At 38.5% G+C, this 143,440-nt stretch overlaps 9 protein-coding genes and 4 long non-coding RNA genes across 26 annotated transcripts; 10 read left to right on the top strand and 3 right to left on the bottom strand.

Annotated features, from left to right (window-relative positions):
• The first annotated feature begins 16,547 nt into the window (after positions 1-16,547).
• LOC104107492 (uncharacterized) lies at positions 16,548-17,792 on the top strand. The gene is made up of 2 exons (XM_070196658.1): positions 16,548-16,991; positions 17,130-17,792. The coding sequence occupies exons 1-2, from the start codon at positions 16,548-16,550 to the stop codon at positions 17,790-17,792; spliced, it is 1,107 nt and encodes a 368-aa protein (XP_070052759.1).
• Positions 17,793-27,977: 10,185 nt separating this feature from the next.
• LOC104091062 (probable LRR receptor-like serine/threonine-protein kinase At2g16250) lies at positions 27,978-35,229 on the top strand. Its single transcript, XM_009596318.4, has 4 exons — positions 27,978-30,146; positions 32,561-32,689; positions 33,727-33,749; positions 34,182-35,229. The coding sequence occupies exons 1-4, from the start codon at positions 28,414-28,416 to the stop codon at positions 34,793-34,795; spliced, it is 2,499 nt and encodes an 832-aa protein (XP_009594613.1). The 5' UTR covers positions 27,978-28,413; the 3' UTR covers positions 34,796-35,229.
• A 565-nt stretch (positions 35,230-35,794) lies between these two features.
• Positions 35,795-36,111, top strand: LOC138909442 (uncharacterized). The gene is made up of 2 exons (XR_011415711.1): positions 35,795-35,956; positions 35,991-36,111. It is a non-coding gene; the product is annotated as an uncharacterized lncRNA (long non-coding RNA).
• Positions 36,112-37,362: 1,251 nt separating this feature from the next.
• On the bottom strand, positions 37,363-44,369 carry LOC104091061 (AP-3 complex subunit sigma-like). Of its 10 annotated transcripts, none has more exons than XR_004505656.2 (11): positions 44,207-44,369; positions 44,038-44,080; positions 43,700-43,761; positions 43,467-43,563; positions 42,636-42,706; positions 41,922-42,013; positions 41,744-41,823; positions 40,007-40,098; positions 39,812-39,907; positions 39,493-39,586; positions 37,363-37,808 (listed from the first exon to the last, which is right to left on the bottom strand). XR_004505656.2 is itself a non-coding variant. In XM_009596317.4 (8 exons), the coding sequence occupies exons 1-7, from the start codon at positions 44,273-44,275 to the stop codon at positions 41,760-41,762; spliced, it is 498 nt and encodes a 165-aa protein (XP_009594612.1). In that variant the 5' UTR covers positions 44,276-44,369; the 3' UTR covers positions 37,363-37,808; positions 41,744-41,759. The 10 variants fall into 10 exon arrangements, 4 of the variants coding, with proteins under 4 accessions (XP_009594612.1, XP_009594610.1, XP_009594611.1 ...); XR_004505657.2 differs by lacking the exon at positions 37,363-37,808 and adding an exon at positions 39,192-39,271; XR_685055.4 differs by lacking the exon at positions 37,363-37,808 and having other exon boundaries at positions 39,192-39,586.
• A 1,117-nt stretch (positions 44,370-45,486) lies between these two features.
• On the top strand, positions 45,487-49,006 carry LOC104091060 (transcription termination factor MTERF2, chloroplastic). The gene is made up of 6 exons (XM_009596313.4): positions 45,487-46,315; positions 46,728-47,136; positions 47,329-47,544; positions 47,794-47,901; positions 48,163-48,437; positions 48,536-49,006. The coding sequence occupies exons 1-6, from the start codon at positions 45,582-45,584 to the stop codon at positions 48,849-48,851; spliced, it is 2,058 nt and encodes a 685-aa protein (XP_009594608.1). The 5' UTR covers positions 45,487-45,581; the 3' UTR covers positions 48,852-49,006.
• Positions 49,007-49,342: 336 nt separating this feature from the next.
• On the bottom strand, positions 49,343-57,681 carry LOC104091058 (phenylalanine--tRNA ligase alpha subunit, cytoplasmic-like). Its single transcript, XM_009596312.4, has 18 exons — positions 57,452-57,681; positions 57,102-57,224; positions 56,749-56,841; positions 55,493-55,549; positions 55,269-55,324; positions 55,046-55,138; positions 54,312-54,402; positions 54,156-54,193; positions 53,982-54,020; positions 53,257-53,333; positions 53,099-53,183; positions 52,904-53,000; positions 52,717-52,813; positions 51,126-51,197; positions 50,875-50,941; positions 50,673-50,798; positions 49,721-49,775; positions 49,343-49,638 (listed from the first exon to the last, which is right to left on the bottom strand). The coding sequence occupies exons 1-18, from the start codon at positions 57,596-57,598 to the stop codon at positions 49,588-49,590; spliced, it is 1,464 nt and encodes a 487-aa protein (XP_009594607.1). The 5' UTR covers positions 57,599-57,681; the 3' UTR covers positions 49,343-49,587.
• A 1,316-nt stretch (positions 57,682-58,997) lies between these two features.
• On the top strand, positions 58,998-59,901 carry LOC108944236 (uncharacterized). The gene is made up of 2 exons (XR_011415710.1): positions 58,998-59,327; positions 59,443-59,901. It is a non-coding gene; the product is annotated as an uncharacterized lncRNA (long non-coding RNA).
• A 3,422-nt stretch (positions 59,902-63,323) lies between these two features.
• Positions 63,324-80,737, top strand: LOC104100446 (NADH dehydrogenase [ubiquinone] iron-sulfur protein 8, mitochondrial). Its single transcript, XM_070185627.1, has 8 exons — positions 63,324-63,571; positions 64,592-64,691; positions 78,290-78,343; positions 78,454-78,545; positions 78,670-78,783; positions 79,785-79,852; positions 79,933-80,044; positions 80,128-80,737. The coding sequence occupies exons 1-8, from the start codon at positions 63,518-63,520 to the stop codon at positions 80,221-80,223; spliced, it is 690 nt and encodes a 229-aa protein (XP_070041728.1). The 5' UTR covers positions 63,324-63,517; the 3' UTR covers positions 80,224-80,737.
• LOC108943561 (uncharacterized) lies at positions 67,811-71,661 on the top strand. The gene is made up of 2 exons (XR_001967496.3): positions 67,811-71,340; positions 71,515-71,661. It is a non-coding gene; the product is annotated as an uncharacterized lncRNA (long non-coding RNA).
• On the top strand, positions 71,832-72,324 carry LOC138899398 (uncharacterized). Its single transcript, XR_011410910.1, has 2 exons — positions 71,832-71,948; positions 72,173-72,324. It is a non-coding gene; the product is annotated as an uncharacterized lncRNA (long non-coding RNA).
• On the top strand, positions 80,530-81,951 carry LOC138906954 (uncharacterized). Its single transcript, XM_070196653.1, has 3 exons — positions 80,530-80,588; positions 80,642-80,692; positions 81,387-81,951. Exons 1-3 carry the CDS (start codon positions 80,530-80,532, stop codon positions 81,949-81,951), a joined length of 675 nt encoding a protein of 224 aa, XP_070052754.1.
• An 8,976-nt stretch (positions 81,952-90,927) lies between these two features.
• Positions 90,928-94,952, top strand: LOC104100443 (uncharacterized protein At1g01500-like). Of its 5 annotated transcripts, none has more exons than XM_009607671.4 (4): positions 90,928-91,062; positions 91,163-91,215; positions 91,976-92,788; positions 94,297-94,952. In XM_009607671.4, the coding sequence occupies exons 3-4, from the start codon at positions 92,084-92,086 to the stop codon at positions 94,522-94,524; spliced, it is 933 nt and encodes a 310-aa protein (XP_009605966.1). In that variant the 5' UTR covers positions 90,928-91,062; positions 91,163-91,215; positions 91,976-92,083; the 3' UTR covers positions 94,525-94,952. The 5 variants fall into 5 exon arrangements, with proteins under 5 accessions (XP_009605966.1, XP_009605967.1, XP_009605965.1 ...); XM_009607672.4 differs by having other exon boundaries at positions 91,163-91,234; XM_009607670.4 differs by having other exon boundaries at positions 91,163-91,528.
• A 657-nt stretch (positions 94,953-95,609) lies between these two features.
• On the bottom strand, positions 95,610-98,320 carry LOC104100442 (BTB/POZ domain-containing protein At3g05675-like). Its single transcript, XM_009607668.4, has 2 exons — positions 96,910-98,320; positions 95,610-96,164 (listed from the first exon to the last, which is right to left on the bottom strand). The coding sequence occupies exons 1-2, from the start codon at positions 98,164-98,166 to the stop codon at positions 95,883-95,885; spliced, it is 1,539 nt and encodes a 512-aa protein (XP_009605963.1). The 5' UTR covers positions 98,167-98,320; the 3' UTR covers positions 95,610-95,882.
• Positions 98,321-143,440: the final 45,120 nt, after the last annotated feature.

Genomic DNA, 143,440 nt, shown 5'->3' with positions numbered 1-143,440 from the left:
ATTACAGGTGATAGTCTAAAGCTAATTGAAGACACAAAAACAACACTACAACAAACCTTTAAGATGAAGGATTTAGGTAAGCTAAAATACTTCCTAGGTACTGAGTTTGCAAGATCCAAATAAGGGATCTTAATGCATCAAAGAAAGTACACCAGTATTTTAAAAGACGTTTTCGGGGCGAGGCGTACCAAAAATACCCTGAAGCGATGGTGTGGGGCGAAAGTCTCAAGATACGTACGCCTAGCAATTCGAGGCGTACGCCGGAGCGTTTGAGACGCATTTTTGTAGTGAGGCGTAAGCCCCAGAGACTTTTTCAAATTAAAACAAAATTTGTTGAATAAGTCTTTTATATAATACCCAAATTCTCAAAAGTCAGCTTGTAATTACTCAAAAAATTTAAAAGGAATTGAAATGTATTAAAGTCAAGATATTTTTTAATGATTGAACCCTAATTTATGGTCTTTCCCAATTCTTTATCTTGTCCGCTAATCTTCTAATATATCCCAAAAGCAACGAATATTTAATACCTTTTTTACAAATACAAAGAGAACTACATTCTCCTTCATAGCAGCAAGTTGAAAGTTCAAATTGCAAGTTAGTCATCCTTTTTGTTCCTGCATGTAGAAAATTTTATTCTTTTCAACTCAAGCTACTTGTACATATAAGTAGCGTATAATAGATTACTTTGACTAGTCTTTTATAAAATATTAAAAATTAAATACTCATGGGGCTTACGCGGGCGTGCCTCAGGGCATACGCCTCGTTGAGGCATATGTAAAATGCCTAACCTTACACCCACGCCTTTTAAAATACTGGTACACACTAGAACTTAGTTCTGAAACTGGCCTAAGTGCTGCAAGACCAGCTATAACACCAATGGACAACAATGTCAAGTTAACTATTGTTTACCCGAAAAATCGGATAACGTTAAATTTAGATATGGTTCTAAGGGTATGCAAATTCCTTTGATACAAAATGACAATACAAGTATTTTTGCTATAAAATGGGAATGATGTACGAGAAGACTGAAATGAGTTAGAAAAACAAGCACAATGAAATCTTAATGTATCTTGGAGGACCTGCGTCTATGGCAGTCTATCCCCCTTTTTATAGTAGAGGGTCACTGCTTTATCTATAACAACATAATAAAATAATACATATAGTGGAGGACCCATGATGGTTTGTCTCTTCCTTGATTCTCGCCAAGATTCTCTCCCTCGGTGCGGTTGTAACGGCTCTTGTCTGCGAGCTTGGCACTGGCTCGAGCTCGGTGTTAGATCGAACCCCCAGTCTTGGTTCGATCTCGGTTCTGCCTTGGGGAATCGATATTCGGGGCCTGTGTCGATCAGTGTTGCCCCGTAGTCTGATTCGGACACGGGCTCGATAATGATATCGAGTTTTGCCGTTGATTGATCTTATAGCTCGAAGCTCGACGTCCCTACTTCAGAATTCGTCCGAGCTTGTCATGTGGATATCCTTCGATTGAAACGTCATTGTCTCAACCGGTCTTTATGACTGAGAATCGGTTTTGACCGTACACAGATAGTCCCCTCGTTTCTCGGAAAGGATGTGGCAAGAAACGATATGATTTTCCTACGGCTCGATCAAATTTATGCTAACGTTTCTATCGAACCCGATCTTGACGTATGTGATAGCTGTCCCATCGGCTCGAATTTACCGAAGCATTTAATGTGTGTCAGACGGTGGTCGGCCACCGCTGATACCGAACCGTCATGCCTTAGTCTATAAATAGTCTTTCCATACAACCTTTACCACTTTTGCGCCTTCTCTTCTTCTAAACTTTCTTATTTATCCTCTCTATTTTGCTGCTACGGGGCCGCCCATACCAGAATTTTGGTGCTGTCTATTTCTTCACCTTCCTTTGCACTCTTTCCTTTCATATTAATGGCAAAAACTTCCAAACCGTACCTCAGAAGGAGAAAGCTTCTTCCTCACGGCCGTCTGATGATAAGGCGCCGGTGGAGCCGTCAGTTCATGACTATGTTCCTGGCCCGTGCACTTTGAAGACCGATTTTAAGATGGAGAATCCTTCTTCCGTTCCGGGTCGATGTGAACGCGTATCGATGTATACATGCTCTATAACGAGGATCACCTCGAGGCCGTCAGAAAAGACTGCAACTGGGGTTCCGAGGTCGTGTTGCAAATTCCATCTTCCGTTGAGAGTGTTACCACTTACGTGGAGGGGTTTTTAAGTGTTTATACTTATCCCTACACTGGGACCCGTCGACCCGGTGATTATTGATTTCTGCAAAAGGTATTAAGTCACCCTTGGCCAAATTTATCCCTCTTTATGGCGTATAGTGATCTTATTGCGCTTCTTCTCTATCAAAGCCGAGGGGTTGGATTTTTCTCTGAACCATCTCATACGACTGTATCGGCCTCAGATCTTTCGAGGACTAATCAGACTTCATCGTCGGGCATCGAAGGCTTTGATGTCGAGCATCGATGAAGACAAGGATCGGGGTTGGATAGGTCGTTATATTCGAGTGAGGACCCGTGATCTCATTCCGGAGGAGAAGATGTCGTTCCCTGAAGAATGGAATTTTGACCGTAAGTGATTTTTGTTCACTTTTCATGTCCTTTTCCAAATTTTTTTATGTCCTTCCCTGATGTTCAGCTGCCCCTTGGATGCCACAAGCGGTGCCTGACCTCGAGGACTGGGTTAGAAAGTTAGCCTCGACCTTCTCTTACGCCGAGCGCGCTTGGCGTGATTTGGAAAAAGACAGATGGGAGGCCAAGAACCATGGTGAGATTTGCTTCTTGTTTCCTTCGAAGTACTCTTTGCGTTCTATTCGTTACCGATTTCCTTTTGTGCAGGCGTAACCAGGGATGTCGCTTTGAGGCTTTCGAGCGGTGAAGAAGGAAACAAGTCCCTAGTCCCTAAACAGGGGGAAGATAAGAAATGAAGAGCTTCCTCTCGGTCAGAGGACCCCAAGCCCAAAACTCGAAGGGTGAGGAGAAAAGCAATTGCCCTTTCGATTGACTCGGTCCAACAACTGAGAGAAGAAGAAGAAGAAAATAGCTCCTCGGCTTTGGTAGTTAGATCTACGGAGGCCATCGAGGTTGCCAGAGCTCCCGAGCCGATGGCGGTTGTGCCTGTCGGAGTTGTTTCCGAAGACCTGAGTCTCGACCGGAGTAATCCGAGTGATTTTCTCGAGGCTATGACAATGGTTCATTCGCCTTCTCTTCCATCTTTTTTTGAGGAGGCATTGAAGGAAGCTCGAGAGTTGAAGATGACGATGGTTCCGATATCGGTGACGCTTCTCTTTTATTAGAGGAGGCTCAACGTTTCATTACTCGGGTAATGATTCTTCCATACTTGGTCTCTTTGTTCTTTTCCATACTTGACTCGTGTTTCTTACTGTGCAGGCCATTAGTAGGTTTCAAGTCGATCTTAGCCAGTGTGAGGCCGAGCTCCGGAAGGTCTCAGGTGAGAGAGATTCCCTGTGGCTTCTTTGCAGCCAAAAGGACGAGGCTATAAAGGACTTCCAAGCAGATTTGGCTAAGGTCCGTGAAGAAGGGGTCGGGCTCGATAAGCAGGTGAGCCTCATTCTGTTAAAGTATGGGTCTGACTCAACCGTGGAAGTTAACCCTTCGTTGTCTCAGTTGCAGCAAAAGATCGAAAAGATCGAGTTACTTCGAGAAGAAGTCGATCAAATCCGAGCTGAATGCAATCGGTGGAAGGAGACCCTCGATCGCCTGGCAGTGGAAAAAGAAACCATCTTAACAAAATTATTATCGGCCGACGTTCAACTTCGAAGTGTCAAGCAAAAGGGGTCGGTTCAAGCTAAGAAGATTGAGGAGCTTGAAACACGACTTGCTGAGACTAAGGTGGAGGTTGAGTCGTCGAAAGTCTTGGCGGATAAGTCCATTGCTGTATATCGGGCTGATGCTGAGGCTGCTCAGACGGAGGCCCGAGAAGCGACAAAGACCGCCGATACTCGAGCTCATTGGGTTGCCAAACTTGCTAAGTATAGGTCTCGGAGGGAGACCCTCGAGGAGATACACGCTCGAGGTTTCGACCTTACCGAAGAGGTAAAAAAGGCAAAAGAGCTCGAAGCGGAAGCTGAAGCCTTGGCTTCTGATGATGATGATGATGATGATGGTAGCAAAAACGGATCCGAGGACGGGAAAGAGCTCGACTAGGAAGCTTAGTTTCTAATTCTTCATGTTTGTAAATTAATCACGTAGGAAATTTGGGTATATATATGTATAACGAGGTCGACTTATTTTTGTTTTGTGAAGACTTTTAATCGAATGTTGACCTTGTAGTCTCTCAGATCGATCAGATTTGTAGCCCCTGGGTTTGCTTGTTGAGTCGATGATTCAAACTTTGACGGAACATAATCCGTAGGTGTAATGTAATGGTTGAGTTAATGTAAACTCAGAGTAAAAGTAGCTTATTAGCCGTCGAGTGAATGTTTTGAACTTGAAATATTGTAGCTCGTAGGCGTAATGGTCGAGTGAGTGTTCGCTCGAACTCGGAATAACAATAGCCCGTAGGCTTAATAGTCGAGTGAATATTTCGAACTCGAGATAATGTGGCCCGTAGGCTTAATAGTCGAGTGAATGTTTCGAACTCGAGATAATATGGCCCGTAGGTGCAATGGTCAAGTGAGTGTTTCGAACTCGAGATAATGGTAGCACGTAGGCTTAATAGTCGAATGATTGTTCCAAACTTGAAATATCATAGCTCGTAGGCGTAATAGCCGAGTGAGTGCTTACTCGAACTCGGAATAACAGTAGCTCTAAGGCTTAATAGTCGAGTGAATGTTTCGAACTAGAGATAATGTGGCCCGTAGGCTTAATAGTCGAGTGAAGAACTCGAGATAATGTGGCCCGTAGGCGCAATGGTCGAGTGAGTGTTTCGAACTTGAAATAATAGTAGCCCGTAGGCTTAATATTCGAGTGATTATTTCGAACTCGGAATGTAAGTAGCCCATAGGCTTAATGGTCGAGTGAGTGCTTGCTCGAACTCGGAATAACAGTAGCCCGTAGGCTTAATATTCGAGTGATCATTTCGAACTAATGAAAGTAGCCCGTAGGCTTAATAGTTGAGTGAATCTTAATTCTGATTGCACAATAAATCTCAAGTCATTGCACATGTGTTTATGTTTGGGCCAATCTATATGAGCATGGTTCATTTTGACCATTTGGCTCTTACAATTTTTCCTGTTGGAACCCTATTGTTGTGAGATGACTTTCTTGCATCTGAACTCGATGTATTTGAGGGACCTGATGCCTCCCCCCCTCCGGTATTCGAGGTCGGTTGGAAAGAGGCCTCAGATATTGTTAAAAGTGCAGCACGATCGATGGTTGCCTCATTAAAAACCTTGCCGAAAAACCCATTTGGGAGAAAACCGGTCTAAGGGAAAAAGAGTGTAACGCATGTTTTTAAGCGAATGATCTTCTTCAGCTCTTGTTCAGACTTATGCATGGGTCAGTTAGATGAATATGGAAAGGTCGTACCTTAGCAGTAGTACCGTTTTAGATGTGATACATTCCAACTGCTTGATAGCTGTTTGCCATTTATGATGCCGAGCTGTATGATCCTTTTCCAACGTTCTCGAGCACCTGATATGGTCCTTCCCAATTTGGTCCTAATTTTCCTTCGTTTGGATTCCAAGTATTGATGGTGACTTTTTTTACACTAAATACCCGGGCTTGAAATGGCGAAGTTTAGTTCTTCGATTATAATACCTTTCGATTCGTTGCTTTTGGGCGGCCAATCGGATGAGGGCAGCTTCTCGTCCTTCGTCCGATAATTCAAGGCTGGTGTTCATAGCCTCGTTATTTGATTCTTCCGTCATGAATCAAAATCTGGGACTAGGTTCACCGACTTTGACTGGTATCAATGCTTTGAAACCATATACTAAGGAGAATGGGGTCGCCCCCGTACTGGATTTTGACGTTGTTCGGTATGCCCAAAGGACTTCGGGCAGGATTTCTCTCCATTTTCCCTTCGTGTCGTTCAATCTCTTCTTCGGGCTTTGAAGAATAGTCTTGTTCGTTGATTCGGCCTGACCGTTCCCACTGGGGTGGTATGGTGTTGATAATATCCTTCTTATTTTGTGATCTTCGAAGAATTTTGTGATTTTGCTGCCAACGAATTGCTTCCCATTGTCGCATACTATTTTGGCAGGTATCCCGAATCGGCATATGATATGATCCCAAATAAAGTCTATAACTTCTTTCTCTCTTATTTTCTCGAACGCCTGCGCTTCAACCCATGTAGAAAAATAGTCAGTCATAAATAAAATAAATTTGGCTTTACCTGGGGTCGATGGCAGAGGGCCGACGATGTCCATTCCCCATTTCATGAATGGCCATGGGGATAGGACCGAGTGAAGTTGCTCTCCGGGTTGATGGATCATTGGCGCAAACCTTTGACATTTATCACATTTATGAACAAATTCTTTCGCATCTTTGCCCATATCGATCCAATAATACCCCGCTCTGGTCACTTTTCGAACTAATGTATCGGCACTGGAGTGATTGCCACAAGTGCCCTCGTGTACTTCCCGAAGGATGTAATTGGTATCTCCCAGACCTACGCATACCGCGATCGGTCCATCGAATGTTCTTCGATATAGTGTTTCGTCCGCAATCAACGTAAATCGAGCAGCTTTAGTCCGTAGGCCCCTGGAATCTTTAGGGTCTGAAGGGAGCTTTTCGCTTTTTAAGTATTCAATATACTTGTTTCTCCAATCCCAGGTTAAGCTAGTAGAATTTATTTCGGCGTGCCCATCTTCGATTACCGATCTTGAAAGTTGAACGACAGTCCCCGAGCTCAACTCATCTACCTCGACCGACGATCCCAAATTTGCAAGAGCATCGGCCTTATTATTCCGTTCTCGTGGAACATGTCGTAGGGTCCATTGTTTGAAATGGTGTAAAGTGATAAGTAGTTTGTCCAAATACCTTTGCATCCTACCTTCTCGGACTTCGAAGGTTTTGTTTACTTGACTCACCACCAGCAAAGAGTCACAATGCAGCTCAATGACTTATGCTCCTAAGTTTCTAGCTAGTTCGAGACCTGCAATCATGGCTTCATACTCGGCCTCGTTGTTAGTTAACCTGATAGTTTTAATAGCTTGCCTAATAATGTTACCCGTGGTGGGTCTCAAAACTATGCCTAACTCGAACCCCTTTATATTCGAAGCACCGTCCGTAAAAAAGATCCATACCCCGGACGATATACCTGATTTCAAAAGGAGTTCCTTTTCGACTTCGGGTATGAGGGTTGGCGTGAAGTCAGCCACGAAGTCTGCTAAAATTTGAGACTTGTGGCCGTACGGGGTTGATATTCGATATCGTACCCACTGAGTTCAATGGACCATTTGGCCAATCGGCCTGATAGTTCGGGCCTATGTAAAATATTACGGAGTGGGCAGGTGGTTAATACGCTTATGAGGTGACATTGAAAGTACGGCCTTAACTTTCTAGATGCACTTACCAGCACAAGTGCCAATTTTTCTAAGTGTGGATACCTAGTTTCCGCTTCTCCTAAGGTCTGACTTACGTAATAAACGGAAAATTGCATACCTTGCTCTTCTCGAACTAGGACACTGCTTACGGCGACTTCCAATACCGCCAAGTACAAGTATAGTTTTTCGTCAGTTTTTGGAGTGTGAAGCAGTGGTGGGCTCGATAGATATCGTTTCAATTCCTGTAACGCTTGTTGACATTCCGGTGTCCAGGCGAAGTCGTTCTTCTTTTTGAGTAGGGAAAAAAATTTGTGACTTCGATCTGATGATCTTGAAATGAACCGGCCTAAGGCTGCAATTCTTCCCGTTAACCTTTGTACAGCTTTCACGCTGTCCACGATAGTGATGTCTTCGATGGCCTTGATTTTGTCGGGGTTGATCTCAATTCCCTAATTTGACACCATGAAGCCGAGGAACTTGCCCGAACCGACCCCGAAAGTATATTTTTCGGGGTTGAGCTTCATGTTGTATTTCCTCAGAATCTCGAACGTTTCCTGCAAATGGGCCAAATGGTCCTCTGCGCGCAGAGACTTAACTAGCATGTCATCAATATAGACTTCAATTGTTTTACCTATTTGTTCTTCGAACATTCTGTTTACTAGGCGTTGATAAGTAGCTCCTGCATTTTTTAGTCCGAAGGGCATTACATTATAACAATATGTTCCATATCGGGTAACAAATGAAGTCTTTTCCCGGTCGTCCGGGTTCATCTGAATTTAATTATACCCAGAATAGGCATCGAGAAAGGTGAGGATCTCGTGGCCGGCCGTGGCATCGATCATGCGATCGACATTAGGCAATGGAAAGGAATCTTTGGGGCATACTTTGTTCAAATCCTTATAGTCCACACACATTCTAAGTTTGTTCCCTTTTTTAGGTACTACAACCACATTGGCTAACCATTCGGGGTATTTTACCTCCCGAATGGACCCTATCTTGAGAAGTTTGGTTACCTCGTCCTTTATGAATGCGTGCTTTTCCTCGGACTGGTGCCTTCTTTTTTGCTTCACCGGTCTGAACCTAGGATTCAAGCTTAGCTGGTGCGCCATTATGTACGGCGGGATCCCTGTTATATCTAGATGGGACCAGGCAAAACAATCGATGTTATTGATAAGAAATTGAATGAGTTTCTTCCTGAGTTCGGGGCTCAAACCCTTTCCCAGGTATACCTTTTGTTCGGGCTAGTGTTCTATCAGTATGATTTGCTCCAGTTCCTCAATTGTTGATTTGGTGGCATCGAAATCATCGGGGGTTACGAAGGATCGAGGGATCCATCGATCATCATCATCTTCTTCAATGTTCTGCTTACCTAGCTGGGTCGAAGCCGATGTCTGTGATTGCTATTTGGCGCTCTGCTCTCCAATTGTGTCTCCTTCTGAACCTGATCCTTTTATCGGCGAAGACGAGGATATTGATTTTGCTTCTTCGACGGAGAACATTTCCTTTGCGGCCGGTTGTTCTCCGTACACTATTTTGACACCTCCCGATGTTGGGAATTTGAGGACCTGGTGTAGGGTCGAGGGTACGGCTCTTATGCTGTGGATCCACGGCCTTCCGAAAAGGGCGTTATATCTCATATCACCTTCGATCACGTGAAACTTTATTTCCTGGATGGTTCCGGCCACGTTTATCGGTAGGGTAATCTCGCCTTTGGTGGTTTCATATGCCATATTGATTCTGTTTAGAACCAGAGTTGCGGGTACGACCTGATCTTGCAGGCCGAGCTGTTCTATGACCCTCGATCTGATGATATTGGCCGAGCTACCTGGATCAATTAACACACGCTTAATCTTAGTTTTATTCATGAATACGGATATTACTAGTGCATCGTTATAGGGTTGGATGATTCCCTCTGTATCTTCATCACTGAAGGACAAAGTCCCTATGGGTGTATAATCTTGAGTTTGAGATCGCTTTTCCCTCACAATCGATGTTTTAGTGCGTTTAAGCATCGGTCCCTGAGGGGCATCGACACCGCTGATGATCATATGAATGACGTGTTGCGGTACTTCTGGCTCGTTTTGCTTGCCGAATTCCTTGTTCCTAAAATGGTTCTTCGCCCTATCACTCAAAAATTCTCGAAGGTGTCCTTTGTTAAATAAGTGGGCCACTTCCTGTCTTAGTTGCCTACAATCTTCCGTTCTGTGGCCATAGGTGCCATGATATTCGCACATTTTATTGGTATTCCTTTGGGCAGGATCGGTCTGCATAGGTTGAGGCCATCTGGTGTCTTTGATACGTGCGATGGCCGATACAATGACGGATGTATCAATGTTGAAGTTATACTCCGATAATCGAGGGACTTCTATAGGATCGGCATATTTATCAAAGCAGCTCTTGCTCATAAGTCCCCGAGAATTTTGCCCCCGATCAGTTCTTCGGTTGTTCTGAACCGTATCACGTGCTGAACCGTTGTTCATCTGATCTGTGTCGTATGGTTGGTATCAGTCTCTGTTCGACCTTTGTTCTCTGTTGATTTCCCTCTGATTTTTAGTGGTTGTGTGGTTCTCACGTACGGGCCCATACGGAGCTCCCAATTGATCATCTTCGACCCTGATTTTTGATTGGTACCAGTTGTGTACATCTGCCCAAGTTATTGCTGGGTACTCGATCAAATTTTGTTTCAGCCGACGTGATATTGTCGAACTTATCCCGTTCAGTCCTTGGGTGAAAGCTTGTATGGCCCAATCGTCTGTGACCGGTGGCAAGTTTATACGTTCCATTTGAAATCGGGATATGAATTCCCTCAGCATTTCGTTACCCCTTTGTTTTACTTTGAAGAGGTCTGATTTTCTTGTTGCAACCTTTATGGCACCAACATGTGCTTTTACGAATGAATCTGCTAACATGGCAAAAGAATCAATGGAATTTGGTGGTAAGTTGTGATACCAGATCATTGCTCCCTTTGCGAGGGTCTCTCCGAACTTTTTTAACAACACGGATTCGATCTCATCATCCTCCAAATCGTTGCCTTTGATGGCACATGTGTAGGAGGTGACGTGTTCTTTAGGATCGATCGTACCGTTATATTTGGGAATTTCGGGCATACAGAATTTTTTGGGGATTGGTTTTGGGGCCGCGCTCGAGGGAAAAGGCTTTTGTATGAATTTTTTTCGAATCGATCCCTTTTATCATTGGCGGAGCCCCCGGGATTTGATCGACCCTAGTGTTATACGTTTCTATTTTTTGTCGTTGGCTTCGACTCATTTTATGAGTTCCTCGAGCAATTTAGCATTTTCAGGAGCGGTCCCCGATTCCTGCTCGTTTGATTTCACTATGGCGGGCTCCGTTTTGGGGGTGACTTCTCGAAGAAGCGGATTAGAGTTCGGCCCGCTTTGCATATGAGTTAGGCTCTGCAACTGAGCTATCGCTGCTTGTTGGGCTTGTAATATTTCGAAAATCATACGCAAGCTGACCCCGATTTCCCCCGTGCTATAGGTGTCTCGGGCTATGGGTCGAGCACCGCCCTGAACGCTTCTTTCTGGTTCAGAACACTGATTCGCTTCTAGAGCTATTTGTGAATTGATATCCAATGGTACTTCGGCTCGAATTTTAGGTTCTTCGATTCGAGCCTCGTTGCCGTCGTCAGGTAGCCTTCCGGCCCCGGGCGCCAAGTTGTTGGTTTCATCTTGAAGGCCGGCTTCGAGGTCGATAGGTAGAGCCATTGCTGATTTGAAGTTGTAAGCTGGAGTATACTGTAGATTTATATCAAACAATCACTGTTACCCTTAGCCCCACGGTGGGCGCCAAACTGTTTACCCAAAAAATCGGATAAGGTTAAATTTAGATATGGTTCTAAGGGTATGCAAATTCCTTTGATACAAAATGACAATATAGGTATTTTTTACTATAAAATGGGAATGATGGACGGGAAGACTGAAATGAGTTAGAAAAACAAGCACAATGAAATCTTAATGTATCTTGGAGGACCTGCATCTATTGCAGTCTATCCCCCTTTTTATAGTAGAAAGTCACTGCTTTATCTATAACAACATAATAAAATAATACATATAGTGGAAGACCCATGATGGTTTGTCTCTTCCTTGATTCTCGCCAAGATTCTCTCCCTCGGTACGGTTGTAACGGCTCTTGTCTGCGAGCTTGGCACTAGATCGAGCTCGGTGTTAGATCGAACCCCCAGTCTTGGTTCGAGCTCAATTCTGCCTTACGGCATCGATATTTGGGGCCTGTGTCGATCGGTATTGCCCCGTAGTCCGATTCGGACACGGGCTCGATAATGATATCGAGTTTTGCCGTTGATTGGTCTTATAGCTCGAAGCTCGACGTCCCTATTTCGGAATTCGTCCGAGCTTGTCATGTGGATACCCTTCGATTGAAACGTCATTGTCTCGGCCGGTCTTTATGACTGAGAATCGGTTTTGACCGTACACAACTACAAAAGAGCATGATGAATGTGTTAAAAGAACAAGCAAGTCAAAAGATGATTTACTTCCTGATCCAAGCATTTATCAAAGGTAATTGGGAAACTTATGTATCTAACTATGACAAGACCAGATGTATCATTCAATGTACAAGACTTAAGTCAATTCCTACAGCATCCTAAAAAGTCTTATATGGAAACAACACTCAGAATTGTGAAATATTTAAATAATCAACATGGGCAAGGAATTCTTCTGTTCAGCAACTACAACAATATTATTTCTGCATATTGTGATGCAGATTGGACTTCATGCCTACAGTCCAGAAAGTCTATAACATGCTACTTAATTAAACTTGGAGAGTCCCTAATTTGTTGGAAATCAAAGAAACAAACAAATGTCTCAAGAAGCTCAGCAGAAGCTGAGTACAGAAGTATTGCTGCTACAGTTGCAGAACTAATTAGGTTATTGGGAATTCTCAAGGTATTGAAGTGAAGACACCAGTTGATATTTTCAGTGACAGTAAAGTTGTAGTGCAAATAGCTGCAAATCATGTTTATCATGAAAGACTAAACACATTGAAATCGATTGTCACTTTATAAGAAAAAAAATAGTCCAAGGAATAGTTGCAACAAAGTACATTTCTACAAGATCAACCAGCTGTCATCTTAACCAAAGGCCTCAATAAAGTTCAACATGAGTACCTCTGTTCCAAGCTAGGAGTTCTTAACATTTTTTCATTACCTAGTTTGAGGGGGAGTGTTGAGAGAATTAAGTGATATCCTATGGAAGGGTACATTAGTCATTTCCGTATACTCTAAGCTAAATTAGTTAGAGAGTAGATATTTTAGATATATACGTGTAAATGTATAATATAGATTAATAGAAAATAACAGATGCACTCTCTCTTCCTTCTCTCTTTTATTCTTCTTCTATCTTCTTCATTTGATTAGGGTCCATTCCCAATCCACAATCTATTGAATTATCTCATATAAATATTTTATATTAAGAATCTTAAAAATTGAATAATTCATAAAATTTAAATCAAAGACGTATCCAATAACATAACCGTCAAATTCATGTAATTATAAAGAAAGTTGATTTGGGAGATGTAGTCTCTGTTTTATTTGATGTGGACAGACCACCTTTATATTAAGCTTCTAAGTCTAATAACGAATAATTGTTTGTCCGTCACCTACCACTCTCCTTCTAAGTAGTAGTCCTTAAACCTTGGGTGCTTAGGTGTACCACTTGCTGCCTCCCTTTTTACTAGTAATAACTACTACTGAATAATACCACACACATATAATGTCATATATAGTTGTCATGTTACTATATCCATAATTTACAAGCTGTATGTTTTGGTGGCATAATATACATATATATTAATAACTTAACAAGTGCTTTCAGTATCCATGTTTGAGACCTAACTCAGAAATATTATTCTTCTCCCTCCAATCAAGTCTTCACCTAAGTAACTATACTATATATATATATATATAATGAGTTAAAAGTTATATACACCAATTTAAAGAATTTTTACAGCATCACGTTATCTTTACCTATTTAATTAGCAGATAATTTATGTTATTTTTAAAATTATAAATTTCACATTTTAAGAAGATTTACCTATGAATATCTTTTCAGAGACCTAATAGTTTAAGTTTTTTTTACATTAATTGTATACTTAGCTTAAACTCATTTAAAATTGCTGTAAATTTACAACATCATAATAGCACCATTTACGGGTATGAAGGGATTAGAACGACTATTATTAAGTTTTAACTCGCAATAATCGCGTGATAATCAATTAGTACGGCATAAAATGCTTCGCAATAATAATGTAATTTCTATATAAATGATGCAATGTTTCATTTCTGCTTAAACTCTGCATGGCTAATGCGACATGATTATTGGTATCTAATAATTAATTAAACTTTGCATTACTAATGTCCGTATAATTTACCTACTAATTAATTATTTTAGGTGCGATAGAGCGTGAAATAAGAGTATGTGCATTGACAATATCTTGATATAAATATCTAAAGGCAAAAGTATTTACTCTTAAAATAGTATACGCATAACATTTCTTGTACTATTCACCATATAATAACCCTTAAGTAAAACATCATTACCGTCATATTAAAAGTTTGAACATCCCTAGCTTGCTAAGTTCTGAAAAAATGCAAGATTAGGAAATACTAACAATTTATTCATTTAAGGTTGGTATGATATATAGAAAACCTCTTCTAGGAAAATATTATTTGAAATGAAGTCATTTATGAAATTTCAATGTTTGGTTATGAGTCAAAAATAATTTTGAAAAAAAGCAGTTAAGATGATAATAATATTAAGAAGTAAAATAGTGTTGACTGTTGTAATAAAGTTTATGCGAATTAAATACTTATAACGGTACCCAAAAATGACTTATTTTTCAGAAAATATTTTCTGATATACCAAACACACTTAAATTCAATCGTTTACTTTGATTTACTAAACGCGTTTTCGTACGTTGGTAGTACTCAAAGTTTGAGTTTATAGAAAAGGTAGAAGACAACTTCCCTATAAGAAGTGTTTGATTGTTTGGAACAAAAACGTTCATTTTTTTGGGGACAAAATGTAGGTTTCTTCTATATATTTTGAGGGAGTGGTCCACCAAGTAAATTAATTTTATCACTTTTATTTCCTTTGCTTGTTTAAACCCTAACATGAACATGACACAAAGTAGCCTGAAATATGAGTTTGTACAAATACTTTTGCCTTTTTGTGTGAAAAGAGCCAAGGGAAATTTAAGGAAGTATATATTGCTGTCTTTTACTGGTTGTTGTTGACATCTGAGGTTGGATAAGAAGATGGCCACACTGCAATCAAATCCAAGAAAAAAACAAAAAAGGAAAAAAAAAGAAAGAAGGAAAAATAGAGTTGACCATGACTTCATCATTGCTTCAATTTTGCTCCATGCCCCCATAATATATTGCACACACTACAACAAAGGCTCCACCATTGTCTTTGCAACATTTGTTCTAAACCTTTAATCAATGTTCAACTACCTCAACTTTTTCAGATTTTGAGTAGAAATGATTTTTAGAAAGTGTTGAGCTTGTTAGGGTATTGGTAAAAATAAATATTACACGTAGAGTTAATTATGTGATTGATATGACAAGACACGTGGATCACTAGAAAAGCGACATCTGGAGAGGAGCACTAAAAGAGATACGAGTCGCAGCAGATACGAACAAATCACCCACGAGGTGAAAAAAAATGGTTGCTCGATTCTCTTTAAGTTATATGAAGAGGCACCGGTGGAATAAACCAAGACAATAAAAAGAGCAAATTCATGGATCTTCAATTAATGAGCGTGGATGATTACAAACGTTACAGAATCTTCACGAACAGTTACGATTACCAATTATAACGTTTCATTAATGTCATTAATGCTCATAATGACTCGGTCTTAAAAGGGAAAAGACGTTGTACTTGAAGACCTCTATATAAGGGAAAGAAATATCATTTGTACAGACACGTTCTGATTATTAATGGAATATAATTACTTTCTTGTGCTTTCTATTGATTACTTTATCATTTTTTATTCTAATTTCCTTTCTTATTTTTGAGAGAATATTGAATTTCTTGATTATCAGTAACCCGAGTACTTCTAAAAATAGGCTTTGACTGAGAATCTAATTCTTTGGTTAAACAATTTGGTTCCGTTGCCGAAAATCTGATAATCTTCTCTTACTTTCCAAATCACTCTCTCTCTCAACTGAATCATGTCGAATGTCAATGACAACAACCAGCAGGTGGAAGAAACTCCAGTTCCGTCACCTCAAGGAACCCCACGCAATTCAAGAGAAACATCACCAGAAAGATCCACTACTCATAACAATGAACAACATGGAAATGAACAAACTGTCGAGCAGGATGCTGTGAAGCAGTTAATTGCTGAGTACGTGAATGATGCTCTCCAGACTTTCGTGAGGGGACTACCAACTGTGCCACCCACACCTCCACCAAATAATATTGCAACTGTGGAAATTCCACGATCAGGGTTGGCTAATTCTGGAAGCGGAGGAACTCCTAATGAGTCACGTGATGGGAGACCTGGTACGCCTAATAATTCTGATTTACAAACTTTAATACTAACCTTGCACAAACCTGGAAAGAACAAAACGACCGTATTGAGCAAATACCCGGCGTACCACCTGTGATCAAAGGAGTTGATTTCGACAAATATTCACAATAACCATGGAAACCAAGCGCAGCTCCATTACCAATTCCCAAAAAGTTCAAAATGCCTGACATCCCGAAATACGATGGAATGACCGATCCATGTGACCATGTTACTGCATTCACCACGGGAGTAAAAGGCAATGATTTAACCAAGCAGGAGATTGAATCTGTGCTGGTCAAAAAGTTTAGGGAAACACTTACTAAAGGAGAGTTAACATGGTACTCTCTTTTACCTGAAAAATCTATTGACTCTTTTGCTGAGCTTGCAGATCTATTTATAAAAGCACACTCGGTTGCACGAAAAGTTGAAAAGAGAATGGAGGATATATTCAAAGTAAAGCAAGGAGATACATAATTGCTTCGAGAATTTGTAGACAGATTCCAACGTGAAAGAATGTTGCTACCAATAGTACCTGACAATTGGGCAGCCATGGCATTTGCAAGCAATTTAAACGAGAAAAGTTCAGAAGCTACGAGGAGGCTTAATGAGAGCCTAAGAGAATTCCCTATCACGACATGGAATGATGTCTATAATAGGTACAGTTCCAAGTTATGGATAGAAGAAGATATCGTAGCTCAGTCAAGGGTTGAAGAAAAAACAGGTTCGAGGCGGTCAGAATCTAAGAAGAGGTCCGGTAAGAATAGGTACGAGCCTTATATGGGACCTTCGGGGCGAGAAGCTCGTTCCAAATTCAAAAATGTGTGGGCTGATCACAGGTTCACAAATAGAGATTCAGGTTCGTCATCGTCGAGATTCAGAAAAGATCGAGGTAAACTTAACATAGATGTTAATACAAACGCAAGGATTGGGGACTACAATTTTAACGTGAATACCTCCGAGTTGGTCGCTATTTTAAGAAGCATGGGGGATAAGGTACGGTGGCCTAAAGAGATGAGATCAAATCCAAATAGAAGAAACCCAGACTTTTGATGCGAATTCCATAATAATCACGGCCATAGAACATCAGACTGCAAATTATTACAAGGTGAGGTGAAACATTTATTGAAGCAGGGCTATCTGACAGAATTGTTCAGCAAGAAAGGCAAACAAGCTTACATGAAAAATAGGCAAGAGCCCCCAAAACCTCCGTCTCCAAAGAGAACGGTAAATGTGATAAACGACGGAGAAGAAGTCAACGGCGTAACCTATACAGCCGCGAGAAAAACAACAAAGTTCATAATAACTCACGGGAAGCGAACTCGCCAAACTCTGGAAGACGGCAACATAACCTTTGATGATGCAGATGCCGATGGATTAATGATTCCTCACAACGATGCACTGGTAATATCTTTACTTATACATGATACTAATGTAAAACGAGTTTTGATTGACCTAGGTAGCTTTGTGAATATCATTCTATTACGAGTGGTGAACGAAATGCTGATGGGCGATCGTGTAGTTCCAAAAGCACATTCCTTATCTGGGTTTGATAACTCAACCGTTATTACAAAGGGCGAGATTGAACTAAGCACATACGCAGAAGGGGTCATCAAAGAAACAAAATTTCAAGTGATAGACATGGATATGGCCTATAATGTGATTCTTGGGAGGCCGTGGATTCATGTTATGGATGTTGTGCCATCCACATTACATCAGGTTATCAATTCCCTTCAAAATGGGGAATTCAACAGATTCGAGGAGATCAACAAACTTCAAGGAGCATCAATTCGGTGATACAACCAAGTTAAAAAGATACGAATGCAAGTCAAAAAAATACGAGAGCAAGTGAGAAAGATGCGGTAAATTAAATTTCAACAGAAATTGTATCAAAACAAACAGACGTGGACTCCAGACCAGATGTAATTCAAGAGCCAGAGGAGAACGAAAACATTTAAACAACTATTGAGGAGCTTGAAGCTGTTCCACTATTCGAATAATGGCCAGATCGAAAAATTCATATCGGAGCAAGGTTAAACCTATATAAGAGAGGTAAGTTAATTGAATATTTAAAAGCTAATGCGGATTGATTTGCATGGTCCCATTCAGATATGATACGTATACCTCCAGAGGTGATGACTCATAAATTAAATGAAGATCCACCATTCATACATGTGAAACAAAAGAAGAGGAAGCAAGGATCATTCAAAAATCAAGTGATCGATGAAGAGGTACAGAAACTCTTAAAGATCGATTCAATACGCGAAGTAAAATATCCTAATTGGTTATCTAATATTATGGTAGTTCCGTAAAAGAACGGTAAATGGAGAGTTTGTGTGGATTACACTAACTTAAATAAAGTATGTTCGAAGGATTCATTCCCTTTACCGCATATAGATCAATTGATTAATGCTACCGCATGCCACAAATTATTAAGATTTCTAGATGCGTATTCTGGTTATAATCAAATAAAAATGGACCCCTTAGACGAAGAAAAAACATCATTTACTACAAACATGGGGACTTATTGTTATAAAGTCATGTCTTTTGGCTTGAAAAATGCTGGAGCCACGTATAAGAGGTTGGTGACCAAGATGTTATAAGAACACCTGGGGAAGACGATGGAAGTGTACATTGATGATATGTTGGTTAAATCTACACAAGCGGAAGATCATTTTCAACATCTTTCAACTACCTTCGAGATCCTCCGCATATATAATATGAAACTAAACCCAGAAAAGTGTGCTTTTGGTGTAGCTTCAGGTAAGTTTCTAGGCTTTCTCATATCTAATAGAGGAAATGAAGTAAATCCTACACAGATTAAATCTATTGAATAAATACCTGATATACTCACAAGCAAAAAGGGGGTACAAAGATTGACAAGTAGGATTGCAACTTTGGGAAGATTCATTTCAAGATCTTCAGAGAAAAGCGTTAAATTCTTTTCAGTATTGAAGAAGCAAAATCAGTTTGAATGGATTGAGGAATGCCGACAAGCCCTCAAAGATTTGAAGGCATACTTAACAAATCCTCCCCTACTGTCTAAACCAAGGGATGGAGAAAGACTATTTGTATATCTTGCAGTTGCAGAAGTAGTTGTAAGTGCAGTTTTAGTAAGGGAGGACAAAGGTAAACAATCTCCTATTTATTATGTTAGTAAATCTTTATTAGATGCTGAAACTAGATATCCTCATCTAGAGAAACTAGCTTTAGCACTAGTCATGGCAGCTAGGAAATTGAGACCATATTTTCAATGCCATCCTATCTCTGTAGTAACTGCATATCCATTAAGGAATATTTATCATAAACAAGAATTGTCAGGCAGACTAGCCAAGTGAGCAATAGAATTAAGTGAACATGATATTATTTATCAACCTAGAACAGCAATAAAGTCTCAAGTTTTAGCAGATTTCGTCACAGATTTTAATACAAAAATAATTCCTGAAGTAGAAAAGGAATTACAAATTTTTACTGGAGCTAATCCAGGTACGTGGACTTTATTTACTGATGGCTCTTCAAATGTCAAAGGAGCCGGTTTAGGTATTGTCTTAATCCCACCCTCAGGTGAAAGTATAAGACAAGAAATTAAATGTTACCCTATTACTAACAATTAAGCAGAGTATGAAGCTGTAATTGCAGGTTTGGAACTAGCACGAGAACTCTCCATAGAGCAAATCATGATTAAAAGTGACTCTCAACTGGTAGTCAATCAGATGCAGGGGACTTACACTGCTAGAGAGGCACGAATACAACAATACTTGGAAAAGGTACGAGAACTGGTCAGGCAATTCCAATCATGGAAGATAGTGCAAATACCCAGGGAAGAAAACGCAGAAGCAGGCACGTTGGCTAACCTTGCTTGAGTTGCAGAAGTAACGAGGGAAGAAAACGCTATTGTAATACATTTATTTCATTCAGCACTTGACCAGGATAAACATGAGGTAAGCTTTAATAATTTAACCTAGGATTGGAGAAACAAGATTATTAATTTTTTGCAGTACGGGATCGTACCTGAAGGCAAGAAAGAATCTCAAGTGCTTCGATGAAAAGCTGCTCGTTACTGCCTAATTCGAGATAATTTATATCGAAAACTGTTTGGCGGTCCTTTAGCAAGGTGCCTTGGACCTAATCAAACGGAGTACGTGATGAGGGAAGTATATGAAGGACATTGCGGAAATAACGCAAGTAGAAGATATTTAGTTAAAACACTAATCAGGGCAGGATACTACTGGTCTAAAATGGAAAAAGATGCGGAAAATTTTGTAACAAATGTGATAAGTGTCAACGATATACCAACAATATGCATCGACCTGCAGAGTTATTACATACAGTTATTTCCCCATGGCCATTTATGAAATGGGAAATGGATATAGTAGGGCCTTTACCACAAGCTAAAGGAAAGGTACGGTTCTTATTAGTGTTAACAGATTACTTTTCAAAATGGGTAGAGGCAGGAGATTTCAAACATGTACGAGAAAAGGAGGTGAAAGACTTCATTTGGCGAAACATTATATGCCGGTTTGGAGTTCCAAAAGAAATCGTATGTGATAATGGCCCACAATTTATAGGCTCCAAAATCACGGAGTTCTTTTAAAGTTGGCAAATCAAACGAATAACCTATTCACCTTACCATCCCGTGGAAAATGGACAAGCTGAGTCAACAAATAAGATTATCATCAATAATTTGAAGAAGAGACTAGAAAAATCAAAAGGGAAATGGCCTGAAGAATAACCAGGAGTGTTATGGGCTTATAGAACCACAACAAAAACAACCACGGGAGAAACTCCATTTTTGCTTGTGCACGGTTCAGAAGCTTTAATCCCAGTTAAAATAGGAGAACCAAGCACGAGATTCACATTGGCAACGGAAGAGTCGAACGACGAGGAATTAAGAACAAACTTGGACTTACTCAAACAAAGAAGAGAAACAGCTTTAATACGGATGGCAGCACAAAAGCAAATCATAGAACGATACTACAACAGAAAGGCTCACCTCAGGTACTTCAAAATTAGGGACTTCGTTCTTAAAAAGGTTTTCCAATCAATGAAAACAACCGGAGCAGGGAAGTTAAATCCAAATTGGGAAGGACCCTATAAAGTTCGAGGTATCACTGAAAAGGGTGTCTACGAGTTAGAAACCATGGATAGCAAGGTTTTACCCTCGAGTTGGAATGTTGTTCATTTAAAGAAATACTATTTCTGAGCAAAAGAAATACCCACGGTCAGGTATCGTTCAATTACGATTTTTGTTTTGTACAGTTAAAATTATACTAACAATTTTAGATGATAGGCAAAAAACTAGCCCACACCAAATGATGATATTAACCTGAAAGACACGCGGAAGAAACATATTCCCGGTCTTGGGTTACAACCTTTCTGATGGAAATATAAAGGGTTAAGCAGTCATCATCTAAATTATATATACTTCCGAGTCCCGTATGTTTTTCCTTTTGAGGAAATGGACCACATGGAAGGAATAATCAAGTGCTCGAGATTTCATACTTCAAAGCTCAAACACTTGGGGGGGGTTTTATATATATATATATATATATATATATAAGGAAGGCAAAGAAGATTGAAAAAGTCAGAATTTAAGTCAAGCCTATGGTCTACCTAACAAATCGAAAGTTAAGAGCAAAGTCAAGAGCCAAAAATGCAAGCCTGATTCAAAAACCTATGAAGAATATACTCGTGGATGTAAATTTCAAAATCTTACGAATGACAATATTTAGTCATGGGTTGCAAGATATAATTTAGTTATGGGTTGCAAGATATACCCTTGAACTTTGTAAAATCTGTTGTAAAGAAAACAGTTACAAAAGAGTTATAGATGATACTTGAATCCATGTAAAGTATTATATAATTTGAAAGTTCGAAAGATACAAAACTCCCTCAAAGTTATTCAAAGAAACATGTGTGTTTCTATTTCTTCTTTCGTATGTTTACACCATTATGAAGTTGAGACGTCTTTATCATTAAGTGTCGTTTATAAAAGGGCCCTCTTTTATAAATCGTACTTGTTTCAAAAAGTCACGAAGTATTGAAGCATTTTTAATGCATAAAAAAATAGTAGTACAAAAACTCAGAATAAAATATCATAGAAGTTGAACAAAAACTTAGAAGATGATATTATAATAACTTGGTTAAAACTAAGTATGAACTTAGTTCCAACCTAATTGTCTTATACAAAAAACCCCAAAACGGACTCGGGGTAAGATTTTCCAAAATATTACCCCCAAATGGGACCAGGGGTAAATCTCCAAATGTTCCACCAATAAAAAAAAAAAGAAAAACAAAGAAACATTTCAAACTTTTTAACTTTCACTGTGGGGCAGAATCTGAACCGGTAGGATGAAGAGTGGCATCATCACCAGAAGGAAGAGCAACTTGAGCAGGAGAAGATTGAACAACAGCCTCACCAGGAGCGATTTCATCACCCTCGGGAATGCCAACCTCAGGTGAAGAAAAACTTTGACTCTGCTGGGTCTTTTCAATCGTCTCTCTAGTCTTTGCAATCTCAGCATCTAAGTCAAAGCCTTCCCGGCTTACTTCCATTAACGTTTCGAGGCGAGTGTTCAAAAAAGCCCAGCTAACATCAACAACAGCTTTATCTTCAAGGGCCTCATAATCTTTTTTCCACTGCTCAACCTCAGCTCTTAATTTATCCTTCTCATTCAAGGCAGCATCGTAAGAAGCCTGTAGGGGGCAAGAGATCTCTCTAAAAACCGAACCTTGGCTGAGGATACACGAAGATCTTCTTGAGTTTGCGTGAGCATTTGAACAAGCTCCCCAGAGTAAGCTTCTGTTTGGTTTAGCAAATCCTTTAAGCTCCTAATTTCTTTAGAAGCTTGGAAAGTTGCTCAGCAAATGAAGACTTGAGAAGATTCTTGTCTTTGCCCTCCTGATTGGATGGGGCTTTCTCAACCGCTAGTTCCGTTGCCACAACCTTTACTTGCTGCTCTAAGGTGCACTTTTCTTTCTCTAAAACCTCCATCTCAAGTTGAAGCCCCTCGAACTGTTCTTTCCAGTTATCTGCCTCAGTGTGATAATCATTCATCAACTACTCTGTGTGGACGATCCTTTTCATCATCTCCGTTCCGATGAGATTGATCTACGCAATGAAAAGAGGAATGTGATACCAGTAAAAGAGAAATCACGTAAAATAAAAAGATAAGGTTTATACTTTTAAAGACGAATGCACAATATCATTCATCCACGTTAGAAAGCTGTGACTTTCAAGTTTTGACTTCTCAACTGGGCCAATTAGTGGTTTCAGCCATACATCATCTTGGCCAGATTTCTTTAAAAGATTACCATCTTCAGGAATCTCGATGGTAACTTGTTTCATCGCCCTACTATTACTGGAGGAACCAACTTTAACATGGGAAGTTGTAACAGTAGGGGCAGTCGAGGAAGTCAAAATAGCCACGGGCGGAACAGTGGCAGCAACAGCAGGAACGAGTAACTGAGGTTCAATCGGAGCAGAGGCATGAAAAGTGGCAAGAGGCATTTCCTCAGATATAAAGCCAAAGCTTTCTTCATCAAAACCACTAGAAAAGAGCTGTTCAGTAGAGTCTCTCTTCATCAGAATTCACTAAGGTAGCATTTCCAGGCTTGGACATGGGAACATAACTAGGAGGGGGAGTAGCTTCGTCATCTGAAATGACCCGTCTCCTAGCCCGTGGCTTACGAACCAACGAGCTTTCGTCCCGTTCTTCTTCATCCTCAGAGTTATGTGGTTTATCGACTTTTCTTTTTGACGAAGAACTCAAGATTATCTCTTGAGCCTTTGATAGAGAGAGCCTCGAAGCAGTGATTGAAGCAGCACTCACACCTCGAATGGGAAACCCTAATAAAGAAAGGGGTTAATAAGTTCCAAAATAAACATGGAAGTAAGGAAGAAAGTGAAAGAAAAAGTTACCGTGAGTCTTAACTTTCCATCTAAATCTGTTTGAAAGGTATTTCCAGGACCTTTCTTCCATAAGAGCAACGGTTAACAATTTCTCTACCCCAACCACGGAGATCAGGAATCTCCTCAACAGTTCCCATGGTTGCTGAAAAAGAAAAGTAAAACAATTACGAGATTACAAGTTCTTCACAAAAAAATAAGAGAAAAAAAAGATTGAAAGAAAGACTTACGTGCAAAGTTCCACTTCTCGGGGAAGGGTATTTTCTCTTCACCTACTAATACACTTGTAGGAGCAGCAACAAATCGGGCATACCAGCCATGATCTTTGTCATCTTCAAGGCTAACTAAAACCCTCTTACTCCTCGCCACGAGAGTAAAAATCCCATGACGAAATAATTTGGGAGAGTAAAGATGAATTAGATGGTAAAAGGTGAAGGGTAAAGAAGCCAAATTTGACAGGTATCTAAGGCATGCCTCAACCCTCCATACAATAGGACTAATCTGTCCTAAACACACATCGAAGAAACGACAAAACTCAATGATAACTGGATCAATATGTGGCCTAAAACCTAATGTGAAGGGATACGTATACACAAAAGAAAAACCAGCTTTAAAGGAAGTGATCCTTTGATTTTCATGGGGGACCAGAATCGGGAAGTTAAATTTCCAATAGCAATCTCTTCGCACAATAGAAACTAAACCCTCAGTAATCTGGGAAGGGTACACATCAACACGATCGTGAGAAGTCATGGAAGTGACCTGATTTTTAATTAATTCTCTATCAGTGACAAAGGAAAGCTCAACGGGAATAATCTCGTCGACAGTAGGTTCACGAAGTGGTTCACTAGAATCCCTACTTCTAGCGGAAGATTTATGTGAAGAAGAAGCCCTAGTTCTAGAAGATGATGGAGTAGTAGTACTGGGTTGAGAAGGAGAACCACGTACAGGCATTGACCCTAAACTACGTAACCTACCACCTCTCCTACTCCTGATAGGAGAGGAAGAAGGGGGAAGTTCATCTACTATGACGACTTTTCGAGGATCAGGATTTGATGAAGACATAGTTGTATAGGGAAGTAGTATGTAATGAAGAACAAGAGTAAGTTGTGAATAAAGAACACTGAAGAAAGTTTTTTGTAAAAGCAAAGGCAAATGATGGATTTATATGCAAAAGAAACTGTCATGTAAAGAGGGTAATGATGGAAACGTCATTATGAAAATAGTCACTTCGTGACTGATGCAGCCGCAAAAAAGTCATAAAACCCGCTGAAGAGTTGCAGAACCAATCGATGACTGCCACGTGTCACATGCATTAAATGGAAGTGACATATGACGCATTGGTTCAGAGGAAGATGCAATGGTACGTGAGAAACGGCGGCAAAAATTCCCGCCATAAATATGATCCACTTCCCAAATATTCAATTGCTGAATAATTAGTAAGTGGGGGGACTATCTGTATTGGTAAAAATAAATGTTACACGTGGAGTTAATTACGTGATTGACATGGCAAGGCACGTGGATCACTAGAAAAGCGACAGCTGGAGAGGATCACTAAAAGAGACACGAGTCGCAGCAGATACGAACAAATCACCCACGAGGTGAAAAGAAATGGTTGCTCGAGTCTCTTTAAGTTATATGAAGAGGCACCGGTGGAATGAACCAAGACAGTAAAAAGGGCAGATTCATGGATCTTCAATTAATGAGCGTGGATGATTACAAACGTTACAGAATCTTCACGAACTGTTACGATTACCAATTATAACGTTTCATTAATGTCATTAATGCTCATAATGACTCGGTCTTAAAAGGGAAAAGACGTTGTACTTGAAGACCTCTATATAAGGGAAAGAAATGTCATTTGTACAGACACGTTCTGATTATTATTGGAATATAATTACTTTTTTGTGCTTTCTATTAATTACTTTATCATTTTTATTCTAATTTCCTTTCTTATTTTTGAGAGAATATTGAATTTTTTGATTATCAGTAACCCGAGTACTTCTAAAAATAGGCTTTGACTGAGAATCTAATTTTTTGGTTAAACAGTTAGAAATATAAATTAGTACAATAAAATAGATTTAGAATTTAAACTTGCCCGGTTCAATTTTTATGTTCTTATCACTAAATCGGTTGCACTATGAGTTTAAAATTAATATTTATTAAAATTGTGATAATTTTTATTCATATACTTAAATTTCGTGTCAAAATTATTGAGTTCAGCTGAATCTATAAAGGACATATCGCATTCTCGCGCATAAGAAAAGTACGTAGGAAAAAAAAAGGTTACAATATATATATATATATATATATATATATATATATATCTCAACGTCTAAATTTCATCACTTTAGCTTGGCTTAGTTCTAAAGCTCTAGATTCCAATTAAGTGACTTGCTTGGAACGATAATTATTACTTAAAATTTAATTAAGCTGCAAATTATTTACTGTATTAATGACTTTGCTTAGTTTTAGTTTAAAAAGATTTGCTTTATGACAAGTGTGTGCGTGGTATGGATGTGGTACAAAGGGATTTTATTTTTTCAAAGTAGAGTTCTTCCTCTAGCTAGCTAGTTTACCTTAAATAAAAACCAACAACTAAATTCTTCACTATGACGTTTGATTATTTTAGTCTACTTTTAATGAATAAAATATTATCTATTATTTATTTGAATCAACACAATAAAATATCATAATGAATTTTAAAAAGGTTATAAATGAAGATGAATTCCTTTCAAAATATGAAGATACGGTAGAAGGATAAAGGATTAGATGAATTAATTTTGTGAAATCTTTTATGGCAATATCTCTTCTTTAATGATTATCTGCATACAAAGTGAATTAACATGTTAGAATCGTTAGATATATGAGAAATATTTTGCTTTGACCAATAAATACCATTTCATTAGTGAATATATATATATATATATATATATATATATATATATATATATATATATATATATAGTCTTTTAATGATTCATATCCATAGAAAAGATAGCATCTTAAGAAGTTAATTATAAGTAATTATAATGTTAGAAGTTTTACATGCAAGAACTTACAAAGTCGCAATAATTATGTTAACAAATAATTACTTTTTAGTTACTTATCTACCCTTTTCTACTTGCGTGATATATTAAATAAGCCAAATTAATATTTTAAATATTATGCTCTATCAAATATTGATGTATATTGTATAAAAGGAAACGAAAAAAATAATATAGATCATGATTTAATAATATGCTAAAGTACTTTTGGAGATAAATCCAAGCACGTCCAAAGATGTTTCATTTGTTTATTTGAAAAAACTAATAACAAAATGTCTCACACATGCTTCCTATTATCCAACTCTTTTTTCCACCCCAAAAGCAGCCAACTCTTCGTCAGCGCTATTAAAAAATTCGTAAATGCTAACTCTGCTGTAAATAAAAAATTACCTAAAGATCTTCAAATTTGTTATCCACTTTTCAAGTGCAAAAATCACATAAAAGAAAAGTAATTAAAAAAAATCCCATAAAAGCTGCCGAATCATAACACTACCAGATGATACTCACTACTGATCTACCAAAACAGGTGGGAAAAAGTAATAATTACAGAAATTATTAGAAGAGAGATTCTAGTGAGAGACAAACCAAATTAAGTTATTAATTAAAGTAGTAGTTTTTAGCTTAGCTGTTTTTTGCATCTTTTCCGTAGTCAACTAAACCCTCAACCCCCACCCACCCAACACCCCTCTCCCCAACCCCAATTCCGAACCCAACCCATGAGCCATGACTGAGCCCATGGTTCGAGCAATAGATAGAAACACACATTTTCAGACCACGTCCCGCGGCTTCTTTTGTTTTTTACTTGATGCTGATAATTTTTTCATTTTTTGGGGTTTAATTAATCTGAATTCACCAAAAAAAAAAAAATTTATTATTATAGTTCGAACTCAAGACTCTAATTAAGACCGAAATGAACTTGTTTTTTGGGAACTTTTTGTCAGAATTATTGCCAAAAGGGGTAAAAAATTTACCCATAAAAAAGTAGTAGTAGTCTATTTTTGTTGATTTGTGAGAGGGGATTACAGTAACAAGAGTATAGCAGTGTTCCAATTAATCACAGAGAGTTCTTGACTCAGACCAGCCTTTCACTTTCTCTCTCTACATCTACTTCTCTCTCTTTGCTTCATTCACACCACTTTCTCTCTGAAAAAAAAAACCCAAAACTTTTGACCATTTTTTAATCATCTCTCTTACCCATCAACCGAAGAAACTGAAAGAAAGAGTTGGTAGAGAGAGAGAGAAAGAAACAGTACTAACACAGCACTCTTCTTTTTTCAAGAATCAAAAACAAAAGAAAAGCTTTTTTGTTGTGATTCATTCAAAAAGGTAAGCCCTTCAATTTTTCTGACACGGAATGTATATTCCCTTTTATATCAAGAATCGTATATATATATGTATGTGTGATTGTAGAGTAGAAAAAAGATGAGAATTTTCAATTTCGAAGTTAAATGAAGGTTCAGCTGAAATGTTGCACTTAAAGGGCAGAGTGGTTTTGTTTTGTTTTGTGTTTTTCTTGCTGTTTGACTCAACATTTGAGCAGGGTGTTGTCAGTTCTTTAGCTGAGAAGTTTGCGTTGCTTCAACTGAGATCTTCATTAGGGTTAAGAGCCAAAGAATGGCCTATAAAGGGTAACCCTTGTTTAAACTGGACAAATATTGTTTGCAAGAATGGTAGAGTTACTGAGATCAACATATCTGGTTTTAAGAGAACCAGAGTTGGGAGTCAAAACCCTCAATTCTCAGTTGATGCCCTCCAAAATTTGACTTTTTTGGAATCTTTTAATGCCTCCAATTTTGCACTTCCTGGCTCTATTCCTCAATGGTTTGGTCCTAGGCTTGCATCTCTTAGAATTCTTGATCTTAAGTCATGTTCCATTATTGGTCCTATTCCTTCCACCTTTGGCAATTTGACTAGCCTCTCGATTCTTGATCTTTCGAATAATAAGCTTGTGGGGTTCGTTCCTGCTGAATTTGGTTCTCTTCAGAACCTTACTTTGCTTGATATGTCCTCAAATTTCTTGAATGGAACTATTCCTCAAGAAATTGGGAGTTTGCTTCAGCTGAAGTTCTTGAATCTGTCTGGTAACATTTTATCTTCTTCGATTCCCGCCCAACTCGGTAACCTTTCTAATCTGGTTGACCTTGACCTCAGCTCCAATAGTTTAACTGGACAGTTGCCTGATGCTTTGTGGTCAATGCCTGGGTTGCAATTTCTAGATGCCTCTGCGAATAACTTCACCGGCGTTCTGCCAAATGTTAGTTCTATTGTAAATGCCACCAGCGTGGTGTTTAATCTTTCTCAGAATATGTTTTATGGAAATTTGCCATCTTTAGGCAGAAGCTTCAGTTTTCTAGATCTATCAGGAAACTATTTTCAAGGCAAAGCCCCTGATTATGGACAAAGCAATGTGTCAGTTAATAGAAATTGCCTCCAAAATGTAACAAGTCAAAGGAGTAGGAGTGAGTGTGCATCTTTCTACAGCGAGCGGGGCTTGTCTTTTGATGATTTTGGACAGCCAAATGCCACAAAGCCGCCTCTTCCAACTCCCGAATCCAATAAAAAGAGTCACAAAAATGTAATCATATTGGCAGCCGTTCTGGGGGGTGTTGGATTAATTGCACTCGTCCTTATCTGTCTAGTTCTGCTGTTTGCTTGCACCCGCAAAAGGGGTGCCACAACTCAAAGAGCCACTGAGGTTGGGCCAGGTCCGGCCAGTTCAAGTCCACCACCACCTCCCGGAGTATCATTGAATTTTTCAAGTTTAGGAGATGCATTTACCTACCAGCAGATTCTTCAAGCCACAGGTGAGTTCAGTGATTCAAATCTTATGAAGCACGGCCATTCTGGTGATCTCTTCCGTGGTACCCTAGAAGGCGGGACACTTATAGTCGTAAAACGAATTGATGTGCGCTCTGCAAAAAAGGAAGCATATTTGTCAGAATTGGACTTCTTCAGCAAAGTATCTCACTCAAGATTAGTTCCTTTTATGGGACATTGTTTGGAGAATGAGAATGAGAAGTTTCTGGTCTACAAGTATATGCCAAATGGAGATCTATCCAGTTCTTTATTTAGAAAAAACAATTCGGATGATGATAGTTTGCAGTCATTGGATTGGATAACAAGACTGAAAATTGCTATTGGAGCTGCTGAGGGCTTGTCTTATCTACATCATGAATGTAACCCGCCTCTAGTGCACAGGTATCAAGGCCTTGTCATATTGCATTTCTCTTACTTCCACGTGCCGCCACTTTTATGGTTAATATTAGAAATTTTTAATAGTTATGCTAGACTTACTTCTGTGATTTACTAGTGGATTTCCATGTTTGCAAGTGCATTTATGTCTCACTCTCATAACTACAAGTCTTCGTTTAAACATTGTAATCATAATCTTGGAAGAGTTGCAGCTACTCTTTCTATATGTATTCCTTGGTTGTACATAATTAGCGATTTTTTTGTAGACTCAAAAGGTTATAAAGGATATGCCTGTTAATTTAATAGTCTGGAAGATAATCCAGGACTGTGATGGTTTAAGCAAAAGTTTTCCTTACTAAAGTTCTATACCGTTGGTGTCACTATAACGTCTTGTCTCTGTGTGATATTTCCCCTAGGATGAGTGCATGATTGCTTTGCTGTTTTGTGAGTCACTATGGCTTACTCTAAGCAGTTAGGCCAAAATCATTATTCATTACTATTGGCGACCAAAGATGTAATTCAACTGCATCTGTTGCATTCTAATCCAACCAGGAAACTTCAAATTTTCAATTCGGAAGATTGTACCAAAGCTAGACCAATAAATGGAAAAGAAAAAGTTGGAATTAGTTGGTCAGTCGTATAAGTGGCCGTTCAGTTTTTTCATTTTTAGCAGCAAAGATTTGTTTATGTTTAGGAAAAAAAAACTATGTCTCAGTCTAGAGGCGGATCCATCATTTAAAGTTTACGGGTTCCTACATCAATCTCAAGTTAATAATTGGGTTCACAGTCATATTTATAGATATTTAATAAAAAATTTCATACATATACAAGATTTGGGAAAAAGCTACTGGGTTCCCGGGAACCCGCATCTTAGCCTCTAGATCCGCCACTGCCTTAGTCTCAAACAAGTTGGGGTCGGCTAAAAACTTGTTTCTGTTCTGATTGAGTAATATTGCCATTAACATCCAATCATCTTATTGAGCCCAACAAAGTTTCCCTTAGTTATATGTGGAAAAAAGTGGTGCACCATCACAATAGCGAATGGCTGTTTGAGAGCGCCCCTTTTTGGCTAATGCACATTGAAGATACTAGGACAATACTCTGAATGATAGCTATCGAAAATTGTAGTGTATTTCGTGTCTCTGAAGTCTGAACTACGTAGGACGAGATCTCCATAGAAGGCTCTCCTAAATTTTTTAACCGAAGATAGTTGGACCAGTAAATTCAGTGCAGTACAGGCTCTATGCACGTTAAGGTTCTTTGCAACTTTATGGATGTGTGCCATATTTGGCTGATTGAAATTAATCTAAAACCTAATTACAAATGACAATATTAGATATCCGCTCTCAGCTATTAGCTTCTTGGGATTAAGGAGACGGGAATGAACATTAATTCATGGTTGATGGTTTCTGATTTGTTATCAGTTGGAGATTTACTATGTTTATTGCCTCATTACACTATTATTATAGAGGGTTTATCATGTAAGGGCTAGCCTCCACAATATCTTGGAGGTGGAGCTTGAATCTATCAACTAGAGGGCTTCTCTTTATGTTTTTATGAGCTACATCTGCATGCAATAAATTTAAGATTTGCTTAGTAAACCTAAAACTTGGCTTTCAGGGGTTATGTTGCTATATATCGTCAAGAGCCATGCACTTATAAAAAATTTTAAAGCTCTGCTTTTATAGTTGCATGCATGGCTGTGATATCTCCAATCTATCCAGTTTCTATATGTTTTAGATTCGGTACGAGGGATGTGGCCTTAGATTTTGATGACATTAAAATTTCTACTGTGATGGGATATTGTGAATACACAAATAGAAATTTTTCTAACTATACAAATAGAAATTTACTTCTGAAACTAAGAACGGTTTAGTTTTTTATTCTATAAATTTTTTTTATTACCAATGAACCTTCTTCTAAACATCAAAGTCGTCATATAATACTCCTTATTTTTTGTACCTTTTATCTCCATGGTGCCCTTTTTAATGTCAGCTTGGATATTTATAAAAATAATATATTGTTGTATGCTTTATCGGCTTATTCTCCTCCTTTCTACCGAACGTATTCTGTTTATTGAGCCAGTCAGTGTTCAATACTCACTTCTCTCACACTGTTCATCTGCATGTTTTCGGTTCAAGAAATATTCTTTCATAGGGCATTTAATAGACTTCCCTTCTTTTTTTTTTTGAGAAAGAAATTATCGATAGACTTTTTCCTAAACCAAATATCCGTTCCAGAAGGAATTATCAAAAAGAGATGCTTCCCTAAATGTCTACATAGTTTTTCTGCTGTAATTCACCATGAAATCCTCAAGGTTTTAATTGCATGAGTTAGTTTATTGGATTCAACTCCCCCCCACCCCCCAAAAAAAACCTTTTACAACTCTCCTTTTTCCTTTGCCCTACCTATTCTTGCAGAGATGTCCAAGCAAGCAGCGTACTTCTTGATGATAAGTTTGAAGTGCGGTTAGGGAGTCTAAATGAGGTCTGTGCACAAGAAGGAGACACCCATCAGAACAGAATTTCCAGGCTGCTCAGGCTGCCACAGTAAGTACTTTATGATCCTATTTGTTTCTGGTAATGATAAATGTAACTTTTCTAACCATCCTTTCTTTTAGACGACAAAACTAGTTTACTACTAGATTGTTATGACTGTGGTCAATAATTTTGTTTCTGTTTTTTTTTTAAATAATGGATGTTAACATCAGGCGTTTTTATTGTTAACATGCTTTTCTTAACCTATCAGACAAGTGAGAAGGCCTGCATCTCCGATTTGATGTTATAGAAACTACTTGTTTCATCTGGTGTATTTTTAACTTTTATTAGCTATGCTATAAATGAGAATTGTAATGTTCATGCAGCAACCTTACTCTTAACCTCATCATCCTGCTATCTGTTGGCTCTAGCTTTGTTTTAAATTATGAGAACTTGTAATATAGGCCCTGGCTAGTGTAGTTCGAAACTTCGAATGATAGTGATCATGCAGTTTTATATAATCTTTAGTTCTTCTCAGTATTCAAGTTACAAGGAGCATTGTAAGTAACAGCGAGTCTAGTCTGAAAGACCATCACACACTTGTTACTTGTTCTATCCCTCCGTAAATTATTTCTTTTCTATGTAATATGAATATTTTTGCCTTGATTACCTGTGCCGTGCTGAAGAATTGGTTCGGAGTCCTATGTTAGATGCCAAAAGTTTTAGGTCTTCTAGATTTAATCTTCATGGCTTCTGTAGAAACTTTTCAGATTCTATTAATTTAGAAATCAAGTTTACGCCATTGATCATAATTACAGTCAATCACTATCCAGATTGATTTAAAAGTGTGAATATTGTTAATAATTATAGATGTTGGGTTTATTAAAACTTACTTTAATGATTAATATAGATAAGTGTCTTTCTTTTAGTGCAAATTACACAAAAGGAAACTTTTATTGTGCCAGATGTAGATGCATCAGGGACAAAACCCTCTGAACACCATGTCACAAGTGATAGGTTCTGTTGCGTTTTAATACTTAGACTTTCAACCTGTACTGCTTTATAGTTTTTACTGCTATTTGACATAGTTTTCTCTTCCATATTTGCAGGACATCAGAACAAGGTGCATCAGGTATGTGCAATTTTGTTTAGTTCTACTTCTCGTAAATAGACTTTACGCAAAATATTCTTAACATACACTCTATCAACTTAGTGTTGGTAACAACTCAAAATTGTAGGTAACATTTTCCATCTTGTTATTGGTGAGTAAGATCTCAAATTGGTGTAGGTAACAAAATAAAAATAGTACGCATTCATTGGAAGCCATGAATAACTAAAATTCTTAGGTGGAGTTTTCCGATTGAACTGAACCCGAAAGAAAGTAAAGGCCTGGACAATCGACAACATTTTTATCTTGAATGTAGGCAAAAAGAGCTAAGTATTAGGTGGCAATGTTTTGCTTAACCTTGCCGAATTACTCCTTGTTGCTCAAACTATCACTAAGCATTACTCCAAAGTCTACTTTTCTCTTCCTAAGCTAATATTCTTTTTCCGGAATGGACAGGTACAGCTAGTGCCACTTGTGCGTATGATGTCTACTGTTTCGGAAAGGTTTTGTTAGAGTTAGTGACTGGCAAGCTGGGAATCAGTGCATCCAACGACGCCAGCATGAAGGAGTGGTTGGATGGTACACTAAAATACATTAGTATATATGATAAAGAACTTGTCACAAACATAGTGGATCCTTCCCTAATCATAGATGAAGATTTATTAGAGGAAGTATGGGCGATGGCTATTGTTGCGAGATCGTGCCTCAACCCCAAGCCTTCGAGGAGACCGTTAATGAGATATATCCTTAAAGCTTTGGAAAATCCTTTGAAGGTAGTTAGGGAAGAACACACCAGCTCAGCAAGACTTAGAGCAACTTCATCGAGAAGTTCGTGGAACGCTGCGCTGTTTGGCAGCTGGCGTAGCTCCTCAGATGTAGCGGCGGTACCTGCAATCCCAGCAAATAAGTTAGAAGGAACAAGTAGTTTGAAGCAATCGGGAACGACAGGTTCTCAAGGAAGTGGTCATAATGGGGATAATGGTCATTCTTCATCAACTAGACGACAGTCGAAAGAGATTTTCCCTGAGCCGTTGGAGGAGCAGGATGTAGAGAGACCACATGAGGAGTAGAAGAGAGGTGATTGTGATTTATTCTTTGTTAATAATGCAGCGCGGTGGTCTGCATTCGGGTGCCTTGCCCTGTACATTCTCCGTTTTCTGAAGCCATTGTTTTTGTTACATTGGGTAATGGAAGTTGGCAAGAGAGCCTTTGTTCAAAGCAAACTTTGAAAATGGAGATATTGGGTTGTTTACCTGGGACATCAACATCAAATTGTTTATTGGGGTTTTGGGATTTTAAAGTTTTTTGCATTTTCTGGGGATAGAGTTGGGACAACAGGATTTAGTAGTGGTGGTTCTTTTTCTTGATTGTTTTGGGGGCTTATGTTTCGTTCCAATTCTTTTCTTATAATTCTTACTCTTTTACTATTCTCTCCATGGAATGTAAATTATACAGAATCTTTCATTTTCCAAATGGAGGAGAGGAAAAAAGCATTTCATTGGTCTTTTCTTTTTGTTGCTGAATTGCTTTGCTTCTTAGAGTTTAAGTCAAAGGCTTGCCCTTCTTCTGTATTTCAACTTATTTTGTAATATTGCTCTTATGCCAACTTTGTTCTAACATTCCAACACAACGGTTCTGGTCTACCATTGTTTTAGTATTAGTTTGGCAGGTGGTTTTGCACCCAAGTGTATAGTCTAGCCGTCGATAAAGCGAGTAAAATTGATGGGAGATCTGTACTCAAATAACAATAACAAACCCAGTGTAATCTCACGTAGTGGAGTCTGAGGAGGGTAGTGTGTACGCAGTAAGCCTGTTTAACGGGCCGGGTTGACCCGTTTTTGGCCCGGCCCGGTAGATAGGGGGCGGGCGGGTTGGGTTAGGGGATCGGCCCGTGTAAAAAAAAAAAACCGGTTAACCGGACCGGTCAAACCCGGTCAAGGAAAATCATTGTTGAACCGGTTAACCGGTTGACCGGCCCGGACCGGTTCAACAATGATTTTCTGATTTTTTTTTTTCTTTTTTTTTTTAAAAAAAAAAAATTCATTTGATCGTTGGTAACGCCCCCCTCTTCTTCATTTCTTCACTCATCTCTTATTTCTCAAACTCAAATTCTCAATTCAAGTTAAATAATGCCCCGTGATTCTAGAGTGCGCTCATATGTTTGGGAACACTTTGAGGTGGTAGAAGAAAATGAAGAAATTCACAAAGTAAAGTGCAAGAACTGTGGTCGAGTCTTAAATCTTTGTCGAAAGTGGGAGGGCACAGGCTGTTTAAGGAGGCATATGAAGAGTTGTCTTGAGCGTCCTCCAGAAATTCGTATTTAAGATTTTAAGTTGATTTGAGACAATTTGTGTTATTTTAAAATTATTAGACGTATTATGCTTAATGTTTTAGTTTGTTAGATTATTATGCAATGAAAATTTGAAATGAAACTATGAAAGCCTTTGAATTTAACACTCCAGAAGATGGCCAAGAAGGTCATATTGATTATGAAAACTTACTAAGGCAATGCAAAACCTTTGAAGTTCTAGATTTATATTTAATAATTAAACTTTGAATTTACTCTTTTTTAATTAATTTAGTTGTTAAATGTAAAATATAATTTGCAAGTTTGAACTTGCAAATTATAAGTGCAATTTTTTTTCATCTTCATTGTATTCTATTATCTTAAATTCTTAATGAAATATTCAAATATAAGAATTTTAAAGTCTTTGCATCCTTTATTCAAACACTCTTTTTATAAAATTATTTTTTTGTTTTATATTTTAACTTTAGTTATACAAAATTAAAATTAAAATAAAAAATACACTAACCCGGCCCGGCCCGGCCCCTTAGGTCCGGAACCGTTCCGGTTCAATTTTTGACCGGATGGGGCTGGACCCATTAAGCCCGGTTCATAAAATCCGGAATCCGGCCCTGAACGGTGACCGGCCGGTCACTTTTTTTCTTGACCTGGACCGGCCCAGCTCACCCGTTTGTCACCTTTAGTACGTAGACCTTACCCCTATCTCGTGGAGATAAAGAGATTGTTTCCCATAGACGTAATCTGTACTCAAATCCAAACAAGAAAAATAGACGTTAGGTAACCTTTTTTTCATCTACCTAAGCGTTGGTAAATAAAGTAACGGATAATGTGTTAGTGTAAAGTAATAGGTACTAGGTAAAATAGTCGATTTATATGCAAGTTGGTTCGAATACCGTAATTATTTTTTCTAAAAAAGGTTTGCCCGGTGGTTTTCCATGTACTCGACCTCCCAATTGGTTTGTCTTTGCTTTGAATCAGTTCCCATAAAAAACAAATGTATGGACTTCGAAACATTGTCTCATTTATTTTTTATTTTTGTTCGTTGCGAGATTGGGAGTAAGGCTGCTTATCGGACGGATTGGGCGGTTATTTACTCTTAACGGTTTGGCTTATCGGTTATCGATTTTTAAATGTATTAATCCGCTAGCCACCCGATAAGATATCGGGCGGATTGGTATCGGTTTAGCTATTATCGGGCGGTTATCAATTTAGTTTTAGTTAATTGAAACTTAACATACTTCAACACAATGTTGGGGAGTACATCCCCGAGACAACAATATAATAAATATTTCTCATACATATATATCAACTAAATTACACCATGAGGCCATATTACTAGAATCAAATACTGGATATCAAATACTTCTGTTATCTTCTCATATTACATGTGGATGGTAAGGGATTGAGAAGTGCACAGCAGAATATATCAACAGTATCATTTGAACAAATTTCTTACTATTTAAGAAGATGACAAATTGTTAAAAAATAAAAACACAACTTGGTTAACCAATTCGATAATCCAGCTGCGAAGTCCGCTACCATGTCCTCTATCAAGATGATATACTGGCGGGCTTCCATCGAGGCACACTGTTTGATGTCTTATAAACAAATAAATACTTAGTACTCATAGAAGTATGCATGTGATTCTCTTTACTCTATGTTGCTTAATGTATTGTGCAGTGGCACTATAAACTATGGTGATGTTGACAATCAGTTCTTTTTTATCCATAATAGTAGTCAACATTGCTAGCAATGCTAACAAGAAGTTGGTTGCCATCCTGCAAAACATTCAAATTATTAGCAGTTGTTCGTTCGTGCTTATATTGCTTTTTTATTTATTCATGTATTACTATTATTTATTATGAAACCTCCCACGCTGGTAATAAATAATTGAATCTTTCTTCTAAAGTTTAGAGAGCAACAGTAAACGAGTTCAATAATATGGATAAAAATAAAGTTTATATATATATATATATATATATATATATATATATATATATATATATATATATATATATCTTAACGAGTTAACGGATTATCCGTTAAGAAAATTGAATAATCCGCCCCCAAACCGATAAGCCGTTAATAAAAAAAATTTAATTTGTTCCCCGTCCGTTAAACCGATACCAATAAGCCATTAAGTTTCGATTTCAATTCGGTTTTGAACACCCCTAGTCGGGAGAGAAAAGTCGTATACATTTACCAATTTGGTTTGTTTTTTCTTACTATTATTAAATTTTTCTTCAGACTCGTCAAAGAAGATTAAGGGTTGGAAAAAACAAGATATCACAGACAAACACAAAAAGGTCCCACCCAGATTTGAACTCGGGTTACTGGATTCAGAGTCCAATGTCCTGACCACTAGACCACCTTATGTTAGCTGCTTCGGTAAGAATATTTGGACTAATATCTCCTAAAAGTTCATCTGCAAAACACTCTGATCATTTTACAAGTTAAAAAGAACCTCGTGCATTTCGGGTATTTGCCTTCGTGACTTTTTATAGGAGATATTACTCCAAATATTCTTACCTGAAGCAGCTAACACAAGGTACTCCAAATATGCTTTTTTAATTTCAACATTATAAAAAGTCATGAAGGCAAATACCCGAAATGCACGGGGTTCTTTTTAACTTGTAAAATGTTCGAGCGTTTTGCAGAAGAACTTTTAGGAGATATTACTCCAAATATTCTTACCTGAAGCAGCTAACACAAGGTGGCCCCTTGAAATTAAAAAAACATCTTTTTTAGATTTTTTGTGTGTAAAAGATAGATCTTTTATGTGTCCTTTTGTAAAAAAAAAGAAAAAAAAAAAAAAAGGTCATAAAACTAAAAACAAATTTGTAACGAGCCACAAAACCATTTGACTCGTCCATTTCTGAAGTCCTATTATATCATTGACTTGCAATCAAGTTGTTACTCGAGCTTCAAGATTTTAACGTCCGAATGCTTTTCCATTTTCTCGATCAGTTTTAGTTTAGAAAGAAAAAGTCAAAGGTTAACATGCATTTGTTGCGAGTTTATTATATTATACGTTTAAACAGTGATTAACCACATACCCTAGTGTGACTGGAATTACCAATCCACAGGTTGGAGTTAGAGGTGAAGAAACCAAGTAAGTGTTAAATTGAAAACTGTATAGAATAGCCTAGCTACTCTGGTGATAGCCATAAATAGCGTCAATACTAAATACTGTTGCTGAATCATACTCTCCAATTCACTATTGACCCAGCACTCCCTGCAACTTTAATGCATTAAAAAGAAAAATGAATGGTATTGAAGGTTTTGGGCAGAGTGTTACTGCTATTTTAGACTTTAGCCAAAAACCATCTGTAGATGACAGAAATTGATGTTGCCTATGCTTAAGGTTTGTTAAAAAATTTCCAGACAGTTGGACCATAAGCCATAAATTGCCCCTTTTAATTTTGGCTATTGTCTTTATTTTTGAGCTGAGTATTGGAGTACCTCATAGACAGCTAATTGAATGCAAGTCTTATAACATCATGGTTTGTAGAGATATGCAGAGATTTCCGGACCAGCAGACAGGGAAAAAGAAATTCTGCAGTCATAAATTTAGAGTTGGGCTGAATTTAGCTATTGTCAGATCAAGGAGATGAACAATATAAACACATTACAGATCGTACCCAAAAACAAGATTTCATTCTAACTTCTTTTTAATAAGAGTGATATTTGGGTCAGCTTATGCGCATCTAGACTATTTCAAGGTTCAGGTAGGGGTAACTCTGCTAACCAAAGTTTAAACAAATAGGAAGAAATCACTTACCGGTCTTTGTGTCTTTCAAGATTTGAACCCTGTTCTCTCATGGTTTTCACTTGTTTCAATGAATGCTAAGCCACATCCCCTCCTAAGTAATCGTTCCTAGATAAATTTTTTATCTTTAATTCAAAGCTTGGCAACAGATATAAGTTCAATGCTTAAGAACAGGAACCTAATGACACTTTTGTCCAAGGAGCAAACCTGGAACCTGTATCTGTTTAACATTTACCAGCAGTTCTTTGGGAATATGATATAAACAAGTTTTGCCAATGACCAGCCTGGAGCTATGTGATCTACACACAGGTGCAACACTTCAGTGGTCAAAATTGAAGTGTCATTAGCTTGACTAGCATTCACTCAAAGAAATGAGAAAGGGGTTGAGAGAACAATATTCTCAATTCATCAGAAACAATTCTTTCCACTTAGCTCACCAGAATCACTAACAATATCAATAAAATTCATAAATTTCTTCCTCCAATTTTCTATCTGAAGATTTTCATTAAATGCAAGCTTACCCTCTTTCTCTCAAAACTTGAAGGTAGCAGCACAAACTTTACACAAGCTAAAGTAACACCGTCTTAGGGAACACTGTTAAGGAATCATAAATTTAGCGATAATATACTTGCTATTCTTTTCGTCCAAAATGGCTGCATGTGCTCGTTTTAAATAACTCATCAGTCTGCAGCACGAGCACTGTCAGTACCAGATGCTAATTGAGCTTACAATGTGCATCTTAGAAAAGCTATATGGTGTTTTGGCATCTTCAGGAGATTGAAACCACATTCATAGGCTGAATGTTTTTCAGATAAGTCAAACAACTAGAAGAAATGGAAAAGGAAGACCGACTCTAATTTAAGAAACTAGTGGACTCATCGCTAATTGACATGATATGCTAATTAAAACGCACAGAATTGAATAAAAAAGGCAGCCCGGTGCACGAAGCATCCCGCATTCACGCAGGGTCCGGGGAAGGGCCGCACCCTAAGGGGTGTGATGTAGGCAGCCTACCCTAATACAAGCATCAGTGGCTGATTCCACGGCTCGAACCCGTGACCTGTAGGTCACATGGAGACAACTTTACTGTTGCGCTCCCCTTCAAAAGGCACAGAATTGAATGCTCTAAAAAGTTTAATCAAATGTTCTAAAAAGTTTAATTTCCTGAAACTATTTATTGTAAGAAAAAGAATAAAGAAAAAAAAGTTTAGTTTGTTGAAACTAGGGTAAAGGAAGAAGGATGCGTGCAGGCAAAGCATCGAAAAGTATGCTAAGTCCTATAAAAGTTGTTTCTTTTAGGCAATGAGTCATTTAGCAATTGGCTTCATATTGTTTATACGCAGATACCCAGAGACCAAAACCATGTTGTATTCAAATGGCTCGCCATCATGATTTAAAGGCCAAATGCCAGAAATTCCAAATCAAACCATAAGAAGAAGAATAATCTTGTGGTAACATCTACAAGGTCTCGGGACAGATTTCCCTTCCCCAAAATAAGCAAAAAGGAAATCAAAGAGGCACTTCAAACTTATTAATCAACAAAAAATCATCCGTCCATAATGATTTGACATAGTGCACATGCCCCGGGGAGTCTCATTTTCATGTACATGTCAATTTGGTGATGCATGCCACAATGTAACAGATACAACTAGTTAAAAGAAATATCCTTATAGGCACCAAAACACTTTCTTATATTCACTTCAAGTTACTACCATTTTTCCTTTTTCCTCCAAATGGGATAGAACTTCAAACGTCACAACTCACAACTCAACTCCATCGAGAAACGATGAACAGTTCAACTTGAAACCACTGTAACTCTCTGAAAACTCTCGTGTTTCAAGGACCAAAAAGTAATAGTTCAACAACTTGGTTGACAAATACTGCCCAGCTCATGTTCAGCCACTACTGGCTGACTGATTATATGAATTTTCCTACAGTACGTACCACAGTCAAACGTGTGCTATCGACCTTGCCAGCCAGTTATTGATGAAACTCCCATGATTGAATTTGCAGCCCTTTCCATCCTGAACAAGAAAAAACTGTTAGCATCTTGACCTATTTCTGGTGAATAATAAACAAAAGAAAGGAAGAACAAAAGAAAGATAATGGGTGTAGAAAGTACTTAGAGATTTCTTCAACTGCCTTCACCACTTCTGAAGAATTTGTCTCAAGAACTTGACCTCCCAAAATAATCTCATCTAATACAGCATGCACCTACAAAGCCTCAATACATCAGCAAACTCTCAAACATGAAAATTGAAGTTACTGAAGTTAGGATGTCAATGCTAATAAGAACTTATCGACAGGCCAATCTCTTCTTTGTTCTTGGATAACTTACAACCTATTCCTAAGAAGAGTAGTAGTAGTACTCAAATTCATAAAGTAAAACCTATCAACTGACCTCAAAAGAAGTAAACTCCATGTCTATGATTCACCACCCATCATTTCTTATATCTCAAATCCTTGGTGCATCATAAAATTAACTTGCTCTAAATCTAATAAACTTAAGCATCCCTTCGTTTCTAGAAGGGCCCACTTACTACTAATCATTTAGCCATGCTTCTTAATCAATGTTATTTTAGGGACAGTTGACTTAGTCCAGTTGAGATTTTTGGCAATTAAGACAGCTCCTGAGGTCTTAAATATTAAGGACACCCGAAGTTTTAGTGCAAGTAACAAACTAAATCACAAGTTTCTCATCCTTGATTATGTCAAATGCAAATAAGACAGTTGTCCTCTGATATAAAACCCAAAGGAATCAGATCTCAGAACAACTGCATGCCTTTAAATGATACATGCTTCGTGATACTAAAACAAAGAGAGATGACCGACTGACCTTGTTAAAATTGAATACTATATCAAGTTCACGTACATTGCTGAAACATTTGTCCATTGCCTCGACAAAAACTGAAATTGTCAACAACATATCAAGGTAGTAAATCTTGGAGGCCGACCATATGTGCATTAAAGTAAAAATCCAATGCTTGGAATATGTTCCGGACTTCTAAACCAGGTTGTTAAATCGTGTTCAGGTATTCCATCATAAGACAATGCAAATGCACACACTTATTATATGAACAAAAACATAGAAAAGATTAGCAGTAACCAATTAATTCCTGCCTTTCCAATGAGACCTATAGACATAGTTCAACTCCCAAAACATTAATGCAGCACTCCGTCCAAATTTTAGATCTTGTTAAAAATTGGTACTGCATAAGCACTTACACAGACATGGATCTCAGACCGCCATAATATATAAAATGCTCTAAGTACATATTTCTTCTCATATACCATATCTGTACTATTTTAGTAAGGGGAGACATGTTTGCTAAAGTTTCTTTACAGCAAGTAGCACTTTTTATTCGGTTTTAGTATTTTGCAGCCAGCCGAAACAAGCAAGAAATCATTTTAAAGCCTCAGGACGAGTTTGTTTCCTCTCAAGAGTTTTGTGCCTGAACTTATCAATACAAAGGAAGAAAAGCAAAAATAGTTCAAAAATCTATCAAAGAAGAGAGATTTAGCTCTTTGAATAACTTAAATATAATTCCTCCTTGGATAATGAATACTCTAACTTCCGCGGTTCTTCCATTAAACAATCTATTTTACTAAATGATAACTTCAAAGTTAAAGGTATCTGAATCGGCATGACCAGAGCCTGAGTATATACCTTGCATGAGATCAAGCATTGCAAGCTCATTTTCGGAGCTGTCAAATATGAATACAATATGTAGTGTGGCATAAGTCTTGTATACAAGCCGAGTATCCTGCATGTGCGGAGGCACAATATGTGAATCTTTCTAGGTTTTTCTTATGTTTTACATGTATTTTGAGGGATAATAAATACAATAAAGAAACCAAACTCAGAGAGATACAGAGAGAGTAGACAGGAAAAACACATACTGATCCAAAGAGGGAATCAACCTTGACGAAGTTGCTTACATTCTCTGCTCTACTGCTTAAAACTGCACTTCAACACAAAATTGTCACCAAAAAAATGATTCAAAAGATATCAACAGTATACAAATCACCACATAGAAAGAAAAAAAATATGAAACTGGCAGTGCCATAGAATCATTTTCTAAAACCTGCCACAGTAAAAATGAAATGGGTTATTATGGAATACAGTTACAACCCAATCAATATGTATAAAGATTCAAAAATTCAATCTTTATTCTTTATTTTTTTTTAAAAAGACATACTAAAATAAAACGAAGAAAAAAATTAAATGTAAGTAGAACCTCCGAAAATTCTTCGAATAAGCTCTTGTTGTTTCTCTGCAGGCTAACCTTACATTTCAAGTAACAATTGATTTAAGAAAGAAGTAAATTCACAAAAATATAAATAAAAAACGAGCTTTAATATATTGTTCTTCCTTTTTTAAAAGTAAAAGGGTTAAGGGAGACTGACATGATAATCGTAGAATTTGACAAGACGAGGCTTGCCCTTATCATTCATTACGATTACTCCCTTTATCATCCTTTGATTGATTCCAATTTTCAACTGATCGTCTCCTCTGTGACTGCTTCTAAATCTTGGCGATTCTAATATTGCGTATTGCTTTGTGTTTGGTACTCTTTTATGTTTTGATTATTACAGTTACACACCCTAAATGTGGTGAAATGCATATTCGAGCACCAGTAATTTTTTTTTGTGTGTGTAATTATCGTTATTATTCTATGCTTAGGGTGACAAATTCTAAATTCAATAGCGTTGCCCAAATTGAATTTTGTTTTCTTATTAATTATGTAACACAAATATTTCCTATACCTTTCTTGAACATTTCTACCCTGATTTTCGGGTCAATTGGTTTTTTGGCCTTTTACAAACTTGTTTTTAGTTTTATGACCCAACCTCTTTTTTTTACACATAGGAGATTTACTTTTACACGTAGGAAATCTTTCTTTTACACGTAAGAGATCTAAAAAAGATATTTTCTTAAATTCAACATTGAAAAAAGGTCTTGTAGGCCTAAAACCTCCTGATTTTCTAGGTTTGATCCTAGTATTTGGAGTTGTCATGTTTTCGTAGTTAGAAGCCTTTTTTTGTATTTTAATTATCACATAGTATTAACTATGAAGTGAATATATAATAATACACCCAAACAAAAAGTATTTAAGTTGTCAAAAACTTAATACTCACTTTAGTTTAATTATCAATAATTTCACCAATTACTACTTAAAACATATATGATTTCCTAATCTAATTCAAAAAATATTGAAATATAATGCAAACAAAAAATTTACAATGCAACGTGCTCTTTATATTTCAATCGTTAGTTTTAGCTCTTAATCGTACTGTTTTATTTTATACACCACTTTTTAAAAAACGCACATTTCTGTGTCGAATAATTCGTAATTTTAAACTCTCATTTTAATTTTAATGGCATGATCTTATAGCCATAAAAATTGCATAACATATTGAATATCTTAAGTTCTAATGATACCTTTGTACTAAATTTTTTAACATTCTCAATCAAATATCGACATATATAAGATAAATGGTGAAGGTAATTTATTTCAAATGCGCGAGTGAAATTATAACTACATGTTTATGAAATGGTAAATACTCACTTCTTCATAGTAAAATAATATTAAATAGCATAATTATCAAGGCGATAATTTGAAAAGCCTTACGATCCCAGGTGCAAATTATATTGTTTTCTCGTACTCAAAGTATAGTTTCGACTAATCAAAACCCCTTCTTCTTTTCACTATTAGCTTTAGCTTAACTATAACGAGATATTTACAGAGCTTTATCCAAATTCGAATTTCCTCCATTGAAGATGCTCTGTGAGCTTCATCACCATCATTTCTCTTTCACTCCACAATCCATAAACCAACATCAAACTACTCTACACACCATTATACACTTCTCTCCAAAAAAACATCGTCTTTTTCCCATTTTTTCCACCCACCACCCCAACCAGCAACCCCGCCACCTTAAAAACCAAGAATCTGATACCAACACCACCACTACCTTAAATAGTGAAAAGGGTATCACTCGAAAACACAATTCAAAATCCTCAGCTGTACTCCTCCGTTACCTCTCATCAAATGATAATAAACCGGAAGCATACCAAGAACCAGTTGCCGGTTCAGCTGAACCGGAGAAGCAAGAATGTGCTGTACTAGAAGAAGATAAAGAGAAGGTTCTAGAAATGTCATTAATAAGGAAAAGAACCCCTCAGTTTCCAGGTTCTATTTATGTTCAATCAAATATTTCCTCTTTGTTTGATTCCAAAAGAGGGAGTGGCTTTAATGATGATGATGATGTGATGTTAATTAAGGCACTTGAGATAAGGAGGAAAGTGACAGTTGAGATTTTTAAAGAAGCAATGAGAAAAGGCAGATTTGGGATTACATATTCGACGAATTTGGTTTCATATTTGGATGATTTTATAGATTTTGTGATGATTCAAGCTGCTTCAATGAAACAAATGCCTGAGTTCTTGGATTCGTCATTCAATGTTCGTGCTAGAGCCTTTATAGATGAGTCCGGTGTCGTGCCAATTGTGAGGTACAACAGATTATGCACATTGAATTTTGACTTCACACATTTTGCTCACTGAGCTCGATAATAAAATCTTATCCTTGCATTATTTTCATTGTAAATAAGACGTTTGGTTTCTGGTATAAACCTCTGCATTAAAAATAGAACTTTTGTTTTACATTACAAGAATCTATATATAAATAATATTTGCATAATTTACGCGTGAGTCTAGGGATAGAATGTAGAATAAGAATATATATCATGAGAATATTAGGAAAGGTTAGTTTCTTGACTTAAGTATCACAATCTCTGTACGACAATTCATGTACTATTATTCATCAAATAGCAATTTCATGCATTATTTACCGTGTAAGGATCCATGAATTACAAACGTTGCATAACTAGTGTGTGAATCAAACTACTCCTACATATCTTGCAGGTGGTTGAAACACAATGCATTGTCATATCCGCAAATTGCAAACCTCATTTGCAAGTCCGGAGGAAATCTTGAATCCATAAGACGTTTGGCTGAGTGGTTGAAGTCGATTCATGTGAAGGGAAGATTTATTGGGCTTGTAATGATTAGATCTAAGGAGAATGTATTAGGTCGGAGCTTGGAAGAATTGGATGAGATCGTTGAGTACTTGGAGAACAAAGGAGTGAAGAGAGATTGGATAGGGTATATTGTAGGCCGATGTCCTGAAATATTGTCCTTCAGCACGGAAGAACTAGAGTCCCGTACAAAGTTCTATTTTGATATGGGAATGGATGAGAAGGATTTTGGAACAATGGTTTTTGACTATCCTAAGGTGATTGGCTACTTCTCTATGGAAGAGATGAACCAAAAGGTGTCTGCTTTAACTCATTTCCTCCCAATATTCATTGATATATATGCTTTCTTGTGTTTTCCCTTTGTGGTGTAAAATGAACTGAAGAATCATCTAATTAATGTTTACGGCATGTCACTTGGGTGATTTAAATTTTAGACTGCAAGCTTATATTCCCAATTTTTTCTTGGTGAAACATGACTCTTCATTCAGGTTGCATATCTTAAGGAGTTTGGCCTCAGCAATGAAGATGTTGGAAGATTATTAGCTTTTAAACCGCATTTGATGGGTTGTGGTATTGAAGAAAAGTTCAAGCCTCTTGTCAAGTACTTTTATTACCTAGGGATTTCGAAAGACGGTATGAGAAGAATTCTAGTTACCAGGCCGGTGCTATTCTGTGTTGATTTCGAGAACACCATTGTGTCTAAGGTATGTTTTGGCTTGTGTGAAGCTACATTAGGTGTCGGGGCATCAACATACAAGTACGTAAACCTCGATCTATGAGGCAACTCAGTCTTTTCGCAATAATTTGAAGTTTTTGTTGGCAACCCAAACTTCTGTAGTGCATTTTATCCCTTCAAACCAGAACGATATAACTAGAATTTCTTTTTTGCTTTAAGATATCTCCTTTCCCTTTTCGTTTTCCTTGCTAATGACTTGCCTTCTCAATTACTGAAGGTTCAATTCTTACGAGACATAGGTGTCCAACAAGATGCTATTGGCAATGTGCTAGTCAGGTTTCCCAGGTTACTCACTTTCAGCCTCTACAAGAAGATACGTCCAGTGGTCCGTTCATTTCCCTTTTCTGACTCTGTATATTTCATCCGAATTGTTTAAACAATGTTGGCCCTCTGTCGTTCTAGTAAATATTTGGTGATAGTGCCATGCCTATAATGGATCACATGAAGAAACTAAGTCGTGTTTTAGGAATCAGAGCAACTATACAGCTCTATCTCGTTAATGCTGTGTTGTTGGTTACATCTGTTTACGGACTGCTTACTACTTAAGAGTCGGAGCACAACTGATATTGGATTGGCTATCTTATAGGTCATATTCCTTTTGACAAAAGCTGGTGTCTCCCAGAAGAATATTGGAAAGGTGATAGCTCTAGGACCAGAGCTTCTAGGATGCAGCATTGCCAATAAATTGGATCACAATGTGAAGTATTTTCTTTCCCTGGGTATAACTCTCAGACAATTAGGTGAAATGGTTGCTGATTTTCCAATGCTACTAACATACAATATAGACATCCTTCGCCCCAAGTATCGTTATTTGCGACGGATGATGGTTCGGCCTTTGCAGGATCTTATTGAATTTCCAAGGTATTTCGCATATGTCCTTCCAATTTTATTTTATTTTTTAACGATAAAGTGCAGTATGCTATACCGTTATTCTGCTGAAAGTGACATCTATTTTGCAGGTTTTTCAGCTATTCACTCGACGAAAGAATAGTTCCTAGACACAAGATTATGGTGGAGAATCGTATAAACTTCAAGCTTCGGTATATGTTGGCAAGCACAGATGATGAATTTAAACAGAGGGTTCATGCTGCTGTTGAAAGACGCTTAAGATTTGAATCCGGTGTCATAGATGATAAGGAGGCAGATACTCAAATCGATTGCTCCATCGAAAAGTTGCCTTTTGATTTTCAAACAGCTGAGATACTAGAAGAAAACGCAGATCTCTCATCTGATTACAAAGATTTACCTACTGCACATATTCAGAATTCTGCATAACATACAAAAATTGCATATAGAATTGTGATATAATTTGTTACGTACTTTTTTTCTTTCTTATTTGGTAGTTTAATAGGGATAATATTACTCAGCACATGCCCTTGAAAGATTTTGGATCTGAGATCACTAGATAACAGATTAACTACTTCTGTCAATCTAAGCCTGATATTTAAGATGGAATATTAGAAACTTAGAAAGTTTTCACTGCATCTTAGGTAGCAGGTAATTCGAGTGCGCCACTCACCAAGAGAATTGCATTAATGCAAACCTTTTAGTTGTCACTGTTAAATTGTACCAGTTATGCCTTTACTCTTATAGTTTGACGAACAAATAAAATTAACTATATGTTTGCTGCATAAAAGAGTTTGCAAGAAGTAGATCTGCGAGCTATGATATGTTCACCCGCAATCTAAGCAACCCCGGATTGCACAAAGTTTGCTAATCTGGTTCAAATTCATGATTATACAAGCAAGTATTATGAGGGGATTAAATGAGTCAAAATCCAAACTTGAATACAGCTTCCATCCATTTAAAATATATTCTTCACATTTGTATCAACAATCTCAACTGTATGTAGAAAATTGTCCATCTACAATAAATTCCGGTGAAAGTTGTCCCACTGTAAAACAAAAAATGACCTCAACTAGCTGGCCCTGCAGAAAAAATCTATCTCAAAACAATCAAGCATGTCGACGCGTGATAGAATGGACCCACAAGTCGAGAATGGTATGAGTTACTAAAGTCCAAGCCGGCATATTGGATTCTTTTTGAGTTCAGCTAGATCCACCTGCAAAAACCAACAGGAAGGTCAAACATTGGCATTGCTGAGAAATCCTACCAAAATATAGTTGATTATGTGCCAATTATACCTTGGGACCAAAAAGATCTCTGATGTTGTCATATCCATAGAGAATCATGGTAGGCCTGGTGCACGAATACAAGCAAAATAAGCTTCCATGAAGCATGTGTTCATAAATTTATTTACATGGAATGAGCAATATAAACAGAGCATGTAATTAGCATAAGTCATAACTACAAGTAGATCTTACACCACCGGTCAGGTTTTTCAAATTATAGATACATCCTTGTCAACTGATCAACCCACATGCAAGCAGAGAATTTTCATCCAAACCAACAAAGAGACCATCTACCCTCCCTCATGATTACTCAACTACGACCAGCTAATCAGGGTACTATAAAACTACCAACCCGTAGTTGTTCCTTTTCTCTCTCCCCCTCCTTCCCCTGCACCACTCTTCTCTTTCCACCTCAAGACATTACCAAGAGCTGCAAACAACTGCAGCAACTACACCAAAGCCAGAGGACTTACATTCAGAAACTATCGCACGCATTGCATGAGAGCACCTTAGTCATTGAGGCTTTGAAGTGTTCAGCAGTAAACAATTTGAGTACCATTAAAACCAAACTGACACCTTCTTTTACTCTTGCGACCCATTTCTGTTATGCCACAAATCTCTCCAACTTGCTATTAAACATGTAAATGATCCAAGGTTTTGAGACTAGAACTTTTCTATTTGATTTGAATAGTCACATGTTCGCACAAATAAGATGAATCATAGATACAAATTAACTTTGTGATCTTTCTTGCTACAGTCAGTGCTTTCAGGTAATATGGCTAATGAAAACAACGAATGCAAGTGTTCTTTTACTATGGTTATCAGTTTTCCTGACCGGTTAATTATTATTAAGTTCAAACATGAAAACAACTCACAACTCCATCAACATCACCAGCAATATAAGTACACAGCTAATTATTAAAATTTATAAATAAGAACATGATGCTGCTAACAGTTTGTGTACCTCTCAAGCGAAAGACCCCAGGCAATAACCCGAACATCTTCTGGAAGCCCCATGGGAAGCAGCATTTCAGGCCTAAACATACCAGAATTTCCAACTTCTATCCACTTCTGTAAACCTTCATGGTAGCTGACAAAACAAAAGAAAATGAAATTAATGCTGAGTTGAAAATTTGTGCATTCGCGTCACATATACTACTACAAACCTGAAAATTTCCATGCTGGGCTCAGTATAAGGATTATAAGCAGGTTTGAACCGAAGCTTGGACATTCCTGTAATTAGAAAAAGAAAAGAAATGTTAAATTAGCCCTCTCAAAGTTAGAAAGTCATGTAATTGAGTTGGACATGATGTTGCTGCAAGCTCTATCTTTTGTGTGAAACCCAAAACTTGATGCAGACATTTCTGTACCAAAAATAGAACACAAGCAAGAATACAGCATAGTGTTGATTGGTTACCTAGACGAGAAAAGAAGTCATGAAGAACACCAATCAGGTCACCAAGAGTAAGTCCACGATCACATATTAAGCCTGGAATGAGAAACAATGACAAAGAGTTCATGCAACTGTTAACAGGAACAGAACGCAGATGAAGAACAAGACATACTTGAACAATTACCAAACACAACATAGTTTCACACAGTATCATGTTTGAATATGAAAAGATAGCTATAGATGACCTATTTACACTACAGAATTTACACAGATGCAGAAACATGTTTCAGAAGTATGTGGACTAAAGGCTGCTTTTTGTAATTTTCTGTACCATCTTGGTAGCTTATTAATAAAATTTTACCTTATCAAGAAAAAAATATGTAGAATAAATCTAACTCAGGCTTCTGCTAATGCCAGTGTTAAACTCAACTTGGTAAGAGATCAATATGCTTTCAGTCTGATAGCATGTCAAGAAAGGTTAGCAGACCAACTGTACAGTCACTCAGTAAGTCATATAACATTCAAACATGAAATCTAAAAATAAAAACAAAGGTGAAATGACTTGCTAATTGAAAAAAGAAAGATCTTTTAGCTGGTAGACAGAATAGTTTCAGACTTTCAGTAACTTCCCAACCTTAGACGGAAGCTCCAACCCCACCCCCCAAATAAATCCTCTTCTTGGGAGCAGAAGATGTCAAAAACTCAGTAAGTTCACAAATCACAACTAAGAAAAAAATATCGAGCCCTAAATTCTATTCCCGCAATGTAGTACCTATCACCTGTCAGCTATGAAGCAAATACACCAAGTATAAAGCCAAATTTTGGCATCGTACTAATATATAGTACAACGAAAATAGTATCAAAAAGTCTTTGAATTATTGGAGATTGTGTACTTTTGGTTTACGACATAAAATTCTGCATTGCTAATTTAAGCTTTGCATAACTAACACACCTAGTTTTCGGCATAAAACTATTGATAACAAATGCAGTGTTTGGTATGTCTTAACCATGCATTACTAACACAACTTATGCGAGAATTTATGTATTATTTTATGCTTGAAAAAATAGAATAAGAAATACATGTATAAGCATATCTAAAGACAAAAGCCCTTTAAGTAGACAATCTCTACATAATTTATTTATTTTTTTAATCAGGAATCTCTAGATAACAATTGACGTAACAATCATTGTATTATTATTCACCATATAGCAATTCCTACATTATTATTCACCTAAATATCCTTGTAATATAATATTTTTATAACTAGTCCGTGAACCAAACTGATCCCTAGTTGTGATACGTGAAGGTAATTGCTCTTTGATAATGGGGTGTCAGTCTGTCAGGGTAAGTGATAGAAATACTTGGACCTACCTTGCCAACTTAAAACAGAAAGAAACCAAGCAATGCATCATACAGTATCTAAAGGAAGGCTCATCATAATTCTACCATGAGGAACACAGCCAATTGACAAATCAGTTTTGCAGGCACTTCAAGGACCAGTCTCTATTCTAAGCTTAAGGTGTGGTACCATAGAAGCAGCAAGAGCAGAAAAAATATATATCAAGGAACCCGTAAAATATGGATGCGACACAAAATTGAATAATTATAAGTAACCTTCTATCTGGTGAAATTCAGCAAGATGTGTCTTATCAACTGCTTCATTTCTGAAAACACGATCAATAGAATAGTATTTCTTGGGGGTGAACGGCTCCTGCAATAAGATGTCATACGGATAATTAAAAACCTCACTATGTAGAATATACATGAAATATTGATTCTGGATATGGCGAGCGATTCGGACCTGAGCTAATGCACACAACATTCTTGACGAAACAGCAGTAGTATGTGTCCGCAAAAGATTCTTGTTTGCTTCCTCTCTTTTCCAATCACACCCATATCTAAGCAAGAAGCATCATTAAATACTGTACGTGGGTGTCAAAACCTTGACACAAATGTGGGTGACACTGAATTCAGGATCAGCAGTATTATACCATACCCCCTAGATTGGTAACCACCAGATTCATGAACTTGTTTTACGCGCTCAACATAATCTTCTGGAAGCATCTTTGTAGTGGAAGGTACTACAAAAGTCAAACAAATAGTTCATTAGAAGAGTATCGGATGAAGTGGATAAAATGTAAAAGTCAAACTAACCTTTCAAAAAGAATGTATCATGGGAATCACGGGCAGGGTGCTGTTGTGGCTGGAAAAGTGCATCAAAGTTCCAAAAACTGCAAGTATGATCAGCCACATTGATGTAACTTCTTTCAGGACTAAGACAAAAAGTAATTCTTGAAATTTTTTACAGGGAAGAAAATGACAGTGCACAAAATCACCACTAAGTATATATCAGAGAAGAATCACATGTAAATGGTATACCGTGTATGATGGCAAGTGAACTTTAAGGTTTAGTATCAATTTAAGTTTGAAAGGTCTTTTTCTTAAAGGAGTTTGAGCTTGAAAGCTCATGAGTGTTCAGTAGCTATAGTTTACCATCTATGTTCAACAAATTTGATTGTTCACCAACAGAAGCTCATGAATGTTAAACATGAAAAAATAGTACCAGTATTTGGCAAATGCTTTACAGCAGAAAGAGATAAGGTACTTTGAGACTGCCTTATGTACTAGGAACTTTAGCAAGTAAAATGACAATAGCCAAAACATGCAGTTCTAATTGAGAACAAAGTAGGATTTTTATTCAAATATTTACATATCAACCTCTTCACTAGATCCATGCGAAGGAAATGTCAGTCGGCTCCATTTATTTGGACAAAAGGAAAATAACCTAACAACCCTTTTCTTTGGGAATTCTATCTATTCCCTCGATTATAACAGGCTCACTTGTATTAGGAAAAAACTAACAGAGGATAATAGCTTACCTGCTTTCAACATAATTATTTGTTGGCATCTCCTCAAACCTGCAATCATAGTCCACAACAAAGAACTCCCAAATAAATAACTGAATATATACATCGACACATTCATCCACACACATATTCATGCATATATACAGCATCCACATATAGACACGGGAAAAGGTCATTTAGCCCTACCCCATATTAAGAAAAACCATTTGTATCTGCCGCCTAACCTGCAACAAGATGGTATCATTTTATCAACACATGAGGGAAGGCATTCTGGCCTCAGTTGGTTAACAGAACAAAATTAATTTAAACAACCAATAATGAGAAATGGAACCAAAAACATGCCTTGAGCAATGGATGAAGATAGCCACCTTCAACTGGCTGACCTTTAGCACTGAAGTTGTACTCTTTAAATTCCAATTCCTTCCAGTCACCCCTTCAAAGGAACAAGCAATTAGAACTAAACCAATTTTTATTTTCTCAAGTGGACCCTTGCACTCTTTAAGTAAACTAAAACCAATTTTTATTTTCTCTAGTGGACCCTTGCACTCTTTAAGTAAACTATGATATGTTACATTAGCATTGGGGTTTATATAGGTCATGGTACAATTAGCCTATGCCTAGACCTACATACAAACATAAAATGTCTCTTTTTCCGGCCGGGTACTGGGTTATTATATAAGGCACATAGGGGCCAGCGCAAGACCCATCACCCACCCAGCCTTGGAAATTGATACAAATTCCCTATTCAGGCATATTCAGAAGCTTTAGGTTTGCAAACTGTCACATTCCAAAATACTAGTTTTTCCAATAATTTAACTAGAGTTGAACGCATAACTGAAGAGACCTAGTTATCTTTTTATGAGGCAAATCCTCACCTATTGACACATGTACTGAAATAAATAAGAAATGGAAATAAATTTCAGTCCAAGTTCCAAGGCACACATTTTTTAACTCGAGCAGCAACCAAAAATCAACTGTGAGAAAAACAACTCCATCAGTTAATTTATTAAACATTTACTAAAAGCAACTTCCAAATAATATCTATTCTTCCCAGAGAAAACGAGTCAGAAAGTTACCTCTGTAAGTTTTCCCGAGTGAGATCAGTAGCTGCTCTTTTCCTTTTAGGAGCATAATTAGGACCTTTTCTTACTGAGTTTCCTTTCCAAACCCTAATTGTAAACATCAACTGCATAGTTAGGACCTTTTAGTGCATATTTAAGAACCAGCATTTTACCACGTATTAGGAAAATTGTAAAAAATCAAGTGCTGGCGAAAGGAATTTGAAGGGTAGATAATTACTGCTGAGTTATTAGTTTTCTTCGCTTTAGAGCATCGATATCCTCCTGATTGACAGCCTGCAATGCATTGCTTGTTAAAGACAAATTGATTAACTATGACATAGTCAACTAGCGACAAAACCATAACTGGCTTGCTGGGTGGGAGGAGAGACAATAGTAAAGATGAAGGGCGAGTAAAAAGTGAAGGTTGGGGATAAGATGATCACTGAATACAGATTTATATACCTCGCCATTTTGTATCCGCAAGAGCAAATTTTTAACTTTGTCATCAGCATGTTGGACCTACATGAAGTTAACAAATAGACTAAAGAGTGGATCCCTGTAAAAAGTATAAAAAGAAGCACATGTAGAAGTCAACTTCACTTGCTGCTTCTGCATTAAAGTTCACAGAGACCTTATTCAACAGATAAGAAAAGAAACAGTAAAACAAAAGAGCAACGTGCTATAGATAGCTAGATGGCAAACAATAAAGAGGAATAAACATAGAAGGAGAAAAAGAAAATTTCAGGAACCACCACAAGGGAAGTTGAGGGACAGCTACTGAGCTACAGTTTAATAGTGCTGAATGTATGCTAGCAATGGTGCTTTATTATCGCAAAAGAACTGGTATTAAGCAAGTAATAAGGGATTTTTCAGGCCTTCATAATCATTGTGAGGCATGAGGGGTAATATTCCTGTTTATTTGGCTATCCTTAGCAAGCGCCACAGGGGACCAAGGAATAGATAAACTGTTATTCATCAGTTTAACAAGATAACAGGATGAAACAAGTCCATTTATCTTCCCTCTACTTCTTCTTCCTTTTTTTTTTTTTTTTTTGGAGGGGGAGGAATAGTCCATTTACAGAGAAAGATGTTTTCTAGTGGAAGGGTCAGCACTCAGCAATAGACTTCCAACCATTTAGCTCTTGAAAGTAATGGCGCCACTTGGGTCCTAATCTTCAGGAAGATTGTAGAGATACATTTTTGCACTTACAGGCTCAAGGAGAAGAACTCTAGTAGATTATAATGGTGTTAAAGGTGTTCAAAACTTTAAGTAGAGGTGAGTTTGAAATTCATCTTTTTTGTATAAAGTAAGGTAATTTATTAATGTTTAGTACCAAGAAGCTATTGCAGAGGTGGAAAAGATCAATATATGATAACAGGTGAGGTTGAAAATAAAATTAAAGTTGCAAGAGAGCAACGCTACTACTACCTATCAAAATGAAGAGTGTGGACGAGTTTACCGGTTGAGAAGCAGAGACAACAACTCAACTCTGAATGAGAGACGAGCAAGCAACAAAGAAGGAAAGCTCAAACAAGGGAATAAACTTTTGCTACCAAGAGGGAGAAACTTTTTGTTTTGGGGGAAGGGTTGGAACCAAGGTACAGGTTTTTTATCAAGAACAAAGGTACAGTTTTTAATCCAACTAAACAAAATGCAGATGATAGAAATATAGCGGAGGACAAGGGAAAGTAAACTCTTGTGTGTTTGCCTACTGTACCTTCCTTGAAACGTGGGTCTTCGCCATCTCCACCCACTTATTCTTTATAGCTTGCTGACAACCAATTTTATAAACTGCAGGAACAAACTTTTTCTGCATCCAGATAATCGCATTTAGTCAAGAGAGAGTTCCACTAAACAATGAACACATATAACAAAAAACTGCTAGTTTGATGAATCTTTCTTTAAATTATTACAACTTTCCTTTCTTTTCTTTTTTTGGAATTTTCATATTTTGCCCGTTATAATTCTGTTCTGTTTGATATTTAAAATGGATCATGAAAATCACTTAGTAAAATAACTTAATTCTTTCTTTGATGTAAAATGAACAAGAAATTAAAAACCAAGAATAACCTGCAAGTCCTCGCGTGCAATTCCCTCCGGTGGCACTACTGAGAAAAGCTGGAATTCCGGAGAACCTACGGCAGCATAGGTTTTCCCCTCTTCAGTAAGCACCCATCTCTCTCTCCTAATATCCTGCACAAGTCAATAAATTCAAACATCGTCTCACATTCGTGAAAGCTATTTCCCGATGTTTCGTACAGATGTTATATACATAAAGAGACAATTTACAAAACAGCCTCATTCATTCTATTCAAAGTGTAGGATGAAAAATAAGATAAGAATTTTCCTCAACTTGTCCGTGGTCCAGGACATGTTAGCTTTCTAATAACTTTAAAACAATTAAATCAATAACTAAGCACCTGAGCATCAACAAGCCTAAATCCATTAAGGCTGCGAATGACATTGACGATCTCATCGTGGGCGAAACAATGTTCATCGGCGAATTTTCCACTATCAGAAATCTCATCATTCTTCTCAAGAAAAGCTAGAATGGCGTCTTCAGCCATATTCTTTGTAGGGTTTTGCTGTTTTGCTATCCTTGTCCCAGCAGCGGTTATATTCCTTTTTCCAATTTGGTCCCGCAAACTAACGGAAGTTAAAATTTGACAAAATCAAACTAGTGTGTTTTGAATGTGGTGTTTCTTATTTTGTTCCCTAGTCCTTTCTTGTGTTAAAAATTTTAAATAAGTAATATTTATGATATAAATGTTTTGAGTTTATATATTGTTTTTTTCGCTTGTAGCTATATGTTTTTTTTAATACTTTTTTTTTTTAATGTAGCTATATGTTGAATGACATCCAATGCCTCAAAAATTTAAGGGTTATTCAGCAACAACCGTCAATTAATAGTTAGAGCCTAAAATCAGTTTCAAAGATGAAGTCGAATGGACAATAGGTGAAAATTCATATACTATAGAGGAGGTTAAGTTATCTGAAAGATCCTTATTGGTTCAAGAACGTAAGGTTAATGTGAAAAAATTTAGTGACTTTATTGTTATATCAGGTAAAATTCAATTAATTTAACATAACAACATGATGTGAGGATCTATTTGGTTTAAATTTTAGAAAATATAATCTCCACATATAAATCGGTATTGGTTTATACAATTTTGTGGTTGGAATTTGAGGAGATATAATCTCCACATAAAATTTACATTAATTAATACAACATTTGATTTCTCTTTTTTATTTTTCTCATAAATGATAGATCCATAATTATGCAAAATTTAAATATTATTTTATGAGAAATAGAATTAGACAAAAGAAGATTTAGGAAACACTTAGAAACAAAATATAAATGCATATGCTATCGCCTTTAACAAATATCAATGATTTATTTAAAAATCTTGTATTGTGAAATAAGAATGCGGATTAGTAGTATATAAATCAATCATAATAGTAAGAAATTATTTATTTTGCTTAAAAAATAAACAAGTATTTTAGATTATACAATATACTAATATGTAATATATCAAACTAAAAATCTAAACAAGAAATAATGCATACAATAAACGAATCCTACATTACAATACCTATTACTAATATTTATATTATTAATTTTTGCACAATTTGTCTAAAAAAAATGGCCCCTAAGTTAATAAGCATGTCGGGTAGTGTAGGGTAATAAGCATGCCCCTAAGTTAATAAGCATACCGGGTAATGCAGGGTAATACGCATGCCCCTAAGTTAATTACCCGGCATGCTTATATTATCTAGCTTTCAAATGATTGTATAAAAAAATCTCTGTTTCAATATCTAGCATCTAGGGTCCTTACTGTCATACTTCCCGGCATAAATATCCATGTTTTAAATGGCGAGCCACATGTCGCCTCATGAATGAATGTCTCCACTCAAACAAAATAAATTCACATATCACAAGAACCACCCCGCTACCGACCCAATACCCCTAATTAATTAGACCCAAATATAAAATATTTCCCTGTTTCCACCTAAACACCCCGTCTGAACCCCTCTTCTCTCACCCTCTTCTCTCTAGGGTTCCTTCAACATGTCCTCTTCTTAATTCTTTCACTTCGATTCATTGAATCCCAGGGTTATTTTCACCTAATTTCTTCTAAGTTTCATATTTATCTAACCATTAGGAATTGTATAATGTCAAAAAAAATTGTGCATCGAAGAGGACATGTTATTGCAGTGAAATTGCCAACTTCTTCACTTCCAAAAATATTGATAATCCTGGAAGGAGATTTTACAAGTGTCTGAAACCTAAAGTAAGTTTTATTTTTTGAATATTCTTAAATTTGTTGTTTTCTAATTTTCAGCTTTTACTCTTTATATTTCAGTTGGGGATCTTAGGTTTACCCATTATTGGTTTTGGTTTTACAACAAGATTCTCGTGGTTACTTGTAGTGGCACGGTGATGTGCTATCAGATAGAGCATCGGTGGTAATTAGTAATTTAAAGACTAAATTGGAGGCAGCAATATTTAAAATTCAGACTTTGAATACTTCATTGGATGCGGATAAGATATAAAGAGATAATTGAAAGCAAGAAAATTGATACTTTGGAAGGTATGTGCAACTATCAAGTCAACAAATCAAGGGAATTAAAAGAGAAGAGAAAGTGGTGAAGATGAAGATGTTGATTATGATGTCATGTGCTCTGTTAGTTAGATTTGTTGTATCACAATTGATGAAGTGATGTATTATATTAGTGTTGTTGTAATTTTTTTATGTTATATTGTAATTGACTTGGTAAAACGGGTGTAGTCAATTTTCCCATTAATATGATGTATTCTGTTGTTCATCCTAAACCCTATGTGAATGATGCTCATGTTTTTTTAGTCTTATTTTGCAACACTTTCCATCAGACTCGCAGCATCAATGACATCTCTAATGTCTTCCATAGCAGTGATAAAAAATACAGGATTGATCCCTGCCAATTGATCCCTAATGTCTTCCATAACAGACATTAATTTGTCATATTAATATGGAGACATCCCTGCATTTTTAACGTCCCTCTACAACACACAAACACATTACCAAATCAGCACACACACAACACAAAACCAATACAAAATAACTGGAGAAATTTACACGCGCTTGCAACTATTGAATCATCACACACAAATACAAAAAGATACATAGAAGCAGCTAATCAACACACACAAACACAAAAGATACACAAAAGTAACTAGATATTCATACAACTTCAATCTGAATACCAGTTACAATTAAAATAGATAATTGGATGCCACACTATAACATCACGAAAAACTTACACAACCTGAATCATAATGTGACATCCAAATCTTTTAGCGTACTGTCAATAAGCAGTAATTATATCTGTATATTACCAAATTATCAAAATACGAGTACTGTCATAAGTAGTAATTACATCATTAAAAACTAATACTTTACATCCAAATACTACCGATATTGTCAATTCCTTGGCTTCAACTTGCTTCTCTTTTTTTTACATTCCATTTCCAACTGATTTATAGTCATTACAGCCTTTTCTTTTCCAAGTTAAGTTGTTTGATGAGTAACGAAGTTTTGTTTCCTCTGAAGCTGATTTCCCTTGTAGAAGTTGGTATTGTTTGTTGCTGCCTTTTTTGAAGTCTAGTGAGGGTTTCTGAGATAACCTTAGGCCTTAGAATATGGTCTTCTTCCTGTTCAAAATATGAAATTGGTGTAGACATAAATACACCATTGCTGGTTTGACTATTTTGTGTCTTTTGAGGGGCTGACAAATTAATGTCTTATTCGGTTGGATTCCCTACATCTTCATCAATTAAACCTCTTCTAACATGCTTCGCTTTTGCCTTGGGGACCATTTTTTCTTGCCTTGGCTGCCATATAAAAGAATCAGTTAGATGAAGAAATGGTAATATATAACTAACAAAGTTTAGTATAATAAGTAGTTACTTTGTCACAACTCCTAATGTTATGATTTGGCCGTCCACAATTGCCATATGTCATCACTCTACCCTTCATTATGACATGCTTCACCTTAGGCCTGCCAGCAAGTTTGACCATTTATGGTTCCGTTGCTTCAGAAGGGTCTATTTTTCACAATGTTTCTCCCTTCACACGTTACAACTTATACTTGTATCTTAGCAGAAATGCCTCCTTGCTATGATACCAACGCTTTTCATTTAAAGGATCAATTTTCTTGTATTGCAATGCCTTAATTGTATGTGGGCATAGGATCCCAGTAAGGTCCCGTGACTTACAAGTGCACCTCTTCATCACTAGATTGACAATATGCTTGTCAATTGCCTCTGATATCTCATGTCCTTAGTCTCCATTGATCTGAACCTTATAACTGATGTGTACTATCTTCAAGTACTCATTATACAACTTCATTGATTAAGGATTGAATTCACCAGTCCATTTCACAACTGATTCCTTATGTTCTCTTAACATATTCATTACTTTGACCCTAATAGTCTCCAACATCCCAATGATGGGCTTGAACTTTGCTTCTAGTATCCAAGAATTTAAAGATTCAATTAGATTATTGTCAACAACATGATTCTTGCATACTGTACCAATGTAGGCTCTGCACCACATATAGGGTGGACAATTCAACAGATCCTTGGCAGCAACTACATCTAAATCCCCCAAGTTCTTCAGTTGGTCGTTGAACTCCTCTTCATATGTTGACCATGCATACCACTACAACAACTTCTTCAATTCACCTTTAATCTAACTTCTGCACCAATTTGACTCAATGTGCCTTACACAGAACGTATGAACTCTTTAAAGTCATTCAAACCTTCAGAAAATTCTTTCTTCTGTTGTGCAGTAGTTGACTCTAATTCTTTAGAGCCATACTCTTCAGAATCATGCACATATTCAGATTCACTCTCACTCTCACTACAATCTATTCCAGCTTCATTAATTATAGATAAAAAAGATTCAATATTTTAGAAAATATTTGAAACATCTACAACTGCATCACATTCATCCACAACAAATATATCAATTGTACAGTATTCACCATACAAGAGACATTGACTTTCTAATACCATCATCCCCTACTATTTCATAATAAGTTTCGGAAAGACCAGTTACTATCAATTGTTGAACACCCATAAAACATAACTCATAAATAAACTCATCAACTAAGTCTTTAAAGGACAGTAAATCAGGATCATACCCTTTCCAAAAATAAACTAGTTTCTTGCTACAAAGGAGATGTGGTTCCTTGATCCACTCACCATCATGATTGAACCTCAAGTCAACATTAACTATTTTAATAACCTAAAAATAATTAAGTAAACAATATTAATAATCTGGATAATATTAAAAAAGAAGAAAGCAAGTTAGGAAATAGGTAACTGAAAATAGGGACCACAAAATATACAAAATCAACAAGGGACCCCTCGAGATACATACATCATCAATTGAGAATAAACAAACCAACAAGGGACTCCCTCTGTAAAGATACATACAACTACTTCAAAACCAATAAACAAACATGAGACCACAACTATGATTAAAAAATCTGAAAAGGAAACATATTTTTCACCCACACAACTAACATAAATCAACTTTTTGCTCACAAACAACATGCACAAGGGAACAAAGAGCCCATCTTCCCACTTATCAAATAGTTGTTTAACATAAAGTGCCCAAAAAATAGTAACAAAAGCCGAAATGCATTAAACCAATTTTCGGGACCATATGTTAAAAGCACATGCATACAAAATAAATACCGAAGTGACATAATAAACAACAAAATATATCAGGAATACACAAATCCAAACACAGAAAATGGGCATGCCTGACAGAATATCGAAAAACCCCAGCGACAATTGACAGTTGTTTAAAAAGGATACCACTAACTCAAAAAATAATTAAATAAATGACAGATGTAAGAAAAAATGACATAACCATCAGAAGATTTTATCTGGAAAGCCTCGTGCGTTACTAACACGATTACATTGTGGTGAGAGAGAAGAGAGTGAGAGAAGAGGGGTTTAGACGGGGTGTTAGGTGGAACTGAGAAGTATTTTGTGTTTGAGCCTAATTAATTAGGGGTTTTAGGTCGGATATTAGGGCATTTCTTATGATATATGGGTTTATTTTATTTGAGGTGGGATATTCATTCAGGAGGCGACACGTGGCTCGCCGTTTAAAATAGGGATATTTATGTATGAAAGTATGACGGTAAGGACCCATAGGCCAAACAGTGAAACGGATGGTTTTTTTATACAATATTTTAAAGTGTCCCTTTTCCGTTTGTTTTTTAAACCAGGGTAAAAATGGAGCCGGCGTCAGTAACGTTGTACTGAAGCGTTAAAAAGAGAAAAAAAGAAACGAAGCGCACCGTCTTAGGATCCGTGACTCGTCTCATAAGCCGGTGACCCAATCGACTATTAACTGTAAAGCGGGGCCATTTTAGTTTGCTGCTAATTGCTCTCTGCTTTTGAAGGGAGGAAACTCTTGTCAAATCCAATGGCCGCCATATTAGCTCGGAAATCTCTCTATGCTCTTCGCTCTCGTCAGCTTGTAAGTCTCCTTTTATTTGCTCATTTAATTTATACTCGTCTGCGATTTATGTGTCATCAATTTTTGTAAGAATGCTCCTACGAACCCTAATCTTGCATTTGACATCAATTTCAACCTTCGTGATAGTCAATTTCATCAGTTATAGTCTGATTTACCCTTACGTTATCCTCAAGAGACGGTAATGAAAACGAAATCGTATTTAATAATCAGTGTATGCTTTGATTATTTGATATGTCGCCGTGTTTTTTGATTATGGTGTTGGCTTAAATACTTTTGGAATGAGGAAGTTAGATAGAAAATAGGTGGGAATGGATGTTTGTAGAAGCAACGGAGATGGTGAGTGATGGATTACCATTCAGGTTTCCCCTAGTTAACATTTTTTCTCCTGATAACGTAGAAATCCCCGAGAGCCAGTGGGGCAGGATGCAAAACTCGATGGATAATGGGTCTGTCCCTCTCTATCCTTCTCCACTTAAATACCAACCTTTTGTCTGCCGCAGCAGGGTTCAAACCCATTACGTGCACCTCATCGTCACATCATGTATTGTGCTCTTACTACTGGATCAAAGCCCTGGGTCCTTTAGTTAACACTGCGGCTGTCAGTTCTTTTGTTCTCTTATACATGTCTTTGGTTTATGACAAATGACGGATAGCCTGGTGGTAAGGACCTCTACCTTCAATTATAAGGTTGAGGATTGACTTACATGAGAATCAAAGTGGCAAAGGTCCACTGTTGGGCTGTTGATGGGGGTGCGGGAAATAAAAACATTTCCTTCATTCTTTTAATTTTTTTTAAGGATATTATGTACAAATGCATGCTGTTTGTTGAGAAATTTGCCGGGAAGTGAGAGAGGCAGCAGTTACTGGACTACTTTTTAGGTTCTTGGTCAGTATGCTTTCTTGTATGTGTGCATACACATGGTTACTTGCTCACACTAAATGTGCATGTATTTGTGCATTTCTATGTTTTGTAGTGTAAGAGAATGGTTTGACACCTTACTCTTTCTATGGGGACTATAGGTTTTGGCAGGACAAGCATGGCAAGGGACTAATGCATGTAATGGAACTCTGCTTGGTACTAGAACATTTGCTACCAAGCATTCGTTTTCAACTGACAAAGGTTTGTACTCTGCTCTCCTAATCCATCCTAGATCTATCATCCCCTTTCTCTATGTGTCTGTTAGCATATGAGGCGTGTTTGAAAATGACTTAGCTTTAGAGAAAGGTTGTAGTTCACTACTAATGAGCTTTAGTGGGGATATGAATTTTAAGCACTGTGGTATGCGATACTTCTTTCTTTCCTATTGGGTTGTCCACTTAGATGAGCTCAATTGCCAAGGGAGGAGTTGAAAATGAGTTGTGTAGAATTTGTTGGGAACATGGGACATATTTGGATTTTAGAGTTAAACAAGACTAGATTAGACCGATAGGACCCTGTGTGATATTTAAAATGATTATTACCTTCCTAGGCAAATTTTGAAAGGAAGGTTGAGCATTTTGCCATGGAGGGAAGTATATTAAATCTGTCTACACATGATAGCGATGTTGTGCATAGTGTTAATGTACGCTGTCACACCTCCTTTTTCCCGAGGGGATAGGGAGTTTTTCCAATTTAAGTGACATTAATCGAAATGAGATTATTTATTTATTTCAGAGTCGCCACTTGGAATAATTTACGGTGTCCCAAGTCACCGGTTTATTTTAAATCCCAAATCGAGGAAATTGACTCTTATTTATGGTCTGCGAACACAGAAGACCGGGTAAGGAATTCTATTAACCCGGAAGAAGGTGTGAGGCACTCCCGGATTCCGTGATTTTAGCACGGTCGCTTAACTAGTAATAATTGGCCTAATTATCTGATTTATACATATTTGAAACCTATTGTGCATTTTTATCTTTTAACCGCTTTTAATATTTATGAAAATTATTTGAACAAGTCGCGATGTCGAACACTCGTTTGTTTTTGTACACATTGCGAATTGTGCCACGTGAAACGTACCCGCGATTTACAACATGTTCATTTTTATTATTATTCGAAGTTATGATCGGGTCACATGAAATGCACACCCGAATTCGGATTACGTATCATGGCTATGCTACGGGAACCGTACCCATAGTCACGATATTTATTATTAATCGCGCCTAAAGCAAGATACGAATGTATACTAATTCGAGTCATAAACCTTTCTCTTTTTTTTTTTTTTTTATACGTCCAAAGCAAGCTAAGTAAAAATATAGAAAAATAATTTAAAGCTATTTTTTGGATTTTTTAGGAGTAATTTTATATTAGGGCAAAAATTAGGTGCTCACAGCTGCCCTTCTTTGCTCGGAAACATGAAGAGTTTTCGGGCAAAGATAAAGTGAGCAATTACGAGCAATATTTGCCCGTTTGATACTCCATGGGAAGCATTTTGGAAAAGTTCGACCGAACCTTGCTTCGGAGGTTGCCTACATATCCTTGGCTATAAAGGAATCAGGTCAGTGTAGTTCTGGATGTTTTGGTAGCTGGGACTACCGAGACGCTGTGATTTCACTGCTGCTGCTCTTTCTTGCTGAGCTCCCTATTACACCAAAGTCAAAATGAAAAAGAAACTAACTAAGCCTATCAGCTACGAGTTACAAGATTCCTATCTATGAGTCTTCTGAAGCTTGATCTTGAGTCTTGAATGGTTTTTCATGCGGACTTTTGATTTGAACCTTGATGCTTGCTAGTTGCAGGTGCTAGTTCTTTCTTCTTCAGTTTTTCGGATCAAGACGGGACATGCAAAGCTTGTGACTTCAGCCATGTCTTGAGCAGTTCACATCTTTCATCGGCTTCTACATTTTGGATTCACTTTTTTTTTTCTTTTATTCTGGATTGAGACTTCTTCCTTTGGTCATCTCGGACTGTCAGCTCGCATTCTTGAGGCGAGCTTCTGCTACTTCTAACTTGAATTGAATTCTGAAATGACTTCCCTCGTTCTTCAGGTGGGCGCCTGCAACTGACTTGAAACTTGAAATGGATTCCCACGTTCTCCAGGTGGGCGCCTGCCAATGACTTGAAAATTGAAATAAACTGGAAGTTGACCCTATTCTTCAGGCGAGCACCCTGCTGCTTACACTTGAAATAAACTTGAACTTGCGGTAGACTTGAGCTTGCAACCTTGTTCTTCAGGCGGCTCGCGCTACTTCTGATTTGAATTGAAAAACTGGAGATTGCCCCTATTCTTCAGGCGGGATCCTGCTGTCTCTGACTTGAACTTGAAAACTAAAAGTTGACCCTGTTCTTCAGGCGGGCTCCTGATGCCTATCTAACTTGAACTTGAAATAAATTTCCTCATTCTCCAGGTGGGCGCCTGATGCTGACTTAAAACCTGAAATGAATTCCCTCGTTCTCTAGGTGGGTGCCTGATGACTTAAAACTTGAAATAAATTCCCTCATTCTCCAGGTGGGCGCCTGCTGACTTAAAAACTTGAAATGAATTCCCTCGTTTTCCAGGTGGGCGCCCGATGTTGACTTAACACTTGAAATAAATTCTCTTATTCTCCAGGTGGGCGCCCGATGACTTAAAACTTGAAATAAATTCCCTCGTTCTCCAGGTGGGCGCCTGATGACTTACACTTGAAATGAATTCCCTCATTCTCCAGGTGGGCGCCTGATGCTGACGTAAAACTTGAAATAAATTCCCTCATTCTCCAGGTGGGCACCTGCTGATTTAAAAACTTGAAATGAATTCCCTCGTTTTCTAGGTGGGCGCCTGATGCTGACTTAAAACCTGAAATGAATTACCTCGTTCTCCAGGTGGGTGCCTGATGACTTAAAACTTGAAATAAATTCCCTCATTCTCTAGGTGGGCGCCTGCTGACTTAAAAACTTGAAATGAATTCCCTCGTTCTCCAGGTGGGCGCCTGCTCACTTAAAAACTTGAAATGAATTCTCATTCTCCAGGTGGGTGCCTGATGTTGACTTAAAACTTGAAATAAATTCCCTCGTTCTCCAGGTGGGTGCCCGATGACTTAAAACTTGAAATAAATTCCCTCGTTCTCCAGGTGGGCGCCTGATGAATAAACTTGAAATAAATTCCCTCGTTCCCCAAGTGGGCGCCTGATGACTTAAAACTTGAAATAAATTCCCTCATTCTCCAGGTGGGCGCCTGCTGACTTAAAAACTTGAAATGAATTCCCTCGTTTTCCAGGTGGGTGCCTGATGTTGACTTAACACTTGAAATGAATTCCCTCATTCTCCAGGTGGGCGCCTGATTACTTACACTTGAAATGAATTCCCTCGTTCTCCAGGTAAGCGCCTGATGTTGACTTAAAACATGAAATAAATTTCCTCATTCTCCAGGTGGGCGCCTGCTGACTTAAAAACTTGAAATGAATTTCCTCGTTTTCCAGGTGGGTGCCTGATGACTTACACTTGAAATAAATTCCCTCATTCTCCAGGTGGGCACCTGCTAACTTAAAAACTTGAAATGAATTCCCTCGTTCTCCAGGTGGGCGCCTGATGATTTACACTTGAAATGAATTCCCTCGTTCTCCAGGTGGGCGCCTGATGTTGACTTAAAACTTTAAATAAATTCCCTCATTCTCCAGGTGGGCGCCTGCTGACTTAAAAACATGAAATGAATTCCCTCGTTTTCTAGGTGGGTGCGTGATGTTGACTTAACACTTGAAATGAATTCTCTCATTCTCCAGATGGGCGCCCGATGACTTAAAACTTGAAATAAATTCCCTCGTTCTTCAGGTGGACGCCTGATGACTTACACTTGAAATGAATTCCCTCATTCTCTAGGTGAGCTCCTGATGCTGACTTAAAACTTGAAATAAATTCCCTCATTCTCCAGGTGGGCACCTGCTGACTTAAAAACTTGAAATGAATTCCCTCGTTTTCCAGGTGGGCGCCTGATGCTGACTTAAAACCTGGAATGACTTCCCTCGTTTTCCAGGTGGGCGCTTGATGACTTAAAACATGAAATAAATTCCCTCATTCTCCAGGTGGGCGCTTGCTGACTTAAAAACTTGAAATGAATTCCCTCGTTTTCCAGGTGGGTGCCTGATGTTGACTTAACACTTGAAATGAATTCTCATTCTCCAGGTGGGCGCCCGATGACTTAAAATTTGAAATAAATTCCCTCGTTCTCCCGGTGGGCGCCTGATGACTTACACTTGAAATGAATTCCCTCATTCTCCAGGTGGGCGCCTGATGCTGACTTAAAATTTGAAATAAATTCCCTCATTCTCCAGGTGGGCGCCTGATGACTTAAAACTTGAAATAAATTCCCTCATTATCCAGTGGGCGCCTGCTTATTTAAAAACTTGAAATGAATTCCCTCGTTTTCCAGGTGGGTGCCTGATGTTGACTTAACACTTGAAATGAATTCCCTCATTCTCCAGGTGGGCGCCTGATGCTGATTTAAAACCTGAAATGAATTCCCTCGTTCTCCAGGTGGGTGCCTGATGACTTACACTTGAAATGAATTCCCTCATTCTCCGGGTGGGCGCCTGATGTTGACTTAAAACTTGAAATAAATTTCATCATTCTCCAGGTGGGCACCCGCTAACTTAAAAACTTAGAAATGAATTCCCTCGTTTTCCAGGTGGGTGGCTGATGTTGACTTAACACTTGAAATGAATTCCCTCATTCTCCAGGTGGGCGTCTGATGCTGACTTAAAACCTGAAATGAATTCCCTCATTCTCTAGGTGGGCGCCTGATGACTTACACTTGAAATGAATTCCCTCGTTCTCCAGGTGGACGCCTGATGTTGACTTAAAACTTGAAATAAATTCCCTCATTCTCCAGGTGGGCGCCTGCTGACTTAAAAACTTGAAATGAATTCCCTCGTTTTCCAGGTGGGTGCCTGATGATTAACACTTGAAATGAATTCCCTCATTCTCCAGGTGGGCGCCTGATGCTGACTTAAAACCTGAAATGAATTCCCTCGTTCTCCAGGTGGGTGCCTGATGACTTACACTTGAAATGAATTCCCTCGTTCTCCAAGTGGGCGCCTGATGTTGACTTAAAAGTCTAAATAAATTCCCTCATTCTCCAGGTGGGCGCTTGCTGACTTAAAAACTTGAAATGAATTCCCTCGTTTTCCAGGCACCACCTGATGTTGACTTAACACTTGAAATGAATTCCCTCATTATCCAGGTGGGCGCCTGCTTATTTAAAAACTTGAAATGAATTCCCTCGTTTTCCAGGTGGGTGCCTGATGTTGACTTAACACTTGAAATGAATTCCCTCATTCTCCAGGTGGGCGCCTGATGCTGATTTAACACCTGAAATGAATTCCCTCGTTCTCCAGGTGGGCGCCTGATGACTTACACTTGAAATGAATTCCCTCATTCTCCAGGTGGGCGCCTGATGTTGACTTAAAACTTGAAATAAATTTCATCATTCTCCAGGTGGGCACCCGCTGACTTAAAAACTTAGAAATGAATTCCCTCGTTTTCCAGGTGGGTGCCTGATGTTGACTTAACACTTGAAATGAATTCCCTCATTCTCCAGGTGGGCGTCTGATGCTGACTTAAAACCTGAAATGAATTCCCTCATTCTCTAGGTGGGCGCCTGATGACTTACACTTGAAATGAATTCCCTCGTTCTCCAGGTGGACGCCTGATGTTGACTTAAAACTTGAAATAAATTCCCTCATTCTCCAGGTGGGCGCCTGCTGACTTAAAAACTTGAAATGAATTCCCTCGTTTTCCAGGTGGGTGCCTGATGATTAACACTTGAAATGAATTCCCTCATTCTCCAGGTGGGCGCCTGATGCTGACTTAAAACCTGAAATGAATTCCCTCGTTCTCCAGGTGGGCGCCTGATGACTTACACTTGAAATGAATTCCCTCGTTCTCCAGGTGGGCGCCTGCTGACTTAAAAACTTGAAATGAATTCCCTCGTTTCCAGGCACCACCTGATGTTGACTTAACACTTGAAATGAATTCCCTCATTCTCCAGGTGGGCGCCTGATGCTGACTTAAAACCTGAAATGAATTCCCTCGTTCTCCAGGTGGGCGCCTGATGTTGACTTAAAACTTGAAATGAATTCCCTCATTCTCCAGGTGGGCGCCTGATGTTGACTTAAAACTTGAAATAAATTCCCTCATTCTCCAGGTGGGCACCTGCTGACTTAAAAACTTGAAATGAATTCCCTCGTTTTCCAGGTGGGTGCCTGATGTTGACTTAACACTTGAAATGAATTCCCTCATTCTCCAGGTGGGCGTCTGATGCTGACTTAAAACCTGAAATGAATTCCCTCATTCTCCAGGTGGGCGCCTGATTACTTACACTTGAAATGAATTCCCTCGTTCTCCAGGTGGGCGCCTGATGTTGACTTAAAACTTGAAATAAATTCCCTCATTCTCCAGGTGGGCGCCTGCTGACTTAAAAACTTGAAATGAATTCCCTCGTTTTCCAGGTGGGTGCCTTATGACTTACACTTGAAATGAATTCCCTCGCTCTCCAGGTGGGCGCCTGATGTTGACTTAAAACTTGAAATAAATTCCCTCATTCTCCAGGTGGGCGCCTGCTGACTTAAAAACTTGAAATGAATTTCCTCGTTTTCCATGTGGGTGCCTGATGACTTACACTTGAAATAAATTCCCTCATTCTCCAGGTGGGCGCCTGATGCTACAACAAAATAGACAAAACAAAAGAAACTTTTCTGCCCAGTTTGCACTAGGAAGATTTGTGAGTTGTTAGCAGAACTATAAATCACCTATGTTATTGATGAATGATGCAATGATGAGAGTAAAATTAAAGACTCGACTAGGATGTGCGTCTCCTGTGAGTAAAACCAAAAAATTTCGACTAGTAAATGCGTCTGCTAAAAAAACCCTGAATGTCTCAGACTAAGAAGTGCATCTCCTAGGGGTGAAACTTGAATGAATTAAATTAGGAAGTGTGTCTCCTAAAGAAATAAAAATCTGAAAAACCCAAACTAGGAAATTTGTTTCCTAGATTTGAGATTGAGCTTGCGGAAAACTATAAACTAAGCTTGACTAAACTAAAAACTGACCCTATTCTCCAGGCGGGATCCCTGATTTCAAGAAAACTAAAGATTGATAACTTAAGAAAACTGAAAATTGACCCTTTTTTTTTTTTTAATTATAAAAAATCCAGACTTCCCTTTTTTTTAAACTTATTATCCTAGGAGAAAATTTATCAGACTAGGTTTTAATCTTCGGAGAAAGATTCATCAGACTAAGATTTTGATCATAGGAGTAAATTTATCAGACTAGGTCTTTTTTTTTTTTTTTTGGTATCTTAGGAGAAAGATTCATCAGACTAAGATTTCTATCCCAGGAGAAAGTTCATCAGACTAGGTTTTCAATCTTAGGAGAAAGATTCATCAGACTAAGATTTCGATCCTAGGAGAAAATTCATCAGACTAGGTCTCTTTTTTATTATCTTAGTAGAAAGATTCATCAGACTAAGATTTCGATCATAGGAGAAAATTCATCAGACTAGGTTTTCTATCTTAGGAGAAACATTCATCAGACTAAGATTTTGATCCTAGGAGAAAGTTCATCAGACTAGGTCTTTTTTTTTTTGTTATCTTAGGAGAAAGATTCATCAGACTAAGACGTTTATCCTAGGAGAAACTTCATCAGACTAGGTTTTCTATCTTAGGAGAAAGATTCATCAAACTAAGATTTTGATCCTAGGAGAAAGTTCATTAGAATAGGTCCTTTTTTTTTATGGTATCTTAGGAGAAAGATTCATCAGACTAAGATTTTGATCCTAGGAGAAAGTTCATCAGAATAGGTCCTTTTTTTATGGTATCTTAGGAGAAAGATTCATCAGACTAAGATTTTGATCCTAGGAGAAAGTATCGTACTAGGTTTTCTATCTTAGGAGAAAAATTCATCAGACTAAGATTTTTATTGGGAGAAAATCCATCAGACTAGGACTTTTTATCCTAGGAGGAAAAATGTGAAGAGCAATGGAAACATTTTATGCACACTAGTAAGACAGATAAAGGCAAAGATTTGAGAAACTTCCTTTTGTCGGCTCCTCTTCTTTTTTTTTTGTTCTTTCTTTTCTTCTCTTTTTTTGTTGTTTTTGAACCAACTTCCTTGCACTGCTTTGTTCCTGTTTCAAACAAAGAAAATTTTGTCAGTTTTAAAAGTGGTGGTCGGTTTGTGGCCTTGAGTCTTGGGCAGCTTGTCTTTTGCTCAATCAACTTGAGTCAGTTTCAAGAGACTTTTTGCTCTGCATCAACCCTGATTGTTTCACACTCAGTACCATTTGTATTTGTGGCTCAATCAGCCTTATCTCAAAAAAGAGATTTCTTTTCTTGGATAACCTTTTCTGATATCTTGAATGGCTTTGCTTTTGGAGCAATTTGTCTGTCAGAGAGAATCACAACTGGTAAGAGCCTTTTGCACGATGTGCACACTTCATAGTCATTGTTCGGTACTACAGAGAATCTCTGATTAACCTTGAGGTTATCTTTGCTTGCTTTACCCGAATAGGCTGACATCTTTTGGGGGGAAGCCTTTGCGTGAATCCTCGAGGCATGTTGATAGTAACAACTGAGTGTGCTGACCAAATTTACTTTGTGCAACTGAAAAGCTGGTAGCAGATTTTGAAATCTTTTCTTACTTATTTTGACAAGGACTGACTCAGAGTGAAGGGACACAATGGTGCAAAGAAACAGTATATAACAAGAAGTGCCCCTGTCGGGAAGGACAGAAGGAAGAGTTTTTTTTTTTCAATAGCTAGCCTTAATGATCATGACATGCATTTTGGACTTAACGGTCTGATCTATCAAACTGACCAAATCTTTCCTTTTACCATTCTTATGATTTTGAAGTCGGGCTTGTTCGTGCCAATCCTTTGCATCGGCTTCACGACTCACTATCGACTAATGGTGCCCCGAGGGGTTTTCACCAACAAGTCTCTCTCATTTATTCATCTCTACTTACCGTCGTCTTAAGTGCCCGTGAGGGTTTTCACTAGTAAGACTCTCATTTTTTCTTCTTTATTTTTCTTTTTCTTTTGCTTTCTAGTGTGAGCAACTGACATTGTTTTATGTTACGTGACAATCGTTGCTCATTGCATGCTTCTCTTGGCATTCTTGAAGGCATATCGGGAGGTCTTTATTCGGAAGGTTTTTGGATAGGGTTGGAAAGAAAGGACGGCATAAGACTCAAAATACACTCAAAATTAATGAGGGGTTGTAAACTTACAATTCTTGGAATCGACTCTTTCAAAAGTGGAATAAAATCTTTGTCCCAGTTTCTGATACTGGGGATTTTTGGAATTTTTTTTTTTTTAATTCTTATTTGGTTGGACCGAACCGTGTAAGGCTGCCTACGTATCCTTTTTTTTAAGGAATCAGGTCTAACGTAGTTCAAACATATGACCTAACTTTTTTTTTCATCTTTCTTTCTTTTTCTTTGTCTTCTTTTTTTCTTTTTTTTTCTTCTCTTTTTTTTTTTTTTTTTTAGACAAGTTACCCCAACTTTTATTTTCTGGGGGCATGGACCTTTGACTGTTCTTTTGTTTTTTCTTTTTTTTTCACTTGAATTTTCTAAGAGTTGCCTAGTATGTACTCTTGGGGTATGTACTTTTCTTTTTATTTTTTTTATATTCTTTTTTTTTCATTTTTTTTTTGACTTTTGACTCTAAACTTGATTCCAAAAGAGGGTGGTCAAAGAAAATAACACAGGCTCAAAAGGGGTAACAAAGGATATAAATTGTTTGGGTAGCAGAAAGAGGGCCTCCCAGCCTCGGGAATGCCAATCATGTCGCTTTCTAGGTTTATTTCAGTGTAAAACTGTACGAGCAATACTTTCCTAGCAGTGAATGACCCTTGTCAATTTGGGTGACTTTTTCTTGGGTTTTGTCTTGATGTAGAAGATGCATTTTGCCACTAAACTGGTCCGTTTCAAGTTGTTTGGAATACACCTTCTTTTGAAAACACTTTGTCTTTAGTGCTAAACAGACTTCAACCCGTCCAATCATCCTTAAGCCCGATCTTCTTAATGATTCAAAAGGTAGAGATCCTTAACTTCCATGAGCATGACTGCTTTGGTTCCATGAAAACTTGGCTCATGTTTATTTTTCACAAGTTTCATGTCTATATTCATCTTCAAAAGTGTCTCTATCTCACGTTTATCCAATTCAAGACTAAATCAGTTTTATAAGGTCTGGCCAAAATTTCCGCATGCATGTCATGTCACTAGAACTAGCGTGAAAAGAACTATGCAAAAAAATAAACACCAAATGACTGACTACTTTTTTATTGAATAAAGGATAGCAGGGTCCAATCACAAAAAGAAGAAGAAAAGACGACAAAATAAGCTACCATGGCCAAAAGAGGAGTGACTTTCCAGTTACTAAGCGGCATCTTAGCCACACATTCGCACATCAGCATTACTACGACATTTAACTATTTTGATTGTTTTGGATTCAACACTCAAATTTTGACAATCATCCCGAGCAGGCCATGTCCTATTGCTCAAATCTGGTAAAGTCAACCCCACATTTGCCTCCATTTTCAAATTTTCACCGCCAAATTGCCTACTTGCTTTTTCATGACCTTGGATCAACAACAATGGTACTTGTTCAATTGGTTGAAAAGATGCTTTTATTTCCGAGAGATCTTGGATTGTTTTTGTGACTTGCCATCGCAAACCAACAAACCGACCACCTTTGACTAGCTTTTATTTTAAAACAACAAGCATGTTAGAATAAACACTTTTTTTTTCTTTTTCTCTTTATTTTTTGTTTCTTTCCTTTCTCTTTTTTTTCTTTTTTTTTTTAAAATCATTCGATCGAACCTGATGTGGGTTGCCTACGTATCATGTGGGAACATGAATCAGATCTTGCGTAGTTCAGGAGGATTATGAATAGGTAAATAAGCTAACATTTTTTTTTTTACTTTTGAAAACACTCAGACAATGAAAGCATTTAGGAAAAGAATATGTACTTTTTGCAATTTTTTTTTGTTAAATTTTCGAAAGAAAGGCTTTTAAAGAGGAAAGAAAATATTTTTGGATTTTTGGTTTTGGTTTTTTGATTTTTTTTTATTCTTTTTTAAAAAATTTTTGAAAAAAAAAGACTTCTAAAGAAGAAAGAAAATATTTTTTTATATTTTTGATTTTTTGTTTTTGAATTTTGGGAAAAAGATTTCTAAAAAAAGGTAGAAAATATTTTTTTCGATTTTGATTTCATTTGTTTTTTTTTTCTAATGAAAGACTCCTACAAATAAAATATTTTTTGGTTTAAAATTTTTCTTATTTTTTATTTGCTTGGGATTTTCTAAAAAAAAAAAGACTCCTAAAGAAGGAATTAAAGGAAAATATTTTTGAATTTTTAAAAAATGGGGGCCGGAACCGATTAGGTTTGCCTACGTATCTCACATCCGGTGAGAATCAGACCCGCATAGTTCTGCAATTTTGATGCACAAAAAAATATGAATTGTTTTGAAATGATTTTCTCTTTTATTTTTTGAAATTTCGACAGAGTAACGGGATTTTTTGAATACTGGGATTATCAAAATCGGGCGTTTTTCTATCCTACTTCACTCTTGGTTTTTCTCTTTTTTTTTTGATTTTTTTTTACTCAAGAAGCCGGTCAACATACAAGCCAAGCAAATTAATGCACAAGTAGCACGTAAAGAATGCATCAGGATGGTCCTTTAATTTTGGGTACACCTGTCCTAGACGGACCCAACCCCTGTGTTGAGTCCCCTAAGTCAAATGCACGTGATGCAAGCAAACGTACCTACTAGGGATCCGGCATGAGGCTGTGTTATTCTAAGTTTAAATCCTGGGTATATTGTTCTAGACCTGGCTTACCCGAGCGGACAACTCGAGCCGAGGGGGGGCAGCGTACCGGGAATACAGAAGCTTCACCGGCTTTGCAACTTATCCGAACCTCGTTCTAAAATTAGGATATGGCTCTAACAGAAAAGAAGCCACGCGAAGCGCACGCTTCCCAAAAAATTTAGAAGACTCAGAGAGAAGAAAGGTTTTCGTAACAGTTTATATACAGTTTACAACAATATCAAAGCGGTAAAGAGAGGCAATTAGCACATTAGGCTCAAACAAGTAATATCAGACAATCATGAAAGCCAAGCATAATAGTTATCTAAGCTCGAATTCTGAACCCTGAACTAGAGATTCTGGGTTCTTATCCCCAGCAGAGTCGCCAGAGCTGTCACACCTCCTTTTCCCGAGGGGATAGGGAGTTTTTCCAATTTAAGTGACATTAATCGAAATAAGGTTATTTATTTATTTCAGAGTCGCCACTTGGAATAATTTACGATGTCCCAAGTCACCGGTTTATTTTAAATCCCAAATCGAGGAAATTGACTCTTATTTATGGTCTGCGAACACAGAAGACCGGGTAAGGAATTCTGTTAACCCGGGAGAAGGTGTGAGGCACTCCCGGATTCCGTGATTTTAGCACGGTCGCTTAACTAGTAATAATTGGCCTAATTATCTGATTTATACATATTTGAAACCTATTGTGCATTTTTATCTTTTAACCGCTTTTAATATTTATGGAAATTATTTGAACAAGTCGCGATGTCGCACACTCGTTTGTTTTTGTACACATTGGGAATCGCGCCACGTGAAACGTACCCGCGATTTACAGCATGTTTATTTTTATTATTATTCGAAGTTATGATCGGGTCACATGAAATGCACACCCGAATTCGGATTATGTATCATGGCTATGTCACGGAAACCGTACCCATAGTCACGATATTTATTATTAATCGCGCCTAAAGCAAGTTACGAATGTATACTAATTCGAGTCATAAACCTTTCTCTCTCTCTCTATCTCTCTCTCTCTTCTTTTTTTATTTTTTTTTATTTTTTTTTTACGTACAAAGCAAACTAAGTAAAAATATAAAAAAATAATTTAAAGCTATTTTTTAGATTTTTTAGGAGTAATTTTATATTAGGGCAAAAATTAGGTGCTCACATCCGCGATTGGAATCTGTATTGTGGCTAAGAAAGTATGACCAAAGTAGCTCATAACATGGTATGTAGTTACTTATTCTGGATGGGACCATGCAATGCAAGTGGAAAACCCCTGAGTTCTCCTGTCTACTGTGCCATCAAATTTTCTGTTAGAAATTGTGAGAAAATTTAATGAGATGAATTACCAAGTTTCATGCATTCTGGTTTATCTTTCCAGGGCAATCCTAATTTAATATAGAAGGTTAGACTCATGCTCTAACTTGTCAAATATTCGCTGGAAACCTGAGGCATATACTATAAAGGTTAACGGCATTTGTTGTACACCTAAAAGCATGGACTTTGCTATATATAAATTGTCACCAAAAAGCTGATGAATGGGATGAAACTTGAGGAAGTTTTCTTTTTTCTATAAAAAAAAATCACGCTATAGCTGCAAACAGGGAATGCATTTTGAGTGAGGTAACTCAGTTGCATGCTTTATGTTGGATTTTATTTAATGGGGATTGGGGATTGCGCCATTTTCTCTATTGCACATCACTTTAAATGGGCAGACTGCCTGGGGTTTCTGATGCTGGGCAATGTGGTAACCAGTTCTTTAGGATGTGAATCGAATAGAATGTTTTAAATGACGCCGAACGGTAATTTACTCTGGTGGCAAAGTAGTTAGTACTACTCAACTCATAGTCATTGGTTTATTATTCGTAGCTCGCATGTTCTTGGTTGTTGGTGACTTAGTTTTTGGTGTTTTTTAGTAGAAATTTAATGACTCACTACTTTTTCTATCATCGCAGATGATGAAGAACGAGAACAGCTAGCAAAGGAACTATCCAAAGATTGGAATTCAGGTAAATCATTTTAAAGAACTCTCACCTTGCATAATGCGTAGCATTGTGATTCCTCTGGCAGTGCCTGTATGTGTTATGTCATGTGTTTCTGATTTTTTGACTAAATGCAGTCTTTGAGCGAAGCATAAATACACTGTTTTTGACTGAAATGGTTCGAGGTCTGATGCTGACACTCAAGTACTTCTTTGAAAAGAAAGTGACTGTAAGTCTCATGCTTCTACTGCCTTTTTACCTTAACATTATTTATGTTCAATTGCACATTGACTGGGTCTCCATCTCATCTAAGGTAGTATCATTCTACATGCTAACCTCTCGGTTTATTGCAGATTAACTATCCATTTGAGAAGGGCCCTTTAAGCCCTCGTTTTCGTGGAGAACACGCCCTTCGACGTTATCCTACCGGAGAGGAAAGATGCATTGCATGTAAACTTTGTGAAGCTGTAAGTGTCAAAATTGCTATGATTATAAATTTATAATTGCAGCTGCAGTTTTTGTTTTCACTATATTGATTCTCGAACTTGTGTCCGTCATTGTTCAATGTTGGTTATCTCATGAAACTTGTGATCTGGGTGACTGGGATATCTGCGTCGTTCTTCTACTGTTCCGGTTGAGGTGTTCGACTACTTGTATTCTGGGGTAGCTACTACCTGCTGCTTCCATTCTTTTATAGATGGACACAGTTGAAGTTTCTTCTAAAAAAAACAAGGGAGGTAGTATTGAAGCATGTCCTTTGGATAATAATTGTAAGAATATAGAAACTGCTTACCCCTCTTTTCTAGATCAAGTGTCCTGACCTTGGGTAGTATAATGATTGCCTGAATTGACAATACATGCATTACCGGGAAACTAGTACCATGTGGAAGCGTGTGATGGATGTCACCTAAATGATGTCTTTAGTAGTAAAAGCTACTTCTTGAAGTGCAAGGAAGAGACGTGAAATTATGGTAACCAATAGCCAAAATAAGAATGGTAAGCGTTTAAACTTCCTTTGTTGGCACTGGGGGTGAGTATCATTTGGTGTAAGCGGAAAATATGTTTCAAATGGAACTAATGTTTAAATTAATTAAATATATGATGGCATATAATTCAATACTTATAGAATGTATGAAATATATGATATCAGCATAGTCAATGATGAAATGTGGATAAAGAGAAATACTTTAGGGAGTTAGCACAATTGATGTGTCAAAAACCAAAATCTGGTGATCAGCTTGTCTATTCAAAACCAAAATCGACATCCCAAACCGGTAAAACTGCCGTAGCACCCCAAATTGGCACTGCTTTGGAGCTGTCCAATTTAAAAGCAGCTTTCGCTGGGAACTATAGGACTGCTTTGTTTAAGTTAAGATTTGTTGTGAATGATACTGCTAGCATTCTACATGCTGAAGTATACGACTGCTGCTGCTAATAAATGAAGCAAATTAATTGGGCCTCTTAATAGATTTGCCCTGCTCAAGCTATCACTATCGAGGCTGAAGCGCGAGAAGATGGGAGTCGTCGAACAACTAGGTACACTTTTGTCAGTCTTTGGGTGTCTCACATTAGATACTCAGACACCCATAATCATGTGTATATTATAACTTCTACAGATATGATATTGATATGACAAAGTGCATCTACTGTGGATTCTGCCAAGAAGCCTGTCCTGTTGATGCCATTGTTGAGGGGCCTAATTTTGAATTTGCAACTGAAACTCATGAGGTAAGTATTAGTTGTTTCTAAGCACAAATTTGAAATAAATAAATTGTGATTACTGGATTTGACTAATTTATTGTATGCATCAGGAACTCCTTTACGACAAGGAGAAGCTTCTTGAGAATGGAGATCGATGGGAAACTGAGATTGCAGAGAATCTGAGATCTGAAAGCCTATACCGCTGAGTTCGTTTGTCAAAGATACACTCAAAATTCTTGCTTAATTTATAAAATAAAAGGATTTGCTGAATGTTGATTATTGTTCTTCCACCTGTCTTATCTTGTGACAATCTGAAGACGGGTGCTGCTGCTGTTCTGTAATTCTGTTGGGGCAAGATGACTCATTTGTAGAGTACTATCCATGGCCATAGATTTAAGTGGCTGTAGCACGGCAACTCTTTCTGTTAGAAGGAATTGGGTTGGGATTCACCTATGTTTTTCTCCGGTCATCAACGGGTCCTTCATGGAAATGTCCTTTGACGAATAGTAGCTATGACTGTTCAAAACTTCAAATTGGATCTGGATGAATCATCTGGTGCTAGAGGGTTAAAGTTTGTTCATATTCTAGTGCTCTGTCTGCCCTTACAAGCATGATTTATCTCAGTGATGTGATAATTGTTGCTGCAAAGCAGCATTCTCTTCTGTTGAATTTACTGTAATTGGTTCTGTTTATTGATAGGATAACGTTGGTACGCTTGAAGGGTACAATTGTTCCTTAAAAATGCTACTAGTTTCGGGGTTTGAAAATCAATATCTAGAGGTCTCCGAGTTCGAATCCTAATCCTAGAATCGAGTCCTCTACTATAAGAGAGAGTTGCAACTTCTCTTGGTGGGTTTCTACACCGGATGATTAAAACAAAAAAGACAATAATGTGGAGTGATCGTCTGAGTTTCTCCCTTTCTTTTTATCCTTTCCAAATTTTGAGATTCTAAACAACGGTGAAACGCTTGGTCTCTATTGAAAGTGATTAATTATTTTTTATTAATTAATAGCTGTTGACAGCTGTCATTAATTAGCGGTTAGATTAGTTCTCTTTTTCTCCTTTCTATAAGAAAGAAAGATGAAGAAATGAGATTAGTTTTTATTTTTCCAAATTTTGTTCTCAATTGTTTCTCTTCTCGAAGCTTCTGTTCTTTCATGGCTTCAGCTCGATTCTCCCCTTCAATGGAGAATCAGCTCTAATCTGCTGATAATTCGAGTTTCATCATGGTATTAGAGCTAGGCTATTAGCTTTTCGCTCAACTTCTTTATCCAATTTCTTAGTTGAAATTTCATCTTCGTCTAGGGTTTTCGATAATCGCAAATTTGCGGAAGTCCATATTTTGTTTCAATTTCCTCACTGATTCAGCGATTCATCCTCTTTGTTTCTATCTCAAAAATTGCATTTGCCTAGAATTTCAAGGACTGTGGCTGGAGATCAGGAAACCGTCGTTTTGAGCAGTTCGACGACAATCGTCGACATAAGTAATCCTTTATACATGCATCCATCTGAAAATGCTGGAACTATGTTTGTTTCAGTGCCTTTTGATGGCATCGGTTACAGATCCTGGAGGAGAGGAGTGCTCAGGGCACTTTCAGTGAAGAATAAGATTGGATTCATAAATGGCAAAGTCAAAAAGCCCGATGCAAGTTCAACTACTTTAGGTCAGTGGGAGAGATGTGACGATATGGTAACCTCGTGGATATTGAATTCACTTTCGAAGGAATTGACAGATAGCCTTCAGTATGTCAATGATGCAAAAGAGCTTTGGCAAGAGTTGGAGGATAGGTACGATCAGACTAACGGGGCTAAACTGTATCAACTTCAAAAGGAGATCAATGATTTAAGCCAAGGAACACTTGACATTACTGGTTACTATACGAAGATGAAGAATTTATGGGAAGAATTGAATACCCTAAATGTAGCTGCTTAATGCACATGTCAGCGCACCTATGGGGCTAAAGATAATATGCACAAGGCAGAACAAGATCGAAGATTAATACAATTTCTAATGAGCTTGAATGAAGTCTACACTGTGGTAAGGGGCAGTATTCTTATGATGAACCCGTTACCCAACATTGCCCAAGCCTTCTCCATCTTAATTAAGGAGGAAAAACAGAGAGAGAAGTAAGACCACATAACCAGTTGGTACTAGAGTCCACATCCTTGAATGCTAATGGTCCTGGCAATACTGGATTTCGGACAAGCTACAATCAACCAACACATGCTTCAGGAAACAACTCTCACATAACAGGGTATCCACAAAATAGACCTCGATTATTTTGTGACTACTGCAAAAGGCCTGGGCATACGAGGGAGAAATGCTATAAGATACATGGATTCCCACAAAACTTTAAGTTCACTAAAGGAAAGAATGCCTCTGCAGCCAATGTACATGGTGTGCCTGATGAAATGCCTGGAAGAAACTGTGAGTCAAGTGATCTCCAGACCACCCGTCAAGGAATTCAAAATCTGACAAAGGAACAATATGGCCAACTACTGATGCTGTTAGAGAACTTTCAAGTTGGAAATACAGGAGAAGGCTCAAAGAACATGACAATCGGAGCAGCAAACCTTGCAGGTATCTTGGCTTGTTATACCTAAATTACTAAAATTGGTGACCTTTCGTGTAAATATTTCAAATTAACTGTTGCCTCATGGATTATAGACTCCGCAGCAACACACCATATGACATACAATAAAACCTTATTAATCAATGTTAGAATTTTACCCTATCCTTTCTTAGTAACTCTGCCAAATGGATATAGGGTCAAAGTGACAGAAATTGGTGATGCACTACTAAATCCACATTTGACTCTCAATAGAGTGTTGTTTGTTCCCAGTTTTAAGTTCAACCCGATTTTCAGTTCATTCTTTAACACTGCACCTTATGGGTATAGTAAGTTTTACTAATTCATCTTGTCTGATGCAGGCCCCTTCACTGAAGAGGCCTGTGGAGATTGGTAAGACAAGGAATGGTCTGTATTTCCTTTGTCCAAAATGTCATAATTGTAGTTCATCTCCTACTATTGATTTTAATCGTTCAATTTCATGTTCATTGCCTGAATGTAGTAAGCAGACTCCCTCATCAATCTTTCTATCAAATGCAAATAATTTCCATTCATGTAATAAAAGAGTTTGCTCTGTGATGAAACCTTCACCTTCATCATCTTTTTTATCTGACAATTTGTCCTCCTTGTCTCATGAAAATTGTGTTGATTATTTGTGGCACAATAGGTTAGGACATGTACCTTTTGTGAAAATGAGGGGTATCTCTTCTATACCTTTTAACTTTGCTCCCAAACAGGCCTTTCATTTGCTCAATTTGCCCTATGGCCAGGCAGACAAGATTACCTTTTCCCCAAAGAACCACCTTTTCCACCAATGCCTTTGACATGTTGCACCTAGATCTCTGGGGACCTTACCATGTATCCACTCATAACAATTACAAGTATTTTTTGATAATAGTTGATGATTTCAGTAGATCAACCTGGACACAATTGCTAAGTTGTTAAAGCAATGCACTTCAGGCTATAAAATATTTTGTTCCTCGGATAGAAAACCAATTCAAAAGTACCATTAAAACAATAAGGTCTGACAATGGGTTAGAATTTACCAGTAATGAAGCTGTGGCATATTTCCAGTCAAAAGGCATAGTTCATCAAAAGACATGTCCCTATACACCACAACAAAATGGTGTAGTGGAAAGGAAACACAAATACCTGCTTGAAATTGCTAGAGCATTGCTATACAAGTCAAGATTACCTATGAAATATTGGGGGAAGTGCATTTTGACATCAACATACTTGATAAACAAACTCCCTACTACAACTTTAAATGGTAAATGTCCATATGAACTTCTGTATCAAAGGAAACCAACCTATTCCCATCTCAAGACCTTTGGATGCGTTTGCTTTCCTACTATCCTCAAAACTCACAAAGACAAATTTGAACCAAGGAGCACACCTCATGTGTTAGTAGGATATCCCTTTGACACAAAAGGTTACAAGGTACTAGACTTAGCCACCAAGAGGATACCCATTTCTAGAGATGTTTTGTTTCATGAAAATGTTTTTCCTTTTGCTGTTATTTCAAATCCTTCTAACTTTCCTTCTGCACTAAAATTGTTACATACAGATTCTGGTAATCTAAATCCTACAGAGGATTTTTTGGATGAGAGTCATTTCCAGAATAAGAGTGCCACTGATTCTGTCACAGATGATCCTATTTTTGTTAGTCAGGATACAACTGATAATACACTAGGCACATATAATACATCTGATAATCCAACCCCTTCTTCACCCAACACACAACCTGACTCTTCAATTTCATCATAACCTAGAAGATCATTAAGGGCACATAATCCACCTACATATCTGAAAGAGTATGTGTGTTCCCTACTAATAATGCATCCTGATCCCCACACATTAAATTCCATTAGTACAACTGACCTACCTGACAGAGCACCTCTTAATAACCATCATGTTTCTTTCACAGCATTGAGTCCTAATAGTCAACAGTTAATGAGAAATATTTCACATGACAGTGAACTAGTTTCCTTTGAGGAAGCAGTCATGAACCCAACATAGCAAGCAACAATGACCCAAGAGTTCGAGGCTTTATATGCTAACCATACTTGGGATTTAGTGTATTTGCCTGCAGGTAAAACAACAATATGATGCAAGTGGGTGTACAAAATCAAGCACAAAGCCGATGGAAGTGTAGAAAGGTTCAAAGCAAGGCTTGTAGTCAAATGGTACACTCAACAATCAGGCATCGACTACATTGGAACATTTTTACCAGTGGTGAAGATGACTACAATGAGGACCCTCATCAGTTTGCCAGTAAAGAAAGATTGGGATCTCTACCAGTTAGATGTGAACAACGTGTTTCTCCATGGAGATCTACATGAAGAAGTGTATATGGAGGTTCCACACGGCCTTTTGGTGGAAGATAAGAGGCTAGTGTGCAGATTGAGGAAGTCCTTGTATGGACTCAAGCAAGCCAGTAGGCAATGATATGATAAGTTGGCAGAATCACTATGTTCAAGAGGATATTCACATTCAACAATTGATTATTCCTTCTTCTTCAAGAAAAATGGTTCCTCCACTGTCTTTGTTGCAGTTTATGTTGATGATGTAGTGCTTACAGGAACAGATTTAGATGAGATCAAAGCACTGGAATTTTTTCTGCACGATCAATTCAAAATAAAGGATTTGGGAAAGCTACATTATTTTCTAGGGTTGGAAGTGTTGTACAAGTCAGATGGTGTACTCATTTCTCAAAGGAAATTCATTGTGGATCTACTAAAAGAATATGATTGCCTAGGGTATACTGCAGTATCTTCTCCTCTTGATTCCATCGTGAAGCTCAAAGCTAATGAAAGACCACTGCTTTCTGATCCTACATATTACAGAAAGTTAGTCGGAAAGCTCAATTTCCTGACTAACACCAGATTAGACATCGCATACAGTGTACAACACCTGAGTCAATTCATGCAGACTCCTAGAGAACCTCATCTTAAGGCTGCATTACATGTACTCAGATATCTGAAGAATGACCCTACCTTAGGGATTTTTTGTCAAACAACCAAGACTATTCAATAAGAGCTTTTTGTGACTCCGACTAGGCAGCATGCCCTGACTCACGAAGGTCTGTAAGTGGCTACATTGTATTGCTTGGAGATAGCCCCGTCAGTTGAAAATCAAAGAAACAAATCACCGTTTCATTGTCTTCAGCAGAAGTAGAGTACAGATCTGTAAGAAAGGTTGTTGGCGAGCTAGTATGGCTGGAGAGATTATTAGAAGAACTCAATGCTCCTTGTCCACAATCTAGTCCAGTCTTCTGTGACAGCCAGGCAACTGTGCATATAGCAAGAAACCCTGCCTTCCATGAAATGACAAAGCATATAGAGGTAGGTTGCCATTTTGTGAGGGATAAATTGCAGCATAGGCTCATTGACCTTCACCATGTCTCTACCAATGATCAGTTAGCCGACATTTTAACTAAAGCTCTTACTGGGGTTAAACATTTCAACATACTACGCAAGTTAGCTGTGAGTTCCTCACCTCCAACTTGAGGGGGGTATTGAGAGTGGTTAATTATTTTTCATTAATTAGTAGCTATTGACAACTGTCATTAGTTAGCGGTTAAATTAATTCTCTTTTTCTCCTTTCATTACATGTGTATATAATTAAGAAACAAAGATGAAGAAATGAGATTAGTTTTCATTTTCCCAAATTTTGTTCTCAATTATTTCTCTTTTCGAATCTTCTGTTCTCTCATGGCTTCAGCTCGATTCTCCACTTCAATGGAGAATCAGCTCTAATCTGCTGATAATTCGAGTTTCATCAGTCTCAAGAAATGGGCTCCTACGTGCAGCAGGTCCATCCCTAATTCCCTGCCAACAGAAGATGATGTCAGATGAGTGTAGTCCTAGATAATTCAAATGATAGGACAATATTGTCAGTCAATCTGTTATACTGTATTTTAGAATGAATCATAATAAATGGAGTGGTGGCCGATGTCTATATTATCGAGCAAAATACGTAAGTTGAGACTGAGGCGTAAAACTTTTTTTCTTCTTGTGAAGACATTTACGTGCGGTAGAACATAAAGGAGCACGTGGTTATGGCATGAAGAAGATGAGGTGTCGGACGTTGTTCACGTGCTATTTTCTTTCCCCGAGTTCCCCCACCCCTAACTCATTTGCCTCTGCCAATGCCCATTCCCGATTCTTTTGCAAAGCTCGTGCCCGTTCCAGGAATCTTAACAGAGTGTGTAATTTAATAAGTATAATAATGCCAATTGTGAAATTCTCTGTATCAAACATTTGTGGTTTGCTAGAGCATCATTTTATTTATTTGTCAGATCACAGATTATAATACTCACAATTTATTATTTCGCCTTATTTGTGAACTTTTTGAAGCATCAAGAGGAAGGTAGTGAATTCCAATCTGCTGCACCTTTGCAAATCAAATTTGAACATAAATGTAACTTTTCTGTCAGTGACGGAGCCAGAATTTTTATTAAGAGGTGTCAAAATACATAAAAGTAAATATATCAGGAAATTAAGGGAAATCAATACATAGTATATATACATATAATTTATTTTTTTACCTACCTATACAATATATTTTTTTCGTAAAAGAGTGTCCCTTCCTATAAGATGGCTCCGCCACTGTACTGTGCCGCTACCCCCAGTTTCTTAGAATGCAACATTTATTGCATGTTTGGCCTCTTGTTCAACCTGTTCCGCTTTTACGAAAAATCTTAGTACCTTACTACCCGTTTTCTTGCCCGTTCTTGCCACTTTATTGCGGTCAGTGTGCTTTGCCTAATAAGAAATATGCATGCTAAGCGCGTGTTCACTGCATTACATCAAAGATGAGTTAAGTGAGAAATTTTGCTACATATTAATATTATGCCACTGGACCGACAATAGTAACATAATCACACTACTATAATCATTTTATCATGATTGATATATATATATATATACCCTTCTATCATTACCTTTTTGGCATTATTTAAACGATGATACAAATTTTTGCTTCTACCATTCTCTTGTGATTGGGATTTGGGAATTGGGACTACTTTTATGAGGTAATCAATTTTTGCAACAGCTTAAATATAAACATTCGATATTAATCTTGCCAGACCACATTCTAAATTTTATTGCTAAAGCATATGATAATTGCGGCTTTGGATCTCTTAGTTGTTTAGCATATTCCAAACCATTTGACAAGTTCTCGTTTGACTAATTTCTATTGTTAAACTATCACTTTTATCATAGGAGAAATGGGAACACAAAAGCTCACAACTCTATTTGTTGAAAGTTAAATTTAATTGGATGGTTATCAACTTATCACGAGTATCAAATGTTAGAATTTGGACCAATGTACTGGACCTTCGATCAGGCATTCTACCTAAAATTTTACTTTTCTTTTCTTCTGTTTAAATTGTAAAAGATTATGTTAGAATAATTTTCTAGTTCCGTTACTTTTTTTACTTGTCCAATATTAACGAAATTTAGTAGGGAATTTTTTAATTAAATGTCGTTAGAACTAGCGGATGACGTGCGTGCTTTGCTAGCAGAGCACATTGCTTTTTTGGTGGCACCAGAATACGTTAACAGATTGATCCTTGTCTTTTCTCCTCTGATCTCTTTTCTGTAGATACTGCTGCAGGATAAGATATTTGCAACACCAAATACAATTTGGCTTTACTCTCATCAAATTCTCAACCGTTCATTTCCAATTTTCTTTACAAAATGCATTCCACTTTACCACCACTATTAAATGAGTTCCCAAATTGGTTAGGTTCACCTATATCACTCCTCTGAAGTCGTTTTGCTTTATTCCAGTTTACACCACTATTAAATTAGTCCTTAAATTGGTCTTTAAAGACAATATAATTTGGATGTAATTCAACTCTAAAAATTTGTTTGTGTGCCTAAAATCATGTAAGGGGATAACGATTGATCCCTCAACCAATATGGGACGTTAACATATTCTGTCCCGCCGAAAAAACTGAACATGTGGTGCGGAAATGATACTTGACGGGTTCTAACATTAGGTAAATCAAGAATAAATATGAGTTTGATTTTGATACAATTTTAATAACGGAAAAAGTTTAAATATGTCCTTGTATTATACGAAATTTAGCATATTTATCATTCGTTAAATACTTTAGCTAAAATATGTCATTGCCGTCATATAGTTGGTTCATATATGCCCTTAGAGTTACACAGTTGACCCATATATATCTTTTTCGAAACGGAATCTACCCAAACTAATTAGCTATTTCGTTAATTGTATTAAAGTATATTACAAACACTATTTCCTTTTTATTAGTACTTTTTTTTCTTTACATTTCTTTTTTCTTTTCTTCTCTTTCTTTTTTCTTTTTTCTTTCTCCCTTATCCGATTTCCTCCATTACTGATGTCTTCTTCATTTTCGTCACCAATTTCACTTGACAAAACTCATGAATTCCAATTACTAAGAAAATTTTCCCATAAAAATATTTTTATAGATCATATGTTTGTCAATTTTTTAATTTTTACTGAACATATATTTTGTTCTAAAAAATTTAACAAAGTAAGATTGAAATAATATTTATGTAACAAAAAACCCGAAAAATCCAACAAAACCGAACAATCCAAACCAAAAACCGAACCAACCCGTTCCATGTACATCCATAATTTACATAGTTAATAAAAAAATAAAAAATGTCTAGCTGAAAAAAGACGAAAAAAGACTAACAACTCAAATTTATAACACTACAACTTGAACTCTAGGCTTTTAATCATTAAATTATCTTTCTGTAAATAATTTAAATATTTTGGTCTTTTGAGTATTGTTAAAGGTTGAGATGTTTTTATTATTTTAAAGTTTAAACCATAATTTTTGGAACAATTTAATTTCATTTATTTAGAGGGCAAGTAAAATTGGAACTTGATTACCTTATGGGAGAATTTTTTTAGTAATTGGAATTCATGAGTTTTGTCAAGTGAAATTGGTGACGAAAATGGAGAAGACATCAGTAATGGAGGAAATAGATAAGGGAGAAAGAAAAAGGAAAAAAAAAAAGAAAAGAAAAAAGAAGAAAGAAAAGAGAAAGGTAAAAAAAAATACTAATAAAAAGGAAATAGTGTTTGTAATACACTTTAATACAATTAACGAAAGAGCTAATTAGTTTTGGTGAATTCCGTTTCGAAAAAGGCATATATGAGCCAACTGTGTAACTCTAAGGGCATATATGGACCAACTATGTGACACTAAGGACATATTTGAGCTAAAGTATTAACGAAAGATAAATGTGTTCAATTTCATATAATACAAAGACATATTTGGACCTTTGCCCTTTTAAGAAAATAAACCTTTGGTTTACCTTAACCATGAAAATTTGTTTATTAAGTAAAGATTGATCAAGAACATAAAGGAGATAATATATCAATTTTTTGTGTGTTCATTTAGCTTTATTCACGCTAATCATGTGTTTGTTTGAAAAAAAAGAAAAAGTACTCATCATAACTAGACTCATTGCATTTACACCAAAATATCATAGTGTCATTTATTTGGACTTGAGATGGATAATATTTGTACTGTTTAAGTAGTCACTTGGTAATTTATAGGGGTGTACAAATCGAATCGGAAAACTACATCAAATCGAAAAGTTAAATCAAACCGATTAAAAAACTCAACTAGATTTGGTTTGATTTGGTTTGATATTGAGTAAAAAAATCCGAACCAAACCGACATATAAATATATAATATTTATATATACTTTAAAGATTTTGTATAAAAAAATTTTAAAAAAATATCTAGAAATATTTAGAATTCTCTTACGTGATATAATATCTAATAAAATATGAAGTGCTCCATAGTTATTAACATTAAATAATAGGTTGTATGATCACTTTCTTATCAGGTGTCACTGAAATGTGTCAATTTCTTTGTTCTTCCATATTCATATGTCAAGATCTATTAAATTCTTATATCTTTTTCGAATTTGAAGTGATTATTATTATTTAGGTATCATATTGATTTTTATATTTAAGTATTAAATTCGATTACCTTAAAAGTGTACATCAATAAAAAATTATTGTGAGACGACTAAAAGAATAACTATCATGTGTTACTAAGTAAATTCTCCCATAAGAATATTTAATAGATAATATGTTTGTCAATTTTTTAAATTTTTACTAAACATATATTTACTTATAAAAAATTTAACAAAGTAAGATTAAAATAATATTTAAATAAAAAAATCCGAAAAACTCGTCAAAACCGAACAAATCCAAACCGATATAGTTAATTTGGTTCGATTTTAATAAAAGCCGAACTAACTCGATCCGACTAATTTCTAATACTTCACAAACCAAATTATAGAATTTACGAGACCAAAAGTTTAATGATCTGATCTCGTTATAAAGAAAAGGTTGAAACTTTACCCCCATTTTGTAACAGCCCATTCTCCTAGTTCGCCTTTAAACTGATAATTTGCGGTGTTGGACTATTCTTAGGGACTAAAAAGTTAAAGGTGTTTTCCTCTTTTTCTGTATCGTTTTCACAGCAGAAACTTGAGAAAACCAGTCTTGAAGTTATTGACAGTGTCTTAAATTTGATGTTTCGTGTCGCAGATAGTGAAGAGAAGCTTAGTACAGGCAAAGAGGTGGCGTGGAAGATGCTTGTAGTGAGTTGTAGGGGAAATGGTTTGTTGGTTTTGTTGCTGAAATGATGATGATGCTGTTGTACTCTTTCACACAAGATTTTTGTGTTTTATGTATTTTGTTTGTACACGTGACGTCTACAGCATTCTGTCGTTTAGTACTACTGCCTACTGCTCTGGGTCTTTTGTTGGAATTTGGTTGCGTTTAACTCCTGTTTTCTTCTTCATAAATGACCACTCTATGTAAAATTAAAAATAAAAAACATTAAATTGGTTGTAGAATTTGAAGGGGTTCACATTTCACTCTCTCTCTCTCTCTCTGCTCTCTTGATCTCTGGTAATACATTCATCTTCTTTATTTTTCAGAATTGTCATTTCTGCTGTATTCTCACTTTCTCTATTTATTAAACCTTCTTAGTCTTTTCACTGTTCTATTACTTTCCTCTTTTAACTTTTACCTGTGATCAAATTTTGCCCTATAAAGATCCCATTTTTGTGCTCACAGGCTATTTCTCTTTGATGTGATTCACTTTTTTCTGTTCTAGGGGTTATAGCTCTCCTTTATTCTGTGTATGGAGAAGAAATATTTCACAAATTCAGATTCTTTCATTTATTTCTTCTAGTTATGAGCTTCTCTGATTGGGAATTGATCTCTTTCATATCGTTTTTTCATGAGTTCAATTAGTTGTTACTTTGTTTCTTATTCTTTCCCTTTCCTTTGTGTTTCCTTAAATGTGTGGCACTCATAAATATTTCTGTTTTGTTGCTTTCTCATTAATTCCAGGTTCTCTTCACTGCTTTGACTCCTACTTGTTTGGGTTACTAAGTAAGTGAACCAACCAAATCTTGATGGATTCTGGTGAGTAATTAAGAGCCTTGATTTTGTGAAGGAATGGAGAATTCACATGAGAATGGAAATGGAGTGATGGCTGAAAATGGCCACAGCCTTATGAGGCACTCTACTTATCAGTCTGGATTTAAGCTATCTTTACAGTGGTTAGATTTGAGAGTTTTTTACATTAGAATTACCAAATGTGAGCTTGATGATTTGACCGCTGAGTACCTAACAGTGAACTATGTTCCACTGAAACGCGACACCCTTTTGGAAGTGAATGGTGCGCGGACTGGAATTTATTCGGATGGTGTATCCACTGTACTTAGAAGAGATAGGTTTGATAAGAAATCCGAGGAGGTTACTTTTGTTAGTACAGATAGTATAAGTATGACAGGAAGTGTGAAATATGAGGTTTTCGATAGGGATGTTCTTGTGTTGTCTGGTTCATTAAACTTATGCGATAGCAATGGATTTTTAAGTGAATCTGAAAATCATGGACAATCTTGGAACATCAATTGTGAAATGGATGTGTTTGCTGGCTCTAGCTTGCAAAAAGGAAACCAACACACGGCCACGGATTTGGCTTCTCCTATAATTGAAGTTTATATAGCTGGTTGTTTCTCAGGGAAACCAATTATACTAACAACGGCCCTGCAACTCGGCCATCGTAGGAAGCAACTAAGGCCGGGAATGTTGGAATCAATACCAGAATATGAGGCAACTGAAAGCCAGTACCGTGCTTCCTCTTCACATGCAATGCAGGTATACTACTGGTTACGGTGATTGACAGTATAGCGAAAATACATTGTTTAGATAAGTAAAAATTATTTGATGATGTATAAATACTATGTACGAATCCCCTTGATGTCTTTCGTGTATTTACTTTTTTAAATTGTGACACCCCTTAATAAAAATCCTGACTTCGCCACTAGTTATTGATGTTTATACCTATACATAACCTACACCTCTATGTTTAGCCATCAGTGAATTAGCAAATTTTACCCTTCTGCCAAATAAGTTTTTGTTGTCTTTTGGTTGAACTGCTACTCCATATTTGCTGCAGTAGCTTTTAGCTTCTCTGTAATTGCTGCCCAAATATTTTCTTATCTTGTGCTGTCAGTACTTAGGCCCAGCCAATAATGCTTGAGAGCCATGAGAAACTTATCCTGAACTCTTGGGAAACAAAGAGTACAGTGTGCTCAGAACAATATATGTATTTATGCATGCAACACATGGACACACATGTCTTACCTTTTCGTTTTGTGTGTCAATGCTTTTGTTTTCTTATCAGGATACCACATGGGTGAAAGGAAATAAAAATTTGCCCTGCTATCTTGCATGTGCTAGCAGTTAAGATGGTCTATGCTAGTGTTTGAGTCCAAAATATAGTAAATATAGTACAGCAACAACAACAACAACAAAAAACCCAGTATATTCCCACATGTGGGGTATGGGGAGGGTAGTGTGTACGCAGACCTACCTCTACCTAGTGAAGATAGAGAGGTTGTTTCCAATAGACCCTCGGCTATAGTAAATATCGTAAAGGCAGATATCTTATTTACCTAGGTAAGGAACTTGGCACCCATCATACCATAATTTTCAGTTGCCAGGACTCTTCCCATCATCACATGATAAAATCTCGATTGCAATTTATGAACATACAAAGAAAAGGGTATGTTAAAACAGTAAACACATTGTTTGTACCGATAACAACTGCTAAAGAAACATGAGCCTGGTTGAAGGCAGAGTTGCAATCTGCATATATACTAGAAGTCTTCAATGCATTTCCTTTTTATTTACAGATTAAATCTCAATGGAACTTCCAACTGACGTATTCCCTATATAGCAATAGATGAAATTGTTAGAATTTGCAATGCCCGGGCCAGCATTAGTCAGTTTTCTTTATGTGTGCAAGCCGGTTATCCATTTATCTGATCTGCAATATGGGATTTTTAATCTTCTGCAAATGAGTTTTTCGACAACAGAAGTTAAATCCATTTTTTGGTGTTTCTTCCACTTGAATCTTTGTCTATTCCCCCGCCTTTTCTCTGGCTTACTTTGTTGTTAGCCTGTGATTATGGAAAAGTCTAGCAAGCAACACTGATTTAGTTTTGCTCCGTCGCTCTCTTATATACCAAGAAGGTGATACAATATTAAAGCAGAGGTGTCTTACTATGACTTTTGATATGTTATGCACATCTGTTTTTTTCTTTATCCATTTTTCTTTTATGAGCAAGTTTTCACAAGTGTTGTCAACAATGCATGTGCAGGTTACCGATCATGCGAAACCCAAACAGGAGTATGATGAATATAACAACCTTTACTCTAGGATGGAATACATAGAAGGTGAAGATGGGGAACTATCCTGGTTCAATGCTGGTGTAAGAGTAGGTGTTGGAATTGGCCTCAGTATCTGTGTTGGAATCGGTATAGGAGCGGGACTACTTGCTCGTACTTATCAAGGAACCACCAGAAACTTCAGAAGGCGTCTACTTTGACGACTCAGACCTGTTTAACTGCTATGACTCTAATGCCATCTATCTGTCCCAAGTACCTGCTAACTTCTTGATTTTGACTCACCTTCTCTGAAAGTAAATGCTAATGATGCAAGCTGGTAGAATCCACTTGTAAGAGAAATAGCCTGGTTTTTTACGTTTCTTCCTAAACTGATCTTCTTTAAATAACTCGCTCTGGACATCGAATAAAACTTTGAGTCTTGTGTACTTGAGCTGCAGGACAGTTAAATGACCTCGTTGCTAACAACGGATACTCGTTAGATCAGTCTTCTATGTTTCTCATAGGTCCTTATCCAATTTTCTATTTCTTTCAGGAATTGTTAGGTCTTCTAATGGCATTGTAATAGGTTAGATGTATCTATGAACATTTCGTCTGTTCAAAGGTGTTAATCTAGTTCATGTTCATGCGATTGGATAGCATAGCTGTTTACAAATTGCATAGAGGAGTTATTTTTTTATGTTTCGTTCCTTTTTTTTCCCTTCTGATCTTGCGGCAGACCTTATTTGTGCTTTCCGGCACCATGTTTCCTTCGTTGTTCGTCTAGTGACTGAATTTTGGCTTATGACTGCGAAGCCTGTCTTTTGCACTTTCGACGGGTGTCTAAATTTGCATGCCGTATGTCGTTACATTGAACCTATTTAAGCTCCAATTGTATTTGAAACGATGCGTGCCAAAACTGAATAATGTGCCTCGTGTCTTAGCAGCTACTTAAGCTTATAGATTCTGAAACTCTGTATTGAATTTTATCTGGTCATCTACTTTTCCACTTGAGCTAAGTGTGTTAGATAACTGTTCGCGCTTGAAGTTTAAACTATCAAGTAAATGACCCGGTTTTTTCCGTGGAAGTTAAATTATGATCCATGTTCCTTGGACGATTTTCATGACCCAACCAAGAAAACCTTGAGCCATCAACAACAAGAACCCATGAATAGTTTTGAAAAGACGTTCACCCTTGAACCTTGATAATGTAACAAGTCATAGAATATCATCCTGGCTTCGCCAACTGGATTGGCTCAAGAGGATCAATTTTACCTATCTGAGTTAAAAATGAGAAAGAATCTGGATATTAAAAGATAGAAAGGGCAGATTTCATACGGCACAGAATCTATATACAAGCTGGTCATTCTCTTTAAAACTGGTTCTTACAGTCAAGGATACTGCGCAGCACCAAGTAACCAACCCATGAGTCATGCAATCTAGATTACTTCTGGTACAAAGGCGAGGGAATACGTTTTATCTACACATAGCAGTGTCTTTTGGAATGGAGACTCTAGTATGCAAACATTAGTCACCGAAAAGACCATGTTTATCCATCCAATCATCAACACTTGGTAGACCATCACATATCAAGATTGTCTACATGGGGGGATCTATTTGCTCGTCGGAACCAGGTAGTAAATGCACCGACCAAGTGGGGACAGTCATCAACATTCCTAGTTGAAAAGCTGAGACACTGCTGCAATAACTCCTGGGCATCAGGCAAGGTAAGTGTGGATATAATCCTCAAAAACGTATCTTCCAGCTCCACATATACTGTTTTGTGACTTGGCATCATAGGTGTTACATTGTCTTTGCACAAAATCAACACTGGAAGCCAATCTTTCACAAGCTTCATTCTCACCTGTTAGACTTAAGTGCATTAGAGAAATGAAGTAAAACAGAAGCCATCGTGGAAAGAGTCGCTGTTTATCAGTGAAGAACAACATTCACTTGACCAAGTGATGAACACCAGAACAGACACAGCAGCAAAAAATCAAGCTGCTGCTGTTATTGTAGAATGCCCATGTTCTGGTTATGAATCAGTACATCTTTAAGACAGATCAATCATTTTAACAGTCAATCAAAACAAGGACATAGAAGGAGCAAATCATGTCCATACTCAAAACCATTTCTTTGAAACATCCAAAAGTCTAACAAACACAGCAGACATGTCAGAACATCTAACAGTCAATCACCATTTGGAAAAAGACCCATGAGATGAAGTTAGATATTGCAAATGGATGGGAAAGGTTATAATTGAAGTCCCACTGTTATTTGCTTTTATAAATTATGTAAGTCAAAATAGCAGAAAGCAGGAGAAAGCGCTAGTAAACAGTAAGACAAAATCTCAGTGCTATCGCTCCCACAAGTATCCTATGCTAATTCAGGAATATGTTCAAGTGTAAGATGCTCCTAAGTCTTAAAGGTGTCTATGCGTGTTAATACTCCCTAATTTTGCAATTAGTAAACAAGAACATATCAAAAAAACATAATTCCTAAAGCCCTCACAGCCCACACAATTAACAGGTGTATTTCCTAGACTCTATGCTTTGCAATTACACATAATAGAAAGAATCATTTATAAAACTATGGAAATAAAAATGGACCTGTCTAGTAGCCAAGATAGTTCCTGTGGCGACTGCATTAGCAAGCTTGCAAGTGCATCGAAGCACAACTGCAGGGAGCCCAGGTACGATATTCCTCCATGCATCATCACGGAGAGCCCTCAGCAAATCAGCAGTAAACGAGGCCTGATTGCTCCACTCTTGTACAGCTGCATCAGCCACTCTCAGTTCAATCATCCTCTCCAGCAACCACAGCAAATGCCTCCCATTCGTCATCGCAGTATGCAAATTCAACCTCTGAATTGCCTCAGTCTCATTATGATCACCTCTAAAATCAGGACTCGAATAATCCTCCAATGACTCCTTCACGATCTTCAAGCTACTCATAAAGGCACGGTCCAACACTCTCTTTGCTGCCTCTTTGGATGAAAAATCCCTCAAAAGTTTAGCTACGAATGCCTTAGCAAATGCCATGTTTGGATGGTTATGAAGTGCCGATAATATTAATCCATGAAGCATTTCTTCAGACGAATTGTTCTTATCAGTTGAAACCCTAGCGAGAAGCTCTTGAGATTCCTCCTTGCCTAAAAACGGAGCAAAATTGAGTATTTTCCTTTCTTCATCTTCGGTCCATGGTACGGCTTCAAGGAACCTGACACAAGCCTTGATGCAATCCTCGAATATTAGTTCCAAAGCCACCGGAAGTAAACACAAAGCTATTGAAACAGTATTGATAGTTGTGGAGAAGTCATTGGTGTATAGGAGCTGCAGAACAGTTAAATGATGATCGATTGATCCAGGAGTAGACGGAACGCCGAGATTAAGCCGGAAGGTTCTAGAAGAGTTTCCTGAATCAACGACGTCGTTTGATTCCTTTTGCCAGCGATCAGATAAAAGAGCAGCGAAGTACTTACAGCGCCGGAGAATATCGGAGTGGAGATAGATCTGGACATCGGATTGATCAGAATCAACGGCTGATATTGATTCGGAGTCGTCGGTATCGAACAGCGGCAATTGATCGACGAAGAGGCGAAGCACGACGTCAGCCGAAGATGAGTCGTTGAATCCGCCGCTAGCAGCAGCTGCAGCAGCGGCGGCGGTCGAAGACGATGGAATAACGGTGTGAGAAGATGTCCGGCGAATACCTGGCGGCTTCTGAGAGCGTTCTGTTAGGGTATTATCCGGACGTGAAGAGTCGATGATTCCAATAGTTGAGGAAAGTCGGCTATTGCTACCTACACGTTGTCGTTTTTTGCCGGAGGTGACTCCGCCGGCACTACCACCACCGCCTACCGTCATTCTGCTAGAGGTTCCTCTGAATTCTGATGAAGACGAAGTTTCAGATAAGGACGAATAGGATATTGTTTAGAACAGTGTGTTGTGTTGTGTAGATTTTAAATTTAAATTCTTACATTTGGCAAAAGAATCTCCTCATTTTTTTTTTAGTTTGGGATGGCCAGATTTGGTTTATGGTGAGACAAGTGGATAAAATCGAGTTGATGATCTGACGTGGCCGGGGCCCATCTTCTGATAATACCACTTTTAAATTGTTGCATCTGTTCTATGGATCAGTGATTCTGATATTTCTAGTTGGGCCTTGCCCTTCCGACCCTAAGGCTTTTGGAAATTCTTTTGGGCTTTTTTCAATTTTAGCCCGCATCAGAAATTATTTATATTCGATAGCTGAAAAGTGTATAAATTTATATAATTTTTGTATATAACATACATAATATATATATACATATATAAAAATTATATTTTTCGGCTATTATTTTAAGAGCGGCTATACAATGTCATTTATTTAATTTTTTTTTTTGTTGAAGTTTGAAAAAGAAAGAGTACTTAAGTTCAAGTTGAAGTCAAGAGTATTCTCACATAACAAATTAAATTTTTGTGAGTGTGTTATGTGCTTAATCGAGATTAAACACAATTCTGCAGAGATCTAAGAAACCAAGAGTAAGAATGGCTTCTGGACAATCTTCACAGGAGAATGTTCTAGAATTTAGGAGTTTAGAGAAGAAGAGTAATTGTTTATTATTCAGAATATCTGTACAATTTAGCTGGTGCTTCCCTTTTATTAAGATCCCTCTAACAGCTCCCAACCACCTCCTAACTACTTTCAGCAGCCCAACTGACTACAACTAACTTTCTGAGTACAAAGACTGTTATGGCACTCACTAACTACTTACAATGACTCCTATTGCCCTTAACTACTTTGGTATGTAACAAATCCCCCCCCCCCCCCCCCAAAGTCCTTGTCCTCAAGGACAAAGGTAGGAAATTGTTGTTTAAAGTTATGAGCATCCATCCAAGTGCTATCTTCTGCCGGGCAATTGAACCACTTTACTATGAATTGTGTCACAGTTCTGCTTCCTTTAGGCACAACTCTGGACTTCAAATTGATTCAGGCTCCAAGGTAATATACCCATGAGGTAATAGAGCAACTGGCAGTTCAATAACCACAGGACCAACTCCAATATGTTTCTTGAGTTATGATACATGGAAGGTGGAGTGGATCTTAGCATTAGCAGGTAAATCCAATTGGTAGGCCACATAACCAATTTGTTTCATCACCTGAAATGACAGAAAGTACTTGGGACTCAGCTTGTGATAGGAGTGACCTTTTAAGGACATTTGTCTGTAAGGTTGGAACCTTACAAATACCATATCCCCCATTGCAAATTCTCTAAAGGACCTCCCTTTGTCTGTCTGTGACTTCATCCTTGATTGTGCTAGTTGTAAATGGTGCTTCAAAAGCCTGATGGTACTTTCTCTTGCTGCAAACTTCTATAAACTTCCTCCACCAATGAGCTGTAAGTGACATAAGGCATATGAGCGAGTGGTTTCTGTCCATAAAGAACTTCAAGTTGAGTGAGCTTAGTGGCAGAGAGGTATGTTGTATTATACCACCATTCTGGTAGGAATAGCCAGCGTGTCCAATTCGGGGGTCTGTCATTACACATGCACCTGTGGTACCTTTCTACACATTTGTTCACTACTTCAGTCTGCCCATCTGACTGATGATGGTAAGCTGTTGAATGATGAACTAAACCCATTGTACCTCAAAGAGAGTCTGCCAGAACTTTCTTAAGAACACCACATCTCTGTCACTAACAATAGTCTGGGGTAGGCCATGTAATTTGTAGACATTTTCCATGTAGGCTTGAGCCACTGAAGCTGTTGTGTAAGGATGCTTCAAGCTGATGAAGTGAGCATATTTACTTAGTCTGTCCACCACCACTAAGATTACTGATTTAGTAAAGGACTTAGGTAGTTGGCATTCCGAAGTCAAGTGGGCTTTTCTCACACCGCATGGGGTGGTTTCCTATGCATATGCAACAAGCCACGAGGTCCCTATAGACAAAGGGACAAGTGAATCATCGCTTTGGGCGCAGGTTCGTTGGAACCACTTCGTTCGGCGGATCACAGAACTATGTAGAATTGGACTATCACGCCCTCTATTCTAGCTTATTTTTTTGAAATACTCTACCTAGTAGAAAACTTCAGAGACCAGTCTTTCTTTTAGGGTATTATCCGCTAGAGATCTGGTGTTGTAGTTTATTGTTAGCTGGGGCCTTCAATAAAGTCCATGTTGATGTCTTGCCACCCTCTTTCTGGAACGGGTTATGGTTGAACCAATCCTGGGCTGCTGTAACGACTCGGCCGGTCATTTTGAGAATTTGAGTCCCGATCCCCTAATATCTGCTTTTCCCATATTTGTTTCTGCTTTTGGGATTTGCCGGAGTGTTTGGTTATAGAATTCGGGTAGTTTTGGGACACTTAGTCCCTAATTATGAGTTTAAGCCTTAGAGTTTGGATCGTAGTCGAAACTATATGAAGACGGATCCGGAATGAAATTCCGTCGACTTCGTTAGCTCTGTTAAGTGATTTTGGAGTTAAGATCGCGTCCGAAATGTGTTTTGGAGGTCTGTAGTAGATTTAAGCTTGAATTGGCGAAAGTTAGTTTTTCGGCGATTTTGGCCGATAGTGAAAATTTTGATATCGAGCTCGGAATGGAATTACGAAAGTGGCTGTAGGTTCGTAATGTCATTTGTGACCTGTGTGTAAAATTTGAGTTCATTCGGACTAGATTTGATGTGGTTCGGTGTCGTTTGTAGAATTTGAAAAATTTTAAATTCTTATGCTTGAATCCGTGCTTAATTCATGATTTTGGTGTTGTTCGACGTGGTTTAAAGGCTCGACTAAGTTCGTATGGTATTTTAGGATTGGTTGATATATTTGGTTGAGGTCCCGGGGGGCCTCGGGTGTGTTTCGGATGCTTAACAGAATGAATTTGGACTTAGGAAAAATTTGGTGGTTCTGTTGTAATCGCACCTGCGCAAGGCTGCCCGCATGTGCGAGAAAATCCGCGCAGAAGAGGAGTTGGGTGGATTGGTCAAGGGTCGCAGGTGCGTGGGAAAAGTGCGCATCTGCGATGCCCGCAAATGCGCAAGACTGTTCGCAAGTGTGCAAGTTATGCTGAAGCGGAGGGGATTTTCGCAGGCGCGCACGCACAGGTGCAGCCCTTTCGTCGCAGGTGTGAAGGTAGAGGGTGGCAAGTGAATTGCACAGATGCACACTTTTTCCGCACAAGCGCACCCGCAGGTGCGAGCCCAGGTTCTGCAGGTGCGGAAATACCTGGGCAGTGGTTAAAACCGAAGGGCTTCGCGATTTTTGTCATTTTTGACTTTGCAAACTCGGTTTAGGGCGATTGTTGAGAGAATTTTCGAGGCATTTATTGAGGTAAGTCCCTTGTGCTTATTTTTGATTAATAATCTTGCCTTGCCATATATTTTTCCACCTAGTTAGTGTATATTTAAGGTGAAAGTTGGAGACTAGGGATTTGAAAGTTTGATTTGTGGATTTGGAGGACCATTTGATGTCGGATTTTAGTAAATTTGATATGGTTAGACTCGTGAGTGAATGGGTGTTCAAAATTTATAATTTTTACCCGGTTCCGAGACGTGGGCCCGGAGAGACTTTTTGGGCATTTTTCCTAATTTCACGCTTTAGCTTCGAATTAATTAACTAAGTTAGTTACCTGTAGTTATATTTACATTATGCAATTTATTTGAATAGATTCGGGCCATTTGGAGTCGGATACTCGTGGCAAGAACGTGTTATCAATGTGATTTGAGCGGTTCGAGGTAAGTGGCTTACCTAACCTTGTGTTGGGGACTTTCCTTTAATATGTTTGATATTAATTGATGTGTGGGCGCCGTATACGTGAGGTGACGAGTATGTACACGGGCTATTATTGCAAAAATTCCATTTCCCCCTTCTAAATCATAAACTATTTTTCCTAATTAAATTGCACTAATACGTTTAATTGTTAAACTTAGGTTAGAGAAGCATGCTTACGTGTTTTAACTGCCTATTTGACATTCTGTGTGCCATGCTTAGTTAAGTCCCTACTTTCCTTATATGTGTTCAGTATAAGCTGTATAACTCGATGTCATACCTTCCATTTTATCTTGCGTAGCATATTTAAATTGGGACTACGGACGTATTCCGGGAGATCCCCTTGTACTGCATATTTACTTTGGGACTACGGACGTGTTCCGGGAGATTCCCTTGTACTGCATATTTACTTTGGAACTACGGACGTATTCTGGGAGATCCCCCAATACTGCATATTTACTTTGGGACTACGAACGTATTCCGGGAGATCCCCCAGCACTGCATATTTACTTTGGGACTACAGACGTATTCTGGGAGATCCCCCTGTACTGCATATTTATTTGGAACTATAGGACGGTATCCCGGGAGATTCCCCACTGTGTTACCTTGTTATGAGTCGAGGACTCCCTTAATTGTTAAATTTTTGAGAGCTTATTTAATTGTGTTACCGTAAATTTTACTTATACCTTTTTACTGTTTAATTTATTATATTTACTCCGGTAGGGCCTTGACCTGACCTCGTCACTACTCGATCGAGGTTAGACTTGGCACTTACTGGGTACCATTGTGGTGTACTCAAGCCCTTTCCTGCACATGTTTTCGTGTGCAGATCCAGGTACGAGTTATCAGCCTTTGTGTTAGTGCGTGCTGCTGATTCTAGGAGACTTCAAGGTACTTCTGCTTGCGTCCGGAGATCTTCGGAGTCCCCTTCTACTCCCTCGCCTAGAGACTTTCTTTATTATCTTCAGACTTTTGTATAGAGCTACATAGATTATAGCAGCTTGTGGCTTAGTGATATTTCGGGTCTTGGAAAATTATTTTGTATATGTCGAGTGGTACTACTCTTGGCTATTCACAATATGCTGGTTATCTTTAAAATGTTGTGTTTTATTTATATTTTTCGTAATATTAGGCTTACGTAGTCGTAAAGACTAGGTGCCATCACGACAACTTACGGAGGGCTAGTTTGGGTTGTGACAAGTTGGTATCAGAGCACTAGGTTCATAGGAGTCGCGAGTCACAAGCCGATTTTAGAGTTTCACGGATCGGTTTGGAGACGACCGTACTTATCTTCGGGAGGCTATGTAACTATTAAGAGCAATCATATTTCTTTGATTTCCTTGTCGTGCGAGTTATTGACACCCATAATTCTAAGATTCTATTTTATTCTTTCTTACAGATGGTAAGGACCCGTACTAGGAGGACCGACGATTAAGCACCCAAGCCCCCTGTCAGAGCCGCTAGAGTCCGGGGTCGGGGTAGAGGGCGACCACGCGGTGCAGCCCGAGCACCTGCGAGAGCTGCGTCAGAGAAGCCCCCAGCAGCTCCAGCTGGAGGGCCAGCACCGAAGATCCCTATTGCTACTCTAGCCCTCCGGGAGACTTTAGCTCAGTTCTTGAGTGTGTTCAGCACTCTGGCTTAGGCTGGACTATTTTCGATAGCTCCCGTTACATCTCAGGCCGGGGGAGGGGCACAGACTCCCGCAACCCGCACTCTTGAGCAGAGGGTCCAGGTTGATCAGGCCCCAGAGTATATTCCTATGCCCCAGTGGCTCCGGTTCAGCATGAGATCAGGGTAGCTGTTTCTGAGGCAGAGCAGCTCAGACTTGAGAGGTACAAGAAGTACCACCCACCTACTTTTAGCGGACTAGCTTCAGATGATGCTCTGGGTTTTCTTGAGGAGTGTTATCGTATTCTCCGCACTATGGGCATTGTGAAGACGAGTGGGGTTTCTTTCACCGCTTTCCAGCTAAGGGGAGCGGCATATCAGTGGTTGCGTGCCTATGAGCTGTGTAGTCCGGACGAGGCAGCCTCACTCACTTGGACTCAGTTTTCAGAGATGTTCTTGCGTGAGTATGTTCCTCAGAGCCTCAGGAATGATTGGCGTGCAGAGTTTGAGCAGTTACGTCAGGGTGCTATGACTGTGTCAGAGTATGCAGTCCGTTTTAGTGATTTAGCTCGCCATGCGCGGCTCTAGTTGCTACATTCAGAGAGAGGGTTCGTCGCTTCATTGAGGGACTCCACCCCAGTATTCAGACCAGTATGGCCAGGGAGTTGGAGATGGACATCACTTATCAGAAGGCAGTGAGCATTGCTAGGAGAGTGGAGGGCATGTTTGCCCGGGACAGAGAGGATAGAGAGGCCAAGAGGTCTCGAGAGACTGGTCATTATTCAGGAGCTCGTGCACCAACAACACGTTGTGGTATGGGTTTTGTGAGTCGCCCTGTTCATTCAGCTCTTCCAGTAGCCAGCGGTGTTCCAACTCCTCCTAGACCTCAGGAGCCCTATTATGCACCGCCAGTATCCAGTATGCCTCCTACTCGAGGTGCTATTACCGGCCAGTCCAGCAGGCCAGGTCCGAGTCAGTCTCAGCCACCGCGTCCTCCACGAGGTTGTTTTGAGTATGGTGACACTCGTCACTTGGTTAGATATTGACCTAGATCCAGGAGGGGTGCACCTCCACAGACTTATCAGTTTTCATGTGCTCCACCAGGTCCTTCGGCCATTCTTCCAGCACCAGCTGCCACCCCACCTCCTTAGCCAGCTCGAGGTGAAGGTCGGTGAGGTTGAGGTCACCCTAGAGGGGGAGGCCAGGTCAGGTACTATGCCCTTCCAGCCCGTTCAGAGGTCGTTGCTTCAGATTAAGTCATCACAGGTATTATCCCTGTTTGTCATAGGGATGCATCAGTATTATTTGACCCAGGCTCTACGTATTCATATGTGTATTCTTATTTTGCTCCGCATTTGGGGATATCTCGGGATTCTTTGAGTTCACCTATTTATGTATCTACTCATGTGGGAGATTCTCTCATTGTGGACCGCGTATATCGGTCGTGTTTGATTGCTCTTAGTGGTTTTGAGACCACAGCCAATTTGTTATTACTCAGTATGTTAGATTTTGATGTTATCTTGGGCATGGACTGATTGTCGCCTCATTATGCTATTCTTGATTGTCCTGCTAAAACCGTAACGCTGGCTATGCCAGGCTTGCCGATATTAGAGTGGAGAGGTACCTTAGAGTATACTCCCCGCAGGGTCATTTCATTTCTTAAGGCTCAACAAATAGTTGAGAAGGGGTGTGATGCGTATTTGGACTATGTGAGAGATGTCAGTATTGATACCCCTACAGTTGAGTTAGTTCCAGTAGTGAGGGACTTTCCAGATGTGTTTTCAGCTGATCTTCCAGGCATGCCGCCCGACAGACATTGATTTCGGCATTGATTTGTTGCCGGGCACTCAGCCCATATCTATTCCTCCTTACCGTATGGCTCCTCCTGAGTTGAAGGAGTTGAAGGAGCACTTACAGGAGTTGCTTGATAAAGGTTTCATCAGGCCCAGTGTATCACCTTGGGGTGCTCCGGTCTTATTTGTGAAGAAGAAGGATGGTTCTATGCATATGTATATGGATTATCGGCAGTTGAAAAAGGTTACAGTGAAGAACAAGTATCCTTTGCCTCGCATTGATGATTTATTTGATCAGTTACAGGGTGCCAGGGTGTTTTCCAAGATTTACTTGCGTTCTGGCTATCATCAACTGAAGATTCGGGAGCCGGACATCCCGAAGACTGCTTTCAGGACTAGATATGGTCACTATGAGTTTCTTGTCATGTCATTTGGGCTGACCAATGCCCCAACAACCTTTATGCATTTGATGCACAGTGTGTTCCGGCCTTATCTTGATTCCTTCATCATTGTGTTTATTGACGACATCCTGGTATATTCCCGGTCTCGGGAAAATCATGAGCAGCACCTGGGGACTGTGCTTTAGACTTTGAGGGAGAAGAAATTGTATGCAAAATTTTCTAAGTGTGAATTCTGGCTTGATTCAGTGACATTCTTAGGCCACATAGTGTCTTGTGATGGGATCAAGGTAGATCCGAAGAAGGTGGAGGCAGTGTAGAGTTAGCCAGACCATCATCAGCTACAGAGATCTGCAGTTTTCTTGGTTTGGCGAGGTAATACCGTCGCTTTGTGGGGAGATTTTCATCCATTGCAGTACCTATGACCAGGCTGACCTAGAAGGGTGCTCCGTTCAGGTGGACCGAGGAGTGTGAGGAGAGCTTTTAGAAGTTTAAGACAGCTTTGACTATGACTCAAGTATTAGTATTGCCTACAGGTTCGGGGTCCTACACTATCTATTGTGATGCCTCGAGGATCGGACTTGGAGTGGTATTGATATAGGAAGGTAGGGTGATTGCCTATGCATCTAGACAGTTGAAGGTGCATGAGAAGAATTATCTGGTTCATGATCTCGAGTTAGCAGCTATTGTTTACGCCCTGAAGATCTGGTGTTCCCTGTGAGATTTACACTGACCACCGGAGTTTGCAGTACTTATCCAGGCAGAAGGACCCTAATTTGCGTCAGTGGAGGTGGTTGGAGCTACTTAAAGACTATGATATCACTATATTATACCACCCAGGGAAGGCCAATGTAGTGGCCGATGCCTTGAGTCGCCGGACAGAGAGTTTGGGGAGTTTGGCATATCTTCCGGCAGCTGAGAGGCCCTTAGCCTTGGATGTTTAGGCCTTAGCCAACCAGTTTGTGAGAATGGATATTTCAGAGCCTAGCCGAGTATTAGGTTGTGTGGTTGCTCGGTCTTCTCTTTATGACCGTATCAGGGAGCGCCAGTATGATGATCCTCATCTTCTAGTTCTTCAGGACAGGGTTCGGCGAGGTGATGCCAGAGATGTGACTATTGGTGATGACAGTGTGATGAGGATGTGGGACCGGATCTGTGTGCCTAATGTAGATGGGCTTCGGGAGTTGATTCTCGAGGAGGCCCACAGCTCGCGGTACTCTATTCATTGTGCCGCGAAGATGTATCAGGATTTAAGGCAGTATTACTGGTGGAGGAGGATGAAGAAGGATATAGTTGGGTTTGTGGCCAAGTGTCTCAACTGTCAGCATGTCAAATATGAGCACCAGAGGCCGGGTGGATTACTTCAGAGGTTAGAGATCCCAGAGTGGAAGTGGGAGTGGATCACCATGGACTTTGTAGTTGGACTTCCACGGACTTTGAGAAGGTTTGATGCTATTTGGGGGATCGTGGATCGGCTGACCAAGTCAGCTCATTTTATTCCAGTGTTGACCACTTATTCTTCTGAGAGGTTGGCTGAGATTTATATCAGAGAGATTGTTCGCCTTTTTGGTATTCCAGTATCCATCATTTCAGACGGAGTTACACAGTTCACATCACGGTTTTGGAGAGCCGTACAACAGGAGTTGGGTACTAGGGTGGAGTTGAGCACAACCTTTTACCCTCAGACTGACGGGCAGTCCGAGCGCACGATTCAGATTCTTGAGGATATGCTTCGTGCCTGTGTGATGGAGTTCAGAGAGTCATGGGACCAATACTTGCCACTTGTAGAGTTCGCTTACAACAACAGTTACCAGTCCGACATTCATATGGCATCGTATGAGGCTTTGTATGGTAGGCGGTGACGGTCCCCTGTGGGATGGTTTGAGCCGGGCGAGGCCCGATTGTTGGGTACAAATTTGGTCCAGGATGCCCTGGATAAGGTGAAGGTGATTCAGGAGAGACTTCGCACAACCCAGTCCAGGCAGAAGAGTTATGCGGACCGGAAGGTTCGTGACTTGGCATTTAGGGTTGGTGAGCGGGTTTTGCTTCGGGTATCGCGTATGAAGGGTGTCATGAGGTTCGAGAAGAAGGGCAAGCTGAGCCCGAGGTTTATTGGTCCTTTTGAGATATTGCGGCGAGTTGGAGAGGCTGCTTATTAGCTTGCCTTGCCTCCCAGCCTAGCAGGAGTTTCCACGTATCTATGCTTCAAAAGTATCACAGTGATCCGACTCATGTATTGGATTTCAGCTCAGTGCTGTTGGACAAAGATCTATCTTATGTCGAGGAGCCAATAGCCATTTTGGACAGGCAGGTCAGAAAGCTCAGGTCAAAGAATATTGCTTCAGTAAAGGTCCAGTGGAGGGGTCAGCCGGTCGAGGAAGCGACTTGGGAGACCGAGCAGGATATACGCAACTAGTACCCTCATCTTTTCATAGTTTCAGGTATGTCTTTATACTCATTCGAGGACAAATAATTGTTTTAAGAGGGGGAGGATGTAACGACCTGGCCGGTCGTTTTGAGAATTTAAGCCCCGATCCCCTAATATCTGCTTTCCCCATATTTGTTTCTGCTTTTGGGATTTGCCGGAGTGTTTGGTTATAAAATTCGGGTAGTTTTGTGACACTTAGTCCCTAGTTGTGAGTTTAAGCCTTAGAGTTTAGACCGTAGTCAGCACTATGTGAACACCGATCCGGAATGAATATCCGTCGACTCTGTTAGCTCCGTTGAGTAATTTTGGTGTTAGGAGCGCATCCGGAATGTGTTTTGGAGGTCTGTAGTATATTTAAGCTTGAATTGGCGAAAGTTAGTTTTTCGGTGATTTCGGCCGATAGTGGAAATTTTGATATCGAGCTCGAAATAGAATTCCGAAAGTGGCTGTAGGTTCGTAATGTCATTTGTGACCTGTTTGTAAAATTTGAGGTCATTCGGACTAGATTTAATGTGGTTCAGCGTCATTTGTAGAATTTAGAAAAATTTAAATTCTTAGGCTTGAATCCGTGCTTAATTCATGATTTTGGTACTGTTCGACGTGGTTTGAAGGCTCGACTAAGTTCGTATGATATTTTAGGATTGATTGTTATGTTTGATTGAGGTCCCGGGGGCCTCGGGTGTATTTCGGATATTTAACGGAATGAATTTGGACTTAGGAAAAATTTGGTGGTTCTACTGTAATCGCACCTGCGTAAGGCTGCCCGCATGTGCGAGAAAATCCACGCAGAAGCAGAGTTGGGTGGATTGGTCAGGGGTTGCAGGTGCGTGGGAAAAGGCCGCATCTGCGATGCTCGCAAATACGTAAGACTGTTCGCAAGTTACGCAGAAGCGAAGGGGATTTCCACAGGCGCGCACGCTCAGGTGCGGCCCTTTCGTCGTAGGCGCGAAGGCAGAGGGGGGCAAGTGAATTGCGCAGATGCGCACTTTTTCCACACAAGTGCACCCGCAGGTGCAAGCCCAGGTTTCACAGGTGCGGAAATACCTGGGCAGTGGTTAAAACCGAAGGGCTTCGCGATTTTTGTAATTTTTGACTTTGCAAACTCGGTTTAGGGAGAGTTTTGAGAGCATTTTCGAGGCATTTCTTAAGGTAAGTCCCTTGTGCTTATTTTTGATCAATAATCTTGCCTTGCCATGTATTTTTCCACCTAGTTAGTGTGTATTTAAGGTGGAAGTTGGAGGCTAGGGATTTGGAAGTTTGATTTGTGGATTTGCAGGACCGTTTGGTGTCGGATTTTAGTAAATTTGATATGGTTAGACTCGTGAGTGAATGGGTGTGCAAAATTTGTAATTTTTACCCGGTTCCGAGACGTGGGCCCGGGGAGACCTTTTGGGTGTTTTTCCTAATTTCACGCTTTAGCTTCGAATTAATTAACTAAATTAGTTACATGTAGTTATATTTACATTATGCAATTTATTTGAATAGATTCGGGCCATTTGGAGTCGGATACTCGCGGCAAGAATGTGTTATCAAGGTGATTTAAGCGGTTCGAGATAATGGCTTGCCTAACCTTGTGTTAGGGACTTTCCTTGAAGATGTTTGATATTAATTGATGTGTGGGTGCCGTGTACGTGAGGTGACGAGTACATACATGGGCTATTATTGCAAAAATCTTATTTTTACCTTCTAAATCGTAAACTGTTTTTCCTTATTAAATTGCACTAATACGTTTAATTGTTAAACTTAGGCTAGAGAAGCATGCTTACGTGTTTTAATTGCCTATTTGACATTCTGTGTGCCATGCTTAGTTAAGTCCCTACTTTCCTTATATGTGTTCAGTATAAACTGTATAACTCGATGCCATCCCTGCCATTTTATCTTGCGTTGCATATTTAAATTGGGACCACGGACGTATTCTAGGAGATCTCCATGTACTGCATATTTACTTTGGGACTACGGACGTATTCCGGGAGATCCCCCTGTACTGCATATTTACTTTGGAACTACGGACGTATTTCGGGAGATCCCCCAGTACTGCATATTTACTTTGGGACTAAGGACGCATTCCGGAAGATCCCCCAGCACTGCATATTTACTTTGGGACTACGGACGTATTTCGGGAGATCCCCCTGTACTGCATATTCATTTGGAACTACGGGACGGTATCCCTGGAGATTCCCTATTGTGTTACCTTGTTCTAAGTCGAGGACTCCCTTAACTGTTAAATTTTTTAGAGTTTCTTTAACTGTGTTACCATAAATTTTACTTATATCTTTTACTGTTTAATTTATTATATTTACTCTAGTAGGGCTTTGACCTAACCTCGTCACTACTCGACCGAGGTTAGGCTTGGCACTTACTGGGTACCATTGTGGTGTACTCATGCCCTTTCCTGCACATGTTTTCGTGTGCAGATCCAGGTACGAGCTATCAGCCTTGGGGCTAGTGAGTGCTGCTGATTCTAGGAGACTTCAAGGTACTTCTGCTTGCGTCCGCAGATCTTCGAAGTCCCCTTCTACTCCCTCGCCTAGAGACTTTCTTTATTATCTTCAGACTTTTGTATAGAGCTACATAGATTATAGCAGCTTGTGACTTAGTGATATTCCGGGTCTTGGGAAATTATTTTGTATATGTCGAGTGGTACTACTCTTGGCTATTCACAATATGCTGGTTATCTTTAAAATGTTGTGTTTTCTTTATATTTTTCGTAATATTAGGCTTACCTAGTCGTAAAGACTAGGTGCCATCACGACAATCTCACATTTTCTCCTTTACACCTTTGACAGGTTTCATATTTTTTATATGTTCATACACGTCAGACTTCAGCTTTCTCCAATAATACAGTTGATAGATCCTCTGACATGTTGCTATCATTCCTGAGTGCCCTCCCATTGCACTGCAATGTAAAAAGTTCAAGATCTGCTCCTTTAACTCTTTATTAGCCCCCACTACTATCATCCCCTTCCTGTATAGAACTCCATTCTTCAACATATATGCAGGCTTGGATAAAGGGTCTTGAGTCAGTTGGTTGATTAGCTTTTGCAAATGAGAATCATTGACATAAGACTCCTTGATTTTATCTAGGAAGTCAGAACACACATATGACAATGTTTGCAGTTGTGGCTTTCAAGCAGTCTAGATAGAGCATCTGCCACCAGATTTTCTTGTCCCTTTTGTACACAATAGTGTAGTTGTACCCCATCAGTTTGGCTAACCATTTCTGCTGACTAGGTGTAGAAATCCTTTGCTCTAGGAGGTATTTGAGACTCTGATGATCAGTTCTCACAGTAAAGTGCTTTCCAATCAAGTAAGGCCTCAATTTCAGGATAGCTGCCACGATAGCCATCATTTCCCTCTCATATACTGATAACAATTGGTATTTACTGCTCAAAGCCTTGCTCATGTAGGCTAGGGGATATCCCTTTCGCATCTGCACTGCTCCAATATCCACTCCACAAGTATCAGTCTCAATGACAAACTCTGCACCAAAATCAGGAAGTGCTAACACATGGGTTGTAGTCATTGATGCCTTCAATTGTTAAAATGCAGCAGTAGCTGATTCAGTCCACAGAAATTTATCCTTCTTGAGCAATTCAGTTAGTGGTCTAGCTATTACTCCATACCCTCTAACAAACCTCATATAATAACATGTTAAGCCCAGAAATCTTCTCAATTCTTTGGCTGATTGAGGAGTAGGCAAGTCTAACATAACCTTGACTTTGCCAGAATCAACAGTTACCCCTTCTTGAGTAATCACATGTCCAAGGTAATCTACCTCTGTTTGATCAAACTGACATTTGCTTAATTTAACAAATAAGCAATTGTCATGTAAGAGTTTGAATGTCTGCTCCAAATGCACTAGGTCATGTGACCAAGAAGGGTTGTATACTAATATATTATCAAAGAACACTAGGATACTTTCCTAAAATAAGATTGGAAGACTGTGTTCATCAAACTCTGAAAGGTGGAGGGAGCATTAGTCAAACCAAACGGCATAACTACAAATTCATAATGTCCATTGTATGATCTAAAAGCTATCTTTTCAATAGCTCTTTCATCCATTCTAATGTGGTGGTAGCCCGACCTTAAGTCTAGCTTTGAAAAGTACTTGGAACCCCCTAGTTCATCTAATACCTCCTCAATAACAGGTATTGGTAATTTATCCTTGATAGTGTTGTTGTTTAACTGTCTATAATCAATACAAAGTCTCCAAGTACCATCTTTCTTTTTAACCATGACTATATGAGAGGAGCAAGGACTTACACTTGGTTTGATTACTCCATAGTCTAGCATTTCTTGAATCATCTTTTCAATTTCATCCTTTTATGTAGCTGGATACCTATAGGGTCGTACATTAACATGAGAGACTCACTCCTTTAACACTATTTTGTGATCATGGCTTCTGTGGGGAGGAAATTGTGTAGGTGTTTTGAAGAGCTCTGAATACTGATCTAACAATTTCTGTAGGTCATGAGGAACCTCTAGCTGCTGAGAAAGAAGACACAGACCCTCTCGTTCATTGGTCTGTATGTGAGCCACAAACATCATGCTTAACTGTCCAGACTTATTCAATAGTTTCCCCATTCTTTGATCCCCAATCAATCTAGACTCCCCTGTTTGGCTCCCCCTCAATGAGACCTTCTTACCTCCAATACCGAATTCCATTTTCAGCTGCCTAAAATTCCACCTTATGCCACCTAAGGTAATGAGCCATTGAATGCCCAGAACCACATTAGTTCCCCCTAAAGGCATTACCAACATATCTGATCTAAACTCCACACCCTACATTTTTCAGGCCACATCCTTGCTCATTAGTGAGCTGTAAATCTTGTTCCTATTAGCTACTTCTACAGAGAAGGTTGGGATTCTGTCTAACCTGCACCCCAATCTCTTAGTAATATCCAGATCCATAAAGTTGTGTGTTGATCTTGAGTCCATCAAAACATGTACCACCTTTCCTTTTACTCCTCTTCTTATCCTCATGGTCATGTAGTCAGTGGTGCCATTTGAGGACTAAATGCATACTCATCACCCTCAGTTAGCTCAACCAAGCTTTCTTCTAACTCCCATTCCTCCATATCTTCATCCACTTCAAGAATGAATAATTGCTTATTCTTTTTACACTTATGCCGAGGAACATATTTCTCATCACACCAATATCATAACCCTTGTGATCTCTTCTCGTGCATCTCTGCAGGGGTCAATCTCCTAGAAGTTTTCATTATAGGACGACCTGAGTTAGTCAAAAAATTGCTTCCTTCTGTACCTCTACTAATATTATTACTCGAGTTTTGAGAGTAATTTCTTGGCGGCCAAGAAGAGTTGAGATTGGGAAGCAGAGATCTGGTGTTCCTTGAAATTAGCTAATTCTGCTCCCTTTAAAACTTCAAAGATTGTCCAGCTAATCTAGCTAAACCGTAAGCCCTCATGAGAGTTCTAGGTGCAAGCATATACACTTGAACCTCAATATCAGGCCTCAATCCCTTTAAAAAAATAGCTAATTGAATATTTCCCACTCAATTCCACATGATTAATCATTCCATCAAATTTACCTAGAAATTCTTGCATAGAACCAGTTTGTTTTAAGGAAATCAACTAAGCCATAGGATCATCATACAGATTATCAGCAAACCTTAATTGGAGGGCTCGGATATAATTGTTCCAGTTGGGTAATCTGCCCATCCTTGCTTTCAACAAGGATTTATGTCATTGCAGTGCTCTCCGTTCCAAATTAATGGCGGCTAACGTCACTTTAAACTTCTCTGAAGTTTTATCAGCGTCAAAAAATTGTTCGCATCAATAAACCCATTCATTCAAGTCATCACCCCCAAATTTTGGAAATTCGACCCGGGAATACCTTGTTCCCACAGTGTTATTGTGATTGTGGCCCTCATTGTTATCATACCCATGGTTACCTCCATTTTTCCTCGCAACCCTGGTCGCCATAGCAGGATTGGTCGCCATTGCTGCAATCAATTCACGAATTCCCCCCATCGCTTCCTCTTACTTTTCTCCCATAGTACGAACTTGTTCCTTATGTTTTTTCCCCATCGATCGTATTTGCTCACGGAGCTCATCAAGTTCACGTCTCTTTTCCTCGTTTTTGGTCGTCGCCTCTGGCATGATTGCTTTCCCAAAATCGGCCGCTCTGATACCAAAGTTATGTGCTTAATCGAGATTAAACACAATTCTGCAGAGATCTAAGAAACCAAGAGTAAGATTGGCTTCTGAACAGTCTTCACAGAAGAAGGTTCTAAAATTTAGGAGTTTGGAGAAGAAGAGTAATTGTTTATTATTCCGATTATCTGTACAATTCAGCTGGTGCTTCCCTTTTATTAAGATCCCTCTAACAGCTCCTAACCACCTCCTAACTACTTTCAGCCGCCCAACGGACTACAACTAACTTTCTGAGTACAAAGACTGTTATGCCCCTTACTAACTACTTACAATAACTCCTATTACCCTTAACTACTTTGGTATGTAACAGAGTGAAAATTATTATGTTACGCCGATATTTCTAGTTGAAGATGCAAGAATTGACTAAATTGTGAAACAAACACTTATTTGAATTATTCTTAAAAAAAATTCAAATGTTATCTGTGGATAAACGGCTAAGAATATTATTGGGTACCCAATTAAAATATACTTGAAGTTGCATTCGATAGTGTAAAAATAATCGAAAATTGAAGGTGGGGATTGTATTACAAATCTTTATAGTAGTTCCCAGTCCATGCCACAAGGGGAACTGCCATTGTTTGATGCCAAACGATCCACAATTGGCTGATACAAATTTTCATATCTGATATGGTTTATTGTGGCGAAAATAAAGATGTTCAACAGGATTTGTAAACATTTGATATGGTTGTACGTAACGGGAGACCAGCCCAAAATGGTCCTCCTTACCCAAATGAGTAGAATTATGAGTTTAATTAACATGTTGCATTTTTATTCATACATCGAGTAAATAATTTCCTCTATATCTTTGTGTTTAAATTACTTGCAAAAGCTCCTTGATACTTTTTTTCTAAAATTTTTTAACATGTTGTAAAATCGATAAATAATATGTACCGCATATTAGTTTTTACTTGCAATTTAGGGGGAAATGTATAATCCGCTCCACGCTGAATGGCCCTTCCGTATAATCCGACAACATTTGAATTTGGTCAGTGAGTTGTGTCCAAAGGCGCCTATGTCATCAATGCAAATAAATGTAAAAGATATGAGCTTATGAATACTCACGTAATCTTTCAAATTTATCATTAATGAACTTCAGGGGACCCTCTCACCGGTTTCATTTCCTTGCTGCATTTTGCCACTCTATTGCTAAATTACAGATATATCCTCGGCATGTGACCTTGTAGGGGTCGTGTACATAATATTGTAATAATTAATCACAGTCAATATAGCAATAAATTTCGCATAGATATGGCTGGTTACATTAAAAAGAATAATCACTGCAAAGTGACGGTATTATATAATATTTCCATTAAGTTATGTGAAAATGTAAAGAGAGATTTTCATTATTTATCATTGTATAATGATTCTTCATTGTTAATTCTCACATTATTTGTGTAACGACCCGACCAGTTGTTTTAATCTTTAGCGCGTTATTCGGCGATTTGAGGTCTTGAGTAGCTTCACTTCAGGTATTATGACTTGTACGTGTGGTCGGAATTGAATTTCGGGAATTTCGGAGTTGATTCAGATGAAAAATACTAAATTTGAAAGCTTTAAGTTGGAAGAGTTGACTAATATTTGATTTTTGAGTAAACGACCTCAGAATCGGGATTTGAAGGTTTCAATAGGTTCGTATGATGATTTCGGACTTGTGCGTATGTTCGGGTTGAGTATCGGGTCGCCCGGGAGAATTTCGGCGCTTATTATAAAAAGTTGGCATTTTGAAGGTTTTAGAATTTCCTAAGTTTGGTTTGAGATGGAATTTGATGTTATCAATGTCCGTTTGCGGTTCCGAGCCTTAGAATAGGTTTGTATCGTGATTTATGACTTGTGCGTAAAGTTTGGCGTCATTCTAGAATGTTTAAGTATGAATCAGACGCGTTCGTCGAAGTTTGAAAGTTTGAAAGTTTAAAGAAAGATTTCGATCGTCGATTCATAGTTTTGATGTTGTTTGGTGTGATTTGAGGCCTCGAGAAGGTTTGTGTCATGTATTGGGACTTGTTGGTATGATTGGACGGGGTCCTGGGAGCCTCGGGTGTATTTCGGAAGGTCTATGGGTTATTTCGCCATGTTGAGCTGCTATTTTCTGAGGTTTGTTGCGTCCTTCTTCGTGTTCACAAGGAAAGAGTCGCGTTAGCGAAGAGAAAAATGGGAGAAAGGGGTATGTGAATCGCGTTCGCGGAGGCAGATTCGCGTTTGCGAAGAGAAATTTCTGTTGCACAAGGCTGACTTTGGAAGCTTAGATCTTGCAATCTATAAGGAATTTGGAGATGATCCAAAAATGAAAGTTGTAGCTCTTGGTGTCTAGTTTTCAGAAAGTCAACCATTTATCATTTGGAGTTTTGTACAGAAAGAGTTATGACTATTATACTAGAGGATGTATGAAGAAATTGGGCAGCTTGCTCTTCGCAACCGCGATTGGTTTTCCGCAATCGAGAAGGGCAATTTTGAGCTGAGAAAAGTTGTGCTTCGCAATCGCAAAGCATTTTTCATGATCGCGAAGGGCTAATACCCGGGCAGAAGCTATATTTCGGGGGTTTGACTCATTTTCACCTCATTCCTTCTATGGGAGCCGATTTTGGGGCAATTTTGGAGTGCCATTTTCATCATCAAACTTTAGGTAAGTGATTTCTACATCTTGTGAGTAAAATATAAGGTTTATATGTGAATAAACATGAATATTTATGAAAATTGTGGGATTTTAAGAGAAAAATCTAGAATTTAGTACTTTTATATTTTTACCACGAAATTGGACATGGAATTGGGAATAAATCATACTATATTTGAGTTCTTAGTGTTATGGGTAAAGTTTATCTTCGAAAATTTTCGGAATCCGGGCACGTGAGCCCGAGGGTTGATTTTATTAACTTTTCGAGCGGAGTTGGAAATTATTATAAACTGATTAATTATGAGTATTAGAGTATATTTTTATTGGTTTGCACATTGTTTGACTATTTTCGGATCATTGGTCCATTGGTTGAGGTACTAGAGAGGTGTTGGAGCCGGTTATAGAACTTCGGAGCGAGGTAAGTCTCATGTCTAACTCTGTGAGTGCCACGATCCAAAATCCAGCTAGCCATGATGGCACCTAACCTCACCCGCTAGGTATGCCAAATAACAACAATTCGATTCAATTAATAATTAACTGACTCTAATATACTCCCCAAGGACTGATAGTACAAATCATGAGCTTCTTAGATTAGAATTTACAAAGCTGGTATGAAATAAATACATTATTTGTTCGAAACGTACATAAAGAGATTTTTTTTATAAATCTAAGGCTACCATGAACAAGAGGCAGCTACAACCGGAACGCATGTACGTCTTCAAATCTAGCTCCCGTCAATCATAGCAACATCAACATCCAATATCTGCACGCAAGGTGCAGAAGTGTAGTATGAGTACAACCCATCACATGTACTCAATAAGTAACAAACCTAACCTTAGATAAAGTAGTGACGAGCTGGAACACAGGTCGGGGTCCAACACCAATAGCCAACAACAGTTCATAACAACATAATGGAACTAATAAAAGAAGGTGCTCAGAGATAAAATGCCCAGCTCGTTCACAGTTCCAGAAAAATAAGCATGTTTTTCAAGTATATCAGCAAAAACTCAAATCTTTTACCGAAATCATCAAAATATGAGTACGTTTTGTAAAACTATGATTTTTCTCAAAAATCTTTTCAACAACAGATAGGATGTCTCATTTTCAAATGGCATAAGGAAAATACATCTCTATGCCTATATGTCAATGGGTATGTAAAGTCATGAATGACGCAATATCGTACAACATGAGAAGAATATATCTCTATGCATGTATGTCAAGTGTGCATGTCAATGCGATGCAACTCAGTGATAAAACCATGTGCATACTCTCAGAGTATCAATTCACTCAGTCCTCCCAGTTACTCAGTCCTCCCAGTCACTCAGTCCTCCCAGTCACTCAGTCCTCACAGTCACTCAATCCTCCCAATCGCTCGGCACTCGCACTCGACACTCGCATTCAGTAGGTACCTGCGCTCACTGGGGGTGTGTACAGACTCCGGAGGGGCTCCTTCAGCCCAAGCGCTATAAACCGCATGGACAACTCACGTACTATAGTATAAATATTCGGATCCACACGGACAACTCACGTGGTGCACGGATAACTCATGTGCCATAGTATAAATATCTGGATCCGCACGGACATCTCACGTGCCATAGTATACATAACCTCACGATCATGCCCTCGGCCTCACTCAGTCATCAATCTCTCCAGTCTCTCGGGCTCTCAATGTCATGAAACTAGCCTAAAATGATGATATGATATATCAATAAATAATAACAAAGACTGAGATATGATACGCAATGAATGTATATGATTGAGTATAAAATTACAATTTAAACATATAATTCGACGGCAGAAATAACCTCAGTGGGTCCCAATAATATCAACATTTTCCTAAGCATGATCTCTAACTTGAGTCACAGTTCAGTTTCTCTAACACATAAAAATACATGAAAAAATAGAAGTTAATTGACTATACAGCTCTACGGAATCAACTGAGTCTTAACTTCTATGATGCATGCCCACACGCCCGTCACCTAGCATGTGCGTCACCTCCAAACAATTCACATAACACGTATAATCAGGGTTTATACCCTCAACTCCAAGTTTAGAAGCGTTACTTACCTCGAACAAGTCGAATCCAAATACCGAGCAAGCTAAACAATGCTCTTGAAATTCCACTCTGCGCGTATCAACCTCCGAACGCCTTCCTATCTCCTCAATTCCAAGCCAAGCGATTCGAAACTAGTCAAACAACTTGAAAATTAATCAAAATATACTCCAATGCTTACAGTTTAACAATTTACAAAAAATTTCCAACTCCGCTCGAAAAATCGATAGTGGGACCCACATCTCGGAATTCGACGAACCTCACAAAATCTGATAACCCATTCAATTATGAGTCCAACCATACTAATTTTACTCAAATCCGACTCCGAATCGATGTTCAGATCTTAAAAATTTATTTTATGGAATTGCAGAAAATTCCTCCGATTTCTCTTGAAAAATCAATAATCTAACGCCGAAAACAAAGATTAATTCATGGAATATAATCACAAGGGAGTTAAGAACACTTTTCCTAAGTTGTGTGGTGAAATTTGACTCTGCAAATCGCCTAAACCGAGCACCCCAACTCTGTTTATCTCAAAAATGGCAAAACCTCCCGTTTTTAGGGATTTTAATGTTCGAGCGCCACAAGTGGCGTAGGGAGCTGCCTGTGGCGCTATTTTCAGAACCTCTAAACATCCCAGCGCCAGGGCTAGCGCCCACGCTACCCGGGGCGCTGGTGACAGGATTTTATTTTTCCCGATACGAAAATGGGCATAACTCTCTCATACGATGTCCGAATTCGACGATTCTTTTTGCTATGGCTCCGTAATTTCAATACATATCTAATACTTCAATCAAAACTGAATTTAGAGCTCATGTTTTTAATATGATACCACGTATTCTTGAAGAATCGACGTTGAAACATTCTAGAAATATCTAAATTAAATTCCGTTAACCATCTAAAATCCACCTGAGGCCCTCGGGACCTCAAACAAATATACCAACAAGTCCTCAAACATCATACGAACTTAGTTGATGCCTCAAATCACATCAAACAATACTAAAAATCTGAATCACACCCCAATTGAAGCTTAAATGAGACTATCGAATTCCAACTTTTCTATATTCGATGCCGAAACCTATCAAATCAAGTCCGATTGACTTCAAATTTTGCACACAAGTAATAAATGACATAACAGACCTATTCAAATTTCCAGAATCATATTCCAACTTCGATATCAAAAAGTCAACTCCCGATCAAACTTCCAATCTTTCAATTTTCTATTTTCGCCATTTCAAGCCTAATTTAACTATGAACTTTCAAATAATTTTTCGGACACACCCCTAAGTCCAAAATCGTCATACGGAACTGTTGGAATCATCAAAACTCAATTCTGAAGTCGTTTGCACAAAAATTTAAACTCCGATCAGCCCTTTTCATTTACGCTTCCAACATGAATTTCATTCATCCGAACTAATCTTGAAACACCTAAAAATTAAAACCGACGATTCACACACGTCATAATACATCATATAAAGCTATTCAAGACTTCAAATAGTTGAAAGGAGCGTAAATGTTCAAAATAACAAGTCGGGTCATTACAGTGAGGGGGAAACTACCCCTAGGTGATGTATTTGATATGTGCTACTTGTTGCGAGGGCTACATACACACGAGGTGACGAGAGTCCGTACGTAGTTAAATTCATGTTATGTCTGGGTACACTTAGGTTCACGCCATGCTATAATTGTACTATAGGAGTTATCGTTGTTCGTTTAAATTCCTTTATTTCGTGTTACAACTTGAGACTAGACTTGCATAGGGTGACAGACTCGCTATTGTAGAGATGTGACGAGCTACTTGATTTAGCCGCGGAATAATTGTGCTCCCCTTACGAGTTTCTCCCGCATTGTGCGTTTTCCTTGAAAAGCTTTCTTAAAGTTTATAACTCGCACGTTTATTCGTGAATAGGGTCAAGGACCCATTAAAACTTCTTATTCTAATGGGATCGGGCCGTTCGCCTCGACAATATAATAGATGCATCTATGGTTTGTGCCATTTGACCCTCGGCAGTGCGCACATTATGATGGATCAGGTCGTTCGTCTCGGCAATATAATAGATGTATCTATGGTTCGTGCCGTTCGAACCTCGGTAATGCACACATTATGATGGGATCGGGCCGTACGTCTCGGCATTTCTCTAAAATACTCTTATGAAATCGTGCGTAATATTTGATAAGAAGCCAATATATCTGTGAGTTATCCTGATTTGAACTGTGACGACCTATCTGGTGAGGTCCATTATATATATATATATATATATATATATATATATATATATATACACCTATCTGGTGAGGTCCATTATATACTAGCTGCGAGCTTGAGTTTATTGTTGAGAGGGGGATTGTACCACGTATTTATACTTGTTATTTTGTTTATTTATTGTGCCTCACATCTGTTTATTTTCTTCTGTATTTGATTTATTGGACTACTAAGTATCGATGTTGACCACTCGTCACTACTTCTCCGGGGTTAGGCTAGATACTTACTGGGTACGCGTTGATTTACGTACTCATACTGCACTTGCTGCACGTATTGTGCAGGTACATATATGTCTGGTGGTCTTTTGGGTGCAAAGGCGCGGCTATTGCAGGGACTTTACCACGAGCTGCATTCCATGTTACGATCCGTAGTACACAGAGTTTCCATCAGAGTTATTTATATTCTCATGTCTAACTTGTATTCCAGACAGATGTTGTATTTTATTATATTTCCTAGTTGATGCTCATGCACTTGTGACACCGGATTTTGGGGGATTCTACTGCATGCTTGGTATGATAGTTCATGTAATTACTATCATTTTGCCCTGTAAATTTTATTTTATACTATTTAATTAATAAAAATTATGATTTCAAAAGTAATAAAAATGAGTAATTAAGTTGATCAATCACCGTTGGTTTGGCTGACGGCGGCGTTAGGCGCCATTACGGCCTATAGTGAATTTTGGGTCGTAACATCATGTATTATAATTTTCATAACTAATATGTCAACTAAATTATTCCGTAGTGCATGAGAGGTGCATTGTTAAATGAACGTACCAACCAAAATAATTATCTATCTTTAAAGTAAATTATATTCAACCAAAACAAAGACACAATCTTTTTAACCTACTCCTCATGCGTCCCAATTTATGACTTTAGTTTTTATACTTTATAAAACAAAAAGTGATCCATGTTTCTTTTGCTATATACATATACCTTAAAAAATAATAAAAGAAATTAGTAGGTAAAACTACTCTCTTTATAATTCTACATGAGATCTATAGCAATCATACAACTTAGCGCTTGCATCTGATGGAATATCTTTTCAGTTTTCAATAATGAAAGATTAGGAATTCCAGAAAAAAAAGAGAAAGGAAGAAAGAAAGAAAGGAAGGAACTGATAATTCTATGTGATATCTAGGCTAATTGCAAATCATTATTGAAAACTGTAAACCTGAATATATAATAATTCCATTTAATTCTTTCATTGACTTGTATGCCAATGCATGGCTAATTACGTGCACGACCTCATAAGAAATCAATATCCATTGTAGCTTCATAATCTCAAGCAAATGTCTTAACAGGAAACATATTATTTTATAAATCTTAATACGTGATAATGATTATTTAAAAGAAGAAATGTTGACTAGGAGTAATAATTTACTTAAACACGATTTCAACTGGTAAATAGCATTGGTTATTGCAATTGGCATTTTTCTTTGTTGACCATTGATCAAATGGGTGTTTTAATAAATTCATAATCTCGAATTCCAAAATTCAATGCCGTTTTCCCCTCAAATCTGGAATATAAAAAACATTTCTAGTTTCAAGTATTCCATCTTTTAGTGTTAAGCGGGCTTATGATATGCTTACATATAATAATAATTAGAATCTGTGAAAACATAATAAAATGTAGAAGAAATGGTATCAATAACTAGTTTTAGAGGAAAAACGAATAAAACATAGGACAAATAATTATGTAAAACAAATGTGCTAATTTGTGAAGTGGGAATTATCGATTTTCTTATTTATTTTATTCTCACATGGCATGCTTTGTCCCCTATGCACTAGTTTTGGAAGAGTGCGGGCAAGGCATGCTTGGAGTGGCTCACTAGGTTACTTAATGTCATTTTTAGAACGAAAAAGATGCCCGAAGAGTGGAGGTGGAGCACGATGGTTCTTGTATATAAAAACAAGGGTGATATCCAAAATTACAATAACTATCGGGGTATCAAGCTGCTTAGCCATACTATGAAAGTGTGGGAGAGAGTGGTAGAGCTAAGGGTGAGGAGGAGTGTGTTTATTTCTGAGAACCAGTTCGGATTTATGCCGGGGCGTTCAACTACAGAAGCCATCCACCTTGTTAGGAGATTGATGGAGTAGTATAGGGAGAGAAAGAATGACTTGCATATGGTGTTCATCGACTTAGAAAATGCGTACGATAAAGTTTCGAGGGAGGTTTTGTAGAGATGTTTGGAGGATAGAGGTATACCTGTTGCCTATGTTAGGTTGATTAAGGACATGTATGATGAAGCAAAGACCCGAGTGAGGACAGTGGGTGGGGACTCGGACCATTTTTCAGTTATGATGGGGTTGCATCAGGGGTCTCCACTCAGCCCTTTTTGTCTCTGGCGATGGATGTACTGACGCACCACATCCAAGGGGAGGTACCGCGGTGCATGCTATTTGCAAATGATATTGTATTGATTGACGAGACACGAGATGGTGTGAACACGCAATTAGAGGTATAGAGGCAGACCCTGGAGTCTAAAGGTTTCAAGTTGAGCAAGATCAAGACAGAATACTTGGAGTGTAAGTTAAGTAGCGAGACTCAAGGAGGGGAAGGGGAGGTGAGATTGGACTCACAGGTCATCCCTATGAGAGGAAATTTTAAGTACCTTGGGTCTATTATTTAGGAGAATGGGGAGATTGATGAAGATATCACACATCGTATTAGGGCGGGATGGATGAAATAGAGTCTCGCTTTCAGTATTTCATGTGATAAAAAGGTGCCACCTAAACTTAAAGGTAAGTTCTACAGAGTGGTGGTCAGACCAACGATGTTGTATGGGGCTGAGTGTTGGCCAGTCAAGATCGCTCATATCCAGAAGATGAAGGTAGCAGAGATGAGGATGTTGAGATGGATGTGCGGGCACACCAGGTTAGATAGGATCATAAATGAGGTTATTCGCGACAAGGTGGATGTGGCCCCTATTGAGGACAAGATGCGGGAAGCGCAACTTAGGTGATTTGGTCATGTGAGGAGAAGGATCACAGATGCCCCGATGAGGAGGCGTGAGAGGTTGACATTGGAGGGCATATGGAGAGCTAAAGGTAGGCCAAAGAAGAGGTGGGGAGAGGTGATTAGGCAAGATATGGCATAGCTTCAGCTGACCGAGGACATGACCCTTGATAGGAAGGTATGAAGGTCGAGGATTAGGGTAGTAGAGTAGGTAGTCTAGGGTGTTTATAACAGTAGTATTGGCACGCAGTCTCACTTTCTGTTGGTAGTATGTTTTTATGACCAACCGTCGTTTTCTTTTATTGTTGATCACCTTACTATCTTGTTGTCTTTATTCTGCTTTTATATGGCTTTTTGGTATTGTTTCTTCTTATCTATATTTTCATTAATGTAGTGTTTATGTTTTCCTGAGCCAAGGGTCTATTGGAAACATCCTCTATATCCTCACAAGGTAGGGGTAAGATTTGTGTAAACACTACCCTCCCCAGATCCTACGGTTGTTTAACCCAAGAATTGGATTCTCAGTTAAAGCCTATTTTTAGAAGTACTCGGGTTACTGATAGTCAAGAAATTCAATATTCTCTCAGAAATAAGAAAGAAAATTAGAATAAGAAATGACAAAATAATCAATTGAAAGAACAAAAAAAAAATTATATTTCAATAATAATCAGAACGTCCCCTTACAAGTGAAATTCTTTTCCCTTATATAGGAATTTACAAATATAACGTTTCTTCCCTTTTATGACCGAATCATTATGAGCATTAATGACATTAATGAAACGTTATAATTGGCAACCGTAACTGTTCATGAAGATTCTGTAACGGTTCCGATTCTTCTTCCACATTAATTAGAGGTTCATGAATCTTACCTCTTTACTGTCTTGATTCATTTTGCCTATGTCTCTTCACTAAGTAATTTAGGCTCGAGTGACCGTACCCTTTCGTCTCGTGAGTGATTTGCTCGTACATGTTGTAAATCGTGAATCTTTTAATGCGACACTCCAGTTGTCATATTCTTAGTGATCCACGTATCTTGCCCTGTCTTCCTCATATAATTCCACGTGTAATATTTATTTTTTTACTAATACAGATAAATATTCACGTGATTTCTTTATCCCTGTCCACTTGACTGGAAGAGACTTTTTCAATCGCCAATTTGGCTGCCATCACTTTCACTTGCTGTTCCAAAACACACTTTTCCTTATCTAAAACTTCTTTTTCTAACTGAAGGTCTTCAAATTCTTCTTTCCAGTTGTCCGCTTCCGTATAATAGTCGTTGACTAACTGCTCAGTATGGACAATTCTCTTCATCAGCTCTGTGCCTATCAGGTTGATCTACAAAAGAAAGGGAAAAAGTGATTATCAAACAAAGATAAAGAAATCACAAGTCATTCATCCATATCAAAGAACTGTGGTTTTCCAATTTAGACTTCTCAACTGGGCCAATCAGTGATTTCAGCCATACATCAGCTTGGCCATACTTTTTCAAAAGATTACCATCCTCGGGGACTTCAATGGTAACTTTTTTCATCATCCTACTGCTACTGGAAGAACCAACTTCAACATGAGAAGTGGTAGCAATAGGGACAGTTGAAGAAGTAAAAATAGCCACGGGAGGAGCAGTGGCAGCAATAACAGGCGCGGGAAACTGAGAACCAATAAGAGCAGATACTGGAAAGGACGCAAGGGGTGCTTCATCAGAAACTAAGCCAAAGTCTTCACTATCAAACCCACGATAAAATAACTATTCTGTAGATTCACGAGGTGCAGCAATCATCTCTTCATCAGAGCTCACCAAAGTGGCACTTTCAGGCTCATTCACAGGAACTGAATTTGGAGGAGGAGTGGCTTCATCATCCGAAACAATACATCTTCTAGCCCGAGGCTTACGCACTAAAGAGCCCTCCTCTCGTTCCTCTTCACCCTCAGAACCATGAGCTCTCTCTGCTTTTCTCTTTGATGAAGAACTCAAAATCATCTCTTGAGCCATGGACAAAGAAAGTCTTGATGAAGCAATAGACGCGGCACTAACACCCCGAATGGAAAATCCTTGCAGAAGAAGAAGTTAGTAAATCTCCAAATAAATATGAAAGAAAGGTAGAAAGTTAAAGGGAAGCATACTATGAGTTCTAACTTTCCAACCAAACCTATGAGAAAGATATTTCCAAGACCTTCCTTCCATAAGAGCAACCGACAATAATTTTTCTACCCAAGTACGGAAGTCTGGTGTTTCTTCAACAACTTTCATGGTTGCTAAAAGGAAAAAAAATAGCCACGGGATCGTACGTTTCTTCTTCCTTCATAAAAGAGAAGAAAGATATCTAAAAAAAAACTTACGTGCAAAGTTCTATTTTTCTGGAAAAGACATGTTCTCTTCACCCACTAAATCACTTGTGGGAGCAATAATAAAACGGGCATACCAACCACGATCATTATCATCTTCCGGGCTAACCAAAACCCTTTTACTCCTAGACACGAGAGTATATACCCTGAATGAAATAACTTAGGGGAATAAAGATGAAGCAAGTGTTGAAAGGTGAAGGGTAAAGAGGCCGAATTAGCTAGGTATCTTAAACATGCAACAACTCTCCATACAATAGTACCAATTTGTCCTAAGCAAACGTTAAAGAAACGACACACGTCTATGATGGCTGGGTCAATAGGTGGTCTAAAACCTAACGTAAAAGGATATGTGTAAACAAAAGAGTGACCGGCTTGGAACGAAGTAATCCTTTGGTTTGGACCAGGAACTAAAATTGGAAAGTCAAATTTCCAATGGCATTCTCTTCGCACAAGAGAAATCAAACCCTCAGTAATCTGGGAAGGATAAACATCGGCACGATCATGGGAAGTCATAGAAGTAACTTGATTTCTAATTAATTCACGATCAGTGGAGAAGGAAAATTCTGCAGGAATAATTTCGTCAACAGTTGGTTCTCGAATAGGTTCACTCGAATCCCTATTTATGGCAGAAGATATATCAGTTGAAACAGCCCTAGTTCTAGAAGAAGAAGAGGTAGCAACGTTGGGTTGAGAAGTAGAACCACGAACAGATAAAGATCCTAAGCTACGCAACCTACCGCCTCTTCTACTCCTAACAGGAGCAGTTGAAGGGAAAAGTTCATCTACAATTACTACTCTACGAGGATCAGGGTTTGATGAAGACATGGTTATACTGTAAAATATTTATGTGCTAATGTATAAGAACGATTATGGAAGAAGAATACTGTAGATTGAAGGTTTTCATAAAAGCAAAGGCATAAGAGGTATTTATAAGAAGAAGCAACCGTCATGTAAAGGGAGTCATGAAGGAAACGTCATAATGAAACAGTCACTTCATGACTGACGCGGCCGCAGGAAAGCCCTAAGAACTACTGAAGAGTTGCAGACCCAATCGATAAATACCACGTGGCACATGCATTAAATATAAGTGACATACGAGGCGTTGGTTCTGAAAAAGACACAATGATACATGGGAAATGGCGGCAAAAAAATCCTGCCATAAATGTGTACCGCTTCCCAAATATTCAATTGCTGAATATTTGGCAAGTGGGGGGACTATTTGTATTAGTAAAAAATAAATATTATACGTGTAATTATATGAGGATGACAGGGTAAGATACGTGGATCACTAAGAAGATGACAACTGGAGTGTCGCATTAAAAGATTCACAATTTACAACATGTACGAGTAAATCACTCACGAGACGAAAGGGTACGGTCACTCGAGCCTAAATTACTCAGTGAAGAGACATAGGCAGAATGAATCAAGACAGTAAAGAGGAAAGATTCATGAACCTCTAATTAATGTGAAAGAAGAATCCGAACCGTTACAAAATCTTCATGAACAGTTACGGTTGCCAGTTATAACGTTTCATTAATGTCATTAATGCTCATAATGATTCGGTCATAAAAGGGATGAAACATTATATTTGTAAATTCCTATATAAGGGAAAGGAATTTCACTTGTAAGGGGACGTTCTGATTATTATTGGAATATAATTATTTTCTTGTGCTTTCAATTGATTATTTTGTCATTTCTTATTCTAATTTCCTTTCTTATTTTTGAGAGAATATTGAATTTGTTGATTATCAGTAACCTGAGTACTTCTAAAAATAGGCTTTAACTGAGAATCCAATTCTTGAGTTAAACAACGGTGTGAGATAATATTGGATATGTTGTTGTTGTCGTCACGTGCACCACTTAATAATGATCTTACAAAGAATTTAATAATACATGTGCATCAACAATGTCCTTTTACCTACTTCACCAAACTTGTTTCGGGCTTAAGATGTCGGTGAAAAGGAAAGGAGAATAACTAATCAAAATTTCATTCTTGTTTAAGCCATTATTTGTTTTGGTAATTGAAATTTGAAAATAATACCAGGATTAGGTGGAGAGTTAACATTAGATATCAACGTTCAAGCAGTTAACGTTCAGTCAGAGACAGCTTCAATTGCAGGCTAAAATTTTGGGAGATAGATTGTGTCCTACGTGAAGCAGTCTTGTCTATTTGGTTCTACCAACAAAATTGACTTATTTTAAACCATGCGTAGGGGCAAAATATTCTCCAAAGTCCAAGAGATGAGCAGATTTAGGAAGTTGTGTTGCGGCGATTTATTTAGTAAATCTCTCTAAATTTCGTCCATTTATTAACGGATTTGTAGCAGAGAATGAAGATTTTACGATCTAATCTTTCAATTAATATCAATGCCATTTCGATAACTTTTGATATTTTATTTTAATTTTTACAGATAAATCTTTGCTCTGAATGTGTTCGGATAGTTACAACATTTTGTAAGTTTATGGGTGCATGTGCGGCGAAGTGTAACAATAGCTACTTTTAAGTCCGCTATTTAAAATATATTCATAATTTATAATGTATTTAAAAATTAGTCAATTCACCCAAACTTCATTACTAAATATTATGAATTTGGAAATTCATGACTTAGTGTTGTCACGCCCCGACCTCGGGGAGCGCGACCGACGCTCAACCGAGATAACCCGGCCAAGCAAGTCTGCTAGATTTCCTTCTACCCAACTCACCCATAAATAAAGAGAGGATAAATTTCATTAATTAACACCAAGAGGGTTCATGAATAACACTAATTCCATCACCATTAGTTACTTCATTTATAAAGTCTCAAAATACATACACTTTCATAGTTAAAGTAGAATATGTAATTCACATATGACATTACTATCTTGACCTTCCCAATACAAATACACAACCCACGCCATGTCTACGGAGCCTCTAATAGATACAAAAGAGTACCATGATAGTGCCGGGAACAAGACTCTGGCTATACCTCAAAATATAATATACATACAATAAAAGATGCACGACCCCGAAATGAAGTGGGGCTCACCAAGCCAACCGAGAAGAGAGTGTACCGCTATCACTGGTCAATGTCCTCCGCTGTGGAACCACTTGTATCTATTAAAGATGCAGTGTCCCCGGAAACAGGGACGTTAATACATGTCGAATAATACTTAGTATGAAAACCAAACACCTATGCAAGGACTTGGAAATACAACATAAATATGATAAATCATGGTAACAAAAGGCTTAGTTAGCCGTTAAAGCTATAGCAAATTTATTAAGAGCATTCAATAACATTTATAAATTCTTAAGTCGGGGATCCTCTACAACTAACTTTACACAAAGAGGCCTTGCCACTTCATCCCAATGTATGCGGGTGGAGGTGCAATCACGATACCAGAAGCTTTACACAAAGCGGCCCTGCCGCCTCACCCCAATGTATGCGGGTGGAGGTGTATTCACAATATCACAAACTCTACACAAAGCGGCCCTGCTGCCTCACCCCAATGTATGCAGGTGGAGATGTATTCACAATACCACAGCTCTATACAAAGCGGCCCCTGCCGCCTCATCCCAAGGTATGCGGGTGGAGGGGTATTCACAATGCCACACTTCGGATTTCCAAAACGATAATAGTTTGTGCAAAAGAGTCCCCTTTCAAATCAACTATTTGGCACCGTTGGCCTTAGCAAGTGTAAGTTCATAAGGTTTCATCATATGAGAAATAAGTGTTTAATCATATTGATTTCATACAAGATCTTCTTCCCAAAAGGGGTATAACATAATTAAGTCAAAATAAAGAATCATTAACACACGAGGGTTCTAACACGTTATGTCAATCAAAAATCAATTTTAGTAGTTTGAATACCCCACATCAATAACGTTCCATATTCGAACTTCACAGGATGGAGTTTTGTAAGAACACGGGAATTCCAATACCAGAAAAAGAGTTTAGCCTTCATACCTAGCTTTGAGCTTTCCTTAATTCACTACATAGTTTCGAAATTCCTAGCAACATCGCTCTATTTAGAGACATAGCAAAATTGAACACAAATTAGGAGGGAGTTCATGGTTCCATCTCATTTGAGCATTTTATCAAACACTAGGTGGGTATTATGAGTTCAAGGTCCTCCTATGGTGGATTCCTCCATTTTACTACCCAAAGTCTACCCAATTGAGCTCAACAATCTTTTCACAACCCTAGATAGTATATGCATGCAAAATGAACAACTCCCACACCCATGAATTGCTTGGCTTATTACCTATTTTCAGTTAAATCTCAAAATTGAAGGTTAGGGATAAAATCTTACCTTTTTGGTTGAAAACTTTGTGAGTTACCCTTGTGAAATCTTCAAGGCTTGAGCAAGGATTAATAAACAACGACTTAAAATTCCTTTTCTCACTCTAGACCACCTTCCTCTCTCTAAAATATAAGTTTGAACCTTCTAAAATGATCCCTAAGATTGTTTTATAAGAATGAAGTCGGGTTTATAAAATCAAAAAAATGAACCCCGATACAGATCTGCGGTCGCATATACGACCGCATAACAATTCTGTGGTTTGCAAAATGAGCCGCATAATGGCCCTCCGGAACTGGGCATTTCTACCTCACTCTGCGACCGATCTGCGGTCGCATTGTAACGACCCTACCGGTCATTTTGCTTTCTAGATCCCTATTCCCCTAAATAAGACTCCCCATATATACTTTTACTATTTTATGATTTGCGAGGATGGTTAGTACAGGATTTGGAAGGGTTCGGGTTGAAATCGGAATACTTGGTTCCTTAAGGTTGGCTAAAGAGGGCTAAGTTAGACTTGAGTCAACGTTTTGAGTGAACGAACTCAGAACTAGGATTTGACGGTTCCAATAGGTTTGTATGATAATTTTGGACTTGGGCGTATTTTCGGATCAGGTTTTGGATGACCAGGGAGCGTTTCAGTGCTTGATATTGAAAGTTGGCACATTGAAGGTTTTAAAGTCCTTTAAATTTGGTTTGAAGTAGGATTTGGTGTTATCGAGGTCCAATTGGGATTCCTACCCTGAGAATAGTTCCATATGGTGATTTAAGACTTGTACGCAAAATTTTGTGTCATTCCGAGTAGTTTAAGTATGATTTGGCGCGTTCGGAATGAGTTGGAAGAATTTGAAATTCATAAGTTAAATCTATTTGGTTTTGGGTTGTGATCTTTAGTGTTGATGTTGTTTTCCGTGTTCCGAGAGTGCGAGCGAGTCCGTTTTATGTTTACGAATACTTTGGTATGTTTGGTTGATGCCTCAGTGCCCCCGTACAGGATTTTGAGGGTCGACGGGGCTTGTTAGCTCTTTGGAGAGGAGATGCTCGTGCATGTCATCTGGTGCGTTTGCACCTGCGGTGGAATGGCCGCAGAAGTGGCACCGCAGATGTGTCACCTTGCTCGCAGAAGCAGAAAGAGGAGGGGTCAGCGAGCTCTGCAGAAGCGAAGCATTGTTTGGAGAAGCAAACTCACTTCTATGATGGAGGGGTCCGCAGATGCGGAAGGAGGCGGCCTGGCCATGGTCGCAGATGTTCGAGTCGAGCCGCAGAAGCGGGCGCGCAGATGTGGGACTTGGCTGCAAATGCGATGGGCCAGTGGTCAAGCGTGTTCCGCATAAGCGGAAAGTTGACCGCAGAAGCGGTCCTGCAGAAGCGGTCCCGCAGAAGCGGAGATCCTCCCGCAGGTGCGGAAATACCGATGGGCAGAAGGGTTCATTTAAGTCGGGAGTTAAACCATTTTTGACTTATTTCTTTCATTCATTGGGCGATTTTGGAGCTTTTGGAGAGGGGCTTTCACATAGCACTCTGAGGTAAGTGATTTATATACAATACGAGTTTAAAACATAGATTATGGGAAGATTTTAACATGTAAAATTGTGAAAATTATGGGTTTAGATGAATAACCCTAGGTTTTGATAAAAATGGGATTTACCTAAGAAAATTGTTATGGGATTGAGTGAAAATTATATATTTTAGTTTGTGAAGTTATGGGTAACAACTTTCTTCAACAATTTCTGAAATCCGGGCACGTGGGCCCGAGAGTAAATTTTAAGAATCTTCCAATTTGGGTTGGGTAATTACTATAATAGTTAAATTATGAATTTTGGAACATATATTGATTTATTTGTACAAAATTTGACTAGTTTCGGATTCTTCGGCACCGAGTTAAGGCTTTAGAGCGAATTTGAGACCGGAAAGTGAGCTTTGAGACAAGGTAAGTCTCTTGCCTAGCCTTGTAAGAGGGAATTTACCCCATAGGTGATTTAAATTTCTATTTGTTTCTAATTATGGGGGCTACGTACGCACGAGGTGACGAGAGTCCGTGCGTAGCTACTATTTATGCTAATGTACGGGTAGTTTAGGACCAAAATCATGAATTACTTGTAATGTTTGCACCCTACTTGTTAATTAAAATGCCTAAATTATATTAGGACTTGTTAGAGGAATTGTAAAGGACCGAATTTTACTTGCTTGAATTTTGAGCGAATTACTTGATCGTTAATGGAAATTGTGCTACATTGTATATTAGCCTTGTAATAACGTTTAGGTAAAATGGTTATAAGCATCCACTCTTCTTGTGGAGCGGGCCGAACGCCTCGGTAGTAGATATATGCATCTATGATTCGTGTCGCACGACCCTCGACAGTGTACACATTATTCTGGATCGGGCCATACGTCCTCGGCATAATTTTGCGTGATAATACTTAGATTTTAATTATTTATTCATATAATTTCATGACTTGAGAGGTTAAAATAATACCAGATAGAAAGTGATTAAGATTTAGCATGTGTAAAGGAATTATTTATTTCCTGGTTGTCATTGAATTGCTGTAGTTATATACAAAGCCCATGCTTATTTAGAGCTTCTGTATTTTTATTGTTAGCCTATAGTAAGTGTCGATGTCGACCCCTCGTCACTACTTTTTCGAGGTTAGACTTGATACTTACTAGGTACATGTTGTTTATGTACTCACGATATACTTCTGCACTGACCGTGCATGATCTGAGGTAGATGCATCTGGCGATCACACCGGCGCGCATCCCCGTTACCCGGAGGCCTATTGGTGAGCTGCTTCCTGAGCTGTTCCGCAGCACCCGGAGTCTCTCCTTGCATTCATTTCTGTCTATTTTCATATCAGACATTAGCTAGAGTTTTGTATAATATATTAGTGCTCACACACTTGTGACACCAGGTCTTGACACACACTAGCAGACTTTGTGATTTTGGATTATTACTATGGTTATGACTGCGCTCAGCTGCTTTTGTTTTATTTATTTAAATTTTCTACTTCTTAATCTTTTAATTAAGGAAAAACTTAATTACTTATAAATTTATTAAAAAGAGAAATCACGTGGTTAGTTCACTGTTGGCTTGCCTAGTGGCGACGCTGGGCGCCATTACGGCCTGTAAGAGAATTGGGTCGTGACATGCATAATGCGCTGCAAAACTTCCTTCTGAAATTTTTTATGCTGGGTATGCGATGGGTTGTGTGGCTCGCGAAATGATTATGCATCCGCATAATGGACCGCATAATGGTCCAAAAGTTTGCCTAGATTTTCGCTTCAGTCTGCAGCAGATCTGCGGTCTGCAGTTCAGAATGGACTGCAGAAATGCCCTGCACTTCCAAAATTTTTCTTCAACTCCCCAACACACTGTTCAACCCAAAAAGTTCGAACATCATCAATGCATAAGTCTACCTCGGCATCACAAAAACCAGGTTTTAGGTGAAACTTTTTGGAGCCTTACATCCTCCCCCGCTTAGGATCATTTATCTTCGAATGAGGGTCAAAATTCACCATTAGCACCCAATGTGACTCAGCTGCTATAACACACACTAGTAGTTCCAAATTTTTGACTAACTCCTTAAATTTCCAGAAATTTTGCAACAGTCTCCCCTGTAATTGGGGCCTATCCACCTGCCAGAGAATCTCAAAACCAGTCCTAACAACATAACAACAACTCAATGATATAAAACAACAGGGAAACAACACCGGCCACAATGCCATTAAACATTACATTACCAAGGAGGAGCAACCTCAACATAAGCCGTACAGGGAAAACATAGTTTATAGAAAGTTAGCTTTCAACATCATGGACACAATTACATAGCTATTCAAATAAATTAGGATATTTCTTCTTTATCTCTTCCCCGGCTTCCCAGGTGGCCTCTTCGTCTTGTTGGATTCGCCATAACACTTTCACGGAGATAATTTCTTTGTTCCTCAACTTTCGAACTTGCCTATCAAGAACGGCAGCTAGAATTTCTTCATACGTCAATTCTTCATTAACCTTAATAGTCTCAACCGGAACAATAAGCGGCAGATCTCCAACCACCTTCTTCAAAATGGATACATGAAACACCGGGTGAACTAAAAACATCTCTAGAGGTAGTTCTAGCCTGTAAGCCACTGGGCCAATCCTCTGAATAATTCTGTACGGTCTGACATACCTCGGACTCAATTTTCCTTTCTTACCAAACCGCATTACACCCTTTATAGGGAAAACCTTCAAGAATACCCAATCATCTTCTTTGAACTCCAAATCCCTGCAACGCACATCCGAATAGGACTTTTGACGATTCTAAGCAGTTTTCAATCGTTCTGTAATGATCTTAACCTTCTCCATAGCCTGATACACGAGGTCCGGCCCTATCAATTCTGCTTCCCCAATCTCGAACCATCCAATGGGAGATCTATATCTCCTACCATATAAAGCCTCAAACGGTGCCATCTGGATACTAGCATGATAGCTGTTGTTGTAAGAAAATTCTATGAGCTACAAATGATCATCCCAGCTACCCATAAAGTTAAGAACATAAGCTCGCAACATATCCTCAAGCGTCTGAATAGTCCGCTCTGCCTGCCCGTCTGTCTGCGGGTGAAAGGCTGTACTCAGATTTACCTAAGTAGCCAACCCTTGCTGAAATTTATTCCAAAAGTTAGCTGTGAACTGTGCCCCCCCTCCCGATCAGAAATGATGGAAACTGGAGTGCCACGCAGCTTGACGCTTTTCTTGATAACAACTAAGCATATTGTTCCGGTGTGTCAGTAGCCTTAACAGGTAAGAGGTGTGTTGATTTTTTGAGTCGATCCACAATCACCAAAATCGAGTCAAACTTGCGAGGAGTGCAAGGTAGTCCTACCACAAAGTCCATATTGATCATCTCCCATTTTCACATCGAAATTTTTATGTTCTGTGCCAACCCACCGGGCCTTTGGTGTTCGGCCTTAACTTGCTGATAATTTGGACATCTTTACACAAAGTCAGCTACATTCCTCTTCATATCATTCCACTATTAGACTTAATTAAGATCATGGTACATCTTTGTAGAGCCCGGGTACACGAAATACCTAGAAGTGTGAGCCTCGGTCATGATTCTTTTTCGGAGACCATCCACATTTAGAACACAGAGTCGTTCTTAGTACCTTAGTGTACCATCATCCATGCCAAGAGAAAAGGCCATAGTCTTATGTTTATGAATCCCCTCCCTCAATTGTACCAACAATGGGTCGTTGTACTACTTTTCCTTGACTTCCACAACAAGCGATGATTCAGTCCTATTTTGCACAATCACTCCTCCTTCACTAGAATCCGTAAGACGAACTCCCAAACTAGCCAATTGATGAACCTCCTTGGCCAACGACATTTGTTATGCCTCCAAGTGAGCCAAACTACCCATAGATTTCTGACTAAGAGCATCCGCTACAACATTAGCCTTCCCCGGATGATACAGAATATCAATGTCGTAATCCTTGAGTAACTAAAGCCATCTTCTCTGCCTCAGATTCATTTCCTTCTGTTTGAAAATGTATTGGAGGCTCTTATGGTCCGTGAGTATATCTACATGGACCCCATACAGATAATGACGCAAAATCTTTAATGCAAATTCCACCGCCGCGAGCTCTAAGTCATGTGTTGGATAGTTCTTTTCATGATTCTTGAGTTGCCTAGAAGCATAAGCTATCACCTTGCCATGTTGCATTAATACACACCCAAGTCCGATTCTTGAAGCATAACAATATACCATAAACCCACCTATACCCTCTAGTAGGGTCAACACTGGTGTCGTAGTTAATCTTGATTTCAATTCTTGAAAGATCCTTTTACAAGCATCTGACCATTGGAACTTAATCGCCTTCTGCGTCAATTTAGTCAACGGAGAGGCAAGAGTGGAGAACCCCTTTACAAATTTCCTGTAATAACTAGCTAAGCCCAAGAAACTATGAATCTCTATTGGAGTTGTAGGTCTAGGCTAATTCTTCACAGCTGCAATCTTCTGAGGATCAACCTTAATTCCTTTTCTAGAGACGATATACCCCAAAAATGTAACAGATTCAAGCCAAAATTCACATTTTGAAAACTTCGCATCCAACTTATGTTGATATAGAGTCTGTAGAATTGCCCTGAGATGATCGGCATGGTCCTCTCGACTTCGTGAATATACCAGAATATCGTCAATGAACACTATCACAAAAGGAGTCAAGAAAAAGCTTGAAGACTCGATTCATAAGGTCCATGAAAGCCGTTGGGGCATTTGTTAGCCCAAAAGACATTACCATAAATTCAAAGTGCCCATACCGGGTCCTGAAAGCTATTTTCGGAATATCCTGCTCCCTGATCTACAATTGGTGATACCCGGATCTTAAATCGATCTTAGAGAAGTACTTAGCACCTTGAAATTGGTCAAAAAAGTAATCTATTCTTGGTAGTGGGTACTTATTCTTGATCGTGACCTTGTTGAGCTGCCGATAGTCAATACACATTCTCAGTGACCCATCTTTCTTTCTTAAAAAAAGGACCGGTGCGCCCCAAGACGACACACTCGGCCGGATGAAAACCTTTTCTAACAAATCCTCCAATTGCTCATTTAGCTCCTTCAATTATGTCGGTGCCATTATGTAGGGAGGAATAGATATAGGTTACGTGCCTGACATCACATCAATCCCTGTCTGGCTGGATCCCAAGGAGCTCATCCGGAAAGACATCCGGAAATTCATCCACAACATGCACAGACTCAAATGTAGGTGCCTCATCATCGGTGTCCGTAACCCGGACCAAATAGTAGATACACCCTTTTTTAATCATCTTTGTGGCCTTAAGATAAGAAATAAACCTACCCTTCGACACCACATCATCCCCCTTCCATTCAGTCAATGACTCATTTGGAAATTCAAACCTAACGATCCTGGTTCGACAATCAAGCTTAGAGAAACATGAATAAAGCCAGTTCATCCCCATTATTACATCAAAATCAACCATTCCCAATTCAATGATATCGGCCAGGGTGTCCCGACTACGCATCGTGATAACGCAATCCCTATAAACCTGCACGACCATAATAGACTCGCCAACCAGAGTAGATACAGAGAACGACTCATAAAGTTGTTCCGGTTCTATCCCAAATTCCATAGTAACATGAGGAGTGACATATGACAAAGTGGAACCTAGGTCAATAAGAGCATATACATATGGGATTGAACAATTAATATACATGTGACAACATCTAGACAAGCCTATGAATCAAGATGCCTCCACATAGCATAAAATCTGCTGGGTCCTCCCGAACTTTGTGCACCACCCCTAACTGCACCACACCCTGCAGAACTAGCTGGCTATGCCGCACCTCTGCCAATGATCTGGCGGGACGAGCAGCAATCCCTCTGAATGTGACCCATCATACCGCATACGTAGTATATAGGTATGTCCATGAAGCAGACCCCAAAGTGCATCCTCCCACACTTAGGGCATGGGGCCTCCGCTGCTGCTGGAATCTCCCTCCAAGCCGACCCTGCTAGTGGGGTCCCCTATTGTCATGACCGGTCCCGGATGGTTGTGCACTCATCGAAAAAAGAGAGAATGACTCAGATGGCCTTGATGACCCTCTCCTAAATGCCGACCTATCACCACCACCAACGGGAGAACTACCTAAGTTTCCCGTGGTCCGGGCCTTGCTGCTCCCATTTATTTTTCAGTTTACGGTCCTCTGTAGCTTGAGAAAACGCCACCATCTTCCCATAGTTCATATCAGAATTCAAGGCAGTTGTAGAATCCTCATTAATAACCAAGGGGCTAAGACCATGTACAAATCGGCACACTTTAGCCTCCATATTGGGCAACATGTGAATAACATACTTGGACAGGCGCGTGAAATCCATATGGTACTCCCACATATTCATGCTACCCTGCTTCAGGCTCTCAAACTCAGTGGCGTGGGTCGTCTTAGTCTCAGCAGGCAAGAAATGATCCATAAAGGCATTGGTGAACTTATTCCACCTCGCGAGGGGGCTCCCATTCTCATGGGACTCCTCCCACATCTCAAACCAAGAATAGGCCACCCCTTTCAGGCGGTAGGAGGCCAACTCCACTCGCTCCGTCTCAGTAGCATGCATAACTCGGAGAGTCCTGCGCATCTCATCAATGAAGTCCTGGGGGTCCTCCTCAGGATCAGTACCTATGAACACTGGAGGATCCAACTGGAGAAATATGTTCACCCTGGAACTAGCGGAATCCCCTGGCTGACTAAAAGAAGTGGGTGCAACATTTGATCTCTGGGCCTGGGAGGCCACTATCTGAGCCAACATTTGTATGGCTCCCCTAAGTTCCCCATCAGAAACACCGAGACCGGAAGCTGGAGCTAGAGGTGGAACTGGAATATCAATTGGAGGGACCGTTGCACCCTCAGTAGGTGTAGGAACTGGTGCAGTCTTAGCAGGAATAGTAGATTTAGGCGGTGTAGTAATTGGGGGAATATCCTTACCCCTCGGATGCTCACCTGCATCTTCAAATATTGAATCAACTGCCACACCTAGGGTGACATTGGCTCCTTGTCCAATTCTTGCCTTCTTCCTAGGCGCCATGTACTGAAAGTTAGAGCAAAGTACGTGTTAAAGGAGGAACAATCTTACAATCAGCTTTATCGCACGATCGAGAACATTAAAGAAGGGTATTATTCATAAGTGCCCAAGTAGCCTCCTAATTATAGATGTGGTCGACAACACACCGATAAGAAGGACTCTACTAGACACGGCTCCGAGACATCGTAGGACACTTTAAAATATTAGGCTCTGATACCAAGTTCGTCACGCCCCGACCTCGGGGAGCGCGATCGGCGCTTAACCGAGATAACCTGACCGAGAAAACTTGCTAGATTTTCTTCTACCCAACTCACCCATAAATAAAAAGAGGATAAACTTTATTAATTAATACCAAGAGGGTTCATGAACAACACTAATTCCATCACCATTAGTTAATTTATAAAGTCTCAAAATACATACACTTTCATAGTTGAAGTGGGATAGGTAATACGCATATGATATTACTATCTTGACCTTCCCAATACCAATACACAATCCATACCATGTCTACGGAGCCTCTAGTAGATATAAAAGAGTATAATGATAGTGTCAGCAGCAAGGCTCGGGCTATATCTCAAAATATAATACACATACAATAAAATATGCACGACTCCTAAATAAAGTGGGGCTCATCAAGCCAACCGGGAAGAGAGTGTACCACTATCACTGGTCAATGCCCTCCGTTGTGGAACCACTTGCATCCATTAAAGATGTAGTGCCCCCGAAAACAGGGACGTTAGTACATGTCAAATAATACTTAGTATGAAAACCAAACACCTATGCAAGGACTTGTAAATACAACATGAATATGATTAATCACGGTAAGAATAAAAGGCTTAGTTAGCCGTTAGAGACATAGCAAATTTATTAAGAGTTTTCAATAACATTTATAAATTCTTAAGTCGGGGATCCTCTACAACTACCTTTACACAAAGCGGCCTTGCCGCCTCACCCTAATGTATGCGGGTGGAGGTGCAATCACAATACCAGAAACTCTACACAAAACGGCCCTGCCGCCTCACCCCAATGTATGCGGGTGGAGGTATATTCACAATACCAGAAACTCTACACAAAGCGGCCCTGCCGCCTCACTCCAAGGTATGCGGGTGGAGGTGTATTCACAATACCACAACTCTATACAAAGCGGCCCCTGCCGACTCACCCCAAGGTATGCGGGTGGAGGTGTATTCACAATGCCACACTTCGGATTACCAAAACTATAATAGTTTGTGCAAAAGTGTCCCCTTTCAAATCAACCATTTGGCACATTTGGCCTTATTAAATGTAAGTTCATAAGGTTTCATCATATGAGAAATAAGTGTTTAATCATATTGATTTCATACAAGATCTTCTTCCCAAAAGGGGTATAACATAATTAAGTCAAAAATAGAGAATCATTAACACACGAGGGTTCTAACACGTTATGCCAATCGAAAATCAATTTTACTAGTTTGAATACCCCACATCAATAGCGTTCCATATTCGAACTTCACACGATGGAGTTTTGCAAGAATACGGGAATTCCAATACTAGAAAAAGAATTTAACCTTCATACATCGCTTTGAACTTTCCTTAATTCACTACACAGTTCCGAAAATCCTAGCAACATCGATCTATTTAGAGACATAGCAAAATTGAATACAAATTAGGAGAGAGTTCATGGTTCCAGCTCATTTGAGCATTTTATCAAACACTAGGTGGGTATTATGAGTTCAAGGTCCTTCTATGGTGGATTCCTCCATTTCACTACCCAAAGTCTACCCAATTGAGCTCAACAATCTTCCCACAACCTTAGATAGTACATGCATGCAAAATGAACAACTCCCACACCCAAGAATTGCTTGGCTTTTTACCTATTTTCAGTTAAATCTCGAAATTGAAGGTTAGGGCTAGAATCTTACCTTTTTGGTTGAAGACCTTGTGAGTTACCCTTGTGAAATCTTCAAGGCTTGAGCAAGGATTGATGAATAATGACTTAGAAATTCCTTTTCTCATTCTAGACCGTCTTCCTCTCTCTAAAATATAAGTTTGAACCTTTTAAAATGATTCCTAAGATTGTTTATAAGAATGGGGTCTGGTTTATACAACCAGAAAAATGAAGCCTCGATGCAGATCTGCGGTCGCATATGCGACCGCATAACGCTTCTGCGGTCCGCAAAATGGGCCACACAATGGCCCTTCGGAACTGGGCATTTCTGCCTCACTCTGCAACTGGTCTGCGGTCCGCAGACCTATTCTGCTGTCGCATAATGCGCCGCAGAACTTTCCTCCGTAAATTTTCATGTTGGGCCTGCGATGGGTTGTGCGGCCCGTGAAATGATTATGCAGCCTCATAATGGTCCAAAAGTTTGCCCAGATTTCTGCTTCAGTCTGTGGCACATCTGCGGTCCGCAGATCAGTTCTGCGACCGCAGAATAGACCGCAGAAATGCCTTGCACTTCCAAAAATTTTCTTCAACTCTCCAACGCACTGTTTAACCTAAAAAGTCCCACCCGCGACGAGCTAATCAATGCATAAGTCTACCTCAGCATCACGAACCCCGGGTTTTAGGTGAAGTTTTTCGGAGCCTTACAAGTGTCCTGAATTTTTGAGCTGCTAATTTGAAATTCAGGACTAAGTGTCCTTGATTTCTGAACTACTAATTTAAAATTCAGGATATAAGATTTGAACTTCACAATTTTCGAACTTAAGTTTGAACTTTAAAGTTTAAACTCTAGAACGCCGTACGTTAAAGTTTGAGTGAAATTGATTAATCTTTAAATATATTATAAATTATGAATATATTTTAAACATAAAAATTGCCGCCTTGTGTCATTTCCCCTACATGTGCGTGGGAGAAGATGTTAACGATGTAAAGATGCCTCAAAATCCACGTCATTGAAATTTTGTTTATAAAAGCATTGCCCAACAACATTTTTTGTTTGCTTCGGTTGCATATTTGTTAGTTATTCCTCTATAATTTTTACACTATCGACGAATTTTTTAGTGTAATAAAAAATTAAGTAAGACCATTAAAAGCATAAAATTTGAGAAACTAATATTGTAGACATAGGTTGATATTTAAATACGCAACAACAACAACAACAACCCACAGTATGAGATAGAGAGGCTGTTTTCAATTGACCCTCGGCATTCTTTCCTCCAAAAACTCCCCACCATGCTCTTGGGATGACTCGAACTCACAACTTCTTGGTTGGAAGTGGAGGTTGCTTACCATCAGAGCAACCCCTCTTGTCTACAATATTAAATACGCGATCGCAGTATTAGGCAAGAAACCAATAAAGGTGGATTTGAGTTTCCTCACAATCTATTCACAAAATGTTTCATATTCTTCCTGCCAATAAAAAGAATCAAGTGTACACGCGAATGATGCGTTGTCTGCCTAAAGTTAATAAATAAATGTCCATCTCTTTTAAAAGTTCAACATTTTATGCAATTTATAATTGAAATCACCGCAAACCAAGCTTTAACAATTCCATTCTGTACCTTTAGAAATATGAAATTTGCGTGTAAGTTGTCAAACTTTTCACTTAAAAAAACCTTCAGTGACTATTTGTAGTTAAGGTTTAAAGTAAAAATTTCGTCCAAACAGGTAATCAATTCGATTGAAAACTTTACGGTTTTTAAATAATATAGTTCTCTAATTTTAAGCACATGAACTTATTAGGGTTCTTTTTGCTTTAACGGCCTTAAGATCTCATTAGCTATACGATGTTTGCGTGGATCTGTTGTCGGTCCGAAGATTGATAAATTCTCAACAATATGTTGAGCAAATAAAAAGGCCTTAGGACGAGGGGATATCCGCTATTTAGTTGTTTCCTTCAAACTTTGCTTACTCAACACTCAATAGAAGCTTTTCCCAAAAGACAAAAGCAATGTAATCAAACTACCAAGAATTGTTGACCATACAC

Source organism: Nicotiana tomentosiformis, chromosome 1 (genome assembly GCF_000390325.3).
Source record: "Nicotiana tomentosiformis chromosome 1, ASM39032v3, whole genome shotgun sequence".
In the NCBI taxonomy this organism is placed as follows: domain Eukaryota; kingdom Viridiplantae; phylum Streptophyta; class Magnoliopsida; order Solanales; family Solanaceae; genus Nicotiana; species Nicotiana tomentosiformis.
This window is presented reverse-complemented; position numbering and strand designations above follow the sequence as displayed.

Coding starts and splice junctions, on each gene's coding strand:
- LOC104107492 (XM_070196658.1), top strand. CDS start 16,548: ATGGCATTTGCAAGCAATTTAAACGAGAAAAGTTCAGAAGCTACGAGG. Junction 16,992..17,129: donor TAAGAAGCATGGGGGATAAG/GTACGGTGGCCT, acceptor TTATTGAAGCAG/GGCTATCTGACAGAATTGTT.
- LOC104091062 (XM_009596318.4), top strand. CDS start 28,414: ATGTTGCACTTAAAGGGCAGAGTGGTTTTGTTTTGTTTTGTGTTTTTC. Junction 30,147..32,560: donor AACCCGCCTCTAGTGCACAG/GTATCAAGGCCT, acceptor CTATTCTTGCAG/AGATGTCCAAGCAAGCAGCG. Junction 33,750..34,181: donor ATCAGAACAAGGTGCATCAG/GTATGTGCAATT, acceptor CGGAATGGACAG/GTACAGCTAGTGCCACTTGT.
- LOC104091061 (XM_009596317.4), bottom strand. CDS start 44,275: ATGATAAAGGGAGTAATCGTAATGAATGATAAGGGCAAGCCTCGTCTT. Junction 42,707..43,466: donor AATGCTTGATCTCATGCAAG/GTATATACTCAG, acceptor TGACAATTTCAG/TTTTTGTCGAGGCAATGGAC. Junction 42,014..42,635: donor TAGTATTCAATTTTAACAAG/GTCAGTCGGTCA, acceptor GAGGCTTTGTAG/GTGCATGCTGTATTAGATGA.
- LOC104091060 (XM_009596313.4), top strand. CDS start 45,582: ATGCTCTGTGAGCTTCATCACCATCATTTCTCTTTCACTCCACAATCC. Junction 47,545..47,793: donor AGAACACCATTGTGTCTAAG/GTATGTTTTGGC, acceptor CAATTACTGAAG/GTTCAATTCTTACGAGACAT. Junction 47,902..48,162: donor ACAAGAAGATACGTCCAGTG/GTCCGTTCATTT, acceptor GCTATCTTATAG/GTCATATTCCTTTTGACAAA.
- LOC104091058 (XM_009596312.4), bottom strand. CDS start 57,598: ATGGCTGAAGACGCCATTCTAGCTTTTCTTGAGAAGAATGATGAGATT. Junction 56,842..57,101: donor TTGCACGCGAGGACTTGCAG/GTTATTCTTGGT, acceptor ATCTGGATGCAG/AAAAAGTTTGTTCCTGCAGT. Junction 50,942..51,125: donor TGACTTCTTTTCTCGTCTAG/GTAACCAATCAA, acceptor TTCTAATTACAG/GAATGTCCAAGCTTCGGTTC.
- LOC104100446 (XM_070185627.1), top strand. CDS start 63,518: ATGGCCGCCATATTAGCTCGGAAATCTCTCTATGCTCTTCGCTCTCGT. Junction 63,572..64,591: donor CTCTTCGCTCTCGTCAGCTT/GTAAGTCTCCTT, acceptor TGGGGACTATAG/GTTTTGGCAGGACAAGCATG. Junction 78,784..79,784: donor CATGTAAACTTTGTGAAGCT/GTAAGTGTCAAA, acceptor GCCTCTTAATAG/ATTTGCCCTGCTCAAGCTAT.
- LOC138906954 (XM_070196653.1), top strand. CDS start 80,530: ATGACTGTTCAAAACTTCAAATTGGATCTGGATGAATCATCTGGTGCT. Junction 80,589..80,641: donor TCTGGTGCTAGAGGGTTAAA/GTTTGTTCATAT, acceptor GATTTATCTCAG/TGATGTGATAATTGTTGCTG. Junction 80,693..81,386: donor TCTCTTCTGTTGAATTTACT/GTAATTGGTTCT, acceptor TCACTGATTCAG/CGATTCATCCTCTTTGTTTC.
- LOC104100443 (XM_009607671.4), top strand. CDS start 92,084: ATGGAGAATTCACATGAGAATGGAAATGGAGTGATGGCTGAAAATGGC. Junction 92,789..94,296: donor CCTCTTCACATGCAATGCAG/GTATACTACTGG, acceptor ATGCATGTGCAG/GTTACCGATCATGCGAAACC.
- LOC104100442 (XM_009607668.4), bottom strand. CDS start 98,166: ATGACGGTAGGCGGTGGTGGTAGTGCCGGCGGAGTCACCTCCGGCAAA. Junction 96,165..96,909: donor CTATCTTGGCTACTAGACAG/GTCCATTTTTAT, acceptor TAAGTCTAACAG/GTGAGAATGAAGCTTGTGAA.